Below are 106,884 nucleotides of genomic sequence, written 5' to 3'. Positions count from 1 at the left end.
GATAGCCGACAATATCCACTCCCAACAAGAGAGATCCTCCACTGTTTGCCTCAAAGCAACCCTCACAGGGTGTATCTGGCTTCCCATGCTCTATCTGATTTCAGATGTAAACACTTTTGGCATGATAGCCTCCTGGTATTGTCAGTGGCATTAACAAAATCAGCAAGAGCCCTTGACAGAGGTCGTATCAGCTCTCTAGGGGACTTTCAAGGAGACATTCAAGTGGAGGATACTGGCCCGTTCTAACAGCCCCTGTGGTTGAGAAAGCTCCTGAAATATGTAATCCGGACACAGTAATGCATCTGAGAAATTGAGAAATGAGACCTTTGAGTGCACTGTTTAAAGACTGCCTTTGATGATTGTGAATGAGCTGTGGAATATAATGCAGTATCTTCGAAAGATCAGAGCGGCCCCATATGATACTTTTCATTTTTCTCTGCGAGTGGTTTGAAACAGGGTAGGTTATGGAGGACCCTCATGCCTGCCCCTCTCTGACAACGTCACCTGAGTCAAGCTTACAGTAATCCGCCGATGTCCTGGGCATCCTGACACGGGATGTTTTGAACAAAAACACTAAACTCAGAGACGCTTGGGAAATATCACTGATCTTCCTCCAGCAACGTGCCAGCCAGCCAGCAAGCCAAGCTGCCCTGGAAACAATAAAAACTGTCATCTCCTATCGTTGGATTTTTCCTCTTTGGTTGACAGTGCAACAGGTTCATAACTAACCTCAGAGTCGCGCAGGCTCACTTTTCGTCAGTAGTTGCCGACGGATTACAAAAGCCCTCTCCAAATAGGGTTCACCTCACCGGTTCAACACATAACCCTGTGATCTGGGAAGAAGAAAGGAACAGTATCAAGCTTCACATTGAGACTAAGCCAAATCTTCTCCACGTTTTAATTACAGAGACTCATACTCTTAGGACTACGTACATATTCATAAACATATCAAGTGTCCTATTTCTTTGATATTCAAGTGGTGATGACCGGCTTAAGGAATGGCGAGGAAAGGTGCACAAATAAGTCATTGTGAAGTAAATATTCCGTGTGTACTTTACCGATGGTGTCATTGCTTCCAAACCCTGTCACTTGGCTGAGGGGTTCAGAGGGAGTTGCAAGGTATTCTCTCCTCCAGCATCTTGCTACCTGCCCGGACTTGCTCCTAAATGTATCATTGCAGGGAACCATGAAACAATTTGAGCTGAAGCTACCAGTTTAAATAACTAAACCGTGTGGTCAGACCTATTATGTCATTAATCTTCTGATCCTCTACTCATCCTGTGCCAAGCGATGGATAACACCCTCACGTTCACCCTGAATGATACTCTAAACTATTTTTTGTTTGATATACAACACCTTCACATAGGTATTGAATGTGTGCTAACAACTCTTGAAAACTTAGAACACTTCAGGCAAGTTTTCAACTTCATATTTTAGCAGACACTCTTATCTAGAGGGATTTACAGTAGTGAGTGCATATATTTTCATATGAGTCACAGCAAAGCCTTATTTAGCTGTAACAACACAATCTGTTAGCAGAGAAAATGTGTTCTGCCCAATTAAAAAGAGATTGAAAATCACCCTAGAATTCAAATGATAAAAGAGTAGAGACATAACAGTAGATCTGTTAAGGGGAGAATCTTCCCTCCAGAGTAGTTCTCTACATTCCCGATTCCCTCCCTGTAAATAATCGGCAGTGTTTGCTGTAAACAGCTGAAAGTAGAGAAGAGCTCTGATGAGTGGTACCTCCGGTCATTCTCTCTAGAGACACTGGACTGGTTGTTAGGCTATTCAAAAAAAGATCCACATCCACCATGTAACAGTGTACTGAATAAGGCCCAGTGTGGGAACGGCCCCTTGTGACAGTTCTAGATGGTTCTACAGTTCAGATGGAGGCCAAAGGTTGTTGTGTGGGGCAGAGTACCACAGCTGGATGCACTGCTCCGAGGTCAGCCTAAGTAATGGTAATAAGATAATAAATGGGACAAAAGATGGAGGATAAAGAGAGATGGGGGAGCAGAGGATAATTGTATCATCCAGACACTAATCAGAGGTTAGCTTGTCTCTCCAGAATGATTCCATTGATGTATTCTGAGAACCATATGTTTCTTAGAGCTAGGTGAAGGCATAGTTGTCTTATGGTTATTTTGCATACAACTTTTCCACAACTTTCTGGGAATGGTGCATTCTTAGCACATTTAAGGAACTTGCCGAAAAACGTTATTTTCTTGGTATTTCATTACTTTAACAGAACGTTTCCTAAAATTCAAACATGGTTACATTTAATTAAAATGTTGGTAATGTTCTAGGAACGTTCTCCAACTGGTTTGACATTGAGAACGTTCTCAAATAGTTCAGAGAACGTTGAGAAACAACTTCCTTCTGTGGGAATTTCAGTACTTCAGCATAACGTTTCCAACAGGTTTCCTCGTGGTTCTATTTAAAGTCATGTTCTCAAATTGTTCTGGGAACATTAAGAAAACGTTCCATAAAAAAACACAAGAAAACTTCAGTAATGTTCAGAGAACGATCTGAGAATTGTATTTAAACACATTCCGTTCTCAGCATCAACAGAACTCTCTCTGTCCTCTGTCTTGTTAAGTGTGTCCATGTGTGTGGGCCACACCTGAACCCTTAATGAGTTGCCTGTTTCCTTTGAAATAGAGTCTGTTTGAGTAGAATAAAATGAACAGCTTTGTATGCGTAAAAAAAACACAGCACAGCAGCCCCATCCTGGTGGCACAGTGGACTAATTCACTGGATAGGAACAGAAGATTATAGGTTTGAATCTCACTGATGCTATGTCGCAATATAAAATAAATGTGTTTGCATGATTAATGGCTTATGAAATTAATTTCCATGTGTCCTCCCTGTGGTTGTAGTCTACAAAAGTAACCCAAAATAAGGTAGCAGTGTTATTATAAATGTCTGATTGAAAATTGTAAGGAAGTTATTCAAAAACCTCCAAATAATTTCCGTTGTCAGTGCGTTAATAAAACCTTCAAAAGATAACTTTCAAGGAACCGGAATAAAATGCTCTCAGAACCTCCCTGCAACCTAAAAAGAAATGTTCCAAGAACAGGCAAAACTTTGACTTCTAAAATATGTTCAGTTTCACTGGTCAGGAAACATATGACTTAGCTCCTAGAACCAATGGGAAACCAAAAACGCATGTTCCCACAACTTCAAAGGAACCAAATGTGCTAGCTGGGTCTGTATCATTAGGATGGACATGATCAATCATGAAAAAGAGAGATGTTGAGTCATAATTACAGTACTTGGTATTTAGGCATACATTATTTGAGTATGACAACCACAGGCTGGTAAACGGTGACACTGCATTAAGAGCTAGACAGTTCCAAACTCCCATGAGGAGTTTCTGACAGGAAGTGTTAAGACTGGAGGCTGTTCTGCAATCAAGAGACCAGCCCCTCTGACATGCACTGAGGAGAGGAAGACATTAGTGGCACATGTCAGGGTGGTTAGAGCGAGGCTTAATAAATGAGATGGTGTGGAAGGACGTGTCTATTGAAAGGCCGGTCCCACAGGGGGGGAAGGTATACTCTTATCACGATGAATTATTGACACCACTGTCTTCTTCAGATGAAAAAGAGAGGTTGGGTATTGTCAGCCAGCACAGATACCAGTGCTATCACTTCCATCATAAATTATACTTCTTCAAAAGCACTGATCTCTGATTACAGGAAGAGTAGTCCAGCTGGTAGTCTGGTAGTCCAGCTACAGTAGCATCTCAATGGGAGGAGCGGGACGGTTTAACACCACAGGCGATGGCTGGCGCTTAGAGGGACAACTCACTGAGTTGAATCAGGTATGTTTGTCCGGGGCTACAACACAAATGTGTGCTGTTGGGGATACTCGAGGACTGGAGTTGGGAACCACTGCTCTAATTCATATATTTTCTACTTTAACGGTTTCCTCTCACAGCAAGCCTACCTGATGATGACACAATATTTCCTGACTGAAAATCTTCCCCGAAATGTGTGTCTGTTTAAGACTGAATAAACACCACTATTTAAAAAAAACTATTTTTCCTTCCTTACTCACTATAATGTAGTACACCACAGCCCAGTAAGCAGTATGCAGGTTGATACAAGATTATGCACTGCAGCATGTGGCTTCTATTGTATTTTAATCATCCATCTATGAAAAAAACACAATTTGGCCCAGGGGTTGCTGATTTTCATATGATTGGTTCATAAAATTGACAGACTCCGACAGAATGTCTCAATAGATGCGAGTGCCTTACTAGAGCTTCCATATATCTGGGTTGCTTTGATTATGATATTTATGAAAATGATGATGAGTATTGGCAAGAGAGCTACAATCCACTACAAGATCAAGCATGACACGCAGTTCTTCCAGGTGAAGGCTGGAAACATCTACCCTACTGATGCCTTTAACAGGTGGAAGCTTGCTGCAGGTGGAAGGCCTTCAAAGGCAAGAAAGGGAGACAAGTTTAGACATCAAGAAAACGCTAGGCCTACTGTAATACATAGTCTATGGGGGAGGCTGCATGCAAAGATAATGTGGTCATACACACATGATGAGCCAATAAAGTTCAAGGTAAGATGAGAACTACAGTATAACCTTTACATGTTTGATATGGTATATGGGTCATGGGTCATGGGTCATGGGTCGTGGACGCAACATCTTTCAAAAAAGTATTACATGAACTTATTTAGCCATAAATAATAGTAAACTGCCAGAATAGAGATGCTATGAATGTAAAATGCCTTGCATGTTGTTATCATCATTTGAGGGCATAAACTTGCTCATGGTAGATACGTCATGGGTTTTCTAACCAAATAGTGTATTTTTATAGGGCTCTACATGTTGTTTGTCTGGCAGGCAGATTCAGTCACATTATTTATAAGCATTGTACTCCAAGTTTCAGAAGACTATGACAAAAGTCTATGGTAACTTCTCCACTCCTCTGCCCCGGGTAGTACTGTAGGGCAACCCTTCAAAGACCTGCTTAAGTAAAGGCATTAATAAACAGCCTTAAGTGGGTTACACTCCATCAGCCTGTATGGAGACAGGGACCACTTTTCCCTAAGGGATTCATTCATAAAAGTCTGAATGAGTGACTAGTCATCACAGCACAAATCCCTCCCATTCGATGGGTAATACAGACATGTTCAGAGATCTGGGCTCCTGGTTGTTATTTTGGAATAGAGAGAAAGGCTGGCCACTTGGAGCCTAATCCACACCCTTGAATGTTTTTTTTTAAGTGCACTGAAAGGTATAAGACAAATAAAGAAAATAAAAAAAGTATAAGACAAATAAAGATAAAGAAGCTGGATGAAAATATCAGTGAGGCTCAAATAAAGGAACTCTGCTGAGAGAGGGGGTACTGTTTGCGTGGCAGAGAGAATGGAAAGGGAGTGTCGCCCCCTTGGGTTATGGACAAGTATAACATCACCCTGTACTTGGCATTTCTGCCTATTGTTTCTCAAATATGTCAATACATTAACAGTGTCAATACAGTATTACTTACCACGAGTCATTGAATTACTGTGTCAAAGACAGAGGAATAACAATGCTAGGATGTGAGCTAGATCCTCAACCCTCCAATAACTGGATGAGACCACACCACAGGTATTTCCCAGGCGATTGAGAAAAGGCAGAGACAGACGACAAGCCGTTGTTGGAGCTGAGCTCTGCTCAACACCCAAAAGACAGTGAGCAGCCATCTATAGACAGCAGAGGTATATCCTGGGGGGAATTCCATTCCACTAATGCCCCTCTCAGAGCAGACTGCAGTTGTCAACATTGGGTCATATGATGATATATACACTGCTCAAAAAAATAAAGGGAACACTTAAACAACACAATGTAACTCCAAGTCAATCACACTTCTGTGAAATCAAACTGTCCACTTAGGAAGCAACACTGATTGACAATACATTTCACATGCTGTTGTGCAAATGGAATAGACAAAAGGTGGAAATTATAGGCAATTAGCAAGACACCCCCAATAAAGGAGTGATTCTACAGGTGGTGACCACAGACCACTTCTCAGTTCCTATGCTTCCTGGCTGATGTTTTGGTCACTTTTGAATGCTGGCGGTGCTCTCACTCTAGTGGTAGCATGAGACGGAGTCTACAACCCACACAAGTGGCTCAGGTAGTGCAGCTCATCCAGGATGGCACATCAATGCGAGCTGTGGCAAGAAGGTTTGCTGTGTCTGTCAGCGTAGTGTCCAGAGCATGGAGGCGCTACCAGGAGACAGGCCAGTACATCAGGAGACGTGGAGGAGGCCGTATGAGGGCAACAACCCAGCAGCAGGACCGCTACCTCCGCCTTTGTGCATTCCCCGTCTTAGGAACGTCGTAATCCTCCTCGTCTGAGGAGGAGCAAGGATCGGACCAAAACGCAGCGTGGTATGTATCCATATTTATTTGAATACTTTTAAACACGAACAAAAACAATAAACAGAACGAAACCAACGACGCTACAGTCCCGAACTTGAGAACATATAAAACATGAACGCACGAACAGGAACAATCACCCACAAACAAACAGTGAACACAGCCTACCTAAATATGGTTCCCAATCAGAGACAACGTAAAACACCTGCCTCTGATTGAGAACCATATCAGGCAGATCAGACACACCTAAACCAATGAGACACATAACATAGACTACACCCACCCAGCTCACGTCCTGACCAACTAAACAAAGACTAAACAAAGGAAATAAGGTCAGGAACGTGACACAGTTAGGATCACCACTTTATTTTAAGAATGTGAAATGTCAGAATAATAGTAGAGAGAATGATTTATTTAAGCTTTTATTTCTTTCATCACATTCCCAGTGGGTCAAAAGTTTACATACACTCAATTAGTATTTGGTAGCATTGCCTTTAAATAGTTTAACTTGGGTCAAACGTTTCGGGTAGCCTTCCACAAGCTTCCCACAATAAGTTGGGTGAATTTTGGCCCATTCCTCCTGACAGAGCTGATGTAACTGAGTCAGGTTTGTAGGCTTCCTTGCTCGCAAACGCTTTTTCAGTTCTGCCCACAAATTTTCTATGGGATTGAGGTCAGGGCTTTGTGATGGTCACTCCAATACCTTGACTTTGTTGTCCTTAACTTCTTATGGCTGCAGGGGCAGTATTGAGTAGCTTGGATGAAAGGTGCCCATTTCAAACGGCCTGCTCCTCAGTCATAGTTCCTAATATTTGCATATTATTATTAGTATTGGATAGAAAACACTCCAAAGTTTCTAAAACTGTTTGAATTATGTCTGTGAGATTAACAGAACTCATATTGGCAGGCAAAATCCTGAGTTGAAATCCAAACAGGAAGTCAAAAATCTGAGCTTGTCTGTATTGTCTGAGCTATTGTCTGAGCTTGTCTGAGTCCTTTAAGAAATCCAATTGAGTTATGACTGATGTTGCACTGCCTAGGGGTTCTACTAGATGTCAGCAATCAATAGAAATTCCAATGAGACTTCTATGATGTTGTGGGAGAGAATGAGAGCAGAATCAGTCAGGTGTCCATCAAGCAGCCATGCGCTGATCATGCCTTTTCCTCATGCAAGGCACTGACGTTCCATTGCTCACGCAGACAAGAAGGAATACTCCGGTTGGAACTTTATTGAAGCTATATGTTAAAAACATCCTAATGATTGATTCAGTACTTAGTTTGAAATGTTTCTTAGACAGGTAATATCACATTTTGAAGTTTTTGTCCGATATAACGCTGACCAGAATTAGCGTTTGGATATGTAAACCAGACGCGCTAACAAAAGAAGGTATTTGGACATAAATAACAGATTTTTTCGAACAAAACAAACATTTATTGTGGACCTGGGATTCCTGGTGTGCTTTCTGATCCTAATCAACAAAGGTAATGAAATATTTATCATGTATTTTATTGTTTATAGTGACGCTATCTTTGCAGCTGTGGTATGCTACTTTGAGCGCCGTCTCAGATTATAGCGTGCAATTATTTTTCCGTAAAGTCTTTTTGAGATATGACATAGCGGTTGCATTAAGGAGAGGTATATCTATAATTCAATGTGTATAACTTGTATTATCATCTATATGATGAGTATTCATGTTGAAACGATGGGCTTTGCAAAGTCACTTGATGTTTTTGCATTTAGTGAATCTTGTAGCCTCAATGTAAACTCAGATTGTTTGATATAAATATGAATTTAATCAAACAAAACATGCATGTATTGTGTAACATGAAGTCCTATGAGTGTCATCTGATGAAAATAATCGAAGGTTAGTGATTCATTTTATCTCTATTCTGGTTTTTGTGAAGCTATATTTAGCTGGGAAAAATGGCTGTGATTATTTTTGGTTTTGTGACCTAACATAATCGTTTGTAGTGCTTTCGCTGAAAAGTCTATTTGAAATCGGACACTTTGGTGGGATTAACAACAAGATTACCTTTAAAATGATATAAAACACATGTATGTTTGAGGAATTTTAATTATGAGATTTCTGGTTTTTGAATTTGGCGCCCTGCACTTGGACTGGCTGTTGTCATATTGGTCCCGATATCGGGACTGCAGCCATAAGAAGTTTTAAGCCATTTTGCCACAACTTTGGAAGTATGCTTGGAATCATTGTCCATTTGGAAGACCCATTTGCGGCCAAGCTTTAACTTCCTGACTGATGTCTTGAGAATTTTCTTCAATATATCCACATAATTTTCCGGCCTCATGATGCCATCTTTTGTGAAGTGCACCAGTCCCTCGTGCAGCAAAGCACCCCCAACAACCGTGATTCAGGGTTGGGATGGTGTTCTTCGGCTTGCAAGCCTCCCACTTTTTCCTCCAAACATAACGATGGTCATTATGGCCAAACAGTTCTATTTTTGTTTCATCAGCCCACAGGACATTTCTCCAAAAAGTACAATCTTTGTCCCCATGTGCAGTTGCAAACCGTAGTCTGTTTTTTTTACGGCGGTTTTGGAGCAGTGGCTTCTTCCTTGCTGAGCGGCCTTTCAGGTTATGTTGATATAGGACTTGTTTGACTGTGGATATAGATACTTTTGTACCTGTTTCCTCCAGCATCTTCACAAGGTCCTTTGCTGTTGTTCTGGGATTGATTTGCACTTTTCGCACCAACGTACGTTCATCTCTAGGAGACAGAACGTGTCTCCTTCCTGAGCGGTATGATGGCTGCGTGTTCCCATGGTGTTTATACTTGCGTACTTTTGTTTGTACAGATGAACGTGGTACCTTCAGGCGTTTGTAAATTGCTCCCAAGGATGAACCAGACTTGTGGAGGTCTACAATTTTGTTTCTGAGGTCTTGACTGATTTCTTTTGATTATTTTCCCATGATGTCAACCAAAGAGGCACTGGGTTTGAAGGTAGGCCTTGAAATACATCCACAGTTACACCTCCAATTGACTCAAAAAATGTCAATTAGCCTATCAGAAGCTTCTAAACCCATGACATCATTTTCGAGAATTTTCCAAGCTGTTTAAAGGCACAGTCAACTTAGTGTATGTAAATTTCTTACCCACTGGAATTGTGTTACAAATAATTATAAGTAAAACAATCTGTCTGTAAACAATTGTTGGAAAAATGTATTGTGTCATGCACATAGTGATGTCCTAACCGACTTGCCAAAACTATAGTTTGTTAACAAGAAATGTGTGGAGTCGTTGAAAAGTGAGTTTTCATGACTCCAACCTATGTGTTTGTAAACTTCTGACTTCAACTGTAGATCTATACCCTTCTGTTTGTTTACGGACTTCAATCCAAATATTTAAAGTGTTTTTAATGAAAGGGTTGTTTATGAGACCTAGCAAAGCTTTAGGTTGGCTAATATAAGGTATAGATGCCGATGTAGCAGGGTTCAGACACCCTTCCTCTATCTGTCTCCAAGAGCGTGAACTTGTTGTTGTATTTTTCCATACCCACACAGTCTTTAACTGAGATGACCAGTAATACAACTGGAAGTCAGGAAGAGTAAGTCCTCCTGAGTATGGTTTGCATAAAGCTGTGAGATTCACTCTGGGGGGCTTCCCTTTTCACAGAAATTAAGAAACCTTCATATTAAGTTGTTTGAAAAAAAGTTTGGCAATAGGAAAGGGCAATGTTTGAAAAAGGTACAAGAATTTTGATAATATATTCATCTTTACACAAATTGACCTGCCCAATAAGAGAAATTGGTAAATCCTGCCGTCCTCTACCTTGGCCTCTGCGCTGGATTATCAACCCCTGCCTGCCTTGACCTGTCGTTTGCCTGCCCCTGTGGTTACAATAAACATTGTTACTTCACACAGTCTGCACTTGGGTCTAACCTTGACTTCTGATAGCCACCTATCCATTTCTCCCCCAACCTTTTTGAGAAGTGGAGTATAGTTCAGTTGATATGTCTTAATAATTTCTGAAGGAATTTGCAATCCAAGATATGTCATATTCTGAGTTCTCCAAGAAAACGGCTGCTCTAAGATTGGGATCTGCATAGCTGCCCTGTTAAAAGGCATAATTATACTCTTCGATAGGTTTATTTTAATACTGAAAAGGTCCCATATTCTTTCAGGGTGTCAACTAATGCTCGGAGTGAAATGTCTGGTTCAGTGAGGTAAAGCAAAATGTCATCAGCATATAGTGACACAAGATGTTCACGCCCCACCTATACGAACACCATGGATGGATGAGATCTGAAAGCTAACCCTGGATTTTCCCACAGCAGTGTTGAAAATCGATTTTCTAATTTCCTCGGACGTAATCTCTTCCTCCAAGTACTCTCTATCCTAATCAGTTAAATTGAGTTTGTTCAAAAACTCATGCATTGTGGCAGTGGCATCCCTTTCAGCTTTGTACAAGGTTTCATAAAACTCCCCGAAGACTAGATGAATTTTCTCAGGACTGTGAACATCTGTGTTATTGGGCATCTTAATAGAGCTAATAATTCTACTAGCTTCCTCCTGCCTTATCTGCCAAGCAAGCAACCTTCCTGCTTTATCTCCATTTTCATAGTAGTTTTGTTTTCCTAAGAGTGTTTTCCGCTTTGTGGGTCGTCAGGGTGTTATTTTCCAATCGTTTTGAGTCAAATTTTTGTAGAGTTGAGTCGTTTCCAGATCTATAATTTCTTTCTCCAACTAATCTACTTGAGCCTTATACATCTTACGAGCACCTGAACTAAAGTATATTATTTGCCCCCTCAGATATGCAAGGAGAGCTGCCCATAAAACGATGGGGGTGAGGGGGGGGGCAGAGTTGTTATTGGTGCTACAAGATGTGTCGAAATGAGTGTTCAGAAATGTTACAAATGTGAGATTATTTAGTACGTATGTGCCAAACCTCCACCTTCTTGAGGGTGGTTGTGTTTTACTGACTGGTACTGAAGCCAGCAGGGCAGAATGATCTGATATACATCTTGGTAAATACTTACACCAAGTAGTTAAACTTCCCTTGCCTGCAGGAATAAGAAACAAGTCAATTCTAGAGTAACTGTTATGGACAGGGTAGTAAAATTTGTATTATTTAACCTTTTGGTTGTGAAATCTCCATACGTCTACAAGTCCAATATTTTTCATTTCTGCTTTTAACATTTTAGCTGCCTGTGTGAGGTTAATACTATTAGAGGAAGATCTATACCTGGAAGGGTCCAGTACCAAGTTAAAATCATTATTATGTCATTATTATCTCTGATGATGGGCACGTTAACTTCAAAAAGATGTCTTGGTCAAATTTAGGATCATCATGGTTAGGCCCATACACATTCACAATGGTAATGGAATCAGTGTTAGTGAAACCTTGAATGATCACAAACCTGCCCCCTTTGTCTTTAATCTGAGATTGTAGCTGAAAGGGACCATGCTTATTAATGAGTATGTCCACCCCTCTTGCCCGAGAGGTGAAAGATGAATAGTACACTTGACCCACCCACTCTCTCTTCAGTTTATCATGCTCAGAGTCAGTCAGGTGTGTCTCCTGAAGAAGAGCTATATCAACCTTAAGCTGCTTTTGATCCTTCAGAATGCGTTTGCGCTTGACTGGGCATTTAGTACCCCTAACGCCAAGAGTGTGCAAAGCTGTCATCAAGGCATATAAAATATAGATTTTTTTTGTTTAACTCTTTTTTGGTTACTACATGATTCCATATGTGTTATTTCATCAATTTGATGTCTTCACTATTATTCTACAATGTAGAACATAGTAAAAAAGAAAGAAAAACCCTTGAATGAGCAGGTGTTCTAAAACCTCTGACTGGTAGTGTACATCTAAAACAATAAACAAGCCAGCAAACGTAATAGTAGCTCAAATTCCCTGAGGTAATATAAACAACTTAGTTACGCTGGAAACCCAGTCAAACGCCACATAACTATTTAACCAAACCCGACTGGACCTCTATGCGTAAAATAAAAGTATACAGCAAAAATGTAACTACCTGGCATAGTGTGGCTGTAGCTATTAGTCACACCCTTGTAAATTTAGCGAGCTGGCTAAATAGCGCAGCCAGCATTAGCTATGATCCAACTTTACCTCGCCGGTCATTATCGCGCTAGGCATCTAGCCAGCCAGCCAGTCGATCATATGAATAATTCTGTTGATCCTCATGTTCTAACAGTTCACTATCCACTGTCTCCAAGTTCAAAAGACAGTTCCTCATGATGTAGTAGACGTGAACAAGTCAGGGAGTTCTTTCCCCATGTATGTTTCAGCCGTCTTCACATAGTCAAATGTGCGCTCACCATTCTTGCTTTTTCGATCCACGAAGTCGCCGGGTAGCGCAGGCCGTATGCCAAACCAGCCTGACGCAGAAGCCTCTTCAGTGGGGAGAAAGCCATCCTCCTCTTGTGTAGTATGGGAGAAAGATCCGGAAAGATCATGATTCTGGCATCTCCGTTATTGAGCTTTCCCTTTGCTCTGGCAGCAGAGAGGATGGTACCATAGAAATGTAATGACAAATGCCCTGGGTGCAACTAGCCACCTCCGTAGGGTGCGATGGGCCCTCTCAATTTCCAGTGGGTGCACGGAAGGGGGTAGATCCAGAATTTTGGGAATCCATTCCTGTAGAAAGGAGATGGCGTCTTTTCCCTCCATGGCCTCCGGGAAACCTTGAAGTCTCAAATTCGAGCGCCTTTGGACATTTTCGTAAGAATCAAATTTCTCCTCGAGTTTAAGAGATGGCGTCTTCCAACTTCTTGTATTTTTGGTCCATGTCCTCGCAGACGTCCAGGATGGCAGCCTGGTGTCAGCATGGTCTTTTTCTAACTTTGTCACTCATCCCTTTGTGACTTTCTGGTCTTCATGGAGTTTATCGACCAGCACATACATTTTACTGAGGTGTTCAGAAAGTTTCTCTTGGATTTTTGTTATACCCTTGTCCATCTCCATTCTGAACCATGCTGGTGCTTCTTGCCGAGGCCAAAGAAGAAGGGGTCCTTTTTCCATGCCTTGAGGCTTTGACATATTGGGCATCTTTTGTTTTGACGATAAAAGAGATGTTTTAACTTCCAACTCACTATTACCGAACAGGTAACCCTTGTCAGAATGCCTTAAACATTTTCTAAAGTTCGAGGACGCTACCTCAGACGCGTCTTGTTAGAGCTTCGCCATTGCCAGAAGTCGTAGTCAAATCCACTATTATTAAGACATTTATGTTCAGTGAGGACGTTCTAATGTGAAGATATACTGTAAACAACTTTTTTTTAAGGGGAATATCAGTGGTATTTAGAGTACCTTACTCTCACAGCGAAAAACAGAGTAAAAACAAAGCACTAACATGTGAGGTCTGGAAAATCCCAATTGGGACAGCAGGAGGCATGCTAAAAGGTCCATTGCAGCCACTTTTTTTTCTCAATATCAAATAATTTCTGGGTAACAATTAAGTACCTTACTGTGTGTCGTTTTACATTAAAATAGTCAAAAAGAAACAAAAATAGCTTCTTAGCAAAGAGCAATTTCTCAAGCAAGAATTTTGCTAGGACTGTCTGAGTGGGGAGGGGAAAACAGAAAATGAGCTGTTTACAGAAAGGTTTCGAATGATCTTTCTTATTGGTCTAATAACTCATTTACCGCATGGTGATGTCACCATGGAAGGCCAAAACTCCCCCCCACCAAAAAAGGTAGACATTTCAGGCTGTCTTTCAAACATCTCTAATACTAATTTCACAGTATTATTCCAGCCTTGTCCTCTGGAAATTTAAAACACAGGAAAATCATGTAAGATTTTAGTAGTAGTACAATACAAAAGGTGTACGTTCAACAATTGGTTGTGCATCAGCAGATTTTCTCTTTTGTCAGTCACAATATTTTGAATAGTAAATTAATCTTGCAGGTTATCTAAACTTGTAGTAAGCATAGCCAAATAATGACCTGGCTCCCACCAGGTTACATGCCCAGGGGGCATGTGACCTCCAGGGGGCCCTCATTGATTTTGTTAGTTACTCTCACTCAGATACGTATCATTAAGATGACACCGGAGGGGATGGCTGCCGTTTTAGGGGATATTAACCAACCGTGCCATTTAGTTAGTTTTTTCGCATTGTTTGTCACTTATTTTGTACATAATGTTGCTGCTATCGTCTCTTATGACTGAGAAGAGCTTCTGGACATCAGAACAGCGATTACTCACCTTGAATTAGATTTTTTTTTCTTTAACCTCTCTAGGGGGTGTGGGACGGTAGCGTCCCACCTGGCCAACATCCGGTGAAATTGCAGAGCGCCAAATAAGAGCTGCACCATTAAGAGCATCCGGACGGGTTGCATCACTGCCAGGTATGGCAACTGCTCTGCCTCCGACTGCAAGGCGGTACAGAGGGTAGTGCCTATGGCCGTACATCACTAGGGCCAAGCTTCCTGCCATCCAGGACCTCTATACCAGGCGGTGTCAGAGGAAGGCCCTAACCCCAGCCACCCTAGTCATAGACTGTTCTCCCTGCTACTGCATGGCAAGTGGTACCGGATCGCCAAGTCTAGGTCCAAGAGGCTTCTAAACGGCTTCTACCCACAAGCCATAAGACTCCTGAACATCTAATCAAATGGCTACCCAGACTATTTGCATTGCGCCCTTTTAAGCTGCTGCTACTCGCTGTTATTATCTATGCATAGTAACTTTAAAAACTCGACCTACATGCACATATTACCTCAATTACCTTGACTCTGTACCGGTACCCCCTGTATATAGCCTCGCTATTGTTATTTTACTGCTGCTCTTTAATTATTTGTTACTTTTATTTATTTCTTCTTTTTAGGTATTTTTCTTAAAACTGCATTGTTGGTTAAGGGCTTGTAAGTAAGCATTTCACTGTAAAGTCTACACCTGTTGTATTTGGCGCATGTGACAAATCAATTTGATTTGATTTGAACCCTATCAGTCCCGAAACCCCAGCATAAATCTGCTTTTCATTTATCGGACTTTCATTTATCTGCATGTCTAGCCCTGATATTTAGCCTCACAATTAAGTATTTTACCATTTTATTTTCAGGACAACCAGGGCTACAAGTGGAACACAAAACAATTTCACATAAACAGTTGCATTAATGAGTTTTTATTGACAAATGTCAATTTTTAAAAAGTCAGCCAAAACAAAAACCTGATAAAAAATGAATTTATTTGAAAGCTGTAAGTACAGATACTGTTTGCTCAGTGGGAAATGAATATCCAACTAGTCAGTGTCAACTGTGTGTAGTTTGGAATTTGTGACAGCAATTATGTAAGCCTTTTACAGTCTTTGCCACACCCTGATCTGTTTCACCTCTCTTTGTGCTTGTCTCCACCCCCCTCCGAGTGTCGCCCATCTTCCCCATTGTCCTCAGTGTATTTATACCTATGTTCTCTGTCTGTCTGTTGCCAGTTCGTTTTGTCCGTCAAGCCTACCAGCGGTTTTCCCCTTGCTCCTGTCTTCTTCTATAGTTTCTGTTTTCTAGTTTTCCCGGTTTTGACCATTCTGCCTGCCCTGACCCTGAGCCTGCCTGCCGTTTTGTACCTTGTCACACGGCCCTGGATTATTGACCTCTGTCTACCCTGACCCTGAGACTGCCTGCCGTTCTGTACCTTTTGACTCTGATCTGGATTACTGACCTCTGCCTGCCCTTGACCTGTTGTTTGCCTGCCCCTGTTCTAGTAATACACTTTTGTTACTTCGACACTGTCTGCATCTGGGTCTTCCCTAAAACGTGATAGTATTACAGACACTATGTCCTTGGATTTCCAATGGTCTTCTATGTAGTAATAATAATAGATACATTTATATAGCGCTTTTCATTACACTCAGTCATTTTAAAAAGAAAACAAACAGAAAAAAAATGTAACAAAACATTTGTAGGCGGATCTGGCAGTTATTGAGCGATGGTCTTCCACAGCTTTAGATGATAGGAAGTTTAGAAAGGTAGTATCTTGAGCGGAGGGAGCAGTGTGGCGCAAGAAAAAGTATCGAGTTGGCACCAGAACAAGGGTTTAGCTGTCCTAAAGTAATGTACATTTCCAAGAAGAAATCCTAAAACATTATTTTCAAGAATGCCATTTCTTCTTAACATTTTTCTTAGGAAGAATCATCGGTGGGGGGGGGGGGGGGGGAATTAAGAACATTTCCAATAACTTTATTGACGAATATCAACTTTGCTTATCTTCCTTCATAAGTCTATAGTTAAGGACAAAATGGCAGCTAAGAAGGTTTTGTGAATCTGGGCCCAGGAGGCCAAAAAGCCGATACTGTTGATCGGGTGTTGCTGGTTGCATCATTCAAATCGAGCTAGTTAGCAAATGGGGATGTGTAAAACTTACTCCTCAGCCTCTTCCAACTTACTCCTCCTCAAGTGTCCCCACTTGAGCCAACGTGGTGCCCGACTGGAAAAATGCTTCAGGAGAGTAGTCACGTGTTAACAATGCAGAGGTCCCGAGTTCATGCCAGGTATAGGCCGAATCGGGAGGAAGTGGTACTTGCTAAGCAAGCAGCATTACGTCCTTTTCACTAGTGAAGCCAAGTATATAACTGACTTGCCATAATTATTCTTGCAATTACGTGAGTCACCACCAGATATCAAAAACCCCAAAAGTAAATTTTAAAAAACACTTAAAAACAATTAAATATGTACAATATTTACAGAGCTCTTGTCACGGCCGTCAACAGAAGTGGACCAAGGTGCAGCGTGGTAAGCGTACATGTTATTTTTATTAGAAAAGAAGCCGAAACAAATCATTTACCCCCATCACCAGTCTACACACAATACCCCATAATGACAAAGTGAAAACAAGTTCATGTAGAAATGTTGGCAAATTTATTACAAATAAAAAACAGAAATACCTTATTTACATAAGAATTCAGACCCTTTGCTTTGAGGCTCGTAATTGAGCTCAGGTGCATCCTGTTTCCATTTATCATCCTTGAGATGTTTCTAGAACTTGATTGGCGTCCACCTGTGGTAAATTCAATTGATTGGACAGGATTTGGAAAGGCACACACCTGTCTATATGAGGTCCCACAGTTGACAGTGCCTGTCAGCGCAAAAACGAAGCCATGTGGTTGAAGGAATTTTCTATAGAGCTCAGAGACAGGATTGTGTCGAGGCACAGCTCTGGCGAAGGGTACTAAACATTTTTTTGGAACCACCAAGACTCTTCCTAGAGCTGGCAGCCTGGCCAAACTGAGCAATCAGGGGAGAAGGGCCTTGGTCAGGGAGGTGACCAAGACGCTGATGGTTACTCTGACAGAGCTCCAGAGTTTCTCTGTGGAGATGGGGGAACCTTCCAGAAGGACATAATCCTTGCAGAACTACACCAATCAGGCCTTTATGGTATATATGTAGAATATGTGGACAACTACAAGTACTTTGGTGTCTGGTTAGACTGTACACTCACCTTCCAGACTCACATTAAGCATCTTCAATCCAACATTAAATCAAGAATCGGTTTTCTTATTTCGCAAAAATGCCTCCTGTCAGGCGGTGGGTAACTGGTGCAGTGAATCAGGCGCAGGAGAGCAGAAATGAGAGAGCAGAAATTAATTCCACGACAGCACCAGTATACAGACAATACTCAATGTGCGGAGAAATACCGGTCACTCGAAAATAACTGCCGTAAATACATAACCCGGCAAACATAACCAGCCGACAAGTACCGACATGAACAATCAATAAACACGCACACTAACATGTGGGAAACAGAGGGTTAAATAATGAACATGTAATTGGGGAATAGAAACCAGGTGTGTAGAAAACAAAGACAAAACAAATGGAAAATGAAAAGTGGATCGGCGATGGCTAGAAGACCGGTGACGTCGACCGCCGAACGCCGCCCGAACAAGGAGAGGGACCTAATTCGGCGGAAGTTGTGACACCTTCAATCATGCTGCTAAACATACCCTCGTAAAACTGACTATCCTACCGATCCTTGACTTCGGCGATGTAATTTACAAAATAGCCTCCAGCACTCTACTCAGCAAATTGGATGTAGTCTATCACAGTGCCATCTGTTTTGCCACCAAAGCCCCATATACTACCCACCACTGCGACCTGTATGCTCTCGTTGACTGGCCCTCGCTTCGTATTCGTTGCCAAACCCACTGGCTCCAGGTCATCTATAAGTCTTTGCTAGGTAAAGTCCCGCCTTATCTCAGCTCACTGGTCACCATAGCAACACCCACCCATAGCACACGCTCCAGCAGGTATATTTCACTGGTTATCCCCTAAGCCAACTCCTCCTTTGGCCGCCTTTCCTTTCAGTTGTCTGCTGCCAATGACTGGAACGATGTGCAAAAATCACTGAAGCTGGAGACTTACTGTATATCTCCCTCACTAACTTTAAGCATCAGCTGTCAGAGCAGCTCACTAATCACGGCACCTGTACACAGCCCATCTGTAAATAGCCCAACCAACTACCACATCCACATATTGTTATTTATTTTTGCTCTTTTGCACCCCAGTATCTCTACTTGCACATCATCATCTGCACATCCATTACTCCAGTGTTAATGCTAAATTGTAATTTTTCGCCACTATGGCCTATTTATTGCCTTACCTCCCTAGTCTTACTAGATATGCACACACTGTATATAGAGTTTTTCTATTGTGTTATTGACTGTATGTTTGTTTATCCCATGTTGTTTTTGTCGCACTGCTTATCTTTATCTTGGCCAGGTCGCAGTTGTAAATGAGAACTTGTTCTCAACTGGCCTACCTGGTTAAATAAAGGTGAAATAAAAAAATTAAATAAAAAATATGGTAGAATGGCAAGACGGAAGCCATTCCTCACTAAAAGGCACATGACAGCACGCTTGGAGTTTGCCAAAAGGCACCTAAAGGACTCTCGGACAATGAGAAACAAGATTCTCTGGTCTGATGAAACCAAGATTGAACTCTGAATGCCAAGCGTCACCTCTGGAGGAAACCTGGCACCATCCCCACGGTGAAGTATGGTGGTGTCAGCATCATGCTGTGGGGATGTTTTTCAGCGGCAGGGACTGTGAGACTAGTCAGGATTGAGGGAAAGATGAACGGAGCAAAGTACAGAGAGATCCTTGATCCTGCTCCAGAGTTCTGAGGGCCTCAGACTGGGGCAAAGGTTCATCTTCCAACAGGACAATGACCATAAGCACACAGCCAAGACAACGCAGGAGTGGCTTTGGGACAAGTAACTGAATGTCCTTGAGTGCCCAAACCAGAGTCCGGACTTGAACCTGATCGAACATCTCTGGAGAGACCTGAAAATAGTTGTGCAGCGACGCTACCGAACCAACCTGACAGAGCTTGAGAGTGTCTGCAGAGAAGAATGGGAGAAAATCCACAAATATAGGTTTGCCCAAGTGGCGCAGGGCTCTAAGGCACTGCATTGTGAAGCCCGAGAGGTCAATATAGACCCTGGTTCGTTCCCAGGCAGTATCACAGTTGGCGGTGATCGGGAGTCCCATAGGGCTGCGCACAATTGGCCCAGCGTCGTCTGGGTAAGGGGAGGGTTTGGCCGGGGAGGTAGGCAGTCATTGTAAATAATAATTTGTTCTTAACTGACTTGCCTAGTTAAATAAAGTTCAAATATGATTTTTTGAAGACTCAAGGCTGTAATCGCTGCCAAAGGTGCTTCAACAAAGTACTGAGTAAAGGGTCTGAATTGTTAAGTAAATCTGAGATTTTAGTTTTGCAAACAATTCTAAAAACCTGTTTTTACTTTGTCATTATGGGGTATTGTCTGTAGATTGATGAGGGGACATTTTGTCCATTTTAAAATAAGGCTGTAACGTCACAAAATGTGGAAAAAGTTGTGGAAAAAGGGGTCTGAATACTTTGTAGTGTATGTGGATCTCGGATGACTGGATGAGCTGTATAGTGTATGTGAGTCAAGGTCCCTCCTTTCACAAACCGTCTCAGAGCCAGTCAGGCAGGTTTGCTGTAATTACATGAAAAATGGCTTCAGTCATCCAGCGCTTTGGTCATATCGAGACAGAGAGAGAGAGAGGGAGCGAGACAGACAGACAGACAGACAGAAAGTGCGAGAGAGGGGGAGAGAGAGAGGGAGAGATGGAGACAGAGATGCAGACAGACAGACAGACAGACAGACAGACAGACAGACAGACAGACAGACAGACAGACAGACAGACAGACAGACAGACAGACAGACAGACAGACAGACAGACAGACAGACAGACAGACAGACAGACAGACAGACAGACAGACAGACAGACAGACAGACAGACAGACAGAGATAGAGAAAGAAATAGAGACAGACCGAGAATTCTCTGGCTTTAAAGGCTCTCCCATCCCTCTTCTTTAAGGTATATCGGCCCCATTAGATACCTGAACGAGACACAAAAGGAGGTTCAAGCTGAAGCAATTAGAGTAAAAAATATGCTTGAAATGAATGATTCATGAATGATGATTATGTGAAGCATGAGACTTTTATTTAACTTTACCTTATGATGGTTTCGACTAAAAACCTATGATATTTTGGTCAAAGACCTTTATCAGACATATTTAGAAAATCCATTAAAAAAACAAGCCTGAGGTTAAAGTGGGCTATAAAATCTCCCCTCAATTGAAAGTACACAGCAACTTTTTCAGTGTAAAATGTCTAGTGTTGAGTCAGGAGTTACATTAACTCTAAGTGTTAAATTAACACTCCTTGGTGTAAAATAACCCCAGTGTTGGTGTTAATAACCAGAAAACCATGACCATCATTATCATTTCTCAGCATGCTCTATTGCAGATTGATTTTTAGAATTGTTTGTTTCAATATCTATGAAACAAACAATTGATTGATTAATTCATCTTATGCTACTCAAATATAAATAACATCATTTTTTCAAAGTAATCCAATCTGTGACCTGGATTTATTGCACCTGTTACTGAAATGGTTGTTCCAGTTTAGATTCTTTAGGTAGTCTCATATCTTAGTCTTCCCAATCCTGGCAGTCATTCTGAATGCATTTGAATGAAAATGCCAAAAGTTGGATACTCTGCAAGTCAACGTGATTTGCAGGCATAATTTATGTGTTCTGTAAATCAGGAGTTCCAGTTCACTCGATTAGGATAAAACTAGGACTTCAAAACAAGGCCTTATGAAATATATATCATCTTAAATAATTACATTTGACTGATTACATTTTGACTTAGGATCTCACTACGTGAAGGCCACAGCATTGAAAATGAATGAATGCAACAACCATGTCTCCGTCACAAACAAATACAGTCAAGGATGGTAAACTCTACAATTCGCTTGAAAGGCAAGGCACACTGGGAAATATGCAAATAAGGCTTTACACCAAGCAAACTGTTAATTTAACACTGAAATGTGTGGACCCTTATAGAAACTGGAACAGCGTTAAATTTACCACCCTCAGTGTTGATTTAATAGTGGAGAATTTGGTGTGTACAGTACTGAGAAAAGAAATGAGAGGGCCCAGACTACATAGAGAGATGTACGTGACCCATCATCCTCTGGCCTACAAGACATTCAAAGAGTTTAGTCAGTCGATTGATTTCAAAATGATTTTCTGTTCAGGAGTGTACACATTATGTAAACAGCATCATTTTAACAGAGTGAGCCTGATCTATTGTACAGACCGTAGGTTGTGTGACATTCTAAGGAAGTCAGGTAAGAGTAGAATCTGTCAAAATATCACCAACACCAGCTGCTTTAGTATCAACACTTCTTTCATCACTTTAAGACAGTCATCCTGCCAACCATGACAGTAATTCTGTAAGAGAGAGGGCCACACTCAATGTCTCCTCATCTTAAAAAACAAAGGACCGGATTGGCTGAGAGCTGCTGCATATATTTACAGTAGAAAATGCCGTGCGTTTGGAGGTTTTCTGGGTAGAAAGTCATTCTAGTAGTGTTTGAATTTATGTTGCTCAAGAATGCAAGAATAATGTCACAAGAAGAATAAAAACAGATTGACTGCCATGATTGCAGGTAAATCCATTTATTAACATCCAGGAGCTGGGTGATTTAACATCATATCTTCAGATGCTTAGGTAAAGCAAAAACAACAGTCAACAACAGCCTAATGACTCTCCTGGATTAGTTAAATAAACTGTCATACACAAACAACCCAACTCTTTCTCTGGCACTGTATTACGTTTTACAGTTATACAAACAAGTTTACACTGTGTTGCATACTATAATCAACTAATAAAGCTTCATATTTTCATATAATGTTCAGATGCTTTCTCTCTCACTCTCTCTTAGCAGGTAGCCTAGCGGTTAGCGTGTTGGGCCAGTAACCAAACAGTCGCTGGTTTGAATACCTGAGCTGACAAGGTGAAAAATCTGTTGATGTGCCCTTGAGCAAGACACAAGTCTTGTTCACACAGCAGGCCTTTCAAAAACGTTTTGGAATTCTAACTGTCCAAACAGCAAGTTACAAGTGACCAAATCAGATGTGTGTGTGTTCAGACAGCAGTCATTTGCTGACATGGCTACGCTAGTTGTCAAAGTAACGGCGGGTGTGTGCGTAGTGGTGTAGGCTGATTGGTGGAGCTCATGCTTCCTATCACTCAGAAGTTATGTAGCAAGCTAACGTGACAACAATGCCTGACATGGATGATTACCAGTTGCTTTGAGTGTTCAAAATCATACTGTAAGAACACTTTTAAAGCCTCAAAGGATGATCCAACTTTCAAAACAAGTCCTCTTTGGCTAGTCAACTAACTGCTGTGGCTAAATCAGTCACACAAGTGTTTCTTGGTTGTCTTAACATATCTACTTTGAAACTAAAGTATACATCTCACACACATGGTTATGGGCTTTAAAAAAAACTGAAATATAACAAAACCGTTTGACATAGAAACACTGGACTTAGGAAATTATTAAAATATTAAAAACATTGCACCCATGAGGCCACTAGAAGGCGATTTGGTCTTTTGACTGCAAGAAAAGGTTTTAACAAGCTAGTTAGCTACCGCATGTTGAAGATGGCGCCGAAGAGGATGGCTGACGTCTTACATGCTCCTAACCAACTGTGCTATTTAGTTAGTTTTTTGCGTTGTTTGTAACTTATTTTGTACATAATGGTGCTGCTATTGTCTCTTATGACTGAAAATAACTTCTGGACATCAGAACAGCGATTACTCACCAGAAACTGGAAGAAGCTTTTTCCTTTAACGAGTCCGACGAGAAGGATATACTGCTTTCCCGGGAATAGGCCCAAATCCCCCGTCATTTGCATGAAGAAAAGACAGAGGAAAAGAGGGCGTAGATCGAGCTGCCTTCTGAGATTCCGTAGGTGAGCGAGTTAACTCCCACTGCCATCCATTCTACTTGCTAATATGCAATCATTGGAAAATAAAATGGATGACCTACGTTTATGATTATCCTACCAACAGGACATTAAAAACTGTAATATCTTATGTTTCACCGAGTCGTGGCTGAACGACAACACAGGATTTTCCATGCACCAGCAGAACAGAGAAAAAGATACGTCTGGTAAGACGAGGGGTAGGGGTGTGTGTCTTTTTGTCAATAACAGCTGGTGCGCAATGTCTAATATTAAAGAAGTCTCAAGGTATTATTCACCTGAGGTAGAGTACCTTCTGATAAGCTGTAGACCACACTATCTACCAAGAGAGTTATCCTCTATATTACTCGTAGCTGTCTATTTACCACCACATACCGATGCTGGCACTACGATCACACTCAACCAACTCTATAAGGCCATAAGCAAACAAGAAAATGCTCATCCAGAAGCGGCGCTCCTAGTGGCCGGTGACTCTAATGCAGGCAAACTTAAATCAGTTTTACCACATTTTTACCAGCATGTCACATGTGTAACCAGAGGAAAAACAACCCTAGACCAACTTTACTCCACACACAGAAATGCAGACAAATCTCTCCCCCGCCCTCCATTTGGCAAATCTGACCATAATTCTATCCTCCTGATCCCTGCTTACAAGCAAAAGCTTATAATGTAGGGGAATTCTCTTCGATTATAATCACAGCCGTATATATTCCCCCCCAAGCAGACACATCGATGTCCCCGAATGAACTTTATTTGACTCTATGTAAACTGGAAACCACATATCCTGAGGCTGCATTCATTGTAGCTAGGGATTTTAACGAGGCTAATCTGAACACAAGACTCCCTAAATTCTATCAGCATATCGATTGCGCAACCAGGGCTGGTAAAACCCTGGATCATTGTTATTCTAACTTCCGCGACGCATATAAGGCCCTCCCCCGCCCTCCTTTCGGAAAAGCTGACCACGACTCCTTTTTGTTGCATCGGACAACAACATTGATGTATACGCTGATTCGGTGAGCGAGTTTATTAGCAAGTGCATCAGTGATGTGGTACCCACGGTGACTATTAAAACCTTCCCCAACCAGAAACCGTGGATTGATGGCAGCATTCGCACGAAACTGAAAGCGAGAACCACTGCTTTTAACCAGGGCAAGGTGACCGGAAACATGACCGAATACAAACAGTGTAGCTATTCCCTCCGCAAGGCAATCAAACAAGCTAAGTGTCAGTATAGAGACAAAGTAGAGTTGCAATTCAACGGCTCAGACACAAGAGGTATGTGGCAGTGTCTACAGTCAATCACGGATTACAAAAAGAAAACCAGCCCCGTCGCGGACCAGGATGTCTTGCTCCCAGACAGACTAAACAACTTCTTTGCTCGCTTTGAGGACAATACAGTGCCACTGACACGGCCCGCTACCAAAACCTGCGGACTCTCCTGCCTCCGTGTGTAAAACATTTAGACTTGTTAACCCTCGCAAGGCTGCAGGCCCAGACGGCATCCCCAGCCGCGGCCTCAGAGCATGCGCAGACCAGCTGGCTGGTGTGTTTACGGACATATTCAATCAATCCTTATCCCAGTCTGCTGTTCCCACATGCTTCAAGAGGGCCACCATTGTTCCTGTTCCCAAGAAAGCTAAGGTAACTGAGCTAAACGACTACCGCCCCGTAGCACTCAATTCCATCATCATAAAGTGCTTTGAGAGACTAGTCAAGGACCATATCACCTCCACCCTACCTGACACCCTAGACCCACTCCAATTTGCTTACCGCCCTAATAGGTCCACAGACGACGCAATCGCAACCACACTGCACACTGCCCTAACCCATCTGGACAAGAGGAATACCTATGTGAGAATGCTGTTCATTGACTACAGCTCAGCATTTAACACCCTAGTACCCTCCAAACTCGTCATCAAGCTCGAGACACTCACAAACGTCTACAGATGCACAATCGAGAGCATCCTGTCGGGCTGTATCACCGCCTGATACGGCAACTGCTCCGCCCACAACCGTAAGGCTCTCCAGATGGTAGTGAGGTCTGCACAATGCATCACCGGGGGCAAACTACCTGCCCTCCAGGACACCTACACCACCCGATGTCACAGGAAGGCCATAAAGATCATCAAGGGTACCACATCACTGATGCACTTGCTAATAAACTCGCTCACCGAATCAGCGTATATATCAATGTTGTTGTCCGATACTATCCGGAACATATCCCAGTCCACGTGATCGAAGCAATCTTGAAGCATGGAATCAGATTGGTCAGACCAGCGTTGAACAGACCTGAGCACGGGCGTTTCCTGTTTTAGTTTCTGTCTATAGACTGGGAGCAACAAAATGGAGACGTGGTCAGATTTGCCGGAAGGAAGGGCTTTGTATGCGCAAGGGAGGGCTTTGTATGCGTCGCGGAAATTTGGGTAGCAATGATCCAGAGTTTTGCCAGCCCGGGTCGCGCATTCGATATGCTGCTAATGTTTAGGGAGACTTGTTTCAGATTAGCCTTGTTAAAATACCCGGCTACAATAAATGCAGCCTCAGGATATGTGGTTTCCAGTTTACATAGAGTCCAATTAAGTTTTTTCAGGGCCGTCGATGTGTCTGCTTGGGGGGGGGGGGGTGTACATGGCTGTGATTATAATCGAAGAGAATTCTCTTGGTAGATAATGCGGTCGGCATTTGATCGTAAGGAATTCTAGGTCAGGTGAACAAAAGGACTTGAGTTCCTGTATGTTGTTATGATCACACCACGACTCGTTAATCATAAGGCATACACCCCAGGACAACAACCTCTCCCACAATGTGAGCAAGACAAAGGAGCTGATCGTGGACTACAGGACTTCCTGCCATCCAGGACCTATATAATTGCCGGTGTCAGAGGAAAGCCCATAAAATTGTCAGAGAATCCATTCACCCAAGTCATAGACTGTTTTCTCTGCTACCGCACGGCAAGCGGTACCGGAGCGCCAAGTCTAGGACCAAAAGGCTCCTTACCAGCTTCTACACCCAAGCCATAAGACTGCTGAACAATTAATCAATAATTTGAATCTGATTTCAAACCACCTTTTGGCTGTTCAGACTGCATGAAAAAGAGCAGATTCTAATCAAATATGCAAAAAAAATGATTTAAGTCACCTCAAACTGCAATGTGAACAAGGCTTGAACCCTGATTTGCTCAAGGGGCTCCATTCTACTATGGCTGACCCTGTAAAACAACACATTTCACTGCATCTATCTGGTGTATGTGACAATAAACATATACAGTACCAGTCAAAAGTTTGGACACACCTACTCATTCAAGGGTTTTTCTTTATTTCGACTATTTTCTACATTGTACAATATTAGTGAAGACACTTAGTGAATAGTGAAAAGTGAAAACTATGAAATAACACATATGGAATCATGTGGTAGCTAAAAAAGTGTTTGACAAATCAAAATATATTTTATATTTGTGATTCTTCAAAAAATCCACCCTTTGCCTTGATGATAGCTTTGCACACTCTTTGCAAGTCTCTCACCATTGCCGCTTGCTATAGACCACCCTCTGCCCCCAGCAGTGCTCTGGACACCATATGTGAACTGATTGCCCCCCATCTATCTTCTGAGCTCATGCTGCTAGGTGAACTAAACTGGGACATGCTTAACACCCCGGCAATCCTACAATCTAAGCTTGATGCCCTCAATCTCAAACAAATTATCAATGAACCTACCAGGTACAACTCCAAAGCCGTAAACACATGCACCCTCATAGATATCATCCTAACCAACTTGCCCTCTAAATACACATCTGCTGTTTTCAACCAAGATCTCAGCGATCACTGCCTCATTGCCTGCATCCGTAATGGGTCAGCGGTCAAACGACCTCCACTCATGACTGTCAAACGCTCCCTGAAACACTTCAGCGAGCAGGCCTTTCTAATCGACCTGGCCCGGGTATCCTGGAAGGATATTGACCTCATCCCGTCAGTAGAGGATGCCTGGTTATTTTTTTTAAATGCCTTCCTCACCATCTTAAATAAGCATGCCCCATTCAAGAAATTTAGAACCAGGAACAGATATAGCCCTTGGTTCTCTCCAGACCTGACTGCCCTTAACCAACACAAAAACATCCTGTGGCGTTCTGCATTATCATCGAACAGCCCCCGAGATATGCAACTTTTCAGGGAAGTTAGAAACCAATATACACCAGCAGTTAGAAAAGCCAAGGCTAGCTTTTTCAAGCAGAAAGTTTCTTCCTGCAACACAAACTCAAAAAGGTTCTGGGACACTGTAAAGTCCATGGCGAATAAGAGCACCTCCTCCCAACTGGCCACTGCACTGAGGATAGGAAACTCTATCACCACCGATAAATCCACTATAATTGAGAATTTCCATAAGCATTTCTCTACGGCTGGCCATGCTTTCCACCTGGCTACCCCTACCCCTATCAACAGCACGGCACCCCTCACAACAACTCGCCCAAACCTTCCCCATTTCTCCTTCTCCCAAATCCAGTCAGCTGATGTTTTGAAAGAGCTGCAAAATCTGGACCCCTACAAATCAGCCGGGCTAGATAATCTGGACCCTTTCTTTCTAAAATGATCTGCCAAAATTGTTGCAACCCCTATTATTAGCCTGTTCAACCTCTCTTTCGTGTCGTCTGAGATTACCAAAGATTGGAAAGCAGCTGTGGTCATCCCCCTCTTCAAAGGGGGGGTCACTCTTGACCCAAACTGCTACAGACCTATATCTATCCTACCCTGTCTTTCTAAGGTCTTCGAAAGCCAAGTTAACAAACCGATTACCGACCATTTCGAATCCAACCGTACCTTCTCCGCTATGCAATCTGGTTTCAAAGCTGGTCATGGGTGCACCTCAGCCACGCTCAAGGTCCTAAACGATATCTTAACCGCTATTGATAAGAAACAATACTGTGCAGCCGTATTCATTGACCTGGCCAAGGCTTTCGACTCTGTCAATCACCACATCCTCATCGGCAGACTCAACAGCCTTGGTTTCTCAAATGATTGCCTCGCCTGGTTCACAACTACTTCTCTGATAGAGTTCAGTGTGTCAAATCGGAGGGCCTGTTGTCCGGGCCTCTGGCAGTCTCTATGAGGGTGCCACAGGGTTCAATTCTTGGGCCGACTCTCTTCTCTGCATACATCAATGATGTCACTCGTGCTGCTGGTGAGTCTCTGATTCACCTCTACGCAGACGACACCATTCTGTATACTTCTGGCCCTTCTTTGGACACTGTGTTAACAACCCTCCAGACAAGCTTCATTGCCATAAAACTATCCTTCCGTGGCCTCCAACTGCTCTTAAATACAAGTAAAACTAAATGCATGCTCTTCAACCGATCGCTGCCTGCACCTGCCCGCCCGTACGGTAATCACTACTCTGGACGGTTCTGATTTAGAATATGTGGACAACTACAAATACCTAGGTGTCTGGTTAGACTCTGTAAACTCTCCTTCCAGACTCACATCAAACATCTCCAATCCAAAATAAATCTAAATCTAGAATCAGCTTCCTATTTCGCAAAACAAAGCATCCTTCACTCATGCTGCCAAACATACCCTCGTAAAACTGACCATCCTACCGATCCTCGACTTCGGCGACGTCATTTACAAAATAGCCTCCAATACCCTACTCAATAAATTGGATGCAGTCTATCACAGTGCCATCCGTTTTGTCACCAAAGCCCCATATACTACCCACCAGTGCGACCTGTACGCTCTCGTTGGCTGGCCCTCGCTTCATACTCGTTGCGAAACCCACTGGCTCCAGGTCATCTACAATACCCTGCTAGGCAAAGTCCCCCCTTATCTCAGCTCGCTGGTCACCATAGCAGCACCCACCCGTAGCACGCGCTCCAGCAGGTATATCTCCTGGTTACCCCCGAAGACAATTCCTCCTTTGGCCGCCTCTCCTTCCAGTTCTCTGCTGCCAATGACTGGAACGAACTACAAAAATCTCTGAAACTGGAAACACTTATCTCCCTCACTAGCTTTAAGCACCAGCTGTCAGACAGCTCACAGATCACTGCACCTGTACATAGCCCATCTACAAATAGCCCAAACAACTACCTCTTCCCCTACTGTATATATTTATTTATTTTGCTCCTTTGCACCAGCTCCAGTATTTCTACTTTGCACATTCATCTACTGCAAATCTACCATTCCAGTGTTTTACTTGCTATATTGTATTTACTTCATGGCCTATTTATTGCCTTTACCTCCCTAATCTCACCTAATTTGCTCACATTGTATATAGACTTATTTTCTCTACTATATTATTGATTGTATGTTTGTTTTACTCCATGTGTAACTCTGTGTTGTATGTGTCGAACTGCTTTGCTTTATATTGGCCAGGTCGCTGTTGTAAATGAGAACTTGTACTCAACTTGCCTACCTGGTTAAATAAAGGTAATACATTTGTCTTTAAATAAGATAATGAACAGGTTTCCGGAGACTTCAAAGTGTGATTGAAATGTGCCTCGATTGGCAGAATTGTATCAAAGCATCGCCTCACAAAGACCTTTGAGGCCACCCAGAACTATGTCTCTCATAGGGAAGGTGAGCGCCAAGGTAAATATGGACATTGTATCACTGTTTGCCTAGAGGGGACTGTGGTGGAAGCCAACAAGTGTGATCAGAAGGTTGCACAACACAACACAGTCATCTAGACTGGAAGATGTTATTTCTCAGATGTTGCACTAAAGAGTCACCAAACCACTGATGGCTCTGTGTGGCATTTCAGACTAATTATTGTGTAACCTCACGCAGACAAGTATCATTTGTCATGTTTGAACAGTAAATGTAAAATGTAATGATAGTACGTTATTGACATGTTTTATTAGGGTATCACTGAAAAGAGGACCATGTATTGACATCAAAACATCCTGAAATAGGATGATTTCAACTACCTGTTCAGTGTTGTTGCTTTGAATACCTTTATTTAACTAGGAAAGTCAGGCCTCCTGCGGGGACGGGGGCTAAGATTAAAAATACTAATAAATTAAATTAAAATATAGGACAAAACACACATCACGAGAGGAGAGACAGCACTACGTAAAGAGAGACCTAAGACAACAACATAGCATGGCAGCAACACATGACAACACAGCATGGTAGCAACACAACATGACTACAACATGGTAGCAACACAACATGGCAGCAGCACAAGATGGTAACAGCACAAAACAGTGTACAAACATTATTGGGCACAGACAACAGCACAAAGGGCAAGAAGGTAGAGACAACAATACATCACGTAAAGCAGCCACAACTATCAGTAAGCGTGTCCATGATTGAGTCTTTGAATGAAGAGATTGAGATAAAACTGTCCAGTTTGAGTGTTTGTTGCAGCTCGTTCCAGTCGCTAGCTGCAGCGAACTGAAAAGATGAGCGACCCAGGGATGTGTGTGCATTGGGGACCTTTAACAGAATGTAACTGGCAGAATGGGTGTTGTATGTGGAGGATGAGGGCTGCAGTAGATATCTCAGATAGGGTGAATGAGGCCTAAGAGGGTTTTATAAATAAGCATCAACCAGTGGGTCTTGTTATGGGTATACAGCGATGACCAGTTTACAGAGGATAATAGAGTGCAGTGATGTGTCCTATAACCAGGCCAAAGACCCCTCAGAAACACCAATACTCCTTAGCCGGCCCACAAGAATGGAATGGTCTACCGTATCAAAAGCTTTGGCCAAGTCAATAAATATAGCAGCACAACATTGCTTAGAATCAGGGGCAAAGGGGACATCATTGAGGACCTTTAAGGTTGCAGTGACACATCCATAACATGAGCGGAAACCAGACTGCATACCAGAGAGAATACTATAGACATCAAGAAAGCCAGTCAGTTGATTATTGACAAGTTTTTCCAACACTTTTGATAATCAGGACAAAATAGAAATAGGCTTATAACAGTTAGGATCAGCTTGATCTCCCCCTTTAAATAAAGGACGAACCGTGGCTGCCTTCCAAGCAATGGGAATCTCCCCATAGTGAAGAGACAGGTTAGAAAGGAGATAGGCTTGGCGATGATAGGGGCAGCAACCTTAAAGAAGAAAGGGTCTAAAACCATCTGACCCAGATGTTTTTTGGGGGGTCTAAAGTTTAATGAGCTCCTTTAGCCCCTCGGACTCAGTGACCGTCTGCAGGGAGAAACTTTGTAGCGGGGCAGGGGAAAAAAGAGGGAGGAGCATCGAGGCAAGTCACATTAGAAGGGGTGGTAGATGAGGAAATGTTGGACGGGCAAAGGGGCTTGGCTGAGTCAAATAGGAATCCTGACATAATGAAGTGGTGATTTAAAGAGCTCAGCCATGTGTTTCTTGTCAGTAACAACCACATCATCAACTTCAAGGGACATGGGCAGCTGTGAGGGGGAGGGTTTATTCTCCAGGTCTTTAACCTCTAATTCCTCCCAAACCCGGATCCGGGAGCACCCCCATCAGTAAAAAAGCTGACTAGCATAGCCTAGCATAGCGTCAAGTAAATACTAGCATCTAAATATCATTAAATCACAAGTCCAAGACACCAGATGAAAGATACACATCTTGTGAATCCAGCCATCATTTCTGATTTTTAAAATGTTTTACAGGGAAGACACAATATGTAAATCTATTAGCTAACCACGTTAGCAAAAGACACCACTTTTTTACTCCACCATTTTTTTACTCCATCAGTAGCTATCACAAATTCGACCAAATAAAGATATAAATAGCCACTAACCAAGAAACAACTTCATCAGATGACAGTCTGATAACATATTTATTGTATAGCATATGTTTTGTTAGAAAAATGTGCATATTTCAGGTATAAATCATAGTTTACCATTGCAGCCACCATCACAACTCTCACCAAAGCGACTAGAATAACTACAGAGAGCAACGTGAATTACCTAAATACTCATCATAAAACATTTCTGAAAAATACACAGCGTACAGCAAATGAAAGACACAGATCTTGTGAATCCAGCCAATATTTCAGATTTTTTAAGTGTTTTACAGCGAAAACACAATATAGCATTATATTAGCTTACCACAATAGCCAGAAACACAACACCATTTACCAGCAGCAAAGGTTAGCGATCGTAACAAACAGGCAAAATATATATAATTTTTGACTAACCTTGATATTCTTCATCAGATGACAGTCCTGTAACATCATATTACACAATGCATATAGGGTTTGTTCGAAAATGTGCATATTTAGCGGCACAAATCATGGTTATACAATGTGATTAGTGGCCAAAACTTCAAGCAATCTGTCCGGCGCCATCTTGGAGAGGCACCTATTCTAATCGATAAGTAATCATAAACTTGACAAAAAAAATACAGGTTGGACAGCAAATGAAAGATACATTAGTTCTTAATGCAACCGCTGTGTTAGATTTTTAAAATTAACGTTACTGCGCAATACAGCGTGCGCTAAAGCGAGACCGCACCGAAATTCATGGCGGAATTATTATTTGACATTTGTCAACATAAATACGAATTAACAGCATAAAGACTGCTTACTATTTGCTGAGCTTCCATCAGAATCTTGGGCAAGGTGTCCTTTCTCCAGAACAATCGTCTTTTGGTTGAAAGATGTCCTCTTCTCCTGTAGAAATAGCAGCTAACGCTAGCTATGTGCCGGAAAGGTGTCCAACTCCTGATAGCGCGTCACAAAGAAATCCCAGAAAATCGCAATAAACTGATATAAACTGCTATAAGTCGGTTTAAATTAACTACCTTATGATGTCTTTAACACCTATAACGAATAAAAACATGACCGGAGATATAGAACTGCTAAAACGAAAGCTTTTCAGGACGCCATTGTGATGTCCCTCTTGCGCCAGGCGCCCCGTTGAAAAGAACGGTACTTCCGTTCCATGAGCTTTTATAGCGCCCCAGATGGTGCAATCCACTCCATTCAAATTCTCACCGCTTACTGACATCTAGAGGAAGGCGTATGCAGTGCATGTAGCCCCATAGCTTACATGGGGACTTATAAACTGACCCTAGAACAGGGACCTCGATTTCAGAAATCTCACTTCCTGACAGGAAATGTGCTGCAGAATGAGTTCTGTTTCACTCAGAGAAATAATTCAAACGGTTTTAGAAACTAGAGAGTGTTTTCTATCCAATAGTAATAATAATATGCATATTGTACGAGCAAGAATTGAGTACGAGGCAGTTTAATTTGGGAACGAAATTATTACAAAGTGCAAATAGCACCCCCTATTGCCAAGAGGTTAATCGTTTTCCAGAACTTCTTGGGGTTAGACACACAGAGAGAGAACTGCTCCTTAAAGTAACTAACTTTGGCCATCCGGATAGCCTGAGTGCACTTATTTCTCATTTGCCTGAATGAGAGCCAGTCAGCCTGAGTATGCGTGTGCCAAGCCTTTCGCCAAATCCAAATCTTGAGGTGGAGTAACTCGCAAGATCACGATCGAACCAGGGGCTGAACCTGTTTATAGTTCTCATTTTCTTATGGGGACTTGTTTGATAACAATACCACTGAAAATATCCAAAAGTATGTCCAAGCATCTTTGACAGAGGGGATCAAGCTGATTCTATACCAATTTACAGTGGTCAGGTCATGAATGAAGGCTTGCTCATTAAAGATTTTTACCAAGCGTCTATGACAAATCAGGACAGGTCGTTTCACTGAGTAGTCATTTCGAACACAAGCTGTAAAACAATGATCACCAAGGTCATTACAGAGAACACCAGACTGATACCTATCAGGATTATTTGTGAGGATAACATCGGGGAGAGTAGCCTTTTCTGGGTGTTTGGAGTCATACCTTATGGGATTGGTAATAATCAGAGAAATATTTTGGGAGTCCCATTGCTTTAGGACTTGGTCAGGTGGTTTAAGCATGTCCCAGTTTAGGTCACCTAGCAGGACACATTCAGACTTAGTGTAAGGGGCCAGGAGAGAGCTTAGGGCAGGTAGGGTACAGGCCGGTGCTGATGGGGGACGATAACTCCCAGCAACAGTCAACAAAGAGCTATTTGAAAGTGTAATGCTTAAAACCAGCCAATTAAATTGTATGGGGACAGACTTGGTGGAGACAACCAAGCACTGAAGATGATCCTTGGTAAAGATTGTCACTACCCCACCTTTGGAAGATCCGTCTTGCCGAAAAAGGTTATAACCAGAAAGGTTAACATCAGTATTCAAAACACTCTTCCTTAACCACGTCTCAGTAATGACCAACACATCAGTATTGGCGCTGTGAACCCACACTTTCAATTGATCCATTTTAGGTAATACGCTTCTAGTGTTAACGTGCAGAAAACTCAGGCTTTTATGAGAGCAGAAATTAGTGAAGCAGATATCAGAGCACAAGTCAGAATTGGGGCTAGCAACAGTAGATGGGCCAGGGTGTACATGCACATTTTCAGATATCATCAACACTAATACAATCAAGGCACGGCAGAGGACAGGGAGAGCTCTGCAGTGTTGATTTATGACATTTGGATGTGCATTAGATGGCAACAATATCATATTGTACAGCAATTTCATCAGGCAACATGAATACAAAGCCGGCGAGAGGTGGTTAAAATAGTACGGGAAGCCAAAAGTCTGTGTAGCCAATAAAGAGTTAGAATCCTGAGTGTGGGAACAAACATAGTCTGTCCCACGGTTGGATAAACAAGAAATTTCATTGTCAACAAAGCATGCAGGAATCATGAGGCAAACAAAATAACAAAATGCACAAGAAAAAATAAATGACTTGTAAGTTCAGAGTCACTCGCCCAACAGTGTGTGTGTGCTGGAGGCGATCGAAAGCTCGGAAGAGAGGGGGGAGTGTGGTGGGGGTACCTGTACCAGACAGGGGGAGACACGCCAGGGCAGACGGTGAACAGATCGCCAGGTGGAATCCAAGCAGCCGTGCAGCAGGCAACGGGACTAGGTGTCACACCCACTTGGGAGAAGCTGTTCTTTCTGGAGGCAGATTTCTTGTAGAAAATGCCAGTGGATGGTCTCTGAACAGTGGGAGAGGGCTTCAAAGGCCTCTGTATTTGGGTGGGGTAGCCTGTGAGACTCCTGCCATTTGTTGGGCTCAAAGGCTTCGACACCTCTCACTTCACACCTCACTGCTATTTGAAGTTGTATCTGGTCTGTCTCAGTTCCAGGTTGGATGGTGTCCTCAGGTCTCTGCTGTATGTTTGCCAGAGCATCCTCTGTATCGCTTAGATAAAGGAATCCTTGGTAGTAGTAATCCTTCCAAGTCAATGTGTCCAGAATCAGGTTGTAGGTTTGGAGTTTTGAATCTGGAGTGAAGGTTACGCTGTGGAGGGTAGCATCCTGTATATGTCCCTGCTGAAAAATCCAAGTTTATCTAACTCCAAATCTATCTTTTTGTAAAAAAACATGTTGAAAAATGTGAGCGCTCACATGCTGCTGTGTCTCTCTCCCTCCCTCCCTCTCTCATCGCGCTTGGTGTTACACAAGTTCAACAGACTGGCTATAAAATGAAAAAAGAACAAAGTATAGACAACTAGAATAGTTTTTTTTTGTGTATTGGTCTTTGATAGAATTTCATTCGCCATGTTACCACGGACAAGATGGAAAGGAATTCCTGTGTGCATTTCCAGTGAACAACCCCGCTCTGTCTGGTTCAGTGCGATGCATTTGAATCAGAGTACAATCAGGTGTTTTCAGGATTCTAAGGAGATATGCATCTTCAGGCTCTGGCCACGGTACAAGGCCTCGTTTCCATGGAAACAGCTGGCTCCTAGCTGCTCTGGCTGTGTGTGTGCGCGCCTCCCTTCTCCCAGATCACACAGGGTCCAATGGCAGGTTAAAAAGACCTGTGCAGAGTAACATGCCGACAGACAAGCCATCAGGGGCCAGGGGTTTCTCTGTCACTGCACTATCTTATATCTCTGTGTGTGAGTGTGTGTGTGTGTGTGTGTGTGTGTGTGTGTGTGTGTGTGTGTGTGTGTGTGTGTGTGTGTGTGTGTGTGTGTGTGTGTGTGTGTGTGTGTGTGTGTGTGTGTGTGTGTGTGTGTGTGTGTGTGTGTGTGTGCGTGTGTGGTAAATAAACTCTGAAACACACATTGAACACGCTTGAATTTACATCTCAAAGAAGCCCTTGGGCTCAACCATATTTTCACTGAAGCTCCCGACATAGACTCATATAATTTGAACATGGCGATTGAAGATTTAACGCTTTGATCATCAGCGGTAGGTCCCCTCGAACGGTAGCATGACTCCTACCTTTCTTTATACTCCATTTCTATTTGATCAAGAAAATGCCTCATGCTCATCCTCTGATCAAGTTAATTCCTAAAAATATTAGACTCTGCTTTTAAATCGGGCAGAATGGAATGCACACCTATTGTCAGTTTAGCCTCGGGGCTTTGCTTGCACCAAACATGTTTTTGTGGTGGAGAAAGGAGCCCTAATAGCACCCACTGGGGAACTCATTTGCTATGAGTAGCAGATGCTGCTACCATCGCTCCACTCCAATTCTCATCTCAGACAGTATACAGTATTTTATAGCAATGAAATTACAAACAGAAATGTCCTATTACTGTATGTGCAAATAGACTAGATTGTTGATGTACATGTTATTAATGAGATGCAAAGCTTGTGAAGGCCTGACAAAGTTCAAGGCTGTAATAGAAGTCATGAAACCACCACTCTGTACCCGCCTGCCTGACCATTCTACCTGCCCTGACCTCGAGCCTGCCTGCCACACTGTACCTCCTGGACTCTGAACTGGTTTTGGATTATTAATAAATATCAAAGACTCAAACCATCTGCCTCCCGTGTCTGCATCTGGGTCTCGCCTTGTTCCCGTACACAGGACAATGTGATTGACTTTTTCCAATAGGGAATTCCCATGGTAATTTACAAACCTTAAGCCTTAACCACCCTGTGTCTCTTCTACCCATCTGATTTATCAACCACACAATTACGAGTTGATAATCCAGGGTGTTTTCACAGCTGCACACACAACTCAAAGTTACCATGGGAGAAAGGAGTCGGAGTATGATGGACAACACATTCACGTGGATATGGATATTGGGTTTTCAGGGGGAATGCTGTAATACGTTGGCTTGATGTCTTTAATTGTACACCACTCTGTGAGGTATAACCTCTGTCAAAGTGAGGTTCTCTGAACAGTCTCAAGTGTCTTGAAACTCTATCCAAACCCTCTATATTGGGGACACGCAATGTAGAATTAAATGCAATTATGAAAACGTCTTTCCAGCCGGTGATGGGGGATGCAGTGTACGAGAGAGAGAGCGAGAGCGTGAAGTGAAAGGAGTGGGAAGCAAGAAAGGTGCATTCATTTCACACAGTCCCGGGTTGTCAGAGAGTATACGGAACTCTCTTTCACAATGGCAGCTGCTTAACTAGCCTCGGTGCAGTGAAGCAGAGCTCTCTCTCTCTCTTGCTGTAGCTGGTGGTAGTATCTAAACTTCTCAGCACATTCAAAGGAGCCACCATTCTCCAAGGCACTGCAGGCGCTTTCCAAAAACACTGCTGAATTAGTTCTGCATACTGGGACGAGCACTCTCACTTTGGCCTGCCTTTTTTATTTTACATACTGTATCATTTTATCGTTAGAAAAGTAGTTTGTTGTTTATCGTACATCTTAAAACAGTGTCTATCATACTTTGGGGAAGTAGATATGCTACTATGTCCTAACCCAATCTGTCAGTATGAGAACTTGGAATGTGATACAAATACAGTGAGTGCATGCTTTGACACCATGTTGAAATTTCTGTGGAGATCTTAGCTCATATCATTCATCGTCACCGAGATACAGACGTGCAAAAATAAGTCTTTGCTATGGGAGATGGCAGAGGGGGGGGGTGACTAATCGCTACTTCTCAACTTAACCTGTTGTAACCACGGTCACGGGCAGTGAATGGGGGGACCTGGAGTACTTGCACGTCTCTTTTTGGTGTTCATCGTGGTTATCAGGGCTGTAGTAGATGACTGATAAAGAAGGCTGTGTACAGAGTGTGTGTGTGTGTGTGTGTGTGTGTGTGTGTGTGTGTGTGTGTGTGTGTGTGTGTGTGTGTGTGTGTGTGTGTGTGTGTGTGTGTGTGTGTGTGTGTGTGTGTGCGTGCGTGCGTGTGTGTGTGTGTGTTCATACGTACGATCTGACTGACTGCACAACAAAGCGTCTGAATGGATCTGAGTCAAAGCTCAAACAGTGATGCAGCTGCATTCCGAGAGGTTTATGATGTGAAACACCAAAGGGAAGGAAACAATGATCACATTCATGAGATGTCATTTTCCTCCTCTTTAATTTGAGGAATTTGTTGGGGGGTTTTTTCATAACGTAATATGCCCACCTCAACCAAAGTGGCACTTTGTTAAAGGGCCGTGTTCGAGACTTGACCTTATGCTCACTGAAACAGGGACAGAGTGAATAGGTATTGCCTTCGGCAGGTAAATAGCCTACTTGCACAATGCTAGGCTGGCCATTTTGTTCATGACCATTTTTCTCAACCTAATAGCAATATAGCAATAATGATGTTCCCATTGAATGTCAGAATAAAAAAGTAAGATGTAGAATACCATGACTGTAACAGAACAGTACGCTACCAAGGAGACAACAACTTTTACAGGATGAAATACTACTGATTCGCGTAACACACCCAATCCAAGCAACAGAACTCGAATTCAATAAAACAAATGACGTGGGCTGTTTGATTTGATTGAATCAACGTTGTCATGCTGTGCTTTTGCATCGTCAACTTTATAGTGTGACACTGTGCAATTTTCTTCGCTGTACTACATTCTCACGTTGGAAAGAGCAGGAAGCCACTGAAGGTGGTTCTATGATATTGGTCATCCCATATGTGGGTTCCAAGCATAAGCCTCATTTATACCACATCTCCCACTCCTAAATGCAGAACAACACCATTGGACGCATTGGAATGGCGCTGTTTTATGGCCTCATAACCAATTGTGCTATTATGTGTGTTTTTTGGCGTTATTTGCAACTTATTTTGTACATAATGTTTCTGCCACTGTCTATTATGACCGAAAAGAGCTAATGGATATCAGGACAGTAATTACTCACTTCGTAGTGGACGAAGATTTTTTCTTTAATGAGTTGGACGCAAATTATTTACTTCAGACACCCGACTAGGCCCAAATCCTCGTCATTCGCATGAGAAAGAAACTGAGATATCGAGGACTTAGGTCGGGGTGCCTTGTAAGGATCCGACGGCGAGTGGGTAATCTGCCTCTACCATCAGTTCTATTAGCCAAAGTACAATCATTGGATAACAAAATAGATGAGCTACGATCACGAATATCCTACCAACAGGACATTAAAAACTGTAATATCTTAAGTTACAGAACAGCTGCCTCTGGTAGGACAAGAGGTGGCGGTCTGTGTATATTTGTAAACAACAGTTGGTACACGAAATCTAATATCAAAGAAGTCTTTGTTAACTTGGCTTTCGAAGACTTTAGAAAGGCAGGGCAGGATGGCTATAGGTCTATAACAGTTTGGGTCTAGAGTGTCACCCCCTTTGAAGAGGGGGATGACCGCGGCAGCTTTCCAATCTTTATGGATCTCGGACAATACGAAAGAGAGGTTGAACAGACTGGTAACAGGGGTTGCAACAATGACTGCGGATAATTTTGGAAAGAGAGGGTCCAGATTGTCTAGCCCAGCTGATTTGTACAGGTCCAGGTTTTGCAGCTCTTTCAGAACATCAGCTATCTGGATTTGGGTAATGGAGAAGCTGGGGAGGCTTGCGCAAGTAGCTGCCGGGGGTGCAGAGCTGTTGGCCGGGGTTGGGGTAGCCAGGAGGACTATTTGATGCTAGTGCAGTCCGCCACAGGATGTTTTTGTGCTGGTCGAGGGCAGTCAGGTCTGGAGTGAACCAAGGGCTATATCTGTTCTTAGTTCTACATTTTTTGAAAGGGGCATGCTTATTTAAGATGGTGAGGAAATTACTTTTTAAGATTGACCAGGCATCCTCTACTGACGGGATGAGGTCAATATCCTTCCAGGATACCCGGGCCAGGTCGATTAGAAAGGCCTGCTCACAGGAGTGTTTTAGGGAGCGTTTGACAGTGATGAGGGGTGGTCGTTTGACCGCGGACCCATAGCGGATGCAGGCAATGAGGCAGTGATCGCTGAGATCCTGATTGAAAACAGCAGAGGTGTATTTGGAGGGCAAGTTGGCCAGGATAATATCTATTAGGGTGCCCATGTTTACGGATTTAGGGTTGTGTCTGGTGGGTTCCTTGATAATGTGTGTGAGATTGAGGGCATCTAGTTAAGATTGTAGGACTGCCGGGGTGTTAAGCATATCCCAGTTTAGGTCACCTAACAGAACGAACTCTGAAGAAGAATGGGGGAAATCAATTCACATATGGTGTCCAGGGCACAGCTGGGAGCTGAGGGGGGTCTATAACATGCGGCAACAGTGAGAGACTTATTTCTGGAGAGATTCATTTTTAAAATTAGAAGCTCGAACTGTTTGAGCATAGACCTGGAAAGTATGACAGAACTTTCCAGGCTACAATTGAACATGAATTGTGTATGTGTGCCATTCAGAGGGTGAATGGGCAAGACAAAATATTTAAGTGCCTTAGAACGTGGTATGGTAGTAGGTGCTAGGCACATCAGTTTGAGTGTGTCAAGAACTGCAACGCTGCTGGGTTTTTCACGCTCAACAGTTTCCACCCAGAGGACATCCAGCCAACTTGACACAACTGTGGGAAGTATTGGAGTTCCTGTGGAGTTCCTGTGTAACACTTTCAAAACCTTGTAGAGTCCATGCCCCGATGAATTGAGGCAGTTCTGAGGGCAAAAGCGGGTGCAACTCAATATTAGGAATGTGTACTTAATGTTTTGTACACTCAATGGACACACTGAATATACTACATAAACATGTCTCTTTTCTCTTTTCATCTTCAATCTCTGTCTGCAGTTGGTTCACGTGGCTCTTAGCAGATGTCACTCTGGTCTCCGTGAACCTCAGCTCCACTCTCTGCTCCACAACCATGTCTCTCAGATGCCCTCAGCTCAGCCCAGATCGCAGTCTGTCCCATCAGCTCAGAACCAGGGTCACCCTCAGCTTCAGTTCCCAGCCTGTCAATCTGCTCTTCGTCCACCCTACTCTGGCTGTCTACATATGGTAAGACACCTGGGGAATGATGTCTTTCACTCTTTCTTCATGGCTATCTTTCTGAACATGCGACCCAGAGACACCAGCAGAACTGGCATGGTCTTCCTACTTTAACCGGCAGCTCCAGGCCTTGGTCAGTTTTAGAGTGGCAAAAACCGCTTTTATACTGAGATTGTGTGATATGTGCACATGTAAAGGGATTTTAAGGATGAAAAAGGGGGAGGGAGGATAGTGTGTTTGTCTGTTGCCAAGTAATTGATGTCTCACTCTCTCAGGTCACTGTTTGACGTACATTACATTTTGTACAGTTCAATTAGTTAGCAAGTAAGTAGTAGCTTGATGTACAAGTACAGCCCGTGGATAGGACACGAGTCTATCACAGGGCCTCACACCCAATCAATCTCCTTAATGCTGAATGCCAGCAGACACATCAGGTCCCATTTTTAGTCTTTACTATGACTTGGCCAGGGATTGAACTCACAAACTTTCAAACTCAGGGCAGAGATTGTATCTGTAGGTGATGTCTCTACCACAAGGCCACATAGTTCAATTACACAATAGTTCAACTGGAACATAGGGAACGTAAAGGACGTGCACACTACAGCTACATTACTGTGAATGAGTGCTGTCGATTGTCTTAAACCAGATTATCTGTTATGTGGGCATTGTGGCATAAACACAATATTTTACAATACTTAACATCCATGTGACGTTGCTGACATGCCAGACTGCTGAGGTACTGACAAGCAGTGTGTGTGTGTGTGTGTGTGTATATACTGAATATTGTTCCCCTCTCCCAGACTCTTTCTATCCCCCTGACTCTGTACGGTCCCTTTTGTACTCATTGCATCTCGTATCCCTGTTCATTCCTTATTGCCATATATTCTCCCAATCCCCTGTGGATAAATCCATTTGCATTCAATTACTTTTTGACCGCACCCCTTTTTGATCTGAATGAAACCTTCCGTGCATGTTTGTCCTTATCAGTGCATGTTAATAATGCAATGGAGTAAAAACAACACGTCACAGACATGAATTCCTCCTCCACCAATCAACCCTGATAGAACCACACTGAGCGACTGCCTAGTGATGTCTGTATAAGTCTGACGGCACCTTCCACAGGCTCGGAGTGTGTCATGCGACATTGTTGAATGTCAAGTCTCTTGTTTTCCAAGACAGAGGTGGTGGATCCTCTAGGCTGTAGACAGGTGTGATCAGTCCCCATACATCTCCACAGGCTATTGGGTAGATAAGTTAATGTGGAGAGTTAGGGAAATTTCCCCCTCAAACAAAACCATTATCTGGGCGTGTTCGGTATGAGTCATAAGAGCGTGCATCAGTGACAAGTTATATAATTAGATAGAAATAACAAGGAATCATTCTCGTCTTTAGAATAATATTTCTTCAAGCCGTATTGTAAAAAAAAAAAACTGGTCGTGACAAGATTTACGCTGATTGCTATTTGTGTTTATGAATAAGCCTCTATTGAATAACCAGTCACTCAGAGAGAGGATGGATAAACACACAGGCATCAATCTCTCTAACAGAGCAGTAAACTTATGACAGAGACAAGAACAATGGCAAGTGGGAATGTTCATCTGCTAATGAATCGGGCCCTGCGGCTGCTCCGGTAATGTATGAGATCTGTAGGTTATGTCGGCAGTTTTCAAAAACACTTCCTCCAGACCAGTGGTTCCCTACTTCAGCCCTCAAGTAACCCAAACAGCACACATTTTTGTTGTAGCCCCGGAGAAACTCACCTGAATCAACTGATCGAGGGCCTGATGATTAGTTGACAAGTTGTACTAGGCTACAATAGAAATGTGTAGTCGAGGACCGGAGTTGGGAACCACTGCTTCTAGACTCTAGAGATGTAAAAAGAGGCTCCTTTCAGAACTCGATGTTCACTCTCTCTGAACACTCTCTAAATGGAAGGCTGTCAACTGCCATGAAAAGACGTTGCTTTAGGCTTAAAAACAAACAAATGTACAGATCCCGAAGAAGTGGAGTTTTTTTTGGAAGGAATACACAGAGAGAGAGAGAGCCGGAGGGGGGAGAGATGAAGAGAGTAATAGTTGGACCGCTCTGCGGTCACCCTGGTATGCAGACAGCCTTGAAAGCATCACAGTACTTGCTGCATCTTGTAAAATTCGGATTCTGAAATGCGTAAGCAATGAATATAGTAGTTTTATTTGATTTATGTCTATGCTGTTTATGGAGTTGTAATTTCTCTCTAAATCACTTTTAATTTGATATTTACTGTAAATCAATAATGAAACACAATTAACGAAATGTTGTCATTACAAATCAAACTAAACAATCTACTCTGCATGAAGTGTATCAAGGTCAAAGGTCACACATGCCACAGATGTCTGGCATTGCACACTGTCAGGATGGCAGAAACTCTTCATCTTCAGCTCGCCTCGCTTTGAACAGAGGGCCTGCTGTGATTAGGACTGCAGCAACTCTCCCCACCCAGGGAACAGTGGGCGGAAATCCCTCCAGGTCAGGCCTCTTCAGTGATCAACACTCCTATGCATGTCCAATTAAAGCCCTAGGGTGGACTCCAATATGCTCTCTTTCTCATTCCCTTGCTCTCTTGTTCACTTTACTCTGCCCTTGTCCGCTACTTCCTAGTGCTGAGCGATTGACCAGCTTTTTGTCTTCGTCTGTTATTAAACAACTAATTGACCAACGTCGGTTCAATTACTTGAATTCCATTTAGTGTTTTTGGCCGTTTCACTAGAGAGAAGACAAATCATTCACAAAATAAATGAGTGCAGCGTTTATGTTCTAGTCGGAACTAGGAAACTCAGAAATGTCCGACTTGCTAACCTTGGCAGAAGAGTCGGATCCCAAAATCAACCGATAGGAAGCTCTACGCAAATAACAAACCTTCATTTTAGCTTGGAGGTTTCGAATTTCCGATAGCACTTGAAAGTGGCATAGGTCAAGATCTTTGTGGGACGCTGGGCTGAAGGGCGCTGTAGTTTTCATTAGTCAAATATTCAACCTAGTTTAGTGCAGAAATGTGCTAATTAACTATAATGACCATCATCCATTACTCCTGTTCTTCCTGGATTGGACAGAGAAGTATAGCCTATACACAGACACATGAGAGGAATGTACACAACCCAATGACCAGAGGGATAGAGACAGTTCGTGAGGTAGCGCTACCCAATTGATAGTTGTAGTAATTGGTAATAAGCAGTCTTGAAAGTATGCCTTATGTACTTTAAAGAACTAGTAAAATGATTTTGTCAGAGAGCTCTGCAGCATACTTAGCCAGCTACTAGCTGGCCTAGCTAGCTACTAGCCTAGCTAGCTACTAACCTAGCTAGCTATTAGCCTAGCTAGCTACTAGCCTAGCTAGCTACTAGCCTAGCTAGCTACTAGCCTAGCTAAATAGGATGACTCAAAGACGGTAGGTGTGGAGAGCACAGAGATAATGTTGGATGTCTGGCTGGCTGGCTGTTACTGCCTGAGCAGAGATGAGATGATGAATTTAAGCAATTAAAAATGATATACACAACTAAAATATTTTATTATTTCATAGTAACTTCCGCTTTCTGTTCATTTGGACCTGACAGAGACAATGGGATGTTTTCAATGTTTTGGCAATTTATTGATCACTATTTTGGGCTTTGGAATTTCCATTTAAAAGCTCTAAAATAATTTTTATGTCATTATTTCATAATTAATTGTATGTTTTTAAAAAGTTATCGTCCTTAAAAGCACTAATTGCTCAGCACTTCTACTCCCTGTCCCAGATCTGCCCAGTTTGGATAGAGATGTAAGAACTATGACAATGAATAGCATTTGGCCCACCAGAAGGGTAAGTAGAGCTATTACCCTATTTGTTATTTGATACAGTCCAGTCCTTTGTGATCAGAGAGAGGGGTAGAGATAAAGTTGTCAGACTGGAACCCAACCAAGAAACAGCACACACAGGAGCCCCGGTGTGACAGGTACTCTCACATACCTTCCCTCATGCAAGCAAATCTCTCTTTCTCTGTCTGTCTGTCTGTCTGTCTGTCTGTCTGTCTGTCTGTCTGTCTGTCTGTCTGTCTGTCTGTCTGTCTGTCTGTCTGTCTGTCTGTCTGTCTGTCTGGCTGTCTGTCTGTCTGTCTGTCTGTCTGTCTCTGTCTGTCTGTCTGTCTGTCTGCCTGCCTGCCTGCCTGCCTGCCTGCCTGCCTGCCTGCCTGCCTGCGAGACAACTGTGCTAGTGACGAGGTCGGCCTAAGCACCAGAACTCTGTGTAGTTAGGAACTCCAGTGTCTCTAATGATGCATACTTCCCTCAGTGTAAGACAGCCAGAGGAGAGGATGCACTAGCCTGTGCTTGTCTGGAGCTGAGAATGCTCATTAACACTCTTTCCCCCCTCAGGTGGTGACCACCTGAGCTATCAAAGACAACAGTGTCTGCAACAACCCCCCTCCCCCGACATATCCCCTCCTCACAGACCATAGATAGTGATATTGATAGTGATAGTCGTGTAAAGTACAGTATAAACCAATAAACACCCTCAATCTGCATTTGTACCTACGGCTTGACACAGTGCTTCTGTACAGTATGAGAAAACAAACTATCTACATTTACTTGATCCAATTCACCCAAGAGAGATCTCTCTACACTTGGGAGGTAGGCCTAAGCTTCTGAAAGAATCACATTCGATTTTGGTCATCATATTTCTGCTTATCGTCATGTTAGGACAAGGACGCTGAGGTGGCGTCTGATTAGTATAAGGAATGTGTTTAGTTTTTACGTTTTTACTTAACCCTCATTTGACCAGGTGAGTTGACTGAGAACACATTCTCATTTACAGCAACCACCTGGGGAATAGTTACAGGGGAGAGGAGGGGGCATGAATGAGTATTTGGGGTTATAGTATATAAGGCTAAAGATTCCGTCAGGTTCATTCCAAACAAACGGAATTTCAAACAGTCTCATTAACATTAATTTGATGCTGCCTTGTTTAAATGTAAACACTGTCAAGGCTTCATCTGAAACACAAATGCCAAAACACTACTTGCCTTCTGACCTGGTATAATTTTCATTGGCTTAACGTCTCCGCATTATCTATCCTAGAACTTTCTCTTGTCCCTCTCCCTTTGTTTCATAACTTCCCGTGACTGTCCTTTGAAACCATTATAGCCGCATGTCTCCTAACTTCCCCTATCTGGGATGTGTGATTCACTGTGTCCCTGAAACACAGCACAAGCCAATCTAGAGCAGCAGATAAAGCTAATTGTGGAAAAGGACCATCGATCAAGGCCAGTGCACTCATAAGTACGTGTCGGATGGCACCTCAATGGCAGGAAGTGCTTGGGCTTGACTCTAGTGAACGCGGAGGGGAGAGCCGCCCAGTACACCCATGTAGTGTGCTGTAGGACTGATCACTATAGCTTAAACTGTGGCCCCTTCTCATCTTATTTTTAAACCTTTATTTAACTAGGCAAGTCAGTTTAAGAACAAATTCCTATTGAGAATGACGGCCTACACCGGCCAAACCCAGACAACGCTGGGCCAATTGTCACCGCCCTATGTGACTCCCAATCACAGCCGGTTGTAATACAGCCTGGATTCAAACCTTCTGTAGTGACGCCTCAAGCACTGAGATGCAGTTACTCAGACCGCTGCGCCACTCGGGAGCCATCTTGTGTTGAACACCTTCATAAGAGGAAGAATGTCAGTGTGATAGCATAGTCATCATATATGGACATGGCTGTTTGTGTATGTTGATTTTTGTCAGTAGGTTTTGTTCTGTGTACTAGGCTGAAAAACGACACAGGTATGCACAGTGCTAGTTGTCTTACCTCACGATAGCTCAGTATCTCCCCTGTATGGAAGACACAGTTTAGCTATGAAGCATATGCCTCATAATTGCTATCACATTTTCTCTCAGAGCCAAGAGAAGGCCTCAGGACTAAAATTAGACCAGGGAGAGTGGAAAACAAAATGAAATGTAGATTCTTTTGTTGAAATGACCTTTGGAAATATAACTCATTCTAATGAGCAGATAACTGGCAAACGTCTCTCTTTGGATGTGCAATATACATTAATACAGTTGCCAAGGAGCCACTCACACCCTTTCCGTGTTTACAATGGTAAGGGAGGTCCTCAGAGCCCAGGGCTAGAGGAGCAGATGACCTTAGTGCAAACTGAAGCTCATAAAAAACAGGGAGGGCATCTAATCTTTTTTTATACACTCCATTTTAAAAAAGTTTCCATTCTGAGATTCTAATTATAGTCCCACATTCTGTACTCTTTCTGACCTTCAGATAAAACCAAAATAATCAGAATGTAAAAAAAAAACAAGATTCCACTGGCAAGTGGCAGACATTTCAGTAGCTATGGGGCTCAATTGAATCCAACCTGCATTGTGGTATGAACACAGTAGCTCTGTGCCGTGTTCAAACAAAATCACAGAATGAATTTTGGATTCTGTGAAAACCTACTATGGTCCCAGGTAGTAGTGTATGTGGGCAGCAGTTTGTCAACAGACACGAAACATTTCCATTGTGAGTTGGATTGAATTCCAGCCACGCATCACTGGTGTATGACGACAGACTGTGTAGAACCCACTGTGTCCAGTAGGTGGAGATGTTACTCTTTCAAAAAGTGCTACAAAATCAGAGAGGACGTGGGAGAAAAAACATCTGCGTCCTATAGCGATCAATTATATTAGTATACGATAAGATCATTACATGTTTTTATTACAGGCCTTTCACACTAGGATATTAGCTTGTTTTTATTAGTCATTGTAAAACACGTGTCTTCATATTGTGGGTAGACGGTGTAAATGAAGGCCTCTCTCACGGTGGTGATCTCACTAGGAAGGTGTGAAAAGGTATGTAAATAGGCATGTATATTTGCGGTGTGACATGTTCTGACATATCGTAATCACCTTCACTCAAGTCTAAGACAAGTTGAAAATTCTTGTCTGGACTCACTTGTACTTTGTGAACAGTGATTGGAGTAGCAGTGACTTGGTTTACTTTGAAGTAAATTGAATTGATGGCTTTTCATAAGTTGGATTTTTTATGTGTCCAGAAACGTGCCTGGTATTTCATTTGAATCTGTTCACCGTATATGGGTACTGTTATAGGTTATATAGACACGGAACAGCAAACAGTTTGTGTAGTTTTAGTTTTAAAAAAACACAATAATTTGCAGCTTACAAAACCAGCAGAAATATGATACATCCAGGCATAATGTGTCTGAATTATACAGAGGTACAAATACATGTCATAATATACTGCGATATTAAATTAGCATAGTGGTACAAAGTTCTTCAAGAGGATAGGAGGGAACAGCAGCATAAGGGAGATGAAAGATCAAATGATCATTTGGAGTGAGGCACTGATACTGTAACTTTTTGACTGACAACACAACCTGTCTTAGTGGGTTAAAGACACTCTAGACGAGGGGTCAGCAACATCCGGCCCGCGAGCCAAAACCGTCCCGCAAGTGATTTAGTAAAAAAACACAATTGGGAAATGTATTCCCAAGTATTTCCGCAATTTTGTGTACAAATTGCAATAATTATGTTCCGGCCCCCCGACCATCAGCTCCATCAGCCTACCCCTGCTCTCGGCTGTAAAAACTAGTTACCTCTAGCCCACTGACTGAAGATTTCAAGGTAAAACAACTAATGTCACTCATTTGACGTTTTGTCAACTCATCTTCACCTACTGAGTGGACATAACCAATTCTAAGGCAGCCAGGTCACTTCTTTTTTTAAAGTTCAAACATATTTCTTTTCACAGTGCAAAACGACTTTTGCTATTACCAGTAGGGTTCCAAAATCCCTGGAACGTTCTATAAATTCCATGGTTTTCCAGAAATACTGGTTTGAAATTGTATTTCCTAATTTCCTGCTTATTCCCTCCTGATTCCGGGAATCCTCCATTCAGGATTTCGGGAACACCAGGGAATTTATAGAAAGTTCCAGGAATTTTGCAACCCTAATCATCAGTGTGTTATAAAATTGGGAAACTGGTATGATTATGGAAGTTGACTGACTTATTGTCAAACATCCATACTGTCCATTGAGGGGTAGGGGGTCAGAGGGGAACTGGCTGTCCATTAGGGGGTGGGTAGGAGCAGGGGGAGGCTGGGGGCCAGTCTGTTAGAGTGAGTTGGCTGTGATGAAGACGTAGAGCCTGGCCAGGAACGTAGTGAAGGTGCCCTGTCTCCACAGCTTCATCTCCACGTCGATCAGGAAGTCCTGGGGCTCATGGACCTGCCTGTGCAGGTACACTGCGCCTGTGTAGGCATTCAGCTTCCGCGTGCTAAAGTAGTTCTCCTCATTGCCCTGGGTGATGCTGATGATGACATTGTCCCCGGAGTAGGCAGGGGACGGGCCAATGCGGAAGATCTGGGCGGGGATGACTATGTTGGTCTGGAAGCTCAGGTGGTAGTAGGTGATCCTCAGGGGAGAGTTCTGACAGTCCAGGAAGTTGGGGCAGCTCAGTCGTTCACAGCGGCTAGAGGACCAGCCAATGAGAGTCAGAATCACACATAATCACTATAATGAAAAACAATATTAATAAATAAAAAAATGTTAAATAAACAGAATGAGTATAGCAAAAATAACGAGTCAGAGAGCCAGAGTCATGAAATCAAAACATAAAATAATAGCGGTCAGAATCTTATAGGCAAAACATGTCTGTTTGTCCAGGTCATTTCAAAATAAGACCAAAGAGAAATAGAAGATAGATGAAGCCATAAACTCAATCATGTGATTCCAGACAGATCTTCCTACTCCTAGCTGATGTATCATGGCCTCTGTCCCAGGTGGGCTTTCTGTTTCACAGCTTAGAACAGATTACCCAGCCTGACACATTACCCTCAAGGGAAACGTTGTTCCCTCCCGCGTACACTGCACCAGATTGGAGAAAGACCTCAAAAGATCTTTGAGAAAAATCAAGAGAACCCAGTTGACCAGCCCCAGAGGGCAACATGAAACCGCTGTTGAAAATGTCACATTATTTGGTTTGAACTTTTCCAACAACACAGAAGCTTAAAATTCTTCAATTTCAACTGCCGGGATAACGGATGAGTTGAGATACAGTAACTTACGTGTCAGAGGATTTGCGGTAGTTCTGTGGACAGTCGAAGGACAGACAGCGGAAGCCTCCCTGGATGTTGTTGCAGGTCTCAGCCAAGGAGCAGTTATGGGCCCCGATGGTACACTCGTCTATGTCTGTAACCCAAACCATAGTCAGCTCAGAGGTAATGTGTGTATGTCTTAGGTGTATGGCGTGTGTCTATCCCATCATCACGTTTCCTCACCCTTGCAGGCGCGTCCATTGGGAGACACGGTGTAGCCGTAGTCAGGGCAGGCACACCGATAGCTCCCTGGGACGTTCACACACTTAAAGGAACACAGGTGGCCAATGCTCTGGGCACACTCGTCAATGTCGTCGCAGGTGTGTCCATCTTCTCTTAGGTAGTAGCCTTGTCTGCAGTAACACTGGTAGGAGCCATAGATGTTGGCACACTCCTGACCGCAGGGGTTGGTTAGACACTCGTTCACGTCTGTGAAGACATTCAAAGACGGAATAAAAACCGCCGCCGCATTTCAAAGTAACTCACGAAACGATGTCACGGTGTGCATGGCGTCACAGAATGCAATACGTCTATGTCTCTCCCGCCCAACGGCCACTACTGGCTTTAGACTATCAGTCCAATCTCACAGTCCTGTAGAGGTGTGACGGGGGGGGGGGAACAAAAGCCTTCTCTGTCCTGCTGGGGGTGTAACAGGACACACACACACACACTCACCTTCACAGTTCTTGCCATCGCTGGATAAGCTGAAGCCGGCGGTGCAGGAGCACTGATAGGATCCCGGGGTGTTCTCACAGGTCTGGGCACACAGGCGGCCGGGGTAGCGCCAACACTCATTCACATCTGACGAGAGTGGAGGGAGATTGTGTGTGTGAGAGAGAGAGAGAGAGAGAGAGAGAGAGAGAGAGAATGTGGGTGTGAGAGAGAAAGTGTGTTTACAAAACGCATGTATGTGTTTTTGTACACCTCCTTAGTGTGTGTATGTGTGTGTGTGTATAGGGGTGTGAAGTGGAGGGGCCAGCTGCCTGCTGATAGTCTAAACATCCCACTGGAGTCCATTATTATTAAAGTCACAACCCAGTGAAACAGCACACTGTTCTCTGCAGAGGCTGCCTGGCTGGCTGACTGGCTGGCTGGCTGACTGGCTGCCTGGGAGACTAACTGCAGCAACTCTGACACAATACAGAGAAGACCAGGCGAGGAACAAAATAGGCTTTGGCGGTATACCAAATACGTACCGTAAAAAAGCTACAAGTTAACTATCTAATATTGTGTCTCCAGCTCAGGGCTCCAGTTATGCATTTGGTTCGCTAACTTGCTAGCTAAGTGGCTAGTGATCAAGCTTCTTGGTTACAGCAGAGACAATCAATACCCTCCCTGCTGCCTAAATACATTTTTTGTGTTTTTGTGTTATTTTATATATTTGTGAAGAAATAGTGCCCCTTGTGTGCACTGCCGGTAATACCATATACCCCGGTATGGTACAGGAATGGTATGAAGGTGGGTGTGGGGGCTCGGAGAGAGAGGACTATATGTTACTTCTCAATTTAAGAGAGAGCCATAGAGACAGAACAGCATCTGAACATTTGAATCCATATTGCAAGCAGCCTACCAAAATGATCCAGAACTATTCTGACAAAGAGTTCATTTCAATTAGCAAGTGAAAAGCGTGAACTTCCTTGCTTGAGGCCAGTAGGCCACACAGTACCTACCCACACACATCTTCCTGAACATGTCATACTGGTAGCCCGTCTGGCAGTCACAGCGGTAGGAGCCGGGCAGGTTGTGGCAGATCTGTCCCTCCCCACAGCGATGCAGAGCGCTCTGACACTCATCCACATCTGGACACAGGAAGTGAGGGAGAGAGGAAGTGAGGGAGAGAGGAAGCGAGGGAGAGAGGAAGCGAGAGGAAGAGAGGTGAGAGGAAGAGAGGAGAGATCTTGTTGGTGGTAACCATGAAAATGAAAACCACAGATATGTATACTACTCCACCTCTTACCTAAGCACCTGGTTCCGTCAGGGTTTGCGTGGTAACCACGGTTACACATGATGATCTTCATCTGACAGCTGTAGGATCCCACTGTGTTGATACAGTTAAAGCCACGACTGCAGGGCTGGCCCACTACACCACATTCATCTATGTCTGACGGATGGAGAGAGGGTGACGGAGGGAAGATGAACACGGAGGGAAGAGAGAGGGTCGGCCACATGGGGGGAGGAGGGAACAGGGGATGTGGGTGTGTGGAGGGACAGTTTGAGAAGGGAGGATGGAAAAGGAAGAACAGACGAAAACCGGAGGACAAAGAGAAAGAGGGGACAAAGAGAGTGAGAGAGAGGGGCAGCCATTTAGTTAAACTGTGTTACTCAGAGGCAGACACAGGATACACTTCCATTCCTTGGGATCATTTTGGTGAGTGTGTGTGTGTGTGTGTGTGTGTGTGTGTGTGTGTGTGTGTGTGTGTGTGTGTGTGTGTGTGTGCGTGTGTGTGTGTAACTCTAATTTCTAATCTTCTAACTGTGCATTTTACAATGTTTTACAGTGGTTCAGAACTGCCTAGACATGCCCCAGTTCCTGTCCCTCAGGCTCATTCCTCAGCATCAGAATGTACTGACTGGAGGAGGAGGGTTGGCTTTCATCCGCCCGGCTGCAGTCTGCTGTGCTCCCCTCTAATCCCCTGCCTGTGTGGCATTTAACCCCTCTGTACCTGGTCTGGTCTGCTGGGTGTTGGTTTAAACCTCACTACCTGTGTGGCATTTAACCCCTCTGTACCTGGTCTGGTCTGCTGGGTGTTGGTTTAAACCTCACTACCTGTGTGGCATTTAACCCCTCTGTACCTGGTCTGGTCTGCTGGGTGTTGGTTTAAACCTCATTACTTGTGTGGCATTTAGCCCCTCTTTACCTGATCAGGACTGGGTAAACCATTACGTTCATTTTGACACACTACCATAGTTATGTTCATATTGTTTTGTGCATACTATTACACTTGTTAACAGTGGCCCAGGTCTGCCCAGGCTTAACCCACCCAGTCAGTGCGGACAGCCCCTCTTACCGATGCAATTCCCATGTGTGTCCTGTGTGAATCCCATGGAGCATTGCGGTTTGGCGTTACACCTGAACGAACCCTCACTGTTCACACACTCAAAGCCTGGCCCACAGTTATGAGTCCCCTGGACGCACTCGTCAATATCTGTGGACAGAGACAGTGATTATAAACAGGATGTAGGTTAGAAATAAAAAAACTAATACACGACACATTTTTGGGCTGGTGAACTAATGTCCGTTTGTCATCCATTTGTAATCCATTGAGTTGAAGAGAAGTTGTAAGTCGCTCTGGATAAGAGCGTCTGCTAAATGACTTAAATGTAAATGTAAGAGAAGCAAAACTACTCATACGTTGCAGGCCTGTTAGAGTGTCATGTCTACTGTAACCACTGGGTGTCACTGTGGCTCTGAGATAGAGTGCCAGATAAATCATTTCACATAGATCTATCGAAACACTTCTTCGCCTCCAAAAAAAAATGGTCTGTTTTCCAACTTCAGAAATGATCTTAGGAATGATCCCACTATCAATCATCCTCGTTGCAGTAGTTCTACAGCGGGTAGAGCTTATTATTTATACATGATGAATTGTCTCCATTGAGTCAGCCCGTCAGACAATAGTGGTGTGCATTAGTCCGACTGTTCTCTGGTGTTCTCAGGGTTGACGATTTCATCTTAATCAGACGTAAATCCCCGTGTGACAGGGGAAAATGGAAGCTTGTTGTGTGCAACAGGGATTGGCAATTAAATGCAAGCAAAACAAATGAAATTGTTAACACATTTCTAGCCTGTTTATCTATTGGTAACAGGGTTGACGTGTTATGCTCGACCCTGCTTAGCTTTCCACCACAAAACACCAGCAAATGGCCAAGAAGAGTAGAACTAACTCACTTGCTTTTACACTACGATTTGACTATTAAATGTTCAATGTTTATTTTGAGGTTAAAAAAAAATCAGTTCACGTAGCAGGGTTCACCTTAAAATGAGGGACAGATGTAAATGAATCACCAACCACATGAAGTAAATAATCATCTTCAGAAATGACTTTGTCAAAGCAACAAAATAACTAGGGTTTCACAATGATGGTGAAAGATGTTGGGGTTAAGTGGGTCAAAATCTTTGTAGAGGCGACACAGGGTTGACATGTCAAAATGCTGCATTGTGGCCCTTTAAGCAAGTCAATCATCCACGTGGTCTACGTTAAAGGCCAATTCATTTAATATAACAGGCTTTTTAAAAATGCAATATTTTTGCAATATTTCCAGTTAAAATATCAAAGGGACCACCCATTTCCACCCACCCAGCTCTGTGCTGTAGCTCCTCCACCTGTCTACACTGGGATTCCCCAGCTGTCAATGCTGACATGCCTGCTGCTGTACAGAGCCTCATCACTGTAGGGAAATCACATCTGCCATACACAGGACGTAAAGAGCCAACTTTTGTGTGTGTGTGTGTGTGTGTGTGTGTGTGTGTGTGTGTGTGTGTGTGTGTGTGTGTGTGTGTGTGTGTGTGTGTGTGTGTGTGTGTGTGTGTGTGTGTGTGTGTGTGTGTATTGTGGGGAACAGAAGTCCTCACAAGAATACTAAACAAACAAATATTTGACCAACTGGGGACTTTTTTCTTGTCGCCACAAGCTCAAATGCTATTAGGGTTAAGGTTAGAATTACTGTTAGAGTTAGAATTAGGTTTAGGGTTAGGAGCTAGAGTTAGGTTGAGCTAGGGTTAGGTTTAAGCTTAGGGATAGGGTAAGGGTTAGGTTTAGGCGTTAAGGAAAATAGGATTTCGAATGGGACTGAATTCTGTGTCCGACAAGGTTGGTTATACAAGACTGTGTGTGTGTGTCTGTGCGTATGCGTGTGCATGCAGCAAGCGACCAAGTGTGTGTCCTAGACTGTGCGTGAAACCCTATGTACTGTATGCGTGCGTGAGGCTCCATGATCCCTGTAGGGAAATTACACAGTATGTACCACGCTAAAGCCCCAGTACGTCCACCCGGTAGGGCATGGTTTAACTAGCTTATTAACACCATCCCGGCCCTGAGACATGCCTGGTAAGGCTAGCACGGGTCTGACAGGCCCAGACACACCGAGACAGAGAGAGACTAGGGTTAAACGTGTGAGAGATTGGCAGGGTGTTCAGTCACAGTGAAAGCAATACTGTAGGAAGGTAATTGGCTCACAACAAATCAAGGAGGGAACTGGCTCGATGAGCTCACAGAGACCAGGGAGTTCACTCTCCCCCAAGCAGGGATTGCAATTATCAGCTAAGAAATTGGGGATGGCAATCAACTGGAGTAAGCAATGAGGAGAGGATTTTGCTCCTGGTTCGAGGACGTTGCTCTCTCTGTAAGACGCGGGAGGGGTTGTGGACTTCAGTCGATGAGAGGGAGATGTGGTCGATGTGTAAGAAGTAATGGGCAGGGAATTCAAAGGGGAGCAGAAACACACCTCACTCCAACCAGCCGTCTGAAGTGGCAGCCGTTATGAGCCCTGTTTAAATGCTCATTTGGTTCCCCGCCGTGTGAATTTCATTTACATTGAAGCCTCTACCCGAGCCCATTGAGACTCATCCTTCAGTGATCGCCAACAGGACTTTAACAACCCGCTCATCTCACAGATCTATCTCAGAGCACACTGGCTGTGTGTAAGAGCCCGGCGTTAGCATACTCTGCCAAGTGTGGGTTATGGAAATAATGAAGACCGCTCGGAGGTTTCCTTTGACATTGGAGCAGTGGGCACAACCAACATAAACACACGTCAAATGAGTTCTTCGTACAGAGACAGAGCAAAAAAACGAAACTACAGCATGATGCTGTTATCTAGTTTGTAATCATATTCAGTATCAAAAAACACTTGCTTGTGCGGTCAGTTGCGAAATGGTGTTATAACTGCATGACGAATGGTTACAGATCTGATAGGCAGCTCCCAACCTTTGACTCGTAGTCACTCTCCCAAGGGTGGCAACTGTGATTGTAAAGCTCAACAATGTGCTTTCCCTCACACTTGCGGAAGGTCAAGTTAATGCACAGTTGTTGTGTTGCTACAAGTTACACCTATACATGTGCCTACTGGAGAGTGAATGCTTTGGGCGCTGCTACAGATTGCAGCCACAGTACCTTCGCAGACATCGTTGCTGATCTGGTAACCCAGAGGACAGGTGATCTGACGCGGACACACAAAACTCCCGGCCGTGTTCACACAATGCTCATTCATCTGACAGGTATGGGTGGACATCAAACACTCATTGATATCTGTGTGGAAAGAGAGTGAGGGGGGACAGAGGGAGAGACAGAGAGATGGAGAGAGAGAGAGAGGAGTGCAAATGGGAGAGGGGGACATAAAGGTGGAAAGAGAATAGGGGCAGGAGAGAGAGAGCGAGAGAGAGGGAGAGAGGGAGAGAGGGAGAGAGGGAGAGAGGGAGAACAGAGAGAACAGAGAGAAAGTAAGCACATTAGAATAACCCCTATAGTCACCTCTAGTCATGTGTAATTCTCAGTGCAACACAGTGCCAGTCCCAGATAGATTAAGCAGCCTGCATGGCCCTGGCCTTGGCCTCCACAGAGAGGAGGGATTGGGGGCACGGCCACTGGGTATAAGTCTCACACAATGAGAGATCTGTCAACACACTGTACCACCATTCACCACGTCACAACAGAACAGTCCACCGCCACCAAGCAGGAAGTCTAGGTCTGCAAGAAGAGATGGCTTCATCGTAAGAACCATACAACCACACAACCATACAACCACACAACCACACCAGTGAGGGCTCCTCAGAGGAGTTAGGGGAGGACCATATTCCTCAGTGAATTTCATAAAAATCATTCAACATAAAACTATAGTCAATAAATGTACATCACCAAATAATTGATCAAAATAAACTGTCTTGCAATGAAGGTCTACAGTAGCACCATGGTGTATCTGGAGGCCAGCTAGCTCCTGTCCTCCTCTGCGTACATTGACTTCAATACAAAACCTAGGAAGCTCATGGTTCTTCCCTTCCATAGACTTCCACAGTAATTATGACAACTTCTGGAGGACGTCCTCCAACCTATCAAAGCTCTTGCAGCATGAACTGTTGTCCACCCAATCAAAGGATCAGAAAATGAATTTAGTCCTGAAAGCATAAGCTACAGCTAGCTAGCACTGCAGTGCATAAAAAGTGGTGAGTAGTTGACTCAAAGAGAGAGAAAGACAATAGTTGAACATTTTTGAACAAATACATTTCTTCCAAAATGAAGGAGAAGCAAGAAAGAGGGATAGAGAGAGAAAGAGACTGTCATTGTTTCACTTACGTAACTTGAAAATGCAGCTAGCTAGTTTAGCCTGCTCAACACCCTGCTCAAACAGAGGGATGCTATGTTAGCTACCTGACTATGACTATCCAACACAACATTGGAACTTCCAAGTCAAGGTAAGCTTTTGGTTTTACTAATTTATTGCCCCCGGGGTCCGCCGGTGTATGTGATAAACTGCTTACTGAGTGTACACTGTAACATTAATGCATGATTTCTGCAGGTTTACTAAGGCATTAGCTATGTTGACTATGATGTTACTTTAGCTAATATGGTGACAACGATGTGGGCTGTGTGTAGCGATTATGATACGGTTTGGCTTGGAAAGTTTTTTTTGCCTGGTCACATACGGCTGATGTATTGTACATTGAAGTCCACAAGAGAAGGGAAAAGGTGAGAGGAGGAGAGCGCATAGATGCGAGAAGGAATATAACGTGGCTACTATGAGTGAACTGTGTTTACGCGTGATCAGGGGTGTATTCATTCCGCCGATACTGTTGAAAAACATTTCTTAAACGGAACGAAAAGGGGCTAAACAAATTTGTCCAATAGAACTCTCATTTGCAACTGATGGACTAATGATTACACCCTAGATCAGCTAGATGCAGGCAAGAGTGTGCAAGGCGGTATTGAATGTGTCACTGTCTGTCATCTCAAATGTTTCCCTCGACCTGTGTGCATCTACGTTGTAAACTTTCATTCATAGGCTAGGTTGTAGCAACCCCATGATGGGAACAGGGAAAATTTGAGTATCATGCAGTGGCCTAAACCTAACGATGTTACATTGAACTGGGTGAATGGAATATGAATGACAGTCATCCAATATGCTGTAATAGAAATAAGGCCATACTCGTGAAAAATATATATCGTCCTCCCTCATCTTAAACGTCACCGACCGCCACTGAACCACACAATCTCATATTGTGTGTTGATTTGATTTGGTCAACCGGTAGACGTGTGTGACGAGTAGTAGTGTAGGAACAGTGTGAGATCACATAGATAGAAACTCATTTAATCCCATAGTGGAGCCTGCTCCTGAATATGAGGTTATTTTTGTCTGCAGCTGAGCGTCTCCTCTAGTGTCATCATGAGAAAAGGGGATTAGTGCTCTGTGTGTGTGCGTGCGAGTCCCTTACCTTCACAGGATTGCCCGTCAGCCATCAGAGAGAACCCTGGGGAACAGGAGCAGTGAGGCCTTCCGGCCACTGAGGAGCACTGTTGCATACAGTGGCTATTTCCTGCTCAGAGGGGCAAAACATCACATCAAAACACACTGTAGTCAGGGTGACATAAGTCAGAGTGGGCAGGTCCCTGGCCTTGCGTGTGTGTGTTAGATAACCTCTGTGTGATTTACTGTATCCCTGTTCACTCATTTCCTGTTTCCACTTTGACCCCTGACCTGTTTGTATTGTATTTCCTCCTGCGGCCGCTGGGACCGGACCCCACCCTGGAGTTATGGAGGCAAACACACACCCTGAGGAGACCCACACTAGATATAATATGCTGGACTACACAGGGATGGCTGGAGACTTCTCAATACACACAGGAGCTTCATGGCCTTTGATGCAATCAGAATACTTGTATGTGACATTTAAACCACAGGAGGTTGGCGGCACCTTAATTGGGAAGTGCTCATGGTAATAGCTGGAACGGAGCTAATGGAATGGTATTCAATGGTATCGAGGGAAAAACTGTCATGTGACATGAACCACACTAGAAGGGTGCATAAGTGTAAACCTTCTGGGCCTTGGGGTCTCTTAAGGGAACGGGTGGCTGTCTAATGATTTACATTTCTGTTTCCTACCTAATATGCTGTTCTCTAATGGTTCCTCTATTGCTAATGGGACTACTTTCACGCACTGATTCCAGACCTGCGTTTGGTTTCTCCTATCAAGACTAATAACTGGTTTTAAGATGTGAAAACACAGTAGACATTGTGGTCTGCCAGGTTTACAGTAGAAAGGCACCACCCTGGCCTACAGTGAGGTTGTACTCACCCTCACAGGGGTTGACAGGGGTTGTAGTGGTGGGGGGTGCGGTGGAGGTAGACCCAATTTCTGGCCTGTCATCCTCTCTCAGTCTGTTCTCTTCATCCACCGTCTCTGTGAAAAGAGGAATAAACTCATCACGGAAAAGACCAATTAAACAGCATAACCAACAAACCACCAAGTCATCCTACCTTTGTGGACAAGGAGAAATCTGTGAAATGCCTTCAATTCATCCACAGATATGAGGCTAGACAGCCACAGAGCACAGATAAAAGTTCCCTCAGCGAGAGAGAGAGAGAGAGAGAGTTGGGGTACGATAGGAAAAGGCGTGGCCTGCAGACAAACCTGTGTTTTTATTAGTGGGACAACCTGCAGACTCACTGTAATTTTCTGTAAAGTAGGTCTCACGTCAGATTCCTGTTGAGACAGGCGTGTGCTGGTGAAAGCCCCATTAAAGGTCTAATACACTTACAGTAGCCTACAGTGCAGTAGGTTGGAAATACCTGGAAATACTTTCTTCACTCCTCTAAATGTATGTAGGCTACTGTTGTAATAACTGTGACAAGAGGCTCTATCGAAACCGTATGAGACGTTAATGATATACAGGTACGACATCTATCTATTTCAGTAAAAAAAAGCTTCATCTTCAAGATCAGTCTCTGCAATCTAAACGTGATCAGATGACGGTGAGCATTAGCCTACTGGCTATCAGGTGAGCACCTCTACGAGATCAGGAAGTGATTCTGAATGTTCTATCTCGATAAACAATGATCGTCCAATCAGACAGTAGACAGGAACTCTTTCCAGTTAGAGCAGGGAAATCATATACTGTCAGAGTGTGGATAAATATAGACAGATAGATAAAGACTAGCAGGAATCTGGAAACACGGAATGCCGGCAATCATACTGTTGGCTTTGGCACAATGTCCTCAATCATACTGTTGGCTTTGGCACTCTCATTCTGGAGTGTGGTACAAAGGTACCACACTCCAGAATCAGTCCTCTTTCAGTGGTTTTATGGACTTACATTTGCATAACTGTTCTATACTTCAGGGTTTCCAATCTGCTTCCACTTTATCCAACTTGCCGTCGTCTTGCCAATTAAGGCAACTGTGTGCCGTTATTCAATGCCGAAACAGTCGGAAACCCAGGCTATTAGCGAAGTGATCTTCCACATACAGTATAGTGGAGTACTGTAAGGTGCATGGTCTGACATACTCTAATAACCTACGAGAAGTTTTCCCTTTACCTGGTACACAGCTGGCCGCGTCCTCTTGCAGCACATAGCCAGGGTAGCAGGCACACCTGAAGGACCCGGGGGTGTTGATACACCTGTGGTGGCACAGTGTGCTCTGGTACACCTGACACTCGTCTACATCCTCCATCTCTGGAGGGCCCTCCGCCGTGTTCTCCCTCTCTTGCTCCTCCTCTTCCCCGATGGAGAAGGCCTCTTTAGGGAACGGGGTGTCTGACACTACAGGTCAAGGAGAACGGTAGAATAGAGTCAAGTACGGTAGAATAGAGTCAAGTAGAGCAGATGAACCAAGGCGGTTGGATACAAGAGAATACAGAAAAGGAACTCTATCCCTTATAAAAGAGTGTACAGTGTAGTAATAACCTGCCCTCATTCAGGCAGGGTAGTGTGATGCACAAAGTGGGAAGAGTTCACTACAAAGCCTCTCTTTAGTAAGGAGAGGTAAAGAGGCTCTCGTTTATGCCTTTCTTTGGCAGTACACTGGTGTGTTACACTACCCCTTGACAGTGCAGTGGTGTGTGTAGTGTGTGTGTGTGTGTGTCTGCACGACTCTACCTCTTTTTGGCACTGCAGTGGGGTCCAGTGCGGGCCTTTCTTTGAGGTTGTCCCAGCCATCTCCTTCTCCTCCCTTTCCCTCCTCCCCTGCCTCCCTCTCCTCTCCCTCACAGCAGGTGAGGAAGACGTGGCTGCAGGGGTAACCCAGGTACTGGTGAGCCTCACAGCGGTGGCCCTCGCTACGGAACCTCAGCCCCAGAGAGCAGCAGCTACAACACTCCTATAGGGTGGACAGATTCAACATGTACCATATCCATTGTGCCTGATTGGAAGAAGACTGTACGGTCAAACAATATACTGTATGCTATGTTTAAGGGGTTTCATATAAAACGCGGAGCTCAAAGTTCCTCTCTCACATCTATCCCCACCTCTCTCAATTATTTCAACCCTCTATCTTCCGTCTCAGCAGGATATCGTTCGGGCTACATGGGGGGAGAGTGAAACATAAAACTGAAATAGTGACCATTGAGATATAGTGTGGCTGTGCAGAAGTGTTATACGACTTGAGTTATGTAGAGCCCATGGCGGGGTGGTGAAAGACAATATTTAACATTACACCAAGGCCTTGAGTATACAGTCGTGGCCAAACGTTTTGAGAGTGACACAAATATAGATTTTCACAAAGTCTGCTGCCTCAGTTTGTATGATGGCAATTTGCATATACTCCAGAATGTTATGAAGAGTGATCAGATTAATTGCAATTAATTGCAATGTCCCTCTTTGCCATGCAAATGAACTGAATCCCCCCCAAAACATTTCCACTGCATTTCAGCCCTGCCACAAAAGGACCAGCTGACATCATGTCAGTGATTCTCTCGTTAACACAGGTGTGAGTGTTGACGAGGACAAGGCTGGAAATCACTCTGTCATGCTGATTGAGTTTGAATAACAGACTGGAAGCATAAAAAGGAGGGTGGTGCTTGGAATCATTGTTCTTCCTCTGTCAACCATGGTTACCTGCAAGGAAACATGTGCCGTCATCATTGCTTTGCACAAAATAGGGCTTCACAGGCAAGGATATTGCACCTAAATCAAACATTTATCGGATCATCAAGAACTTCAAGGAGAGCGGTTCAAATGTTGTGAAGAAGGCTTCAGGGCACCCAAGAAAGTCCAGCAAGCGACAGGACCGTCTCATGAAGTTGATTCAGCACCACCAGTACAGAGCTTGCTCAGGAATGGCAGCAGGCAGGTGTGAGTGCATCTGCACGCACAGTGAGGCGAAGACTTTTGGAGGAAGGCCTGGTGTCAAGAAGGGCAGCAAAGAAGCCACTTCTCTCCAGGAAAAACATCAGGGACAGACTGATATTCTGCAAAAGGTCTGGACTGCTGAGGACTGGGGTAAAGTCATTTTCTCTGCTGAATCCCCTTTCCGATTATTTGGGGCATCCGGAAAAACCTTGTCCGGAGACGACAAGGTGAGCGCTACCATCAGTCCTGTGTCATGCCAACAGTAAAGCATCCTGAGACCATTCATGTGTGGGGTTGCTTCTCAGCCAAGGGAGTGGGCTCACTCACAATTTTGCCTAAGAACACAGCCATGAATAAAGAATGGTACCAACACATCCTCTGAGAGCAATTTCTCCCAACCATCCAGGAACAGTTTGGTGACAAACAATGCCTTTTCCAGCATGATGGAGCACCTTGCCATAAGGAAAAAATGATAACTAAGTGGCTCAGGGAACAAAACATTGATATTTTGCATCCATGGCCAGGAAACTCCCCAGACCTTAATTCCATTGAGAACTTGTGGTCCTTCCTCAAGAGGCGGGTGGACAAACAAAACCCCACAAATTCTGACAAACTCCAAGCATTGATTATGCAAGAATGGGCTGCCATCAGTCAGGATGTGGCCAATAAGTTAATTGACAGCATGCCAGGTCTTGAAAAAGAAGGGTCAACACTGCAAATATTGACTCTTTGCATCAACTTCATGTAATTGTCCCCCAAAAACTTTGACATTTGTGAAATACTTGTAATTATACTTCTGTAATCCATAGTAACATCTGACAAAAATATCTAAAGACACTGAAGCAGCAAACTTTGTGGAAATTAATATTTGCGTCATTCTCAAAACTTTTGGCAACAACTGTATATATAATGACCCCCTACTGTTCCGGGCGCCTTGGGAACTTCCTGGAACACAGGTATAATGACAGATGAATGATTCTGGAATTATGGGCTAATACACTTCACACTACATAACAATGCCTGGACTCTCACTGATGGCCATAACAGACCTTGAGCTACATAGCTAAATTTTCCCAGAAATATGAAATATTGTTGCTGTTTTCAAAATACCAGCGAGTCCAAGCTATTGATCTAGAGAGGATGCTGAAAACGCCATGAGACATCTCCTGCAGCACTGCAACCTCGTTTCATGACTGTGAACCATAAAGTTGTGTGAACCTTGACCACAAACATAGTCCTCCCTCTGTTAGTTGTCTAAATTGAATAAGAGGTCATTGAATCACAGAGGGATTCTAAACGGTCCTCCTGATTTGGTGTGGTCTTCAATGGCAATAACTAGGTCCAGTCGAAATCTGCAGGGAGGTTTTCTTTAAACTACTTTTAAAGTTGTCTCTGTACTGTACATTTAATCGATGAAACTGTGGCTATTAATGTCTTGTAGAGATAGTTGGTTTGATTTAAATTCATTCCAGGTAGGCTATGTTTGACCTTAAATCATTCTGGGGACTGACCCTGCAAATTCGGTCAGCTCTCTTAACAGTTCAGGAAACTGGGTCACATAAGAATATATGGACATTTAACAAATGATTTCATCCAAATCCAAGCACATATATTCAGCGTTAAAACAGAAGTAGGAGTTGTGTGCACCGCGGTGCATATTTTTCAAGGAGTTGGTTGTGGCAAGAACTACAGAACTTTACTCACTATATGTAATGTGGCCTATGTGGGAATCGAACCCACAACTCTGGTGTAGAACCACCAGAACCATGGGAAGCACCTTTACCTTGTAGGAGTTAGCTCCACACTGGTCATTGTTGTCCACCTCACACACAGTTCCTTCTCTGGCTGCATTCATACCAGAGAAGCAGTGACTCTCCTTCAGAGAGCCCAGACAGCACTGTCTCTGAGCCGTCCTGGCAGAGAAAGAGAGAAACACAGGAGGGATGTTAGAATGCGAGGCAGTGTTTCGACTGTACCCATGCCTAACTGTGGTCTTCAACTAGTAGTAGGTTGGCTATCTTTGCCTAGCTCTAGCCGAAACCAGCATCGTCTGGAATTGTTATAGAACCAAATTGGAAGTCTATTAAGGCAAACATGAACAGTATTATGCTGTGCAATATAATATAATTTTCGAAAGATTATGAGAGGGCCTTAATGTTTGGTTTTGATATTTTGGCACTTGTAATCAAATTGTAGATAGAAAGTCATATCATTCCCTTCATATTCGAAACATCAACGACAACTTTCATTGAATCATGCTATACAATAACGACATGGGCCCAGAAAGCGAAATCACACACTGTAAGAATACATGTATAAGATGATCATGTTTTAAGTAGGCTAAAATGTACACAAATTAGAATGAACTAAACTAATGGTTGCCTTGCCATCAACGACAAGTTGGCTGAAGCAGAAACAAAATTGGCAGACAGGCCATCCCTCATTGGCATTAGTGAAAGCAGTAAAAGCTGACATTTATAAGACATTCTGTAGCTAAGGAGGACCCTGAGCATGACCAGGAAAAACTCAGGTCCCTACCAATGAGGAATTACTACACAAAAATTGGGCATCCTCGTACTTGTGTCCAGTGTGTCTCCATGGGCTTACCGACAGATGGAGTGTCTGTCCTCTCTGGGGAGCTCCATGTTTCTGCAGTGGCCATTGGCTGAGGCCCACTTCTCCCCAGTCTCACAACAGATCTCCACCAACTCCTTGGAAGAAACTACAGAAACACAGACAGACAGACAGACAGACAGACAGACAGACAGACAGACAGACAGACAGACAGACAGACAGACAGACAGACAGACAGACAGACAGACAGACAGACAGACAGACAGACAGACAGACAGACAGACAGACAGACAGACAGACAGACAGACAGACAGACAGACAGACAGACAGACACAGGGTTGTAGTCAGTGTTTCAGAGGGAACACGTGAAATGGAGGAGAAAAGAAAGTAACAGAAGATAATGAAGAGATCACCATTGGACGGGGCAATCTCAGACTCTCAGACTGTATCATTCACGCTACAGATCTCACTCAGTCCTTCACGGAAGTCAGGTTTTAATGTGTAAGATTGTCGTCCATGCAATATCAAAATAGAATAAATCCTAGCAAGTTTATTGAGAGTGTGTCTGCATCCCAGTTTGACTTTTGCTGTTCCACAGTGCATTTTAAGAGTTGTAGACCTTGTCTGAATGTGTTTTTGGTGAATAGACTGAATACACATTCGGCAGAATGAGGACCAAGCGATGTTATTCTTTTCCACCTCGGTGTGTTTCCCTGGCAGGGAGCACTGTGAAACCTTAGACTCTATAAAGTACACTTCAGAGCCAATACATCCTATATTTTAGCTTGAAGGCTAATCAGTGCTCAGGCAACACGTTATCACCCCCATACATCACTAGGAACAGACGGAGGAAAAAACAGCGTCTCATTTAGAGTTAAAAAATATGCTTGGCCTCCTCAGTGGTCATGACTACGAGGACTCCAGATCATCGATTCCAACTTTCATTGGTGCGTCCTGTGCTGTATTGTAGTTCTTTGGACAGACTGAACCTAACCCTTGAGGATAAATATATGTTTCCCGAGTGTAGCCATGCCTGCTGAAAAGGTAGGCATGTAGCCTACAATACTGTATCTCTCTGGTTGGTATAATTAGGTGAATCTATGATGTGCCTCTTTCAGGACATTTCTCCCACCCAAACTCATTGTTTGCTACAAATTGTGTTGCTAACGCAACGTGTTCTCTAACCAAGGCGTCCCACTGGGCACGCCATGTCATTTCAACTTGGATATGTGGGTAATCGTTGGTTGACACGTTGATCAATGACATTTCAACCTTTATTCACCCACTAAAAAAAGACAGCCTGAAGTTTGTTGAATTCCCAATGTGTTATCACCATGCTTTCAATTATCTTAAAGCACAACCACATTTCAATGGAAAAACAATGTCTGATTGTTGGCTTAGTTGTCATCTAAATGTGTTTTCGGTGCACTTTAAACCATTTAAAAGCACAACAAAGAGCGAATGGGAATACAATGTCAGATATTTTGAATTTGTATAAGAACTTGTTCTGGCCCTGAACAACGCGGTTGACCCACTGTTCCTAGGCCGTCATTGTAAATGAGAATTTGTTCTTAACTGACTTGCCTAGTTAAATAAAAGTTCAATAAAAAATATAAAAAATTAACTTCATGTGCTTCATCCAGGTTCATCCAACATAACCAAATGACCTGGATTGCAGTTGAGATTACATGAAAAGTACATAGTGCAAGTGATCAAGGTTGTTTGAGCTTCTGCACAGATATTTATATTGTGAAGAACCCACAGACCAGCGACCTTTGCCTGCTATCTTGAACATACACACTTTCCATCATTACATAATAATACTTTTATAGTTACAGTAATCTCAGAATGTGGCCGTGGATCTGTTACTCATTTTAATGTTGAATAAAAACTGTTACATTAGTTTGTAAGATAGCCTTAACCTTAGGCTATTTACTGTATTACAAAAGTCATATTGAATTGACAATGCAACCAAATATTAAAACTTAAAGGAGATGTATCCAGTGCTTGGATAGTTCCATCTGAGCCACTTTCTTAATCCTATTCTTTAACTTTTGTTTTAGTCGGAGACGTGAATCCAACATAATCATTGATATGTTGGATTCACATCTCCATCTCAATCAAAAATCTAAGTTAAAGAACAGACCTAAATCAACTCGAACTTTATTTAAAGTTAATTTAATGTTTGATTTGATTTATTCCTATTCTTTAACTTAGATTTTTGGTTGAGATAGAGATCTCAATATTATACGTTGTATTTATTTCTTTACCCTACCACCCCTCTCCTAATTGGAGTAAACTAATGGACAACATCACTTAGGCTTCTACTTCCATCTTATACATACTATATACATTTTATGGACACAGTGTATTCTACAATAGTTATCTTTTGCTTGTTTTTAGTCCCATCCTGCAGCTATCCTCATCTGTCTCTGAAGACCATCCAGTTTGACCATCTATTTGCCATATATTTTTTAACTGTGCTGTGATGTTTCACAAAAGATCTGAACCTTTCTGTTCTCATAGTTTCAACATATTGTATATTACAGATAAACATTTTTGCTAAGAGTATTATAATATTATTGATCGATTGACTATGACTTTTTAAATCACCCAGCAGTGCTATTTGCAGAGTTAGCTCTGCAAATAGCGTTGCAATTGCAAGTGTTGCAATTCTTCAGACATTCCTGAACCTGTGACCAAAAACAAAGTACATAATGGACAGTACCAAAACAAATTATCTAACGATTCTGTCTTTTCGCAGCAAAATCTGCAGAGCTGGGATATCCCACATATATATATCATTATTTTAGTTGAAAGAATTTTGCATAATATTTTAAATTGAAAAGTTTATAAACCATGTGCCATGGGAATCGGTACATCGAAAATCTCTTCCTCACTATTTTGCAATCTATATGGCACAGCTGTAAATTTTTTGGTACTTGTCACATTCCTGACCTGTTTTCTGTTGTTTTGTATGTGTTTAGTTGGTCAGGGCGTGAGTTGGGGTGGGTAGACTATGTTATGTGTTTTCTATGTTGGGTTAATGTGTTGCCTGGTATGGTTCTCAATTAGAGGCAGGTGTTTGACGTTTCCTCTGATTGAGAACCATATTAAGGTAGGTTGTTCTCACTGTTTGTTTGTGGGTGATTGTTCCTGTGTCTGTGTATACCACACGGGACTGTTTCGTTTGTTCGTTTTAGGTAGTCTGTTCCTGTTCGTGCGTTCTTCGTCTATATGTAAGTTCGTTTGTTTCAGGTCTGTTGCCTTCGTTTATTGTTTTGTAGTTTGTTCTAGTGTTCATTAGTGTTTCGTCTTTCATTTAATAAATTCAGTATGTATTCATCACCCGCTGCGCCTTGGTCCGTTCATTCACCACAAGACGAACGTTACAGTACTTAAATGAAACTGGTATATTTTTTCAATTATCACAATTTTCTTTAACCAATGTTGGTCTTTAATGCAGGGCCGACAGACAATTTCCTTAACCTACTTCCACTGGCCATTTTTGTGGTAATGCTGCAATTAGTTGGTTGTAATTTTGGGTAGAGCAGACATTTTCATATATTTTTGTTAGTTGCATGTGTGACATAACTCCATCAGTCCTATTTATGATATAATTTACAAATATTATACAATTGTTGTTTTTTTATAAAAAATATATTTATTTTTTTATCAATTAGTTTAACCATAATATTTTTTGTAATATTTGTTCTGTCTTTTCTGGCTGATTAAACTGAAATTGCAACCAACTTTCTATGGCTTGTTTTAAAAATAGCGATACTTTGGAGATGATTTCCTTTTCTGAGCCACACAAATTACGTTGAAACAACGTTGATACAACCAGTTTGTGCCCAGTGGGCTGTGCCTTCAGGCCCCATGTTGCTATAACATATCATATACTTAGCTGATATCCAGATCTGGCTTGCGTCAACAATATAGTCAGGCAGGAACACACTCATTAGGGAGTATACATGATTTATAATAAGGGTTACACGGAGAAAATCGACCTCTCTGTAATTAAAAGGAATGGCCCTCCTTTCAGCTAAATATATATTTACCTAAACCCTCCCCGAACGCTTGAGAAACAAAACAAGTGACCCTCCCCTATACCAAAAATAATAATTAAAACAAAGTGGATAGCAGTGTTTTAGAAACTGTTATTCGTCCTGTAAGCATTAAATGGCAACACGGGAACTTTGATTGTGCACAGGGCTGCGAGCCAGAAGGTTGTCGGTTCGCAGACCACCGTTGACAAGAGTAGGGATGGAAAGATCTCCTTTAAAGTCAAATCATCGCATGAATCTCGCATCGTATTTGCATGTCTGAGAAAATTTTACATATTAGCAGAATGTTTTTTAATACCACACAGATTGCTGACATTACAGGCCAAATCAGTGTCCTGTTTGCAACAAAACTGTCCCTGTTTGCAAATAATTACATCTTGACGCCATTAGGCATCTGAGCATTGTACTTTCAAAAGTTAGGCCTACCGTTCCACCCCAGACAGAGTAGGCCTACCGACGCAGAAAGATTTAAGCTTTAACTACTTGCTGTTTCCCTAAAAACAAGTGTTTCCCTAAAATCTGTCTGGGTTTAAACATCTTCTATTGTACAGAAAGGGAACAGCTTAATCAATTGATAGTGACAGAATCAGATTACTTCCCAAGAAAATACAATGTTTTGTCTCCCAGGCTATAGAAGGTTGTATAGCTCAGCCTCTGAATGTCAAAGAAACGAAACAATGATATTCCCATATACATCGGAGTCACATCTTTCCCAGGTATTTTACAGCTTGTTTCTAGCATAAAGCATCGTGGACCAAAGCGCTGTTACAGACCACTTTATATAATCAGATCCATTTGAATTTTCTTCAAAATCTAAAAAATAATGACGACGATTTAAATGAATTATGCCTACTCGAATTTGCCTACCTTCAACACCATGAGCTGTCATTTCCGATTGATTCTGCAGTGGCTGCTGTACCAGTTTCAGCACCATAAGCAAAAATTACTCAAATCTGGTTTATTGTGAGGTCAATAACTCTGATAAATACATCATGGGCAAGAAACATATAATATATATATTTTTTTTTGGGGGGGGGGGTTACTTTTTACCCCTAATTTCGTGATATTCAATTGGTAGTTGCAGTCTTGTCCCATCGCTGCAAATCCCGTACTGACTCGGGAGAGGCGAAGGTCGAGAGCCATGCGTCCTCCGAAACACGACCCCGCCAAGCCGCACTGCTTCTTGACACACTGCTCACTTAACCCGGAAGCCAGCCGCACCAATGTGTCGGAGGAAACACCGTACAGCTGCATGCATGCGCCCGGCCATCCCAAGGAGCCACTAGAGCGCGATGGGACAAGGACAAGGACATCCCAACTTGCCAAACCCGCCCCCATGTGCGCCGCCTCATGGGTCTCCCGGTTGCAGCCGGCTGAAACACAGTCCGGAATAGAACCCGGATCTGTATTGATGCCTCTAGCACTGCCTTAGACCGCTGCGCCACTCGGGAGGAAACAGATTGTTTTTAATCAAATAAACTATAGTAGTAGTAAGCTATCAAAGTTAACCGCCGGTCATCCTTCTTCACACTCTCCTTCTCAAACTGAACAGAACATAGGCTAGTCAGCTCGCAATATTTTTTGGACTACGCCTAATCCCGCCCCCAAAAAATCTTGACTAGGCCTAATTAAAAAAACGAATCTGAAGAAGCCTTAGATTCTCCTGAACGGCCACCGCAGGTCTACACAGCACAGCCATTGGTTAGGCAGCACACAGCACGTTTTTGATCAGCAAGAGAAGAGCAGGCTGGAATGAGGGTTGGGATATCCATTGCAGTGTGTAATGCAGCCTCGTTGTATTTACACCATCCCAGTAGCTGTGTGCTTCTCTGTGCATGCATTTTGTAGTCTACAGCCTATGGATAATTTGATTGAGACCACACTAAATAGCCTATCGGCACACTAGATATTGCGCGCCTAGAAGAATCAGAGGCGAGGGGCAGCATCTGGCACACATGGATATATAGCCTAATAAGCAACTAATTCTGAAACACTTGAGAAATATTGAAATGTAATCAATTACAAATTGCATTACCCCCCCCCCCGGACTAAATTAAAACTGGGAAATATAGAAATTCCATCAATTACAAATAACATGACCCTCCCCTAGACTAGATAAAAAAATATATGATATCCTCCCATTCACTGAAATTGAAAAAGCATGGCCCTCTCCCATTTTCCGCCAGGTAACCATCCTGTAAATTTCAATCCATCCCTGAGCTTTATTATTAATTTTGTTCTACTGCCAACCTGTTCCAATCTACTCACCTCCTCTGTGGATTGTCGTTATGAGGTGCACACACTGGTCAAATTCACCTTCTAGCCACAGGTTGCACACCTGCACCTCTCCTTATTTGGTTTATCCCATTTCATATACGTTTCTTAATGTTTCTCATAAACATTGATATTTATATATTTTTATTGTTTCAGCGTTAAGTACTGTCCTTTAGTACGTGTAGTGTGCAATATTATTGCATGTGAAATGTATTATGACTGCTGCCTATTGGTAATATACAGTTGAAGTCGGAAGTTTACATACACCTTAGCCAAATACATTTAAACTCAGTTTTTCACAATTCTTGACATTTAATCCTAGTAAAAATTCCCTGTCTTAGGTCAGTTAGGATCACCACTTTATTTTAAGAATGTGAAATGTCAGAATAATAGTAGAGAGAATGATTTATTTCAGCTTTTATTTCTTTCATCACATTCCCAGTGTGTCAGAAGTTTACATACACTCAATTAGTATTTGGTAGCATTGCCTTTAAGTTGTTTAACTTGGGTCAAACAATTTGGGTAGCCTTCCACAAGCTTCCCACAATAAGTTCGGTGAATTTTGGCCCATTCTTCCTGACAGAGCTGGTGTAACTGAGTCAGGTTTGTAGACCTACTTGCCCGCACTCGCTTTTTCAGTTCTGCCCACAAATGTTCTATAGGATTGAGGTCATGGCTTTGGGATGGCCTCTCCAATACCTTTACTTTGTTGTCCTTAAGCCATTTTGCCACAACTTTGGAAGTATGCTTGGGGTCATTGTCCATTTGGAAGACTCATTTGCGACCAAGCTTTAACTTCCTGACTGATGTCTTGAGATGTTGCTTCAATATTTCCATATCATTTTCCTGCCTCATGATGCCATCTATTTTGTGAAGTGCACCAGTCCCTCCTGCAGCAAACACCTCCACAACATGCCACCCCCGTGCTTCACGGTTGGAATGGTGTTCTTCGGCTTGCAAGCCTCCCCCTTTTTCCTCCAAACATAACGATGGTCATTATGGCCAAACAGTTCTATATTTGTTTCATCAGACCAGAGGACATTTCTCCAAAAAGTACAATCTTTGTCCCCATGTGCAGTTGCAAACCGTAGTCTGGCTTTTTTATGGCGGTTTTGGAGCAGTGGCTTCTTCCTTGCTGAGCAGCCATTCAGGTTATGTCAATATAGGACTCGTTTTACTGTGGATATAGATACTTTTGTATCTGTTTCCTCCAGTATCTTCACAAGGTCCTTTGCTTTTGTTCTTGGATTGATTTGCACTTTTCGCACCAAAGTAAGTTCATCTCTAGGAGACAGAACGCATCTCCTTCCTGAGCGGTATGAGGGCTGCGTGGTCCCATGGTGTTTATACTTGCGTACTATTGTTTGTACAGATGTACAGTGGTACCTTCAGGCGTTTGGAAATTGCTCCCAAGGATGAACCAGACTTGTGGAGGTCTACAATGTATTTTCTGAGGTCTTGGCTGATTTCTTTTGATTTTCCCATGATGTCAAGCAAAGAGGCACTGAGTTTGAAGGTAGGCCTTGAAATACATCCACAGGTACACCTCCAATTTACTCAAATGATTTTCTGGAAATTTCCAAGCTGTTTAAAGGCACAGTCAATTTAGTGTATGTAAACTTCTGACCCACTGGAATTGCGATACAGTGAAATAATCTGTCTGTAAACAATTGTTGGAAGAATTACTTGTGTCATGCACAAAGAGGATGTCCTAACCGACTTGACAAAACTATAGTTTGTTAACAAGACATTTGTGGAGTGGTTGAAAAACGAGTTTTAATGACTCCAACCTAAGTGTATGTAAACTTCCAACTTCAGCTGTACCTGTTCTAGGTGTTATTTCATAACAGATTAGGGCAGCTGCGCTTTCTGTTGCTGCTCCAGACCAACTAGGCTCCACTGCTGCCAACTGCAGCCATCTTGGACCATGTCTCTCTTTTGAAATATTTTATTTTATCATGGGACAACCAGGGTTGGGTATTAATGGATTACATTTAACTGGGATTACGTAATCAGATTACAGAAATGAAGTAACTGTAATCTGACTGGATTACTTTTAAAAATGGTTTTACATTCTTAAAAACAACTGATTATATTTTGGATTAGGCCTACTTCCTCTAATATCAAAATGTGGGCTGCAAGTGTTTGCCTTAAACACACTAATATTTACTATTTTTGAACATCTTTGAAAGCTCTGCGGAGCCACACAGCTTGGAAGTCACCTTTCAGTGGGAATTAAAGTTTTTCCCTTCTGTTGCAATCTGTTTGAAATCTCCAAAACGGTCAAATTTGTTGTCTGGTTGATTTCCACGAAAACTTGTTTTTAACCAAAAACGTCAGACCCCCACTTACCACATTTCATCAGGGTCGTTGTGTCAAAAGAACATTTTCCATTAGTCAACACAGCTCCACCCTGTTCACTTCCTAAGAAGTAAGGGTAAGACACTCAAATTACCATTTCCTCTTTTACTGGCCACAATCTGCTTAGTGGCTGGGTGTAATAGGCCCATATTTTCACAATCAAAAAATGAGTGTTGGGAACGCTTTCCTTGGAACTTGACAGTGAAGCTGACCTTTTAGCAGTGATGCCATTTCATCAAGAAGATGTAGCAGGAATTTGAGACTGCACTTGCCCAAGGATGCAGGGGGTTGGGTGGGCAGAATTAGAGAGCAAGAGGAGGAAGAGGGTAAGGAAGGACAGTTGTCTCAGATGAGATCAGGGCCACATTGGTTGACCATGTGCTCAACCATGGATTGAGTATGAGGGAAGCTGGGCAGAGAGTTCAGCCCAACCTGAGCCGCTACACGGTTGCATCTATCATCCGTACATTCACAAATGAGAACCGATAAGTTACCTACCATCTACACTATGTTCTTTATGTATATACTGTAGTATACTGCAGTCCGACATATCAGTAGGCCTATGTTACTCAGTGATTGTTGGCCAATGTTACAGTAATGTCATTTCATATTGAAAGAAAATTGATTATTTTAGCTTACTGTAACCAATCATATCATATTTGTGGATCTTCTGCAGAACTGAGAGACGGCCAGGCCATGGTGGAAGACACCGGCTGTTCACACCTGAACAGGAGACCGCTATTGTGAACATGGTAGTGGCAAACAATACCATTAGATTACGAGAAATCCAGACACACATATTTGCAGACAACACAATATTCAATAACATTCACCAGGTGGGCTTGTCTACATTGGACCGTGTATTACAGCGCAACTGAAGCCGGATGAAACAGGTCTACAAGGTGCCATTAAAGTGAAATTCAGAGGGTTAAAGAACAGCGCTATGAATATGTGCAAGTAAGTACTATACTGTGAATTTACTATCATATCAGCACTGTATAGACACATTACAGTACTGTAACCCAGTGTATTGTGCCTCACCATATTGACTGCTCTAGGTGTGTGTCACATATCTTGTTGTCTGTTTCAGAGAGTCTTGGAGCTGGATGCCGCTGCAATTCAGCACGTTTAGATTTACATTGATGAGGCTGGCTTCAACCTAGCCAAATGAAGGGGACAGGGACGGAACGTTATTGGCCACCGTGCCATTGTGAATGTCCCTGGACAGCGTGGAAGGAATCTCACCATGTGAATAGCCGTTAACCCGCAAGGCGTAATCCATCACCATGCCAACCTTGGTCCCTACAACGCCGCCCTTCTCATCACATTCCTGGACACACTACATGGCGTCCTCATTCCAACCGAGCAGAGGGGTGGACCAGAGCAGCCCAGGTATGTTGTCATCTGGGACAACGTGAGTTTCCACCGGGCTGCAATGGTCCACCACTGGTTTCTCGACCACCCACAATTTATTGTTCTATACCTCCCACCATATTCCGCATTCCAAAACCCGATTGAAGAGTGTTTTTTCTGCATGGCGATGGAAGGTGTATGACCGCCATCCCCTCGCACACATGCCTCTTCTCCAGGCAATGGAGGATGCATGTGGTGAAGTTCATGTGGGGGCTTTCGGCGGCTGGATCCATCACTCCAGAAGATTCTTTCCCCGCTGTTTAGCCAGGGAGAACATGGCTTGTGATGTAGATGAGGTGCTGTGGCCAGACCAGGAGGCAGGATGCAGCCTAATGTCTGTTTTCTTACATTTTCAATGTGTTTTTGTCTTTTTGTGTTTAGAATTTTGAAAGAATGAGCCCCTTTCATTTTTTATTTTTGTATAGAAAACCCTTTATCTTACTGAATGTTTTTCCTGGTTTTCTCCTGTTGGGTATGGTAAGTGTTACATACGAACCACAAGTGTTAAAAAATACTGCATTTTGGAAATAAATGTCAATGTTTTTGTTACTGTATTGCATTTGTGTGTGTTTATTTATGTATATTTGAGTAGGTTTACATTACTGTAACAATCTTTTACAACCGGCTACAGTGTAACACTGAAAAGGCAAAAGGCAATAAACTACTGATGGGATATTCAATAGTAGTGTTTTGTGTTTTCTTTTTAGAGTTTTGGGAAAATGGCCCAAAATTCAGCAAACGTGTGTAAACAGTTGTGGAAAGCTGTAAGACTGTCAAGATATCATTGAAGGCAATTGGCAAGTGGTTTACCCTTGTGAAACACAAAACTGGGACATTGTTCTGAAACTATTTTATGTTTGTGGGCCTTCCAGCTGCCCTGTTTCTAAACCAGCAGACTGGAAAAAACACATTTCTATATTATTTAAACTCATTTGTGAATGATTATGTAGGCTGATTCAAATGTAGCATTTGATTTAACAGAATGAGCAGCTGGAGGAGGTAAGGGAAAAGGTGCCAAGTGGAGATTTGTATCCAATTCCACATGACTAAACTCCACACAATCATGTGAAAACTTCACAAGTCTACACAATCAACTAAAACATGAGTCCAATTAAAGAAACAGCCAGAAAGGAGAAATAATGACAAGTTTGCATAGCGTGACACATAAGCAAGAAAAAAACGAACGTTCACCAACAAAAATATTCGTCTGTCGAAGGAAATTACATTAACTATTCATTAATTCTCTCTTTTTAATTCACCATACCTTTTCTTAGGGATTTACTTTCCTTTGTTTTAGTCCTAATGGTCCTCTCTCCTTGACACGCCTTTTCATGTGAGCACTAAGCCGTTCATTTCCAGCGGAGAATGCGCTGCGCGGCAGTGCATCATTTATAGGTCTAGGAATGAGAAGATATGAAACGTTGGAGGATGCTAAGCCTCTTTGATTCATAAATATCTGTCCCCAGTCACACCGTATGACAGGCTTCTTTGAACCTGCATGAATTTGTTATTATTAGAAGACAGAGAACTTCGTCAGTCATCCGTTTCATTTGCATCCGTTTCATTTTCTCTCCGGGTGGGATCACTTCAGTCATCATGAAACACAGCACAGAATGGTCCCGTGTGCTCATCAATAAGGTACGATTATTTACAGCGGTTTGACTTGAATTCAGTTAAACCTGCCAAAGCAATGTTTGTGCACTGTCTTTACTTACAAACACATACTTCTTATTCGGGAAATCAGGAAGCATCTACCAGTGTGGAGAGTATACCTGGTAATAACAGCGAGTTTTTACAGAACCCAAGACCATTCTGCGTTTTTATTTGGCCATGGGGAAAAGAGCTACTGTGAAAATACCACAGTGCGGGTTTGATTGAATTGAGCCCTTTGAGTAACATCAAAAAGGCTCTGAAAAGGGACTGTGCGGGTAAAGGTCAAATATTAATACCGAAACAGCCACTTTGCAGTGATGCTTTTGAAATAATTACCTGAACTGAACCATGTCTGAGCTCAGCCTGTGAATATCCCGCATCCCTCTGACAAGCCTTCTGATCAAGGAACTAAAGCAAATGTGTTCCATTCAGGTGTGTAATCACCCCCGTGGCGTGTTTACCATCACGTTAGGAGGAGAGTTGTGGAGGTGGGCTTGATAGGTGGTTCGAGGTGCATCTCTCTTTTCTTGGCCTGTCATTACATCTGTCTGTTAGCCTTTACAGTTTTTTTTACAATCTCTTACACACTGAAAGTGGTACTTGAGGCACGCTCAGTGAAACCATTAACTCATGTACCTAATCTAGAGAACCAAGTCTGCAACACTGCAAGTACATTATCTGCTTTACACTCAGTTTGCAATTGTTAAACACACTTTTTGCAAAACACTAAACACAGTTCTCTACATTAGATACGTCACTCAAAAGTAACAGGTCTTGTGTTTCGTTTGGGAAAACACTGCCATTCAAAATGCCACACTCATTTACCGATTACCTACACCCAGTGCTCACGTGTGAAAACACTTATAGCTAATTTATTCACTTAGAAATCAGAGCTTGAGCACTATAAATAAGCTTCAGGTTGGCTTTCTTGGTTTCTTTGATTTTCTTTCAAAAACAAGGACATTTCTAAGTGACCCCAAACTTTTGAACGGTAGTGTACTTGTGCGAGTGAGTGCTATGACAAACTGCCGTGGACTCCACTGCACACGATAGTAGTGTTTTACCTTTGTTTTACCTTTTACACATCATTTGATGGTTTGTGTGTAGAGTTTAGATGCAAAAACACAGTTTTGAGAAGAGTTAAATAGTTTTGAATGAAGTGTTTGGTTTTTCAAGAGATGTGTGACATCTTGCATGTTGTGTGTGTGGTTTGGGGTTTTGTGTGTAAAGTCTAGAGAGAAGGAGCCATCGTTTCAGAAATCATGTGTAAACACTTGTCAAAAACTGTAAGTTACGGTGACAGAAACCACACACGGCACTATCGCCCACATCCAACACCAATGACATCATCCTCTGAGAGGAGCAAAAAACAAGAAACAAGGGGAGAGCAGCTCCCATCCTCGTGCCATAAATCGGTGGCCGTCGCTGCCATACAGTTCACCTTGGTGTTACAGTTTTTTCCAACTGCTTACACACAAAATCTTTTCATGTCACACGATTTTTGAAACCTCTCACTCAAAGTGCAGAACTACACACCAAATATCCAAAACCATAAGCTATTTCTCAGCCTTTGACTCAGTTGTCAATTGCATAAAACACTTTTTTCAAAACACTACACACAATTCTCTACCTAAAACACATAAATCTAACAGGAAGTGACTTGCTTTCCTTTTCCAAACACAACCAATCAAAATGCTACACTTATTCACCACGTCACACACACACTCCTCACATGTGCAAACACTAATAGCTTAACTTTTCTCAATAGGGGGTGCTGTTTTCACTTTGTAAAAATTCGTTCCCAAATTAAACTGCCTCGTACTCAATTCTTGCTCGTACAATATGCATATTATTATTACTATTGGATAGAAAACACTCTCTAGTTTCTAAAACCGTTTGAATTATACACTGCTCAAAAAAATAAAGGGAACACTTAAACAACACAATGTAACTCCAAGTCAATCACACTTCTGTGAAATCAAACTGTCCACTTAGGAAGCAACACTGATTGACAATACATTTCACATGCTGTTGTGCAAATGGAATAGACAAAAGGTGGAAATTATAGGCAATTAGCAAGACACCCCCAAAAAAGGAGTGATTCTGCAGGTGGTGACCACAGACCACTTCTCAGTTCCTATGCTTCCTGGCTGATGTTTTGGTCACTTTTGAATGCTGGCGGTGCTCTCACTCTAGTGGTAGCATGAGACGGAGTCTACAACCCACACAAGTGGCTCAGGTAGTGCAGTTCATCCAGGATGGCACATCAATGCGAGCTGTGGCAAAAAGGTTTGCTGTGTCTGTCAGCGTAGTGTCCAGAGCATGGAGGCGCTACCAGGAGACAGGCCAGTACATCAGGAGACGTGGAGGAGGCCGTAGGAGGGCAACAACCCAGCAGCAGGACCGCTACCTCCGCCTTTGTGCAAGGAGGAGCAGGAGGAGCACTGCCAGAGCTCTGCAAAATGACCTCCAGCAGGCCACAAATGTGCATGTGTCTGCTCAAACGGTCAGAAACAGACTCCATGAGGGTGGTATGAGGGCCCGACGTCCACATGTGGGGGTTGTGCTTACAGCCCAACACCGTGCAGGACGTTTGGCATTTGCCAGAGAACACCAAGATTGGCAAATTCGCCACTGGCGCCCTGTGCTCTTCACAGATGACAGCAGGTTCACACTGAGCACATGTGACAGACGTGACAGAGTCTGGAGACGCCGTGGAGAACGTTCTGCTGCCTGCAACATCCTCCAGCATGACCGGTTTGGCGATGGGTCAGTCATGGTGTGGGGTGGCATTTCTTTGTGGGGACGCACAGCCCTCCATGTGCTCGCCAGAGGTAGCCTGACTGCCAATAGGTACCGAGATGAGATCCTCAGACCCCAAGTGAGACCATATGCTGACACATGCACATTTGTGGCCTGCTGGAGGTCATTTTGCAGGGCTCTGGCAGTGCTACTCCTTGCACAAAGGCGGAGGTAGCGGTCCTGCTGCTGGGTTGTTGCCCTCCTACGGCCTCCTCCACGTCTCCTGATGTACTGGCCTGTCTCCTGGTAGCGCCTCCATGCTCTGGACACTACGCTGACAGACACAGCAAACCTTCTTGCCACAGCTCGCATTGATGTGCCATCCTGGATGAGCTGCACTACCTGAGCCACTTGTGTGGGTTGTAGACTCCGTCTCATGCTACCACTAGAGTGAGAGCACCGCCAGCATTCAAAAGTGACCAAAACATCAGCCAGGAAGCATAGGAACTGAGAAGTGGTCTGTGGTCACCACCTGCAGAATCACTCCTTTTTTGGGGGTGTCTTGCTAATTGCCTATAATTTCCACCTTTTGTCTATTCCATTTGCACAACAGCATGTGAAATTTATTGTCAATCAGTGTTGCTTCCTAAGTGGACAGTTTGATTTCACAGAAGTGTGATTGACTTGGAGTTACATTGTGTTGTTTAAGTGTTCCCTTTATTTTTTTGAGCAGTGTATCTGTGAGTAAAACAGAACTCAAGTTGGAGCAAACTTCCTGTCAGGAAGTGAGAAATCTGAAATCAGGCAATCTGTTCCAGGGTCAGTTTATTAATTTGCATGTATTCTATTGGTCGACATGCACTGCATACGCCTTCCCCTAGATGTCAGCAAGCAGTGAGAATTGGAATGGAGTTGCTTGGCAGATCTGAGGCCATATAAATGGTCTTGGAACGTGGGGTGCACTCTTTTCAACGTTCGCCATGACGCGAGACAGACCTCAGGATGGCATTCTGGAAAGCTCTCATTATAGGCCTTAGATATATCCGGCTCTGATTTTATTCGATATAGGTGTTAAAGACATCATAATGTAGTTATTTTAAACCGAGTTATATCAGTTTATATCAGTATATTGCGATTTTCGGATATTTCTTTGTGCTGCGTTATAGTGAGTTGGGCACGTCTGGGCCACATAGCTAATGTTTGCTGCTAATTCCTAACTTGAAGACGGCAATCTACAACCGAGCAACGATGATTCTGGACAAAGGACAACTTGCCCAAGATTCTGATGGAAGCTCATCAAAAAGTAAGAACTATTTATGAAGTTAATTCGTTGTTCTGTTGAAAAATGTTGACCTACTATTCCGCCATTAATTTCGGTGCGGTCTCGCTTTAACGCACGCTGTATGTCGTAGTAACGTTAATTTTAAAAATCTAACACAGCGGTTGCATTAAGAACTAATGTATCTTTCATTTGCTGTCCAACCTGTATTTTTTAGTCAAGTTTATGATTAGTTATTGATTAGATTAGGTGCCTCTCCAAGATTTCTCCCGACATTTTGTTTGCAGCTTGGCTACTATTCTCATTGTATAACCACGATTTGTGCCGCTAAATATGCACATTTTCGAACAAACTCTATATGTATTGTGTAATATGATGTTATAGGACTGTCATCTGAAGAAGTTTGAGAAGGTTAGTGAAAAAATTAATATCTTTTGCTGGTTTATTCGTTATCGCTATATTTGGCTTGAATCAATGCTGTTGTGTGGTTGGCTATTGTAGTAAGCTAATATAATGCTATATTGTGTTTTCGCTGTAAAACACTTAAAAAATCTGAAATATTGGCTGGATTCACAAGATCTTTGTCTTTCATTTGCTGTACACTGTGTATTTTTCATAAATGTTTTATGATGAGTATTTAGGTAATTCACGTTGCTCTCTGTAGTTATTCTAGTTGCTTTGGTGAGAGTTGTGATGGTGGCTGCAATGTAAAACTATGATTTATACCTGAAGTATGCACATTTTTCGAACAAAACATATGCTATACAATAAATATGTTATCAGACTGTCATCTGATGAAGTTGTTTCTTGGTTAGTGACTATTTATATCTTTATTTGGTCGAATTTGTGATAGCTACCTATGCAGTAAAAAAATGGTGGAGAAAAAAAAGTTGTGTCTTTTGCTATCGTGGTTAGCTAATAGAAATACATATTGTGTCTTCCCTGTAAAACATTTTAAAAATCAGAAATGATGGCTGGATTCACAAGATGTGTATCTTTCATCTGGTGTCTTGGACTTGTGATTTCATGATATTTAGATGCTAGTATTTACTTGTGGCGCTATGCTAGGCTATGCTAGTCAGCTTTTTTACTGATGAGGGTGCTCCCGGATCCGGGATTGTGACCAAGTAGAAGTTAACTGATCACTAACCAATCACTGCTTTGCTGTAGTATAGGCCTATAAATAGGTCAAAGGTCAGATTACCTGTTTTGAACAATGGATGCCAACAATGGACAGAGAGCAAGAGGAGTAGGAGGGAGAGGAAGAGGAAGAAGAGGACGAGGGCAAAGAAGAGAAGGAAGGAGAGCCATCTCTGATGAGATTAGGGCAACACTTGTTGATCGTGTGATCAACCACGGTTTGACCATGAGAGAGACTAAGAGTCCAGCCCAACTTGAGTCGATTTACAGTGGCGTCCATAATTCGAACCTTCAGAAATGAGAACAGGTATGCAACTATCTAAATTACTATTTTAGCATTACAGTAATGTACTGTAAAATACGTATGACTGCATAGTATTGCATAAACATTTGTAACTCTAAGCCATCCATTTACTGCACTGCATTGAATGAATGAGGTTGGTTATCATGCTGTACTACATTTTTTTGTACATTGTTTACAGTTCCTATGCTGAACACATACTGTGTTTGTATTCTGTACAGAGTGGAAAGGCAAAGACATCATGGAGGACGAGGACGCTTGTTTACAGATGTACAAGAGACTGCAATTATAAATATGGTTTTGGCCAACAATGCAATTAGGATTCGAGAGATAAGAGAGGATATCTTGAATAATGACACCATATTTAACAACATCAATGCTGTAAGCCTGTCGACCATACAACGCATCCTCCAACGGCACCGAGTGACGATGAAACAACTTTACAAGGTGCCATTTGAGAGAAACTCTGACAGAGTCAAGAATATGCGACATGACTTTGTAGAGGTATGTATGCAACACTACTTCCAGTACTTCAGACATACCATATTTACTCATCTGTATATCCTTTTGTCTGTTACAGAGAGTATTGGAGCTGGATGCCCATGGAATTCGCCATTAATTTATTTATGTGGATGAGGTTGGCTTCAACCTCACCAAAACCAGGCGCCGCGGAAGAAATGTAATAGGACAGAGAGCAATTACCAATGTCCCTGGACAGCGTGGGGGTAATATAACTATGTGTGCTGCCATCACTCAAAACGGAGTCCTCCATCACACTGCCACACTGTACAACACCGGCCATATGCTCACTTTTCTGGATGCAATTTACACAATGCTTGTCCCTGATCCAGATCAGGAGCCTGCTAGATTTGTGGTTTTATGGGACAATGTTAGTTTTCACCGGGCTGTTCGGGTCCAAAACTAGTTTGCCACCCATCCACAATTTGTAGTTTTGTACCTACCCCCATATTCACCTTTTCGAAATCCCATAGAGGAATTCTTCTCAGCCTGGCGCTGGAAAGTGTATGATCGCCAACCCTATGCCCGCATGCCGCTTCTCCAGGCAATGGAGGACGCATGTGGGGACATAGAGGTTGCCTCTGTCCAAGGTTGGATACGCCATGCTAGGAGATACTTCCCTCGATGTTTGGCAAGAGAAAACGTATCTTGTGATGTGGACGAAGTATTGTGGCCAGACCCAGGCCGGAGAAGAGATGAAGCGTAGCTTAGCACTGGTGACTGCACCCCCCGTAGAAATTCCTGGACTGCCCCCCCGGGACCCCACACACACAATTGTGTTCTTTACTGTATTCTAAAGAATCTACTTTTGGTTTACATATGTTTATGGTTTTGCTGTATGCTACTGTATACAACAGTAATGTTTGGCCTAATAAATATTTTCTGTTTCTACATTGCATTGGTATTTACAGTGTACTTGTTACCCCTCTCAGCAGATTACTTTCACTGTAGAACATTGTATTGAAATGTAGATATAAGCCTATGAAAGACCAAAGAGCTTTAGATTTAGAACAACAGTGTTTACATGGTATATTCCAAAAATGTACTATTATGAAAGCAGTGTTTGCCATTTGATGCAAATGCTTCATTCTGACATGTGTTTATGGCATTTTGAATGCAGTGTTACATTTTGAAGGAGATGTAAGGCATTTTGCATTTTGTGTGTGCAGTTTTGGGAATTGTGGGTAGAGTTTTGAAAAAAGGAGACAGTTTTGAAAACGTGTGTAAGCAGTTGGAAAAAACTGTAATGAAAACGAATGGATCATTCCATCTTTCCCTTTCCAGGAATGCAGTACAGGTGGGGTGTCCACAGTCACACAAAAGGAATGAATGGATGCTCTCCTTCTCGCTCAGAGATGGTTGGTACACGTGAACATGCTCCATCCAGGTAAGCTATATTGGGATAATCGTATGCACATGTGTGAGCGAATAAGCCAACATGTTACATAAGCTAAGCAGATACATTGGAGCCATGATGTTTACACCTTTGACATCTGCCATCACAGTCAGAGATGACTCCATCTTGCAAATAAAATACAACACCTTGTCCTAGTTGCACTGCTTGGCCTGTCCATCAGCAGCTGTCCATGACATAACAGGGAAGAGTGGCTTCCCCCCATATAACTTAATTTCCATGGACAGCTGAAGCATGTTGAAGAAGACAGTGAATCGACATGCTATTTATCCTAATCTCCCTGACAGTGAGACTGATAGTGATAGTAGAATAGACAGCAGGACATGTGTGATCCATCCGTCTCTCTGGAGCCTGAACTCTTGACTGGGCTGTGGTTTGTGGACAGGAGACCTGAGGGCCATCCAGACTACACTGTCTTTGATGGTTTCCCTCTCTAACCTCCAATTCCCATTGCATTTCCATGTGGTTGGATGGATGACCAGACCAGTATGCGGCACAGACACATACCGAAGTGTGCCTGATTGGCTCTGGTGATCTGAAGGAGCCCCATAAGGTTCGAATTGACAGGTTTGCAACCAATGTTATATAAGGAGCCTGGTTTAGGATCTGGTTGCTGATGCTTTACTCATAATTATGTAAAATATTTATGTGAAAAATTTAAATAAATACAATTAATTTGATTTTGATTTATGTTGAAACAGACTAAAATAGATAGAGCTGTTGAATGTGATTTTTTCCCCCCCTACATATAGAGTAATGGTAAGATATGCAGCATACCCTCACCAGACCTATAATTTACTCTAACTTGAGGAGCCATTTCGTGTTGGTGTTCTATTGGTAATATATCACAGCCGGCCATCACAAGTCGACAGGCAGGAAATGATCTACTGCCATGCCTTTACAAATCCATCCAAATCCAGATTTTGCATTTTGTGGACAACATAACACCAAATACCATGGGACAAAAATTGTCCAATTGCTCATGGTTGGATTTGCAAGCTGCAATTAAAACAGTCTAACGTTACTATATAGAAAGAACAGGTTTTTATTTCCAAAAGGTGCAGTATTCGTGTTTCCTTTTCATTATTGCCTTTATGCTAACAGTGCCCCCTTTTTATTGCAACACTGAAGGTTACATGTATATTTCATAATACGTTTACAAACCCAATTAGTTATACTGCAAGAACTTTATTAAATATAAAGTATATAAAGTACACACACTCTAGAGGGTTGCATTTCAGGGAGCTGTCCATCTGTGGTCACGCAGGTAAACCTCTAATCTTATTAGGCCCATTGTAAATGTTGTACTGCCAAATCACAACACATCGATGAAGAATACGAAAGCATGTCATCTCATCTTTAGCCATGAGAACAGATGGTTGGTTGGAAATAGCTGGTAGTCATTGGTCTTGACTGCAGCTGTTATTCACTTGTGATTTATAACCAATCTCATGCTTTTTATAGATCTTGTTGACGATCTGGTTCCTGCATTTGGCCTTGTCGTCTTAGTATTTTTAATTATAAGTGGTTTTGCAGATCCGTTTGCCGGTTTATGGCAAGGGTATGTTGCAATAATGAGATATGCCTTAATTCCTGGAAATGACCTGGAAATCCCCCTAGATTGGATAGAGAGTCAACCACCTGCAAGCCCATCCTGACAGTAGTGGTAGAGATTAACCCTGATGTGGCCAGGTCTGGAATTCCCACTCCTTTTATCCTCACCAAAATTACATATCTGCCTAGTTCACTCCCAGATGCTACAGTATGTGTTTTGGGACAGGACATGTTGCTCTTTTTTATTCTCTTTTTTTTAACCACATTTTTGGTTTTTGGGGGGGTTTACAGGTACAATATCAATTTCAATTCATATATTCAGTTTATATAACATGTACCCGTGGGCTGCCACGCAAAAGAAAAACAAAAGTAAGAAATACATAGAGAAATTATCGGGCCTACACCCCCAACTCCCCATCCCATTCCCCCCCAACCCAACATATCTCAGTCCAACCCCCTGCATCTAAGCATTTAACTGCAGGGAACTACCACATCCTATGAAGGAATGTGCCTACCTGATTTAGGAGACACAGTGAACAGTTGGGAGTTGGGGCCAATTTCTTCGTAAAACTTTTCCTTGGTGTTAAATACAGTCTGTGAACAAACTTAAAATGTATAGTTTAATGGCTCGCATTGAGATGCAAAGTCCATATTTCTCCATATTGTGTTCCAGTTCAAGGGTTGTTCAGATTCACTAAGGTCTGTGGACTATACTTTTTTAATGGCTAGCTCATAATATGAGCTTTCCAAAAGTTGTTTATATATTATAGAGATAGGGATTTTTTCCTAAATCCCATCATTGTTGGGTTGTTGGGTTCAGTAGTTGGGTTTCCCAAGGGACTCCATAGGCCAGCATAGGTGACCTAAGTTGTAAATATAAGAAAAAAGGGAGTTGCCTGGTAATGTGTATGTGTCCTTCAAATCTTGGAATGTTCTTAAACCATTACTGTCCGTGATATAGGCATGGGTACGGATGCCTCATTTGGACCATTGGGGGGGATGCAAAAGGCACTATTGTGAAGTAATGGAGTATGAGTATGCCATTTTGATTTCCAGTTACACCGTTTTTCAATTATGCGCGAAATAGAAATTGTGTGAACGATAATAGAACCAAGGGGTAGTTTACATTGTTTAAGGCATATATCAGTGAAGACGACCTCTTCCAGGGCAATAGGATACGCCATATTCCTCTGTATACTCAGGCCAGGGGGCAGAAGAATCATGTCTAAACCAATTTAAGATAGGGCAAAATGCTAGTTCCTGGAAATACAATTGGTACTCCTACGTCTTTCCGTCTTAGTACGTTTGTTAGCCAGAGGGGGAGATATGGGAAGCATTGAACTACCCAAATTCAGCCGTCGCAATATTCATTTTGACAAAAGATATTCTGCCGGTTAAAGCAACTGCGATGTTAGTCCATCTACTGAGGTCAAATTGAATTGACTTGAGCATTGTTAAAGTTTCTAGCAATGGAGCCTGGACGGTGTTTCCTCTGATACTTTGGTGCGGCTGGCTTCCGGGTTAAGCAAGCAGTGCGGCTTGGCAGGGTCGTGTTTCGGAGGACACATGGCCCTCGACCTTTGCCTCTCCCAAGTCAGTACGGGAGTTGCAGTGATTGGACAAGACTGTATAATAGCAATTGGGTAAAAATAACAAAAAAATGTGTACAGTGCCTTTGGAAAATGTATAAAAAAACCGAATGAAATATTACATTTGCATAAGTATTCAGACCCTTTACTCAGTACTTTGTTGAAGCATCTTTGGCAGCAAATCCTGCAATGAGTCTTCTTGGGTATGACGCTAAAAGCTTGGCACACTTCTATTTGGGGAGTTTCTCCCATTCCTCTCTGCAGATCCTCTCAAGCTCTCTCAGGTTGGATGCGGAGCATTGCTGCACAGCTATTTTCATGTCTCTCCAGAGATGTTCGATCGGGTTCAAGTCCGGGCTCTAGCTGGGTCACTCAAGGAAACTCAGAGACTTGTCCCGAATCCAGTCCTGCGTTGTCTTGGCTGTGTGCTCAGGGTCGTAGTCCTGATGGAAGGTGAACCTTCGCCCCAGTCTGAGGTCCTGAGCGTTCTGGAGCAGGTTTTCATCAAGGATATCTCTGTAGTTTGCTCCATTCATCATTGCCTTGATCCTGACTAGTCACCCAGTCCCTGAAAAACATCCCCACAGCATGATGCTGCCACCAACATGCTTCACCCTAGGGATGGTGCCAGGTTTCCTCCAGACGTGACGCTTGGCATTCAGGCCAAGGAGTTCAATCTTGATTTCATCAGACCAGAGAATCTTGTTTCTCATTGTCTGAGAGTCTTTAGGTGGCTTTAGGTGGCAACTCCAAGCGGGCTGTCATGTGCCTTTTACTGAGGAGTGGCTTCCGTCTGGCCACTCTACCATAATGGCCTGATTGGTGGAGTGCTGCAGAGATGGTTGTCCTTCTGGAAGGTTCTCCCATATCCACAGAAGAACTCTAGAGCTCTGTCAGCATGACCATCAGGTTCTTGGTCACCTTCCTGACCAAGGCCCTTCTCCCCCGATTGCTCAGTTTGTCCGGGCGGCCAGGTCCAGGAAGTCTTGGTGGTTCCAAACTTCTTCCATTTAAGAATTATGGAGGCCTCGACACAATCCTGTCTCGGAGCTCTAAGGACAATTCCTTTGACCTCATGGCTTGGTTTTTGCTCTGACATGCACTGTCAACTGTGGGACCTTATGTAGACAGTTGTGTGCCCTTCCAAATAATGTCCAATCAATTGAATTTTCCACTGGTGAACTCCAATCAAGTTGTAGAAACATCTCAAGGGTGATCAGTGGAAACAGGATGCACATGAGCTCAATTTTGAGTCTCGTAGCAAAGGGTCTGAATACTTATGTAAATAAGGTATTTGTTTTTTATTTTTTATACATTTTCAAAAATTTCTAAAAACTTGTTTTCACTCTGTCAATATCGGGTATTGTGTACAGATTGCTGAGGATTTGTATTTATTTAATCCATTTTAGAATAAGGCTGTAACTTAAAAAAATGTAGAAAAAGTCAAGGGGTCTGAATACTTTCTGAAGGCACTGTATATGACAAAATATAAAAATAATATAATATACTAATAATATTTTTAATTAAAACATTTCTTGCAATGGTTTTATCTAAGGAAGGAAATATATATACTCCTAAATATTTAATATGGGAAACAATTGGGATTCCATAAGTAGAGATGGAGTCCTCGTTCAGGGTCTTGAGAGGCAGGGGAGCACATTTGGTTAGATTCATTTTATAACTTGAGATGAAGTTGAATTTATCTATGATCTTCAATGCGTTTGGGAGCGATTGAGATACATTGTCTAGATATAGTAAAATATTGTCTGGGTATAATGAGATTGGGGGAATTGTTGTTATTTCATTCGATTGACGAATTGCCTGGGCCAGGGGTTCCATGGATAATAAAAATAGCAAAGCAGAAATCGGCTCACCTTATCTACTGCTTCTAGTGATTCTGAACAGAGCAGATATTGCCTGTTATAACAATGTCTGCGGGATTTGGCATATACAGTCGGGTCCATAAATATTTGGACATTCACCAAGTCATTATTATTCTAGCTGTCTACCACAGCATATTGGAGTTGAAATTAAATAATTAATATGATTTGAGGGTATTTACATCCAAATCAATGAACGGTGTAGGAATTACAGCACTTTCTATATGTGCCTCCCCCCACCTTTTTAAGGGACCAAAAGTAATTGGACAATTGGCTGCTCAGCTGCTTCATGATCAGGTGTGTGTTATTCCCTCATTCGTTCATTTACAAGTAAGTAGATCAAAGGTCTAGAGTTGATTTCAAGTGTGGCATTTGCATTTGAAATGTGTTGCTGTTAACCCTCAACATGAAGTCCAAAGAGCTGTCACTGCCAGTGAAGCAAGCCATCATTAGCCTGAAAAAACAAAACAAACCCTTCAGAGAGACAGCAAAAGCATTAGGTGTGGCCAAATCAACCATTTGGTACATTATTAACAAGAAAGAACACACTGGTGAGCTCAGGAACACCAAACGGCACAGAAGACCATGGAAAACAATTGTGGTGGATGACAGAATAATTATTTCCCTGGTGAAGAAAAACCCCTTCACAACAGTTGTCCAGATCAAGAATACCCTCCAGGAGGTAGGCGTAGCTATGTCAAAGTCAAGAGAAGACTTCACCAGAGTAAATACAGAGGGTTTACCACAAGATGTAAACCACAGGAAGACATCTTAAAAAGCCTGTACAGTTCTGGAACAACATCCTATGGATAGACGAGACAAAGATCAAAGTGTACCAGAATGATGGAAAGAGAAGAGTATGAAGAAGGGAAGGAACTGCTCATGATCCAAAGCATACCACCTCATCTGTGAAGCATGGTGTGTTATGGCGTGGGTATGTATGGCTGCCAATGGAACTGGTTCCCTTGTATTTATTGATGATGTGACTGCTGGCCAAAGGAGAAAGATGAATTCTGTGTTTAGGGCTATATTATCTGCTCAGATTCAGCCAAATGCTTGGATGGTGCTCACAGTGCAGATGGGCAATGACCTGAAGCACAGTGCGAAAGCAAACCAATATTTTTTAAGGCAAAGAAGTGGAATGTTCTGCAATGGCCAAGTCCATCGCCTGACATGAATCGAATTGAGTATGCATTTCACTTGCTGAAAGCAAATCTGAAGGCAAAATGCCCCAAGAACAAGCAGGAACTGAAGACAGCTGCAGTAAAGGCCTGGCAGAGCATCACCAGGGAAGAAACCCAGCAGCTGGTGATGTCTATGGGTTCCAGACTTCAGGCAAAGAATTTGCAACCAAATATTAAAACTCTCAATTTAATTTATGATTACGTTCGTTTGTCCAATTACTTTTGAGCCCCTAAAATTGGAGGGCAAATGGTTGCAATTCCTGCGTGGTACTTCTGACAAAGATCTTAAATGAAAGATGACAGTCTACACTTAAAGCACATCTTGATTGTTTCCTTTCAAATCCATTGTACAGAGCCAAAATGATGCAAATTGTGTCACTGTCCAAATACTTATGGACCTGCCAGTAGTATTTTAATCATATTAATAACATTGGAGCCACTAGGTCCAAGACAGACCAGTGATATGACCATTCTAGTCTATCAAAAGCTTTTTCTGCATCGAGAGATAAAACAGCCCAAGGAGCTGTTGTTTCTGATGAAGCATGTAAGATATGTAATAGTCAATGGAGGTTATCTGAGGATAAAAGTTTTTGAACAAAGCCTATTTAGTCCGTGTCGACCAATGAGGGTAACTAAGTCTCGAGACGTGACAACAACATTTTTGAAAAGAGATTAATATCTGTGTTTATCACAATGAAAGCAAATTTAGTTTGCTTTCAGAAGAGGACTGGCCACCCCTCATAGCCTGGTTCCTCTCTCGGTTTCTTCCTAGGTTTTGGCCTTTCTACAGAGTTTTTCCTAGCCACCGTGCTTCTACACCTGCATTGCTTGCTGTTTGGGGTTTTAGGCTGGGTTTCTGTACAGCACTTTGAGATATCAGCTGATGTACGAAGGGCTATATAAATAAATTTGATTTGATTTAGTTCTGTATTCACATCTCTCAAAAATGAACCTTTGGGGGCCTCCCGTGTGGCGCAGTGGTCTAAGGCACTGCATCGCAGTGCTAGTTGTGCCACTAGAGATCCTGGTTTGAGTCCAGGCTCTGTCGCAGGTGACCGGGAGACCAATGGGGCAGCGCACAATTGGCCCAGCATCGTCTGGGTTGTTCTTTCCTCCGACACATTGGTGCGGCTGACTTCCGTGTCAACTTGGCTGGGTTATGTTTCGGGGGATGCACGGCTCTTGACCATCATCTCTCCCGAGTCCATATGAGAGTTGCAGTGATGGGACAAGACTGTAACTACCAATTTGATACCATGAAAAAGGGGTTAAAAGAACAGCTGTGTTAATCATTTCGAGCAATAGTAGACCTTATTAATGTCAACATTTCAAAGAGACCTCAGGAGGAATACTGCTCCATCCAAGTGATTTGCCTTTATTCATTTATCCATGCTTTTTTTATCCATCATTTATCCATGCTTTATCCCTTTTGAGTTCATTGAGTGAGATTTAGGCTTCTGTTGAGAGAAGAGGAGTCTGGCTTGGTGTGGATTAAGTGTTAGGTGTTAGGTGGATTAGGTGTTTAGTTCTTTATAGTAGCGGGAGAATCTTTTATTGATTAATTTGGGTTCTGATAGTAGTTTCTGCGCAGCTTGTTGGCCAGTAAAAGATTGGAACGATTGCCAATGGTTGAGTCTAACTTGATGGATGGCAAATTCTGCTCTCTGTCTTACCAACGTTCTCTCTTGACTTTGGAAAGAGTAATGGCTACCTGATCTGAAAAATAAGTGTTGAGAACGCTCTAATGCAGTTAAGAACATTTCCAATTTGGATATCTTCTTTAACTGTGATTTATTCAACTCAGATTCAAATGCAGATGCATCATTTTTTTCATGTTGCGTCAGTCTAATAATTTTGAGTATCTTATGCATCATTATGATTACACCTTTAGTTTTGTTTGGGGCTGATGGAAAAGCAGACAGTTTGTACAAAATGGTTCTTCATTCTATGTGCGTCCTTACGGAGCAAGTGTGTTTCTTGGAGCGTTGCTATATCAATATGGTTTCTTGCTGGAATACCAAGACAGCTGGAACATTTGATAGGACAATTTAGGCCTTTCAAATTCCAAGAGAGAATGTTATACACGTGATATAATTGTTATCTTAGCCCATGGATGTGTAACTAAAAGCAGGACCTTAAGCAGCATATTTTTGGGGGGTCTTTTAAGGCATTGAAACATAAATAACGTAAAACATAAAACAAGTAACCATTTTCAGACCTTTACAGTTTAGTTAGTAGACTTGATGTGTTAGCGTGAATAATGAAGACAAATATCAAATATAATCTTAAAAAGTAGACTAAATACAACAGCAGATATGCAAGCCTGACCACCATATTTGAAGAAATGTCAAACAGAAAGGTTGTAGGAGCAATAGTTATTGACCCATTATCCTCATTATTATTAGTAAAATGGCTTAAATGACCTTAAACATAACCTGACCCTCAATGTGTATTAAGCATTTAAGTGCTCTATACTATGTCCGAAAAAGAACATGGTATGTGGAATAAATGCAGTCTATGATCTAGATCTCACAACACTTAATCGTGGCCTGTAGGCCGAGTCCTCCCTGGGAGATACATTTTGACGCGTAAACGGAGGGGGACAGCCATCAACATGAACTGAATTGAGTGGTAGCCCTTAACGGACTGGCCATCTATCCTAAACAGAAAAGAAAAAAATATCAGAGGAATAGCTTCCAATTTAAATGGACATATTTAGCCCTTAAGGATGCAATGTGCTGTAACCCCACAAGGAAGCTGCCCCAATCTGTATACACTTCAATATATTGTCCGTTGTTCATTAATTGGTATGGTGTCATCATTGGCTAAATGTCTTGGACCGTAAGTCATGTAATAATAGCACAGTCCAATCTGCAGTAATAATAACAACAGCAACAATAGCAGTGTTCCGTTTACCCAATTGAGAGTAGTGTCCTTATCATTGTCTTATGCTGAGGTCACCATCATAGCCATAAGCTAGGCTGTATGGTTGTGTATGGAAGCCTACCTGAAAACTGAGCCAGTGTTGCTCTATCTCTGACACAAATACTGAGGGTGACAATCACAGCAAAGTGGCCACTGAAAATGAGAGTTTTGCATGACAGTCCAAAATGGACTTGAACTTTTGTACACATCTAACATTTTCCCATAGCTGTTGAACAAATCAATCCCAAAAATGGCTTCGGCTTGGTTGAGTAGGGTAAGTGTGTTCCCTAATGAGCAGGCGGAGTGAGTGTGAAGGTGTAGTCTAGCTGAGCTCCAGTGATTACTGGTTGGATTGGGAGGCCCAGTGCCTTGTGGGAGAAGAGTAATCAAAGCGGCTCATGAGGGAGCAACGAGTATCGTCTGGCAATCAGGCCACAACAGAGGTCTCATTCATCACTTCCCTTTTCAAGTACAACCCCCCAAGACATCCTACACCACCACGACCATGACCACCACGGAGTGCCTAGAAATCCCCATACCGTGTAGTTGGTAGAGGGAGGGACGTAGCCCAGACTCTAGATGGAGCAGGGTAGTTATCGACTCGAACAGAAAGAAAAATAATTTATCTTGGACCGCTTTCCAATAGAAACCAGGCCTCTTTATGTGTAGAGAACATATTTTGTGTCTTTGCAGTGCATGCTTTCTCCTTTCCTCTCCGAAAGACTCTGGCATGCTGCCCTAATGGGGGTTGATAACAGGCATAACTCAGGGTCCTTATCGATTGAGTCTCTTCCTGTCCTTAAGGATGTCACCATGCTGCACCCTCTTTCCCTTCACCCAGTGACCATGACTTCTGACCCTTAACAATGTCAGCTTGACCCAGGTGGCTGGACAGTAGCCAGGCTAGTCATCTTTGTCTCCACTGCCCCTGGGAATGAGCTGCTCCAAATGGGACAGAGATACTCAGAGTGTGCTGGACGGACATTTATGTGAATGAACTTCGACTCTCTCAGTCAACCTACTCTGAAGCAACAGTAATCTACCATTTCATTCTTGGATGATACTCTAATATTTCAGATATGCAGCGTAGAAAACAGCTGAGGGCATCTGTCAAAACAAATATGTGTCGCACTGCATCCAAGGCAAGCTGGGGGATGTTAACTCATAGGCACTTACAAGGCATACTGGAGAAGTTGACTTTGGCCTTGCCTTTATAAACAAATCGTGTGAGTGGTAAACACCAATGCCAATAATGACCTGGCATATTTCAATCTTCTCGCTCTCGTGAATCCTTGCTGCATGGAATGTACGTGATAGGCTTCTCTCATGCTAACTCCCAATGAAACACCCCATACAGCTAATACATACACTATACATTCCTATGGAGGCCCAGTGCTGAAAGCAGAAAAAAATCCCAACAGGTCTCAACAGTTATAGTATAGTAAAGAAGGGTGGCTAGTCAAGGCTGGGAAAATCCACAGTTGACTGTTTGTCACACGATACCTACTTACAATATAGTGCAACAGTCTGAATTCCTATAGCTCTGGCCTAGTTTGTACTGTAATTCAGTAGCTGTGGCAGTGATAAAATCAGAAGGAGATTATTACATTTTGGTGCAGTTTTAGTGCAGTACACTGAAATCCTATTATGTGTAATCCATAGTAGTACTGTAGATATTATGAACGGTAAACCCGTAAACCCTATTGGAATCTCATGAACTGATTGAGGATTTTTTCCTTCCAGTGGGAAACCTAGATTTCATGAGAAGATGATGCAACATATTGGAGGCCCCATACAGTGGTCATTTAGAGGTCATACACAATCACGGGTATTACCTACGGATGTGTCACAAACGACCCCAATCTCAAAGCAGAGATAGGTATTCTCTGTAATAGGGGTCCCCAACTGGTGGCCCGCTGGCCTCAATCTTGTTGATGATCCCTGCTCTATGAATACTGTACTCTCTTAACCCATCCTCCAGACATTTAGCTAGTCTCTTCATCATCTGTTCTCCATCTCAGAAGCTCCTCTCGATGTACAGTATTTATGCCTTGGGGAGGGCTGCTAATGCTGAGCCTACTGATGATTGTACGTGAGGGACACTGCTACAGAATCTACAGAAGCTGAGTGGGTGGCAGGTAGCCTAGCTGTTAGAGCGTTGGACCAGTAACCGAAGGACGCTGGTTTGAATACCTGAGGTGACTATGTAAAAGTTTGCTGATGTGCCCTTGAACTCGGCACTTAACCCTAATTTGTTCCAGGGGCACTGTACTACTACGGCTGCCCCTGTACAACAACACATGTCCCTGCAGCTATCTGATATACATTTAAAAAAAAAAAAAAAAAAATTGGTGTTCAGGAGGCTACTGGCAAGAGGGAAGACCTGATGAAGACGCCACAAGGAAGATGTCACATTACAGTATCTATCTGTCACTCTGGGTTTGAATTAACGCAAACATGGAAACAATCCTTGAATTCTCCAGATGACTCCATTGTAGTCCTTTATTGAGAGGTTATCCTAAGGAATTTCGATTTGATCAAATGAACTTGAACTTTCTGGAAAGTACAAGCATAGTAATCTCCAACCTTTGTTGTGAGTAGCAAAGTGGAAGGCTTACTGTCTAGGGACCATATGCTTTCCGTGAAGCCTAGTTTTTCCTGGACCAGTGTCGGCTAGCAGCTACTATAGACTGATTTAAGACATTCAAGACCTAACATAGGATGTAAGAGAAGGAGGACAGTAAATCATCTGAGGTTCTAACAATGGTCTACTGTCTTCATAGGCACACATTTATACACCATTACATTGGATGAATGTGGTTCTTATCTTTTAATGAACAAAAAAATGCTTATGTAAGAACTGCTTTTATGTATAGCCCTAGTGCCTTTAACTAGGTTTCAGAGGACATTGTAGGAGATTTACTCACCTTAAATACAAGTACAGTAATTATAAAAATGTATACAAAAATATCCGCTGCACACTATTATTTTAGACTGTGGACTGGTAGAGTGGCCATATATTGCTGACTTACCCTCAGTGTTTCGAGACTGATTGTTTGGGCCCTGGTAGTTGAAGAGGACCTGGGACTGTCTCCTGGCTGGCTGGTCTCCTTCCTCCCTCATGACAGGAGCTCTGCTGGTCGGGCTGAACTTCACTGCGAGAAACTCCTGGTCAAGTTTACTCTGGGGCTTTGTGGGCTCCTCACGCTGCTCCTCAAGATGCTCCTCAAGGTGCTTCTCATGGTGCCGCCCGTAGCTTTGGGATGAACGACTGCCATCATGCTGGTGACTGCTTTGGTTGTTTCTGTGTTCGTGGCGGCCAGTGTGTCTCACTCCCTTGTCACTACGGACAGTTTGTGTGACGTCCTTCGAAGTGTCACTTTTCATCACTATGTCACCATCTCTGTGATGCCTGCTTTCCCGGTCAACAACTTCCTGTTGACGCCTGTGGCTCTCTGAAGTAACTTCCTGTTTAGTTGTTGTTGTCGATGTTGTTGACTCCCCCTGGGCCTTTGAGGTGGTCTGGTCCATGCGATGTGGATCCTCGGTAACGGTCACCTCCTCTCTTCTCTCCTGATCATATGTTCCCAGTCTCTCTCTCAGCTCCTGCCTCAGGTCATTAAAGATCTCATAAGTAGGAAAGCTTGTCTCAGCATAGGATGGTGACACTGTGGTCGATTCTGTTGGCTGGACCGGGTCTTGTGGTATAGTAGACGAGGGGTCAGGCAGTGTGTAGTCATACTCCTCATCTTCATCCAGGACAGGTGGGTCCTCTTTGTAAAGAGGTAGGGTGTTACCGGGGGCGAATGGGTCTAATGGGCTTGTCTGTTTATTGTCATGCGGTTTGCTGAGGTCTCTCAGAGGGTTGTTGTTCTGTCTGGTTGTTGCTAACATGGGCTTCTTAATGTTACGAGGGTCGCAGTCAGGGATAGGAGAACACATCAGGCTCCCGCCATCGTTAGGACAGTGACACACCTGACACGGGTCCATCTGGAAGGAGTGGCCCGCTTCATACTTCTGGTTGCCTTGGACACAACCGATGCTCTCACACTGCGGACACCCATCCGCAGGCTCCACGACAGTGATGCAGTTGGGAGGGATCTCGGGACACGGGATGAAATGGCACCCGATCCTCCCGCCTCTCTGTGGACAAGAACATTCTGTGCTTCCGAAATCCACAAAGTAAGATTCTCCCTCTGGAACTTTCCCATTCCGGAAGCCTGCATGGATGCAGTCATAGTACTGGTAACCTTCACATGAGCATCCTATTTTAACGCAGGTGGCACAGCAAGCGCCCTTCTCCAAAACCTCCTCAATGCAGTTGTCCAACACTGGACAATCCACGCCTGTACAGTCCCTTTGGCTTAAACAGGTGCCCAGGCACAACAGGAGCACACATTGAAACAGCATCAGTTTTTCTCGGTTCATTTCTCATAAAAGTCCCAGAGCCCAAGAACAATTGTTGAAAATTGAATTTGATGACGACTATTGTCCACAGTCTTCTGCGGTCGACCTGGAGTGAGAATGATGTTGAAGGTTCGATTTCAAATGGCCTCCTTTAACCTGTGAGAATGAAAGAGAAACAACATGACATTACTGTTATGTTAAGTTACTGTAGTGACAGAACCACAAGATCATCACCAAGATCATCACCAAGTCGTTTGTCATTGAACTGGGTCCCACTAGTCTCCACTGTTTAAACTAGCTACCATTAGTGTCATTAGGCCGAGACTAAAATTGACCAATGGGCTAATGTATGTTTTTCCATGCCCATTCTCTGGTCACAGGACAGCTCGGGATGCATACTATGGTTTGCGTTACATTGGTATGGAAATGTGGCTACAGGTAATGCTGGATAGGGATAGGGGGAAATATGGACAACCCTAGAGAAACCGTCCAAAGTTAGAAAAGAAAGGTACTGTGCCTGACAGCTCCTACACACAGAATAACACAGATAAGAGAGGACAAAGCTCATGCACTACAGTAGGCTTAATGTGGTTGCTAGTGTCAGATATTTTCTAAATCTGCAATTCAAAATGTGTCCTTTCTAAGAAGTGTGTTCTGTACGTTTTAATAAGATGCATTTCTTACACTACTATACTTGGACCGAACAATCTTTGCAGTGATCCATATTCAGCCAGTTCTGAACTCGTGTGTGATCCAAGTCAGTGATGTGACTACAAATCAGAGAACATATTGAAAACCAGGTGTTTTCTATTTCACTTTTCCTGTTTTTCCTCAACCGTTCATGTGCTTGATCCAGTCCTAAGAAACACTGCAGCGTTTCAACCAAAGGAATCTGTTGTACGATTCTACAAGTTATTTTCTAAATGCATTCCAGTTCTAAGTGAAACATTATGTGTGTGTGTGAAACAAATATTAGATCTATTTCTTAACATTTTACTAATCTTTAACACTGGCCTTAACTCAGTTGAGGATTATGAACAGTGTTAGACTCAAAAGACACACACATAGCACAACAGCCCAGACTCATTGCCCCCATAATGCTTAGAGACAGCATGCTGGTGCATGGATTCCAACATATGGTGGAGCAGTTTGGGAGAACAAAAGTCACCCAGTGTTGACATGGTATATTTTCCTCAATAGACACCCTTCACGCTCATGTGTACCTTGGATGTATGGAGAAGTCTGCACTGACACGTCTTTAAACTCCCAGCAGCAACTCAGAACTCCGTTTTCTATATCAACATATTCTAAAATACTATACTCCTGCCATATGACATCCCGGTTTCATGACTATCTTTGAATAAGAATGTTGAGTTTATCAACCTACATGTATAGAGTTATGGTGTGCTGCTCTGTACTGAGGCATCCTATTATCTAGGCGCAAATTTGCCCTTTCAGTGCTGATTATGTAGGGGACCATGCACTTCCTTTCAGTGAGGATTCTATCATTAACCCAACCCCTCAGTGTCAAAGTCAACCAAGCACGGGTTATGGCAGTCACAGCCAACTGCAGAGGTTTTCTAAATGAAATATTACAACCCCCCCCCTTCCAAATTCAACGTTTCTTCAAATGATACATTTTTGAGAGCCATTAGACATCCAATTGGAAGTAAAACATTGGTTCTGGCTACTTCTCGCACATCTGGGGCTACGTCTCTCTCACTTCATCATACCAGACCACAGAATGAGAAGGACTTCAGCACAGACGAACGCACCACTTAGACAATCAATGATGGCTTTGTATGCAGCGGGTAAGGAATCATTTTAACAGGTCTCATAGTCTTGACTGGCATGTGCCCCACTGGTTTGGTGTTTTAATGATGTTGAATTCAGCACATGGCATGCAACGACATGGCATGATGTACTGCATCAAAGGCTGCGGCTCAGAGTTCCTATGTCTGCCACAGCTGACGGTGAGATTCAAAAAGAAAAAGAGAGTTGGTCTGGGAAAATAAAAACCTGATTGTATAAACATGTGTCACTCACAACCACTGTCAGAATCTGTGATAAGAAGATAAAGTGAATAGAAGACACATCTAGCCGCTGTATCTTTGCTGACCAATGTAAGATTAATAAAAAAATAAAAAAAAATTTTTTTTTTTAAATTCCAAAGTTTTCCAAACAACGTTTGTGTACATGTCTTGCTCATGTATCTCTCCTAGTATCCAGGAGTTTGAGCCAGGATACAGAAAACATTGTTGTCATGTGATTTTACAGGAAAAGTTCTCAACAGTAATGTTTGTCTTAGCGTTTTGAAATACTATATTCTCTGACTGGTGTAAAGATTTCAAGATATCCTACAAGATAATGTCAGTCTATCTGCTAGGCTGAGAATAACGACTTGAATGTAATTAAGTCAGTAGCCTGAGGGTTGATAAGGTACACAAACTCACATGGAGCCAAATCACTTTTACAAATACTACTGTTTACGTTTTGTCATTACATACAAATGGACATACGCAATAGACTTCAGGGCTGAGAATACTCCATCATTTGAAATTGGAAACGGGACTTGAACACATTTTTTCTCTGTGTTTGAACAATAAACGTTAAGTGTGAAAGTGAAATAGGCCTAATTTAATAGAGGATAAATAAAATGCTGAAATGTTCTTAGTTATGTGGAGAATTAAACGTCAAGATAACCTGCCATGCACATAACTGATGGGTAGAAACGTCGGAAAGGAAAACCATCATTTTTTACATGTTACATGCAGTCTCTTTATAAGGTTAGCACATAAACACATTCTCACAAACAAGCGTGCAAAGGCATTGAGGCAGTGGTTGAAAAGTTGTCTTTACCTTAAGTCTCAGTTCTGTGAGTGTGCGACCGGTATCTTGTATGCTGGCCCTAAGTTAGCTGAGCGCATTCTGAAGAGAAGGGGGATGTGCAAGCGCTCTCTGAAAACTGAGAGAGGATAGGGGCGGAACAGAAACTTTCTTTCCCCTTCCGAATACTTCGGCAAATTAGTTATGAGGTCAGGAATACTTTTGCGCCTCGATTTCATTGAGCTGCTGATTCACGTTTGAACGAATTCCAATCGCTTCCATCTGTGTATCTCGCTGCTGTTTTACTTGATTGAAATGGGCTGCTTGCTGTCACATTCCAATGTTAGTCTTTGCGCTTGGGTTTATTTGACGAATGCAGTCATTTTCCCCATTTATATTCTCATTATTGTGACGTTGTATATTGTAATTCCAGATGATTCAGCCAAAAGTAGGCTGTGCTGGTGAACAACTCTAACTATTATACCCATGTTATGCCCATCTAATGTCCATAACTTGAAAAGGATACAGGATGGGCTAAAAAGCCTACACACAATAATCAAACTCCCCTGCAAATCTTCTCACTCAATAAGAAAATATCACATGATCCCTGCGGCTCTTCAGGTTTTTCAGGCCCAGAGATGAAGATAGCCTATGTCTGTGTGTAACTGTTTGAAGACATCAGGTACTGTGATTCAATGGAGCTGGTTAGCTGCTGTCCCTCAAATAGACAAACTGGAGTAATGATGAGATTTTGTCCAATCTCTGTCTATCTGAGAGTAAGCTCCTGTGATGTGGACTAACCTCTGAAATAACCCCCAAAGAGAGGTCAGCAACCACCAACTCAATCACTGTCTGACACACACACACACACACACACACACACACACACACACACACACACACACACACACACACACACACACACACACACACACACACACACACACACACACAAAAGTTGGCTCTTTACGTCCTGTTTATGGCAGATGTGATTTCCCTACAGTGATGAGGCTCTGTACAGCAGCAGGCATGTCAGCATTGACAGCTGGGGAATCCCAGTGTAGACAGGTGGAGGAGCTACAGCTGTTACGCTCGTCGTGGGTGGAAGAAGAGGAGGACCAATGCGCAGCGTGGTAAGTGTCCATATTGTTTTAATAAGTATACTGAACACTGAACAAAAACAATAAAACGACAAACGAACAGTCCTGTACGGTGACACAGAACAGAAAATAATCACCCACAACACACAATGAAAAACAAGCTACCTAAATATGGCTCCCAATCAGAGACAACGACTGACACCTGACTCTGATTGAGGACCATACTAGGCCCAACACATAGAAAACTAACAACAGAACAAAACATAGAAAAACAACATAGAATGCCCACCCCAACTCACGCCCCGACCAACTAAAATAAAGACATAAAAAAGGAACTAAGGTCAGAACGTGACAACAGCACAGAGCTGGGTGGGTGGAAATGGGTGGTCCCTTTGATATTTAAACTAGAAATATTGCACCAATATTGCATTGTCCAGTTGTCCAGTCCATGATGGGTGCCATCAGTGAGAATGGTCCTAGAGACAAAAGCCCACTCAGTGAATTAATAGATTGAATAAATCAAATCAAATGTTATTGGTCGCATACACACATTTGGCAGATGTTATTACAGGTGTAGCGAAATTCTTGTGTTCCTAGCTCCAACAGTGCAGTAATATCTAACAATCCACAACAACACACACAAATCTAAAAAAGAATAAGAATAGAATTAAGAAGTATAGAAATATTAGGACAAGCAATATTCGGAGTCCGGAGTGTGTGCCTTCGGAAAGAATTCAAACCCCTTGACTTTTTCCACATTTTGTTACGTTACAGCCTCATTCTAAAATGTATTAAATTGTTTTTCAATCTACACACACTAACCCATAATGACAAAGCAAAAACAGGTTTTTTGAAATGTTTGCTAATTTATAAAAAATAAAAAACAGAAATACCTTATTTACATAAGTATTCAGACCCTTTGCTATGAGAGTCGAAATTGAGCTCAGGTGCATCCTGTTTCCCATTGATCATCCTTGAGATGTTTCTACAACTTTATTGGAGTTCACCTGTGGTAATTTAAATTGATTGGACATGATTTGAAAAGGCACACACCTGTCTATATAAGGTCCCACAGTTGACAGTGCATGTCAGAGTAAAAACCAAGCCATGAGGTCGAAGGAATTGTTCGTAGAGCTCCGAGACAGGATTGTGTCGAGGCACCGATCTGGGGAAGGGTACCAACATTGAAGGTCCCCAAGAACACAGTGGCCTCCATCATTCTAAAATAGAAGAGGTTTGGAAACAACAAGACTTTTCCTAGAGCTGGCCGCCCGGCCAAACTGAGCAATCGGGGGAGAAGGGTCTTGGTCAGGGAGGTGACCAAGAACCTGATGGTCACTCTGACAGAGCTCCAGAGTTCCTCTGTGGAGATGGGAGAACCTTCCAGAAGAACAACCATTTTTGCAGCACCCCACCAATCAGTCATTTATAGTAGAGTGGCCAGACGGAAGCCACTCCTCAGTAAAAGGCACAAGATAGCTTGCTTGGAGTTTGCCAAAAGCCACCTAAAGGACTCAGACCATGAGAAACAAGATTCTGATGAAACCAAGATTGATCTCTTTGGCCTGAATGCCAAGCATCATGTCTGGAGGAAACCTGGCACCATCCCTAGGGTGAAGCATGGTGGTAAAATCAAATCAAATCAAATTTTATTTGTCACTTGCGCCAAATATAACAGGTTTAGACCTTACTGTGAAATGCTTATTTACAAGCCCTTAATCAACAATGCAGTTTTAAGAAAATACCTTAAAAAAGTAAGAGATAAAAATAACTAATAATTAAAGAGCAGCAGTAAAATAACAATAGCGGGGCTACATACATGGGGTACCGGTACAGAGTCAATGTGCGGGGGCACCGGTGTCGAGATAATTTAGGTAATATGTACATGTAGATAGAGTTATTAAGGTGACTATGTATAGATAATAACAGAGAGTAGCAGCAGCGTAGAAGGGGGGGCAATGCAAATAGTCTGGGTAGCCATTTGATTAGATGTTCAGGAGTCTTATGGCTTGGGGGTAGAAGCTGTTTAGAAGCCTCTTGGACCTAGACTTGGCGATCCGGTACCACTTGCCGTGCAGTAGCAGAGAGAACAGTCTATGACTAGGGCCTTCCTCTGACACCGCATGGTATAGTGGTCCTGGATGGCAGGAAGCTTGGCCCTGGTGATGTACTGGGCCGTAGGCACTACCCTCTGTAGGGTAGTGATCCTTGATGAAAACGCTCAGGACTTCAGACTGGGGCGAAGGTTCACCTTCCAACAGGACAACGACCCTAAGCACACAGCCAAGACAATGCAGGAGTGGTTTGGGAGTGGCCCAGCTAGAGTCCGGACTTGAACCCAATCGAACATCTCTGGAGAGACCTGAAAATAGTTGTGCAGCGACGCTACCCATCCAACCTGACAGAGCTTGAGAGGATCTGCAGAGAAGAATGGGAGAAACTCCCCAAATACAGGTGTGCCAAGCTTGTAGCGTCATACCCAAAAACACTTGAGGCTGTATTCGCTTCAACAAAGTACTGAGTAAAGGGTCTGAATTATTTTGTAAATGTGGTATTTCAGTTTTTTATTTGTAATAAATTTGCAAAGAAAATTTGGTTTTACTTTTTCATTATGGGGTATTGTGTGTAGATTGATGAGGGAATAAAAACAATTTAATCAATTTTAGAATAAGGCGGTACCCTAACATTTACATTTACATTTAAGTCATTTAGCAGACGCTCTTATCCAGAGCGACTTACAAGTACATACATTCATACTTTTTTTTGTACTGACAAAATGTAGGAAAAGTAAAGTGGTCTGAATACTTTCCGAATGCACTGTATATATATAATGGGATGTATAGACATTATGGACAGTATATGGATAGAATATGTAGTATATCTGAAGAATACTTCGATGTTGATGGGGGCATGCTCCCTCTGCTGTCTCCTAAAGTCCACGATCAGCCCCTTAATTTTGTTGACATTGAGGGAGAGGTTATTTTCCTGGCACCATTCTGCCAGGGCCCTCACCTCCTCCCTGTAGGCTGACTCGCCTATCACTGTTGTGTTGTACGCTAACTTGATGATTGATTTGGAGATGTGCGTGGCCACGCAGTCATGGGTGAACAGGGAGTACATGAGGGGACTGAGCACGCACCCTTGTGGGGTTGTGGATCAGCATAGTTGTCACGCTCGCTATCCTCAAACTCCCTGTCATAAATCAACTAAGGCGCAGCGTGCATGTAGTTCCACATCTTTTAATAGGAGTGAAAAACTTAACCAACAAAACAAACAGGTAAACAGCAAAGAACGTGACGCAACCGAGGTGCACACAAACACACACGGAAAATAATAATTACCCACACCTTAGGTGGGAAAAAAGGCTGCCTAAGTATGATTCTCAATCAGAGACAACGATAGACAGCTGTCCCTGATTGAGAACCATACCCGGCCAAAACATAGAAATACAGAAACCTAGGGAAAAAAACATAGAATGCCCACCCCACATCACACCCTGACCTAACCAAATAGAGAAATAAACCGGCTCTCTAAGGTCAGGGCGTGACAATAGTGGAGGTGTTGTTGCCTACCTTCCCCACCTAGGGGTGGCCTGTCAGAAAGTCTAGGACCCAGTTGCACAGGGCGAGGTACAAACCCAGGGCCCCTTGCTTAACAAGCTTAAATGTCTTACTTACTTCGGCCAAAGAGAATGAGAGCTCACAGTCCTGAGAAATGACGGTGGCTTGCATTGGCGGCGCTGTGTTTTCCTCGAAGCGGGCAAAGAAAGTGTTTAGGCTGTCCGCGAAGCAGCTGGTTTTCCCTTTATAATCCATGATTGTCTGAAGTCCCTGCCATAAACATCTTGTGTCTGAGCCGTTGAATTGCGACTCCACTTTGTCTCTGTACTGACGTTTTGCCTGTTTGATTGCCTTATGGGCATAACTGACTGTTTGTACTCAACCATATTCCCAGTCACCTTGCCGTGGTTAAATGACAGACACAAGGGGATGTGGTGCCATCGGTGGCTTTGTTTTAGGGACACCCCCACGACAAATCGATGACATCGATGAGTCAATGGCTCCAGCATTTGTTTTTGTGTGCACATTGTTGAAGAGTGAAAACAAGATGAAGATCATACGTCTTCCTCTGAACTACTGATTTGATGTAGTATGCAAAATCTCTGCATAATTTGGTGCAGCAAATTGGCAAAAGATTTGCCACAACTTTTGCCACACGCCTATTTTTTATGTAAGGTTATAGAGACAAATTTAATATGGCAAGATTTTTCATTTTCAGAAATCCCCTTCGTCTGGCTTCACTGGATTAAGAAACTGTGTTATCGACAAATCTGTACAAATCCATACAAGTCTAATCCATGTGTTGTTCAGTGCTATTCTGTAACTGGATAAAACATCTGCCCCCACTGTCCGCTTGCCAGCATCCATGGATATTGTCTAGTGCAGGTCAAGTCTATCCACCCACAGTGTGTTCATGTGTATCGTGACTGACTACATACT

General features: G+C 42.8%; 1 protein-coding gene across 2 annotated transcripts; it reads right to left on the bottom strand.

Annotated features, from left to right (window-relative positions):
- Window positions 1-48,921: 48,921 nt before the first annotated feature.
- fbln2 (fibulin 2) lies at window positions 48,922-101,410 on the bottom strand. 2 transcript variants are annotated; one of them, XM_039008614.1, is made up of 16 exons: window positions 101,319-101,410; window positions 97,085-98,615; window positions 65,791-65,905; window positions 64,967-65,096; window positions 61,993-62,212; window positions 61,432-61,656; window positions 60,192-60,296; window positions 59,331-59,432; window positions 57,019-57,153; window positions 53,914-54,051; window positions 52,863-53,006; window positions 52,576-52,704; window positions 51,581-51,706; window positions 51,089-51,334; window positions 50,876-50,999; window positions 48,922-50,280 (listed from the first exon to the last, which is right to left on the bottom strand). In XM_039008614.1, the coding sequence occupies exons 2-16, from the start codon at window positions 98,478-98,480 to the stop codon at window positions 49,923-49,925; spliced, it is 3,693 nt and encodes a 1,230-aa protein (XP_038864542.1). In that variant the 5' UTR covers window positions 98,481-98,615; window positions 101,319-101,410; the 3' UTR covers window positions 48,922-49,922. The 2 variants fall into 2 exon arrangements, with proteins under 2 accessions (XP_038864542.1, XP_038864543.1); XM_039008615.1 differs by lacking the exon at window positions 57,019-57,153.
- Window positions 101,411-106,884: the final 5,474 nt, after the last annotated feature.

This window comes from Salvelinus namaycush, chromosome 14 (genome assembly GCF_016432855.1).
Source record: "Salvelinus namaycush isolate Seneca chromosome 14, SaNama_1.0, whole genome shotgun sequence".
Lineage (NCBI taxonomy): Eukaryota > Metazoa > Chordata > Actinopteri > Salmoniformes > Salmonidae > Salvelinus > Salvelinus namaycush.
The sequence above is the reverse complement of the archived record's forward strand: the minus strand, read 5'-3'. Positions and strand labels throughout refer to the sequence as shown.

What these genes read in the sequence shown, in the direction of transcription:
- fbln2 (XM_039008614.1), bottom strand. Translation starts at nt 98,480, where the DNA reads ATGAACCGAGAAAAACTGATGCTGTTTCAATGTGTGCTCCTGTTGTGC. An exon ending in TCAGTCTCGAAACACTGAGG is followed by an intron (nt 65,906 to 97,084) that starts GTAAGTCAGCAA and finishes GTGTTTCTGTAG; the next exon opens with TTTCTTCCAAGGAGTTGGTG. An exon ending in CACTGCAGTGCCAAAAAGAG is followed by an intron (nt 61,657 to 61,992) that starts GTAGAGTCGTGC and finishes CTTGACCTGTAG; the next exon opens with TGTCAGACACCCCGTTCCCT.